Consider the following 135,105-nt stretch of genomic DNA (forward strand, 5'->3'; position numbering starts at 1 on the left):
TGTTAGGTTCGAGAAGTCATACATATTTGCCTCATAATACCTTTCCCATTACCTTGACCAGCTTCACTCTCCTCAAGGTAAGATTCACTCTGTGCCCTACCTCAACTGTGTCCCACTATCATCATTACCAAAACTATGGATGGAGGATATATCACTATCAACTCCAGCCAATGAGATCTTATCCATCTCTTATCATATCAGTTTCCAATGCATCTATTAACTATTAATTTCTTATCTATTTCCATCCGGCTCTGTTCTCAAAAGGGATCTTGCCTGACTCTACTCTTTCTAACCTTCTTTACCTTTTGACCAATCATTCCTATAGTCAGGTATTGATCATTATACACTAATCACATCACATAGTAAATATTCAATTACCTTGCTGTGTTATGTCTAGGTCAGGCACCTAACTTATTATTAATTTTCAATTCAATATCATTAAACATTTGTCCCATTTGCTTACCATCGTCTAGGGATTTCAACCACTGTTCGGGAATTTAATAAACCTCAAAATTTTGTCCTGTTACCTTACCTCTCGTAAGGTTATATCGATCATCTGAGAATTGTGCTGTTACTCCACTTTTGTTCTAAGGTATAAACCCTTACCTTTACTGGGATTGCTACATTCTCAGCTATCTCATCATGATCATACAATAAGGAGTCTTTAAATTAAACTCGCCTTTGGCACTACTTCTACTACACTTTCCAGTTTCTTGTTCTAGTGGCAGTTCATTAATTTCTCTTGGGAATTTCTCCACACATTCCCTTATCAATAGCGTTTTCTCTATCTCCATTGTTACCTCTACCTACACCGAGAGTTATCATGTACCTTTAACAATCTTTTCCCAACTATTTCTCTATCTGGGCCTCATTAATGAGATTAAATCTTACTTCTAGGCAAGAGACAAGTTCCTTGGGAGGGAAAAGTCTAAATTTCAAATTTGTGCAGTCAAGGAGAACATTATGAAATGAAAATCAATTCAGGCCAGTTTTTAAATCAATATCATAAGATGGTATGCACAGCAAATCAGAAATAGCACGGTTCAGACAATATACTTTAAGCACACTAGAGGTCACCAATCTAGTATTAGTGAAAATCACATAATAATATTTCATAGTAAAGTCCATTTGCCAATCATAACAATATGATATAAATAAATAGCTAGCGCCCGAATCAAATATTACACCCCGTGTAATTATTCATCTGAATTTTATCTCAAGTCACCTCGAGCAACTTGCTAGCTTCCACCTGCCCCCAAGGCAACATTCCCCTATAAAGTGTTCGGGTTTTCTAACATAAATTATAAATTCTAATCCATTGTGTATTACCAGTCTCCGTACCTTTTCCTTATAACTTTTCACAAATCCAGGCCTATCTAAAAATGTTCAGTTCTCCTTGGTGTATGCCCTTCTTGGGTAATCACTAAAATCAAAACTCCCTCAGTCATTGTCCTTGCCTGAGATTTATCAGCTCTCGACATTATTTTGGTACAGTCATAACAATTCCAATTAGTCTCGATGATTCAGCAAACTTTCCTCACTTCATTAATATTCCTAGCTTATCTCAGGCTTCCTTTTTGCTCTTTGTTCTAATCTTAGACCTCCAATCACTTTCTCAATGAACAGTCGTTTATCATTCATAAGTTATAGATAGGTGGGGTGCCAAGATAACTTGATGGGTCTCACCAATTACTCATTAAAAGGTGTCTCTTCCACTTGCTCCACAGTGAGGGATTCAGTTTTCTTCTCACCCTATATTAATCTTAAGGGAATACCTTTAAAAGAATCAACTCCTAAAAGATTCCGAAGTAACTGGGGTCTCAACAACTTAGCTACCTGTTTCTGAGTTCTTCCACCTCCTATCTATTTTTCTTTTGTAATTTGTAGATTGCCATTTATACTTTGATTTCAGTAGAGCAATCCAGCATTTTAAATATTTCCTCTAGCTGGGTAGTCTAGTCTCTAGCCATTCGCATATCTAGTGTACCCTTAAACACTAGTGGATTATTCATACAAAAGTACGTAATCCACTGTTGCAACTTATCCCCTTCCTTTACAAGCCTTGCCTATTCTACTATAAATTCTTAGAGTTAGGGTTGGACATGTTGAGCTCTCTTAGCCGCTCCTTGCCTGGGTTATTATAACTATACTATGGCTGCTGTTATCATTACTACTGCTGCAGCATCCCTTCCTTGCTCTCCACGAGCTTAGGTTATTTGTAACTCTTGTATTCTCTGCTGTTGTTTCTCTAATTGGTTCATCATTACTTGAATTGCGTCAATGGGGGGCCAGTTCTATTCTCCCCCTTATATCTCCTATCTTATCCTCACTGTACCTACTATCTTCTCTTAACTTCGCAAAGAACAACATCACTATATAACCTTTACTTTTATATATAACCTATTCATATACAAACAGCAGCGTAGTTCCATTAGTCACAGCCAGTCATAGCAAAAGTCACATAGTTAATACAACTATTTAGAATCCTCCTGAAAAAAGAAAAAGTAGCAGTAACAAAGTCTTCTAGAATGTCCAGTATCTGCTTAAAAGTACACCCATATACTCTGTCATAGATAGATGGTATGGATTCCTCCCAAATCCATGTTTTTGGAAGAGTAGATAGTAGTGTCTTACCCCATGTGTCTGCATCAAGGTCTGGCCTTCCTTATTAACTGTCGCATACAACTACCTGACTTAACGGAAGAAGTCAAGGTAAACTGTGGCATACTAATCCTTATCCTTCTTGATGTACCTACCCAGGTACCTGAATTCTTTAATCAGGTCATCAATTATGTTAAGTTCCTTAGGCCTTGACGATGATCTCTTCCTCAGAGGTAAAGTTCTACTGGGGCCAGCCTCATCGTCATGATTTTTTGATCTAGGCACTGGCTGTGAACGTAATCTCTGCTATAACTCTGTTGGTAGTTGTGTGTAGGACCCTGCCTCATCCTCCTGTAGCTCTATTATTTGATTCAAGCCCACTTTAGAATAAGTATCCTCAGTCTCTCTAGGGAGTGAGTAATAGTAATATCTTAGTAGGGGAGTAGGATCATTAGGATCCCCTACTAGAGGGTGGTACCATTCTGGATACGGTTCTCCAGGCATTTTCTGGTCAACAACCTCCATTGTGCAATCACTTTCACAACATGCCATCTTCCTAACTTCTGTTCTTTCCCCAGTAGTGCAGTAAACCAAGCTAATAATATAATTTATACAATACCATGCAACATAATTCAAGATAACACAAGGCAATACCATGCCATACAACACCACAGTGCACTACTAGCAAAACATTTATCAAACATACTCAACACCTTTAATCTAAGGCCAACTTATCACATAATTAGAGCATATTACAATAAGCCAAAACCTTCACTCTGATACCAAAAAGTATCACACCTCCTTTAATAACCCCTTATACATCAACTGGAACCATTATAGAGCATTTCCAAACGTTTCTAGGTGAAAATTTTTAGTTTGAAAATTTTCCTTTTCATTCTATCCGTACACTGTTCATATGAATTTAGGCCAACTTTGAAAAATCAAAACAAGGTAGTTCTAATTTTCACACGAAGCTTGCTAAGAGTTCTATAGAGAAAAAAATATTTCCTCCATAACAGCACTAGGAAATTCTACAAAATGCATCTCTAGATATTTATTTTGAATTTTCTCCAATTAGGCCTCTGTCGGTGTTACTGCGGGAAACTTAATTCCCTGAAATTAATTCCTGGACTTTCAAGGTCTAAAACCAAATTTATAAATTCAAATAAATATTTAGATGATTTGTCCATATTTTTTCCAGAATTATTGAGGCCTCTAACTAATTAAAATAATTATTTTCTTCCGATTTTCCAATATTTTCCCAAAAACTTCCATTTACAGGAAATTCCATAATAATTTATTTTCGCCATAATTCCACCTTTCGGGCCTCAACCAAGTTTTGAAAACTTCTAAATTATGCTTTTACTATTTTTCAAGAATATTTTAGAATTTTACTCTAATTTTTTCATTTTGCCTTTCATAAATCGATAATTATGAAAATGCCAGCCCAGACTTTGTTAGGGTTTTACCTCAAAAGTTATTTTGTCTTCCCGTCTAATTTCTACATTGGTCTTTATTCCAATTTTTAACTTTTTATGTCCAGGTAAAATTTCTCGGGATGTGACACATTCATTACACAATCAATCTATAATATAAAAGCATAGCTTTTGTCTGTATATTTTACAAAGCATTATTATCAATTTAACAATCCATTTTTAACCTCAAGACTAATAGGAATTGCTTTGTGCAACTTTAAAGAAAAAATTGAAAATTTATAGTGGAGGATAATATCCTAGCAATTAAGGTTGATTTAATTTGAGGATGTGACTTAATACGTAACCAAATGAATTCCAAGTTTGTTGCTGATGTCCAAAAAAGTAACAACGTTATGACTTAAACATTCTTTGAAATTTGGGACCCATTCTTGCTTCCAAAAAAAAAAAACCACTTAGTTGATGTTAAAAATACACATAAATAATACCATATTATATATATATATATAATATTTTGATGATGTATATTGATAATCCAGCTCGAAAGAAGAAATATATATAATAAATATAAAGGGAGGCAAAACATATCACATAATTAACATGAAAAGAATTGAAAGCCACGCTAGCTGTGCATAATTGTTATGTCTAAAAGCAGAGAGGAGTTGCATAATATTAATGTTACATGATCCATTCACTCCATAATCAGTCTATAATGTAAATATTTACCAAGAGGAACGGAAGTTAAGAATATATAATCTTTTACAATATTGTTCTAGTGCATTCGAAAACATACTCATGGCAGGATTTTTAAAATATGTATCCTTGTATGTTTGGCCAAAAAAGAATACCTTTTTGTCTGTGTATTTCAAAAAGCAACATTATCAATCTAAACAATTCGTTTTAAAGCTGGAGACCAATAAGAATTGCTTTATGCAATTTTAAAGAAAAACTTTTGAAAAAATTATAATGAAGGATAAAATCCTAACAAAGCTAAGGTTGGTTTAGTTTGGGGATATGACTTAATACCCAAGTTAAATTGGAACCATACGTTATGACTTTAATTGGTGAGCCGCCCCTAGCTTACTAAACTTTAGTACATTTATTAAATTTATAAAAAAATATTTTATTAGCGATAACTAATTAGAAAATGTACAAAAATTGAAATCTCTTATTTTTACTTGAGGCAGTATGTTTTCGTCCTCCTTGATATCTATGGCAAACAACCAAACAGGCGTAAGTTTGAATCAAGAGTTTTTTTTTTTTTGGGGGTTCAGTTTTATCGTTCATTCTCCAAAAAGCATCTCATTCTTATCTTTTTTTTTTTTTTTTTGCCCCCTTTCAGTGAAACTGATCTTGTCTGGTGCTGGGTCAAAAAAACTTGCAGAAAATATGATATTAAGATGAGAATATATTCTTGTTGCTCAAAAGAAATATAAGGATGAGAAAAATATTATTGTTACTTAAAAAAATATATGTTACACGAGCCCTTTTAATATTTTTGAGATTCCATTTCCATCAATCTAACTGTTAGTTAACTGTTAAGTTTGACTCTCAAACTTTTATTTTAATCAAAATATCCCTCTTTAACATAAACGATATTTAAACACTTATATCTATGAAAACATTTTTTTGATACAACAAAAAATAATTATAATCTATGTATTTTCAAATTTTTTAATATGTTGTAAAATTTATTAATTTTGATTGTATTATAGAATTATATAATATTAATTCTTTATGAAATATTGAAACTTAAGGTTTCTTTTACATGGCTAGAAAATATTTTAAATGCCTATTTTTTATCATGCGATATAAATTACGTGAGTTTGAAAAATTATATAAAGCATTTAAATTTATAATTTAAATTTTTTTAAAACAATTGCTTGCAAACACTTGTAACTTATTTAATTTGATCAATTATATATTTATTTAAAGAATTCATCGAACTTCCATTCAATTTTTTTAATGTTTACATTAACTAAATGACATAATTTTCTGGTCCAATCCGATAAAAACATTAAACAAATAACAATTTGTAAAAATAAACGATAAAATTAAAGTAAAGGAAAAATTCTTAAATTCTTGAAAATAGTGTTAGCCAAAATTTAGGAATTTAGTATTATAAAGGATAAACTAGTAAACAAAAGTATTTCAACATAAATTTTAATTAAAATAAATGAGAGGTCCATGTAATTAAGATAAAATGCAAGTGAGGTTAGATTATTTTACTCTTGTTTTATTTATGGTCGGTCTTGTAAGTCTCGAAAAGAACATCACAAATAGGAAGAAGCATGCGTAAGTGGACATATTAACCACCCAGTAATTCTTTTTTTTTCTTTTTTGGTGAACATTAAGCACCCAATATTTTTCGGTACACGGAGTGCTTGACTTGTAAGTCGATCTCAAAATCACACTCCATTTCACATGAAATAGGTTATACATATACATAGACATTATTTTGGTAAAATTATTTTAGTTTACCTAAAGGCAAAAACCACAATTGACTTAAAAACACATGTAAATGACGTAGATTTTAATTTTTTTAACAGATTTTATATATTGTATGTGGCAAGAAGAGTATGTATTTTGCATGTAACACGTGTATGAAAAAATAAAGAGAGACTAACACTCAATCTAGCAGCCCATTTTCTATGCTAGCGACTTGAAGAGATCATTATGTGTATATTTTTTTAAAGCATTTCGAAAAAGTATCTCGAAGGATAATATCCTAACAAAGTTAAGGTTACGAACATAGATAGTACCATACAGAAATAGAAGGGTTTAATTTCGCTGTTGATAATCATTTTAGTGGTTAATAATGAAATATATTTTGAATTTTTTGAGCTGAGAGATATTTTCTCTTCGCAAAAAAACCACGCAAACTTCGTTTGATACATTTTATGGAGAGGATGTGATTACGTTTATAAAAACTTTTCTTGACGATAATTAGGCATAAATTTCATGTAAGAAAATCTGGAAAAAAATTCAAATTTACAAGTTAAAATTTCATATTTATAGTAAAATTTGTTAAAAAAAAAAAGTTGAATTTCTCAAGACCTCTATATATTTAGGCAAGTTTATTTCATGTTTTGAACACAATTTTTTATTTTTAAAAACAAAAAATAATTTGCTTAGTAATTTGTTTTTAGTTAAGTATTTTTAAAAACAAAAAAAAACATAAATCTGTTTTTAAAACCAAAAAAGACCAAAACAATTTTGAGTTGTTTTGTTGTTTTTCTTTTTGTATTTCTTACTTTTTGTTTGCAAAAAATGGGAAACCCTTTCTTCTACGTTTGATAGCTTTTCCTCTATTTGAAGATTTGATCTCTTCTCAATTTAACAATCCATTTTTAACCTCGAGACTAATAGGAATCGCTTTATCCAATTCTAAAGAAAAAATTGAAAAATTATAGTGAAAGATAATATCCTAGCAGAATTAAGGTTGATTTAGCTTGAGAATATGACTTAATATGTAGCCACATGAATTCCAAGTTTGTTGCTGATGTGCAAAAAAAGTAACAATGTTATGACTTAAACATTCTTTAAAATTTGAGACCTATTCCATTCTTGCTTCAAAGAAAAATACCACTTAATTGATTTTAAAAATACCCGTAAATAATGCCATCATATGCATGCATACATACATACATACATATATATATATATATATAATATTTTGAGGATGCATATTGATAATCCAGCTTGAAAGAAGAAAGCTATATATAGTAGATATAAAGGGAAGCAAAATACATCACATAATTAACATGAAAAGAATTAAAAGCAACGCTAGTTTTGCATAATCGTTATGTCTAAAAGCAGAGGAGTTGCATAGTATTAATGTTATGTGATCCATTCACTCCATAATCAATCTACAATTTAAATACTTACTAAAAGGAAAAGTTAAGAATATACACTTTTACAGTCTTGTTCTGAGGCGTCGAAAACATGCTTGTGGCAGGATTTTTAGAGTACGTATTCTTGTATTTGTGGCCAAAAGAGAATATCTTTTTGTCTGTATATTTCAAAAAGCACAATTATCAATCTAAAGAATCCAAGGCCACCAAAAAAAAATCTAAAAAAATCCGTTTTTAAGCTCCAGACCAATAGAAATTACTTTCTACAATTTTAAAGAAAACATTCGACTTAATACCATGTTGGTGAGCCGCCCCCAGCTCACTAAACTTCGTTTAGTACGTTTTTCGGGAGTTTGATGTGTACTTATTTGCATATCATGATTAAATTTATGAACAATATTTTATTGACGATAACTAATTAGAAAATGTAACAAAAATTGAAATATTTTACTTTTACTTAAGACAGTATGTTTTTGTCGTCTTTGATATCTTGTTATGTATATGGAAGGCGTAAGTTTGAATCAAGTGTTTTTTTTTTTTTTTTGGGGGCCCAGTTTTATTGTTCATTCTAAAGATCATCTTATTCTTCTCTTTTCTTTCCCTTTCAGTAAAACTAATCTATGTCTGGCGCTGGGTCTGAACGAGTTGCAGAAAATAGGGTATTAAGATGAGGATATATCCTTGTTGCTGAAAAGGAATATAAAGATGAGAAAATATTATCGTTACTTTTAAAAAAATTCATTTCATTTCATTTCATTGGCCTGTTTGTGGGTCCAAATAATATTTTTAATATTTTTTCTATTTACTCCAATAACTTTAATTTAACTTTTGTTGGCTGAAAATTTTTAAATTTATTTTTAAGTCTTAAGTAACATTTAGAATCACCTATAAAATGATTGCATAATTATATCACGTTATTATTTAACTAATCTATAGTGAAACAAAGACATGGATGTCACACAAGTGGTCCGTTATCACACATTAAGAACCATATTTTTATTACTCCTCCAGTCCTTAATATAAGACCCATTTAACTAATTTGATTAGATTAAGGAAGTTAGGTAAATTAGTTAATTATAAGAAAAATGACACATTTTTCCTAAAATACCATAATCATCTTTCTTAATACCCTTTCTCCCTCTTCTACTTGATTATGGTTGAAGGAATATCCAAAGAGGTAATTTAGAGAAAATTGATAAATATGAAAAATGGGTCTTATATTTAGGACCAAAACCAACTCAACAATTGGGTCATATATTAAGGACCGGAAGAGTATCATTTATATTGTATAGCCATAGAGTAACCCCATAAATACATTAGCGATAAGAGAAGGTAACCTTTGTCTGTTTAGAAAGCATAATTCCACTTCTTGGACCACATTTTCATTTTCATTGTATTGTTTTATATATGGTCATCAGTCTTGTAGGCCATATATAGAGAGAGTATAACTCCAAACGAACACCACAAATGGGAAGAAGCATGTGTAAGTGGAAATAATGGCCATCCAATAGCTCTAGGTTTATGGAGTGCTTGACTCGTAGGTCAATCTCGAAGTCATACTCCACTTCTCATGAAATATGTTATGCGTATGTATGTGCGTGTATGTTATTTTAGTAAAATTATTTTAGTTTACCCAATGGAAAATATCAGAATTGACTGGAAAACACATGTGAATAAAGTAGTTTTTAATTTTTTTAAATAGCTTTTATGTATTGGATGTGACAAGAAGATTATGTATTTTTATATGTATATATAAAGAGACACAAATGCTCAATCTAATAACCCACTTTCTACGCGAGAGTTATGTGCAAATTTATATAAAGCATTTTGAAAAAGTATATTGAAGGAAAACATGCTAAAAAAATTAAGATTAGTTTAGTTTATTCATACGAATATAGCTCATGCCTTATAGAAATATGAGGCTAGAATTTCATTATTGATAATCATTTTAGTGGTTAACAATGAAATATATTGAATATATTCTCTTGGTAGCGAAACCATGCCTTAACTAAACTTTGTTTGATACATTTTATGGAGAGGATGAGATCAAGTTTATAAAAAAATTTCTTGATGATAATTGTAACTAAGAAACCTTAGCAATACCCGCAATGTTTTATTTTTTGTTAAAGCAGCATGATTTAGTCTTATTTGACGCCTTTTGCATTTGGAGACTAAAAAAATATTGCATAGAAATTTTAATAGATAAAATGAATGTTTTGTTTATATTTTATTGATCATTCTTTAATTATTTTTAATATTTTATAGAAATTTTAATATATAGAATAAATGTTTATGTTATATTTTATTGATCATTCTTTAAATATTTTCTCTTCTTGTCCCCCCCCCCCGGGGGGCCGGGATTGATCTGGCCTTACCAGAAGGGATCTGAAAATGTTGGGTAAAAGAGAGCACAAGATATTTTATGCAAACTTCACTTATTAACAATTTCAAAGCTGAATATTGATCAGAATAACAGTGCAAAAGATCAGGTAAAAATTGATCCCTGGATATTACATACACATATCTAAAATTATTAGTGTGCACATATATATCATCATTGTGTGATATTTCAATTCCAAAAACATAAATATTTTGACCTCAAAAAAGTAGCATTTTGCAGGGAAAAATGTGTTCATAACTATCATCATCATCATTGCTACTGCTGCTACTGAAGGGATGTTGGAAATTTTGAAGAAATATTGCAACCATTGGTGAAAATATCTTCTAGATTTCAGATAGGAAAATTTCCACGACATAAAAAATCTCTTATTAAGGGAGTGTTTGAATACCCTGAAAAGTGCTTCTCAGAAGCAGTTTTCCGCAAATCGAGATAAACTCCTCTACATATTTACCTCGTAGACTGTAAAATCACTTCTGAAACCCTAAATCTCTTATTCCTTTTTTCACCCGTCTAATGTGATTTAAAATTAAGACTTAAAATCTGTTATTTTAACTTACCTCAAAATGTAGAATGCCTCAACCAGTCTTAAAAAGTCTATAATTAAAGCGCGTTGATTTTAAAATTATCATATCCAAATTTAAGTAAGACAGCCAACATAAGTTTAATGTCAATACACCTGTAAATAGTGCAACTTTTTATAGGCTATTGTAACAGAGCTCCTTTTATGTCGCCAACCAAAATTCAACTGAAAAATAATTTCAGAAACTGGAAAAACATATTTTAACAGTGACGCCCCTCTAGTTTTAAATAAGAACATGCCAACAAGAAGAAAAACTTCATCTACCCAATAAAAGATGGCAATGGTTATTTGTTATCAACGAAAACTTAGGCATAAATTTAATGAAAGAAAATCTGGCAAAAAATTGATATTTACAAGTTAAACTTTTATATTTTTAAGTAAATTGAATTCGTAAAATTTGTTAAAAAAAAAAAGTTTCTTAAGACTTCTATATATTCAATTTTCTAAAGCGGCCCATATGAATAATTATGCCTTTAATCAAACAGCCTATATGTTTTGAGAACGACAACCCCAAATTGCAGGGATTTGTAATCCAAGATTAAAGTCCCCTCGCCAAGAGAAATAATAAGTAAATTGCCATACACCTGAACAAAAATAAGTATATAATATATTAAATATTATTTGTAAATATAGAAAATTATATTTTTAAATGATAATAATGCTATTCATAAATATATTCCGTAACATTCAAAGAAAGATTTGAGCATAAATGCAAGAGGAAAAGAAAAGCTTTATTTTTTACTCGGTCGTGGTGGATAAGGAAATATTCTTTATCTTTCTATAATAAAATGTATACAAAATTACCAAGTTCAAAAAGTTCCCATAAGCAAACATTTAATTATAAAGCAATTAAGAAGAGATGGAAGAAATTATTTGTCAAAGTTTGAACCTTCATAAGGCATGTTTCTCTTTCAAAAGTAGAGTTTTATGTTCCTTAATTTTTGCCCAAGTTAATATTCAATGTTTGAATGACTATGGACTCATTTGGCATACGCTTCTACGCTACTCCCTCCTTTTCATAATAAATATCACAAAAGTTTTTTAACATATTTCATAATTTGTGTTTCATAATTCAAGAAGATATTAATGATTTATTTTCTATTTTGTTCCCAATTAATGCATTTATTAGTGGTCAGATAATATTTATTTAATTAAGAGCACTCATTGTAGACTCTTCCAACATTAAATCTTTCCCCAAAACAAGTTGATGGAATGAAGGAGCTAAGAAAATTATGTTAATGGTTAGCAAAGCTTTGATCCTAAAAGTGAGCCCTTATCACACATCAAGGATCAAAGTTTCATTATCATTTATATTATATAGGTCATAGGGTAATCCCATAAAATACGTTAGTAGTGAGAAGAATGCAACCTTTGTCTCTTCAGAAAATATAATTCCCCTTCTTGGATCATGGTTTCATTTTGACTATCAAAATTACAAAAGGATAAGAGTTTTTTCAAAAATGAATATTTCTATTTTACCTTTTGCCAATTTTATTGAAGCTTTTCCTACCATTATTTGGAAAACTTGCTAAGAATGCCGATGGTCTAAAGAAGGAAGAGACGCTGAACATGTTTTAAAGCATGGTTTGTAAAATGGAGTATTAGAGAAATGCTTTAATAGTTGTAGTATTCATAATTTGGAAATAACCCAATAAACTATTGCGAAGTTTATTGCATATATTAATATATTTTTTGGACAACTGCATATATTTGTGTGTGTGTGTGTGTGTGTGTGTGTGTGTGTGTGTGTGTGTGTATTAAACTATGGGTAGAAACCATGTGTCGATGATGATTCTTCTTAACCTGGAAATAGGAGCCTAGAAAAATTCATTGCTAACAATCAATTTGCATGACTAATTTTAATTATGAAGATATACTTTATATTTTAATGAAAGTATAGCTAACCACATGGCACTGGCTTTTCAAACATTAAGTTTTCTTAAAAGAAGTAAATGTCACGAAAGAGAAAGAAAATTACATTAGTGATGGGAGAAACTTTGTCAATTACATTAGTGATGGAGAAACTTTGTCCCTACAAGTGGTCTGTTATCACATCAAGGGCTAGTATTTTAATTATCATTATATTGTATAGGTCATAAAGTAACTCAAAATATAGGTTAATGATGACAATAAGCTTTGTCATTTTATGAAGTGCAACTTCACTTCATGGACCACATTTTCATTTTCATTGTATTAGTCCAATAAAAGAGAATACCACAAAAGAACATTAGTGACAAGAAGCTTGCGCGGATACATTATCCCTTCACTCTTCATTGCACATGAAACAATTATATATACATTACCTCCAGTCCTAAATATAAAAGCTAGTTGACTAATTTAAATAGATTAAGAAAAAAAAGTTAAGTTAGTTATTTGTAATAAATAGGTAGTATATTTTTATGTGTATTTTATTATGTATCATCTTCCTTTATCCAAAATATTTTCCAGCAATTTTTTCTAATTTATTCCATTATCACTGTGTTATGTTGTGTTCAAGTTTGACATGCTACAACTAGAGATTACTCAAGAAAAAAAAAAATGTTAGCGAGAAGATGTCAAACAAACAAATATGTAAGAAGTCACTGGAAATAGGAAAAATATTGGTGTGCAAGACGTCAAATTTGTATTTATATATCACATATGAATGATCATATCAGAAAAAAGATAATCTTATGAATGATATAAGAAACAGCTTGATTTATTTATATTGGTAATACTTGATCACTTCTTAAAATCCTTAAAATTATAGGAGCAGGGATCATTTTTAAGTTAAAGCAAAACTCTGAATGAAATTTTAGAGATTCTCTAATTTTTTTCTGAATATAAAAATTGAAATAATCAATATAAAAATTAGCCAGTCTGGTATGATATCATTTTTTAGAAAGAAGAAAGATACATACCAAATTGTGCGCGCAGAAACAAAAACCATATCAAGATAGCATGCCATATAAAATAACACTAAAAAGAATTAGAACAAAGGTGTCCATACTTGCCTAGTCTAAAAGCAGAACAATATTGCATAAATAGTCTTAATTTGAAATTTAAATTAACACTCATTTAATTTCTTTTATAGAAATAAATTTAGTAGGTGACCATGAATTAAAAATTACATTACTTTGTTTGATGGTATGAAAATGTTGCGCAGGAAAAAAAATAGATACCATATAATTTAATCTAAATTCTAGAAAATGGCACCTAGACATGTTCTAAGAATCTAAATAACATCTATCTTCTTCGAAGAATTTAGGGAAATTCTAAAATTTATAAAAAAAAAAACTAGAAATTTCCAGTAAGTCTTAATAATAATAAACTTATTAACCTTAACATTACCATGTGTTGTGTCCACTACCAATGGAACCAATAATCCAGTGTGAAGTGTTTCACTTTCTAAAGGGGCTTAAAGAAGAATGATTCTTCTGGTTTGAGGTTCCAACGGGCTCTGGCAGCTTAAATTCTTTTTATTTTTTTAATAACAAATAATAAATGAACGGGGGAAAAAAAACCACCCTGGGAACCAGGCTATGAAATTTTGACATGCAAACTTGAAATAATAAAGAAAATAGTCAGGCCATATAAAAAAGAATTAATAAAGAAAATAGTAACAAGCCTGTGATCCGACAATATTATTCGGTTTACCTCTATTATTTCATTCCAAAAAATAGACTACATTTTAAAATCATTTAATTGCGCATAAAACTTAATCTATGAACAACCAACACATTGAATAATTTGATAAAAGAACCGCCTCGACGTAGTTTGGGCTCAAAGAAACTCTGAAATCATAAGAATCTGTGAATTCTGATAATTATATTTATATTTCAATGTTTGAAATAAAATATTTTCCTATTCTTTCGTGCTTAATGTTTAGCTCTTTTATTATAACAGTATGTTTTATGGAAGTATAATATGACGGTTGCATTTTTCTTATAAACATATCTATCGATTAGTATTACAATTTTTATTTTATCTTGACATCTAAATTCATTCGTTATTTTCCAGAAAGAAAAATCTAATAAGCAAGGAGGGGGGGGGGGGAACCTGCACTAGTGCAAAATACTAATTTAGCTTCTACTTTTGGTGTCAGTTATAGAGGAAACAGAAGTTGTATGTTGTTTCATCACTTTTCGCTTCTGACCTGCTTAGACCTGAAGCCATAAACTTACATATGACTTCTGTTCAATTTTGAACAGACTCCATAAATATACCAAATAATTTTAAATTATATTTCATCATTTCATATAATAGCATTAGGACATCTTCTTCTATAAGGTATAAAGGCATTATTACATACTATGGTTTCATTTTTATTTAATTATTTCCATTAAAAATTTTAATTATTTAAATAGAAATAATATATTTTTTAAATTCTTTTTATTGTTTCTTTTTCACTAACTGAATGGTTTTTAATGAGAAATTTTCTTTTAAATGATTTTATACAATTAAAAACTTGATTTATTTCAAACTTAGATGAAGAAATTATCTATTTATATTAGGTACAATATCTAGTATATATCTAACCAGATGCTGTGTGAAATTTTTTTTTTTTTAGTACAAGCTGTACGTAATTTTTTTAAAGGCCTACTGCGTCTGGCCCATTACCAGCAGCCGTATGGTGCATATGGCTTCAGTCCCATTTCGGGCCTGAAGCCATAACACGTTCAGCAACTTAAAAAAAAAAAATCCCCGCTTCCCTCCATATTTTCATCAGCGCGCCTTCCAGTCTTCCGTGTACAGTCATCAGCTCTGGGTTCTTCTTGCCCCGTTCCTCCATGTCTGTCTTTGCGGGTGTTCAAGTGGGTCTCGCCGGAAGTTTAATCAGTGTCCCGTGGGTCTCGAGCTGATCGTTTCCCCCCTTCCCTCCATATTTTCATCAGCACGTCTTCCCGTCTTCAGTATATGGTCATCAACTCTGGGTTCTTCTTGCCCCATTCCTCCATATCCGTCTTCGTGGGTCGTCGAGTGGGTCTGGTCGGAAGTTTAATCAGTGTACCGTGGGTCTCGAGCTGATCGTCTTGCCTTCCTTTTGTTCTATCTTTGAATTGGTTCCGGGTCTCGCCTTCTTCGTTCTGTCTTCAAGGTAGCAGTTGGGGCTGGTGTTCTTCTTCTTCACGTTGGGTTCGAACAGGTTCGGGGGTCTCATCTTCCTCTTTATCTATCTTTGGGTGGCACTTGGAATCTTCCTTCATCGACATTTGGGTATCACCGAAGCTGCTCTGTTCTTTCCTCCTCACCGTCGTCGCTGATGCCTTAGGTCTTGTATATCTCAGTGCCGTGCGTTGACAGTAATTTGTTTGAAGCTTAGGTTCTAGTGAGTATTTTAGTTTTGCTGATTGCTGAAACTGAAAAATTGTTTGCTCTGTTGAAGAATCGTGTGATTGCCGTATACTCTGTTCGTTCGGTTTTTTTTTTTAAATTGTTGCTATGGGATTTTCCACCAGCCTGCTGTTTATTGTACATAGAATGCTAGTTTGGCAGCTGTAAATGAGATGAGAAATTATTTGGTTGAATGGGTTTTACTTGCTAACGTGATGACTAATCCTTACCGTGACTTAGGAGTCGAAATTTTTGTTCTACACGAAGGGATGCTGTCCAGAATGTGAATGTCTTTTTTTGTATTAAATGTCACTATGTTATGCGAAAATTACATTCTGATCAAACTAGGAAAATGGAGCAGTGGTCATTGAACCAATTCATTTGATAGAAACAAAAACGAATAAAAGTAAAGGAATGAGGTATAGCTCGCATCGCTTCCATTCTGACCCTATTCAGGAATGGGATAAGGGATGTCGTTGGTGCATCTTCTTCTGTTCCTATTGTTCTTGATTGATCTGTTGCTGAACCAATACCAGTCAATTTGATAGAAACAAAAACGAATATATAGATGAGCTGTTATACTTGAGGACTAAATATGTTTGATTTGATTTAATTTATTATATATGTCGAAAAGGGACAAAAATAGATGATAATGTGAAATAGAATTGATGCATATGCATAATACTTGATGTAACATGCACGAAATTACTTTGGTTACAAATAAATAATGCATTTTTTTATAATATATAATTTCTCATATTAATAAAATTTTAATCATTCTTTGACCAAAGTTTTTTCGATGATATTTGATAATTGTCACTTTTTTTCTAGAGTTAGTATTGATGAGTATTATTGAGATTATATTTGTTAGAATATCATATTGACTCTGAAAACTTGCCCTGTTGTTTCATTTGGTATCATATTGCTTTGAAGTTGAATTAGAACTTATAGAGTTTGAATGAAGTTAGAATTTGTAATGTATAGCTTTGAAGTTGAATTAAATTTGATCAGAGTTGATAAAAGTCACATTGCTCTGGAGTTAGTGTAAATGAGAAATACCATTGAGATTTGCTGGAATATATGTTTGATTAGGAGATAACAAGGTTAAATTGAGGGTTTAATGCATGGGAGACGTCATTTTTTAAGCTGTCATGCTGCTGGGTTTTTTATTACCTTAAAAAATAATAAGGTGTTGATATTTGATTTAGGTAATCATGGATCGTAGTTGGATTGACGCTCTACGAACAAGTGACGAATATGAGCGTGGGGTGGATCAGTTTTTGGAATTTGCAAAGAATAATGTTCCTAATAACAATGGATTGTTTTATTGTCCTTGTGTTAAATGTATGAATGGGTTGCGACAAGTTACAACAGAAATAAAGGATCACTTGATTTGTTTTGGGTTCTACAAAGCATATAGACAATGGGTATTGCATGGTGAGTCTAAAAAACATAAAGTGTGCCAGATTGAGAAAGATGATATGGATATGGATGAGCGAGTGGAAGATATGATTCATGATGTAGGTGTTGATGTTGTTGAGCAATTACATAAATATAGTAACTTGTGCAATGATGCCGAAAAGCCTTTATATCCTGGGTGTACAAAGTACACAAGGTTGACAGCAGTGTTAAAGCTAGTCAACTTAAAAGCAAAAAATGGGTGGAGTAATAAGAGTTTCACAGAGTTGCTTATATTGTTGAAAGATATGCTTCCAGAAGGTAATATACTTCCAGATCGTAATTATGAGGCAAAGAAGATATTGTGTCCAATGGGATTAGGATATAAAAAGATACATGCTTGCCCCAATGACTGTGTATTATATAGAAAAGCATATGATGAGCTGGATGCATGTCCGGTCTGTGGGACATCACGTTATAAAGTAAAAGAGATGGAGGGTGGTGATGTTATTTCTAAGGGGCCTCCTGCAAAGGTATTGTGGTATCTTCCTATAATACCAAGATTTAAACGTTTATTTGCTAATGCAAATGAGGCAAAGAAGTTGAGATGGCATGTTGAAGAAAGGAAAACTGACGGAATGCTTCGACATCCTGCTGATTCTTCTCAATGGAAAAGGTTTAATCAATTATTTTCTGAATTTAGTAATGAGCCTAGGAATCTTAGGCTTGGACTTTGCACAGATGGGATGAATCCTTATGGAAATCTTAACAGTCAACATAGCTCATGGCCTGTTCTCTTAGTGATTTATAATCTACCTCCTTGGTTGTGTATGAAACGCAAGTATATTATGTTATCTTTGATGATTTCTGGCCCAAGACAGCCAGGAAATGATATAGATGTTTATCTAGCACCGTTGATTGATGATTTGAAGATGATGTGGGAGGTAGGTGTAGATGTATTTGATGCATATCATGAAGAGTCTTTTAAGTTAAGAGCTATGATTTTTTGCACAATAAATGATTTTCCTGCTTATGGAAACTTATCCGGATATAGTGTTAAAGGGCACAATGCATGCCCTATATGTGAAGACAGGACATCTCACCAGCAGTTATCACATGGAAAGAAGACAGTTTATCTTGGTCATCGAAGATTTCTTGAACCAGGACACCCTTATCGAAGGAAGAAAAAGGAATTTAATGGCTTTCAAGAGTATAGGGACCCTCCAGAGCCACTTACTGCAGACCAAGTATATGAACGGGTGAAAGACATTGATACAGTATTGGGTAAAAGCCAAAAAAGAGTAACTAAGAAGAATCTCTGGAAGAAGAAGTCTATCTTTTTTGATCTCCCTTATTGGAAATATCTTGAGGTAAAGCATAGTATTGATGTGATGCATGTGAAAAAAAATGTGTGTGAAAGTCTAATTGGAACACTATTAAATATAAAGGGAAAGAGCAAGGATGGTAAGAAAGCAAGATTAGACTTACTTGAAATGGGGATTCGAACACACTTGGGTCCAAGAACTGATGGAAAGAGAACTTACATGCCCCCAGCCTATCATACTTTGTCGAAAAGAGAGAAAAAAAGCTTTTGTCAATGTCTACAAAGTATTAAGGTGCCACAAGGATATTCTTCAAATATCAAAAAGCTTGTATCAATGAAGGATTTAAAATTAGTAGGCATGAAGTCCCATGATTACCACATTTTGATGCAACAATTCTTACCAATAGCAATTCGAGACATATTAGAGAAAAAGGTGAGAAATACAATAATTAGATTATGTTCCTTCTTCAATGCCATATGTAGTAAAGTCATTGACCCAGAGAAATTGGATGAATTGCAGAATGATATTGTCATTACCTTATGCCAACTTGAAATGTACTTTGTGCCGTCATTTTTTGATATCATGGTACATCTAATTATACATTTGGTGAGAGAGATAAAGTTGTGTGGCCCAGTTTATTTGCGTTGGATGTACCCATTTGAGCGATATATGAAAATCCTTAAAGGGTATGTGAAGAACCCACATCGACCTGAAGCGTCTATTGTTGAAAGATATGTTGCTGAAGAGGTTGTTGAGTTTTGTACTGAATACCTATCTGGAATAAAACCTATAGGACTTCCTGAGTCTCGCCATAAGGGAATGAGAGTTGCAGGTCAAGGGACGCGAGGGTTTAATGTGAGGCCTATGAAGCGTGATGATGTAGAACAAGCGCATATGTACATCTTAAATAACATTGATGAAGTTCAAGATTACTTGTTTGAGCATAAAGAGGAATTAAGGGTTCAAAACCCTAAAAAGGCAGATAAATGGTTGCTAAGTGAGCACAATAAATGTTTCTCGCTTTGGTTTAAGGCAAAGGTAAAGCAAGATCGTCAAAAGTTCAATGTTTCTGATACAGTAAGATGGCTAGCTAGTGGGCCTAACTATAATGTCACAACTTGGAGTGGATATGACATCAATGGCTATTCATTCTACACAAAATATCAAGATGATAAGAGCACTATGCAAAACAGCGGTGTTATGGTAGTTGCAGAAGCAATGCACTTCTCTAGTTCTAAAGATAAAAATCCTAAATGGGCATCCATGCAGTATTTTGGGATTATTGAAGAAATATGGGAAATTGACTACTATAAATTCAAAGTGCCAATTTTCAAGTGTAAATGGGTTGATAGCAATAATGGTGTTAAAATAGATATGTCAAGTCTTGCACTGATAAATCTTAACAAAGTAGGTCATAAGGAGGATCCTTTTATTATGGCAGTTCATGCAAAGCAAGTCTTTTATGTCACAGATCCAATTGATAAAAATTGGTCCGTGGTTCTACATGGGAAAAGCCTGATTGCTTATGAAGAGAATGATGAATCTTATTGTGACATTGGTGAGACTCCTCTTTCTATGTCAACCATGCCTCAATTGGATGAAGAAGATAAAGAAGATGGTGTACATAGCATAACAAGTGAGCATGGTGATAAAGAAGATGATATGTATGGCGTAAGGACTGATCATGATGAAGGTTTATGGGAGACTTAATCATAATTAATCAAACTCTTATGACAACAATATTAGTAGAGGTGTTTTTAACTTTTGTGTAAGCTTTTCAACATCGTTTCTTTTGATATGTTTGATTATAATTTTAATTTATTATTCTTTTGTTATTGAACTCATTTATATTCCTATTTTCAAAGGTATACATGGAGAATTCATCCAGTATTGGCAACAAAACCACAAAGTCAAAAAATTGTAAAAGAGGCGTCACACGGCTTACTAAATTAGCTCAAGCAGATGGAGGCAAGATTCATATTGAATTTGATAAGAGAGGAGAGCCAATTGATTGGAAAGAAGGGAACACATTTAGAAGTTTTGTTGCACTTGTTGCACGTCAAAAAATTAGCATTTTGATAGATGAATGGGATAAAGTGAAACAAAATGATAGAAATGAAGTTTGGGATACTATACTGGTACCTCTCATTGCATCCTATATCTACTTTTTATTTAGCTATTATATTGTAGTATATGTTATTACTAATTTTATTGCTTACATGTGTTCCTTTTGCAGATTACTTATGACATACCTGATACAATGTTTATGAAGGAGAAGTGGCTCTCTTATGCAGCAGCGCGGTGGAGGGACTTTAAGTCCAAACTCACAAGAAATTATATATTTAATGAAAAGGGCAGTGAAAGTGATCATGATGTTGATGATGACAGTAACTTTGAAAAGCCTTGGCAGAAATACTCATATATTGATGAAATGACATGGATGAAATTTGTTGAAAGCAGATACAATTCTGATTTTTTGGTAAGTAAAAGAAGAATTTGATGTTAAAGTAGTATTTATTTAATGTTTGCTTTTTTATAAATATTTTTCATTGTTTTATTAGGAAAAAAGAAAAAGAGGTAAGGAGAAACAGGAAAAAAATCTATACCCCCATACCTTGTCTCGTGGAGGTTATGCATTGCTGAACAACAAAATGATGGAAGAAAAATGGGAGGCTAAGAGACAACTTGCAGAGGCGAAGGATGATGGAGATGTTTCTCCTCCATCTCCTGTCAATCGTGCTCAAGCATGGAAGAGAGCTCGAATGAATAAGAAAGGGGAGTTTCTTACTGAAAAGGCTAGAGAAGTAGCAAAAAAGATTGTAAGTATTTTGTAATTAACAAACTTGTTATATGCTAAAGGAATAGTTTTCTGATTGCATTTCCTATTTACTTGTCATAGGACTCCTTGGAAGAAGCAGTTACTCAAGGAACCTTTGTTCCTACTGGTAGGCAGGATATCTTAACCACAGCATTAGAGAAGGAAGAGCACCCTGGCCGCGTTAGAGGATTACCAAGAAGTGTCGGTATTAGAGAATACTTTGGACCACCACCTTCTAATCACGGCCCAAAAGGTGTACCATTACAGCAGGTGCAAATGATGATAGAGGAAGCAGAAAAGAAAGCTGATGCAAGAGTAACAGCACTAGAAAAAGATTTTCAAGAAAAAATTATGCAAATGGAATCAATGATGAAATCTTTTAGTTCGATGCATTCGCAGTCTTTGCAAGCACAACAACCTTCTATGCCTCTAAGTACAAAAGGTAGTTGTGTGGCAGAAGAAGTGTCATGTATGCTTTATGTAGAGGATCCTAATAAACGTTTAGTTGCACATGGAAAGGTATACAAATTTGCAACAAGGATCCATCATCAAGAGATTCTAGATTACCAGGTGAAGGTGGTGGTTGAAGAGGTTGTGGATGCTAATGCATTAGTGCCATTCCCTGATGAGGAGGTAAAAACAGTGGGACAAGCTAAACATAATTTCATTCTTTGGCTAAGGCATCTAGTTACCACTACCACTGAGGTATGAATTATTTATGATCTTTCACTTCCTAATTCACATGGTATGCATTTCTAATTTTATATTTGTCATTGATTAGGAAGTCTACCAATCAAAGGATTCTTTTGATTCAAATCCTCAACATGCTATTGAACGTAGTGCCAAACCAAAGCGAGATAGCTTGAGCCAGCTAGCTTTAGCTTTTGTTGATATGGACAATACTGTTCAACTAAATATGAGTAGAGAGATTGTGGGGCGAGCTATTGAATTAACAATCTTCAAGAGAGATGTTGCTGAATTTCTTGCTTTTGATTTGCTAAACATATCAATAATTCAATTTTGTCTCATGTAAGTATGAATTTTATTTTAACTTTACATATATGTTGTTTTTAATTTTCTTACTAACTTATTTTTCATTCTTATAGGTATCTCCACAATCTTTGCAAAGAATTGGGTAGGGCTAATAATTATGGATTCTTATGTCCACATCATATTCAACCAACCGGAAATACTTTCAGTGGGAGAACATCATACATTGGAAGTACGATTAAAGAAGGAAATAAAAAGTGTTGGTTTGCACCAATTATAGAAAGGTACTTCGTTCTAATTCACCTCTTAATTAAATAAAAACTTTCTTAATGATATGGTGTTAATGTTAACTCATGTTGTAGTGGTCATTGGAGGCTTGCTGTTATCTGTCCATCTGACTGGACCATATATTGGTTTTGTTCTCTGCAATGGGAAGTAAGTGAAGATATGAAAGGAGTTCTTGAATCGTAAGTATTGTGTGTAACTTTATTTTGCAAATATATTATCATTATAAATCAATTTCTTACAAGTATTTGATATAAATAGATCTTTGAAGATGCACTCTAAATTGATGAGAAAGAATAGCCGAAGTTTTGTCAATTGGGTTTATGTAAAGGTATGTATTTTAAATTTAAACAATGGTGAGATTAATTATATTGATCACTCTTGTTTTGTGTATATTTGTAGTGCCATAAACAACTAAAAGATGTGGAATGTGGATATTATGTGATGAGGTATATGTATGAAATCATCTCTGGGGGTATAACCAACTCATTCCACAAGGTAATAATATTATATGAAAATAATAATTCTAGTATAAATATTGAGTTGTTTTTAATATTACTGATGTTACAATTTTTTCCATTTGGCAGCATTTTCAAAATTTGGACCCATATTCTGATTTACAGATGAGAGAAATACGCAGCATATGGTCAGAGTATTTCTTGAATTTAACAAAATTAGAATAGAAGGTGATGTATAGCAAGTTCTACATATTTATCCTTTTGTTAAACATGTTAATACTAGGTTCATACTTTTGTTGACAATTCATGTGGTTTGGTTGTAAAAAAACGTTGTAAATTGGTGGTTATATTTAATATTAGATATAGTTGGTTGTATTAACAGGTTTTTAAGTGCAATTATTATTTAATTAAAAATATTTTTAAAAAAACACTACCTAGACATATGGCTTCTGTTATAGCGTATAACAGAAGCCATAAGTTACCTACGGCTTCTGTTCTGCAGAGAACAGAAGCCATATGTCCAACCTACAGCTTCTGTTCTGCAGAGAACAGAAGCTATATGTCCAACGTATGGCTTCTGTTCTCTGCAGAACAGAAGCCGTATCCATAGGTCAATATGTATGGCCTCATTTATGCACAACAAGAACAAAAGCTGTGGGTCAATATGTATGGCTTCAATTATGCACAACATGCACAAAAGAAGTTATAATCGCGCACCTACGGCTTCTGTTCTTATAGAACAGAAGCCATAGGTCAATACATATGGCTTCAGTTATGCGCAACTGAAGCCATATGTATGGCAACCTACGGCTTCTGTTCTCTTACAACAGAAGCCGTAAGTCTTACCTTCCGCTACAGTTGCTTCCACTACAGTACATATATTGTAGCGAAAGGTTCTTTTTAACAGAAGCTAAAGGGGGTATTTTGCACTAGTGCTGGGAGCCGTGCTACAAAGTTGTCATCAGTGTTTTAAAAGTTAGACGGGATGTCAAACCGGAGAGGTCAACAGGTCACAGTTTATTTAGTCGGATCAATTGGATTAGCGGTTACGACGGCGGTGTAATAATTAAATTAAAAATAATATTATATGTTTATATAATAATATATAGATAAATAAAATATTAAGTTATCAATTAATTTAGGAGGACAATATTTACATCAAGTTTTTTATATTTATTATATCAAGTTCTCTAGTTAAACATGGTCATATGTTCTATATTAATTATTTTAAATAAAACAAAAATGAGTTAAATAATTGTAAATAAATTTTAAAGATTCATAAAACTAAAAATATAAACAATAAAAAACGAAGAGAATGGCTACAGCCTAACAAATCTACCTACAATCTTCATAACTCACATGTCCCCAAAATACGTTTTTCAAGAATTCTCACATGCATATACAGGTCTGATAGTCATTTTCTCTATCTTTCTTCTTCTCCATTCTCCACATTTTTCTCTGTTCTTCTTGGTCTCCGGTGGCAATGCTTCTTCTTTCTCTTTCTTATAAAAGAATGGCTAATTTTTCACGTTACCAGGTAAGAAGGGAAGTTGTAGATATGTGTTAATGTCAATGTTTATCTCTCATTCTTCTTCTGTTTTCTTCCTTCCCTCACTACAAAAAAACAGACTTTAGGCGACGACTTTCAGCGGCGACACCAAAAAGTCGCCGCTGAAATTAAGACTTTTAACGGCGACGAAAATGTCGCTGCTGAAAGTGGACCTTCAGCGGCGACATTTTTTGTCGCTGCCGAAAGTGGACCTTCCGCGGCGACTTTTTTTGTCGCCGCTGAAAGTTCGCCATTGAAACCAAGACTTTCAGCAACGACAAAAGTGTCACCACTGAAAGTGGACCTTCAGCGGCGACTTTTTTTGTCGCCGCTGAAAGTGGACTTTCAGCGGTGACTTTTTTCGTCGCTGCTGAAAGTTCGCCATTGAAACCAAGACTTTCAGCGGCGACAAAAGTGTCGCTGCCGAAAGTGGACCTTCAGCGGTGACTTTTTTTGTCGCCGTCGAAAGTGGACTTTCAGCGGCGACAAAAAAAGTCACCGCTGAAAGTTCGCCATTAAAACCAAGACTTTCAGCGGCGACAAAAGTGTCGCAGCCGAAAGCGGACCTTCAGCGGCGACTTTTTTTGTCGCCGCTGAAAGTATAATATAATAATATATATTTTATTTTACAATATTAATAAACAAATTCAATCTAGCTCAGCGGCAAGAAGGTTGGACATGAAAGGAGGTGGTCACGAGTTCGAACTTGGAAGAAGACACATTTAAGGTGAAAATATTTAGACGATGACGTGGCGAGGAGTGATGTGGCAATGACGTGGAGGTGGCTAGTGATGATGTGGCGGTCGGTGGTGATGACGTGGCCGCCGATGGCGATGACGTGGAGGTCGACGGTGATGACGTGGCAGCCGGAGACGATGACGTGGCACCGGCGGTGATAACATGGCATTGGTAAAGCCAATTCTTCTTAGGCATTACTTTCAGCGACGACAAAAAAGTCGCCGCAGAAAACACTTTCGGCGGCGACATTTGTCGCCGCTGAAAGACTACGTGGAGGTCGACGGTAATGACGTGGCGGCCGGAGACGATGACGTGGCACCGGCGGTGATAACGTGGCATTGGTAAAGCCAATTCTTCTTAGGCATTACTTTCAGCGGCGACAAAAAAGTCGCCGCAGAAAACACTTTCGGCGGCGACAAGAGCGTCACCGCCGAAAGTGTTTTTTGCGGCGACTTTTTTGTCGCCGCCAAAAGTGTTTTCTGCGGTGACTTTTTTGTCGCCGCTGAAAGTGTTTTCGGCGGCGACATTTGTCACCGCCGAAACTTCTAAAAGTCACCGCGGAAAGTATCTTTTAGCAACGACCTTTTTAGTCGCCACTGAAAGTTTTCAGCCACGGCTGCTACGGCAACGACTTTTCAGCGGCGACTTGTCGCCGCAAAAACTTTCGGTGGCGACTTTTGTACTTTCAGCGGTGACTTTTGTCGCCGCTGAAAGTCAATTTTTTTGTAGTGCCTCTTTCCTATTCACTTTCTTCTTCTTCGTTTCTGACAGTCTGGTTTCCATCAAACTGCTGCGTTCCCAGCTTAAATCCGATTATCGACTCAAAAGCTGATTCTAAATGAACTTACCAAGCTGGTAAATTGTGAACCAAGCCAGTAAAGTGTCCAGTCACTAGTCGAATTGGTTCAACCGTCCAGTCAAGTCCAGGTTTCAAATTATTGGTCGTGATTATTGGATTAATAGACTGCGAAAATTGTATATTGTTGGGCTTCAAGATTGTGCATATACCTCTGCACTTTGCTTTATATGCTACGTATATAATTTTTTTTTTTAAGAAATTGAATACATATTTTATAAAATAAATTAAAGTAAATTAAATTTTAATACTATAAAAAATGTCTCTTTCAATACTAACGAGTAATTGTACGATGTCTTAGAAGCATCTATGTACAATTTTGTGATTTTGTATAGAGTGGTTAGGGCTAGTTGAGTTTGTAGAGACAATATATCAATAGTTGTTAGTGAATCAAATTAATTCAAGGTATATTATTATCGTTGTTGTTATTATGATGAAAGTCTCATTACGAATAATGGCGATGGGTGACACAAAGTCCCATAAGTCTTCCTTTATCACACATATTGAAAGTATTATGTATCATATATATCTCTTTTGGATCTATAATCCTTTATTATTTCTCTGATTGAGCTCTTTTCAAAAAACAAAGCATTAAACCCATAAGCAATACATAATACATCATACTTTCCTCAACAGTAACAAGAGCAATCAATTTATCATTCTCATCAGCTTTCATAGCATTGATCCATGTACCCACGCACATAAAAGAGTTAGGTAAATATCATTCAAATTTATTGTAGAAAAATTAATTTTCTAGTTGATGATTGTCAGACCTAACTTAAATATGCTACAAGATTTAATTTGAAAAACAATGAAATCACTAAAAGCTAGGTTTCAATCCTGGAAAATTTTTTTAAAAACTTTTTAAATCACATTCGAAACACAGGTTCGATCCAGTAAAATTGAATTAAACTTTGTGCAAAACTTCAAACTTTTAGTGAAGCCTATCTAGTCGCTCAGTTCTTTTATACCATGATTAACCTTGTAACAAACTGTAAGACCCCAGGTTCAAAATAACATTAATTGAAGCCAAAACCTTTATAAGTAAATATTTATGTACTGCAATCTATCCATAGTTTTATACCAGAATATTTGCCATCACAGTTGATGGCCCTTACCTGTGCCCTAGTAGTGACTCCCCCCTCCCTCCTTATAGAGGGATATATAAACTTGTACAAGTAAACATTACTTGCCAAAATATTACATACATATATAATTATAAACTAAATAAGCATATTATGAAAGTTTATACAAACATAGCAGGCATTCCTGCTTCTTCTAATGCCCACATTCTTCAACTACAATTTCCTTGCCTCTAGATCTACTTGCCTAAGCTATACGACATGGAAGGGAGGGTGAGATTCTAAAGAATCTCTACAACAGAAATTTCCATCAAATAATCATGCAAGATTACATAAAAGCATGCAACACAAGCCAAGGAGACACAGAACTTTGCAAGCTATGCAATAAAGCATCTATGCGTAAATAAATAGATAGACAACCTGAAATAACTAGTGCGTAGATAATTAAATGGTAGAAACTACCCCATGTCTATCAGCTACTCATGGCCATGGCTAAATAATTCATGCAAGGAAAAAATTACATGTTCTCACGTTTAACTATAGAATTATATCACAAATAGACATGCAACAATCAAAACACAATTATAAGATAGGAAAGATACTGCCCGAATCTCTGTTCTCTAAAAAAATTTTACCATCTTTGAAACATCCTTCCTTTAACCTCTCAGGGTATGTGTTTGGAAGCATTATAGTTCAAGCAATTCACAAAAGAAGCCTGTAGATTGAACTTTGCAATTGGTTCTTCGGTTACTATTTACTGGTTAAATTCTAGATTTTTAGTCCAACTTTGAGTAATCATAACTCTTAGCATACACATCCATTTTAAGTGATCTACCACTTGTTTTAAAGCTCAAGATGTGTACTTTAATCATGCCAAATTTCATGGACAGAGTCAGTCATTTTCCATACTTCTACTCTATCACTATTCTATTGCTCAATCAGGGATAACTTATCTGCTAACTTGCACTAAAAGTTCATGATTAAAACTTTCCATACATAATACCATTCTATTCATACTCTAATCATTCCCATAAATTATCATAGCTAATTACACAAGCCAAAATTATCATTTATCATCACAAACCATCAATGGCACATTTACAATGTACATTAGTATATACACTGTACAACGAAATACAACAAATTTCTCCAAATCTTTTCTTCTTTCCTTGCTTCCACTTCATGTATCCTTCGCTTGATCATATCACCTATTATGGTTGGTTAATGGAGGGTGAGATTTGGGAGAATCTCAGTAGTAAACAATAACCACCCCAAACATACATGGCAAGCTTAGCATTTATAACATGCTTGTAACTTAACATCTTTATAACATAATGACATGTTTGGAAATCATCATGCATTTATCATAAAACAGATAGGCCTATGGTATATTCAAACACATTCACAATCACAACACATGAGTTCATACAATCATATAGCATAGAAACATGCCATACATGCAAACAAATACCAAGCACATAAGAGTAAGGTCAAGTTTGCTACCTTGTGTCCTTAAGCTTTCTTCTTACTCCGTTTTTGTTTCCAACCATTAAAGTTGCTTGCTCAACCACATCCAAACCTTCTCTTGGATGCCCTAAGGTCCTAATCACAGCCACAAAGGTCATATTACTCATTAGGACCAAGAATTACACAATATGGAAGACTATGTCCTTAAACTTAATCCCTTTTTTCTTAATTTATAATGTAGCGTTCTAACTTTGTAAGAATTGTTCCCTTAGGCCAATCCTACACAATTTTACCCAAAGAATCCAAATATGAGCTTAGATTCATCAAACTTCAATTCCTTCCCCTGGTTCTAGGCCAAAAACGAAATCTGCCACTTAATTTCCAGTTTTGATTCCAATGCTTCGAACTTCATTCTTTCATCTTATCCCCACACAATTTTTCATTTTAAACATATTGGAAGCATCAAAATCACATCCTAGGCACAAGAACCAGGTCTGGCCGAAACAGTACTCAAGTTACACAATCATGAAATTCAACTAATTTTAACATAAAACCACCTGATTTGTGTTTTTTTCAAGCCGTTGAACATTAATCTAACATAAATTTCATCTTCCCCTATCCTTAACAATTTCGTGCAGCACCTCCCCCAAGGGTTCCAAGCTCCCAAAAATCATTAAAATCCATAAACAAGCTCAACAACAATAAGAGTAGTGAAAACTATATCAGAAACCATGAACATACCTTGTTTTAGAGCTTGATCTTGTCTAGGACCACTTGGCCTTTCTTTCTCCCTCTTCTTTCTCTCTCTAGAAACCATTTTGCCAGAGCTTCCCCAAGGTTTCCATGAGCTTGGACGAAATGGAGGGGTGGGGAGGGGTATTTATAGAGAATAAGACTGAATCTAGGCCGTTGATCTTAAAATTGTGTGGCTTGATTTGGACCGTCCATTTTCTCTTTTGATCTTATGGTGACAAGTGTCCTATGACATCATGCTTACCTAATCATGATTATATCATGCTCACATCATCAATCCACATGCTTCTAATCTGACCATACACGTGTCTTGCATCTGACCGTACACGTAATACCTTCTTTTCCCATCACACCGTACACTTGTCTCTTCCATTTTCCTTCATCATTAAGGCATTAAAATATAGAGGAAATTAATATAAAATTCGTGCAAAATATAATCCTTAGGCATTCTTCCACCTATCTTGCCATTATGCACCGTATAGGGTATTTTTTCGGGTCCTGACTTACCTAGGACTACTGGGACATGTTGTGACACTATTTTCTCATCTCAAATAAATTCACATTGCATTATATAACATGCCCAAAGAGAGAGAGCGATGCTCTTCCCTTGTTCTTCCATTAAAATAATTAATAATATTTATGTCGGAGTGATCTTGACCGAATTTTTTCTACCGTCCACAACTCCGAGAATCTATCTCCTGGTACCAATACTATTTATTCATCATGGAAAATTCTTCTAATTTTTCTTAAGTCAAAGTTCAACCTTTAAATATTTGACTTTGACTTTCCCCGGATAGTATGTAAATAGGCTTTAAATTCCATTAAAACCAATCTCTTTGCTTTTTGGGGACGGAATTATTTTTAAAACCTGTGATAAATCCTCAAGTATTTCCCTCCCATTTTCTTCCAACTATCTGAGGCCTCCCTATACTTTAAATAATTCATTTTCAATAATATTCAAAATCAGTCAAAACCCTGGGAATTCCACAATTTCCTTTCAAGGGCATTTTCATCATTTTTAGCCTCGTACGGGCCTCTGAACTTTATTCCTATTTTTCTAAAATTTTTCTAAGCTATTCAGGCCTTATCCTGCCATTTCCCATTTTTTGGGATTTTTCTGGGATTTTCGGGCATAATTTCCATTTTTGCCCTTCCCAGCCCAAAACTTTGTGAAATTACGATTTTGCCCCTAGTTTGGCTTAATTTCAAAATTCACCTCATTGAGGCCTACAACATAACTATTGGCCTACATTTATCTCTATTTCTCATTCCTAGGTCTCGAGACTTCTTCTGAGTCGCTAACTTTCTCTTTTCTCAGTCCTATAAAGCTTTCTCTTTGCGATTTAGTCCCTATGAAACCCTCTATCCTTCTAGGGAATCTCTGGGACTCCTACCATAAGGAGTCTGGTAGTCTACCTATTTCAGGCCAATTCTGGCACTTCTAGGCCCAAAATTTGGGATGTGACAATCTTCCTTTCCTTCTACTTCTTTGGTGGGCTTATACAGATGTCAAAACTTATCATATTCATGAGAGTAGATCAATACTTGATCTAATTATAATTTATAAATTAAATAACTTTCTTTAAATCCCAAGTCTCTTTAAACTCTACCCTTACTTAATAGTTGGTCATTTTGGATCATATTTCATATTTACATTATGCTTTTGAAGACATTTGAAATGCTTTCCTTTTTCCTCATAACTCTATCCACTTAGCTTATTTAATAACTAGTCATCTTGGTTAAAAACTTATCTTAATTTAGAAAAATTCTCATGTATATACTCCATAGTTAATTGGACTTCATTCCTAATTATTCTTTAACCCCAAACAACCTTTCAATGAAATTTGGAATAATTGTCCAGATTAAATTAAAGATTAATTCTTAAATTTTCCTCAAATAATCTTTGTAAACTCTCCAGACTTAAGTCATAACTTCTTAAAATCAATTCCTAGTTTAATTTCCTCTTCCCCCAAACAGCCACGAAATAAAACTCTAATTTCAATCATTTAATCTCTAAAGCTTCCCATTATTTTTGCTACTATGTTGATAAACTTGAACCCTTTATTAATACGTAATATATCATTGAAACTTAACATACTATTCTAATCTATGTTTTTTTTTTTGGCCAATCTATTCTAATCTATGTGAATTCTTGTTTCTTTTCAAAGCTTCAAACATTAATTTTCCCTTAGTCCTTCGGCCAACATCACCCTCTATTACTTCCCTATTCAACACCTTACAACCCGGGATTGGGATGAATATAAATAGGATAGAAGATCTCAGGAACTAAATGACAAGGAGAGTTTTCTAGGACCAAGAATGAGAAAGATGGAGACTTCAATAAAGTCTCAAGGGTTGAGTATGGAAAATTGGGATGAATATGGGTCGTAGGATATGACAGACGCCTTGATGAGATGGTTCATAGGGCTAAACACTAGGAAGGACCTAATGGTAATTTTGAAAAGTTTTGGCTGGAAAGGATAACGATGAAAAATATGCTCAAAATTCCCAAAAAAATTCAAAAATTCCCAAAAATAGGAAATGAGGTCTTGAGGCCTGTATGACATTAAAAATGATTAAAATGCCCCTGGAGCAAATTACAAAGTTCCTAGGGTTTTGGCTAATTATGAGTTATTAGTCGAAATTGAATTATTTAAAATACCAGAAGCTGTCAGAAGATTGGGAAAAATTAGGAATAAATAGTTGAGGAATTATTGTAGGTTTTAAAAATGATTTTATCCCTGTAATGCATAGATATGAGCTTTAACAGAATTTAAAGCCTATTTATACACTATCTAGAAAAAGTCAAAATAGACTACTTACAGCTCAAAGTTTGGCTTAAGAAAATCAAAGAAATTCCCTATGATAAAAAAGAGTTAGTGGTACCCAGAAATAGACTCTCAAAGTCATGGACCAATAGAAAAAATTCAGTCAAATTTACTCTAAAATAAATATTATTAAATGTTTAATAGAGAGACAAGGACAAAAGCATCTCTCTCTCTATGTACATGCATGTATAATGCCAGATGGAGTTATTTATGATGAGAAAAGGATACCAAAACATGTACTAGTGATACCGGATAAGTCAAGACTTGAAAAGATATCCGATATGGTGTAAAATTATGAAATAGATGGAAGAATAACCAATGGTATAATTATGCATGAGTTCTTATTTATTTTCCTCCCTATTTTGATGATAATTTGATGACGAAGACAAGGTTGGGATTATGCCATTTGTTAAGGACAAAACTTCAAAAAAAGATTAAAATAATATTTACCAGTCACATGTTAAATATGCAAAGACACATGGCAAGATTTTAAGTGGCATGGCAAGGGATTTGATCGCATGGCAAGAGGCTTGAATAGATAGCAAGAGATCAAGTCACAAGACTCTTGTAATTTCAAGCAACTTGGAGGATGAAATCATAACAAAATGTTTATAAATACCCCCTCCCCCTCAAGAGCACATTTTGGTGAAGTTGAGAGCTTAAGGAGGGACGGTTTTACTGTCCAAAAAGAAAGAAAAAGGAAGAAGAAAGGGCAAGGATCAAGCAACAACCAAGGTATAAGGTATGATTCTAGCTCTTGATTCTAGTGCTACTTGTGTTTTTGAGCTTGGTTTTGAGTTCTATAGACATTGAAAGCATGAAAACCCTAAAAGGAGGAGCTGCACAAAATTGATAAAGTAAGAACGAGAGGAAATTAATGCAAGAACTGTGTTTAAAGATAGAAAAGAACAAAAATCAAGTTGTTTTATGGTGAGATTACAAAAAATCCAACCTCCTATTGACCTACATGTAATTCGACCAAGACTAGGGTTTAAGTTAGAGTTGGAATTTGATGATGTCAATACTTTCAACGTGTTTAGAATGGAAAATTGTGTAGGGTACAACTTAAAAAGCAAGCTTGAAAGCATTGGATCTTGAAAATGAAATTTTGCTCTAAAAACCCTATGTATTCGGCCATGTCTAGATGAAAGGGAGGGAGTTGGATTTTGTTGATTTTAAGCTTAAAAATAGATTCTACATGTAAAATTATGGGAAAATAGCAAGTGATTATAATTTTAAAAAGATTGAAATTAAAGCTCAAAAGTTAGACGTTAAAGTATGTTAAAGAGCAAAGTATGAATATCCTTGATTCCATGGCTCTAATAAATGAATGGTAATAACGTGTTAATGTGTTTAGGGCCATGAGATATCAAGGAAGATGAATGGGAAAGGTCAGATTAAGCAATCTTGATGGTTGGAAGCAAGAGGAAAGATTAGATATAAAGGCTAAAGGTAGCAAATTTTACCCTACTCTTATGTGCTTAGTATTTTTTTGCATGCATGGCACGTTCGTATGTTTATGTGATTTTATAATCTCATGCATTGTGAATGTGAATATGTTTAAAGTATGTCATAGGCCTATGTGTTTTATGACAAATGCATGATGATTTCCAAATATATTGTTATATTATAAAGATGTTAAGTTGTAAACATGTTATGAATGCCAAGCTTGCCATATATGTTTAGGTAGTTATTGTTTGCTCCTAAGATTTTTTTTCGAATCTCACCCTCTCTTAACCAATCATAATAGATTTCATAAGCAAGAAAGACGATTGAAAAAATATGGAGTCAATAAGAAGAGAAGGATTTAAGAAATGTTATGTTATGTTATGTGATACTACATTGCCCCTAATTATAAGAACCTTTTGGCTAAATTGCGTTTTTTAATAAAACAGTTAAAATTAGTTAAAAGCAATTAATATGTAACAAATATATATATATTTTTTAAATATATCCCTAATAAATGTAAGAGAGTAATAATGAGATAAATAGAGAGAGAATGTATGGATAAAGAATTACATGGGAAAAAGTAAGCAAGGAGAGAGAAGAAAATATTGAAAAATGTGGAGGGAAACGATTTTCCCAAAGAATTGAAGCCAAAAAAAAGGCGGGCTTGAAGCGTCTATTCCGTTGCCACGGGAGAAAACAAGTCGACATTCCTTACTGAACTGACATCCGTGAAAAAGGGAGAAGATATATTTCAGGCAACTACTACCAACTACAAGCACCCATGCCTGTTGATATAGACTTAAATCTTGATGTTACTTACTTAGAATAGGAAGGCATTGAAGCACCACCTATATTTAACAACAGCAGTGTGGAAAATGTGGTCCCTGTTTTTGTAGATGATGCCAGACATAACATGATTCCATTTGATCTAAATCAACTCCCTGGCGTGGATGTCGAAGACGATGCATGCATTTCATCTCGTTGGTTTCATTAATATGAATTCTTCTATATTTTTGCAACCTAACACCTTACTCTGTTTTTCGATTTGTTGATGTATTACTTTGTTTTCCTAACATATTACTTTATGAATTTGTTTTTCCTTGGCAGAATGGCATACCCGATGTTTTCCTGTCCTAGAATGTGGAGAAGGTGTGCATTTAGTAGGACAACACACCCCATGCGAAGAAGATGAAGAGGTCTTATGTGAAAATAAACCACATAATGTAACTTGTATGTATGCAAATATTGAAAATCTCCCTATTACAATTTGGTTTCGAGTACCTTTTTTATTGTACTTCATTTGATAAACCATAATCTTGGACAAATCCTGCTGTTTCATTTTCAGCAAATTCTTTGTTTGGACAAATCCTACTTTTCCATAATTTTTGTTGTGTGCAGATTTTGTTGAGTGTGAACCAAGCTGTAAAAAACGTGGCTTCCTAACAAATGAACAAAGGAGAGCAATATCTCTTTTGTTATTGGACTCAAGTCATGAAGGTAAACTAAAAAGAGGGACAGCAAAAAGAGTAGCTTCATTATATGGTGTTCATAAATCTGTCATTAAGCGCATTTGGAGGCAAGTTAAGGAGGTTGGGGACTCTTCTCACACGAAGACAAGAAATTGTGGCCAAAAAAGGGTTGACTTGGACATTGAAACATTACGAGAGGTTCCAGCACTGAAGCGGCAAACAATTTGATCAGTAGCTTTTGCTTTGAATATTAAGGAGTCATCATTGGCAAGGATGGTAAAGGCAGGAAATATCCAATGTTGTTCAAATGCAAGCAAGCCACACTTGAAGAGGAGAACAAGATAGCTCGTGTTAGATTTTGCTTGTCAATGCTTGAAGAGAGTAGCATCCCTCATGATCCTAAATTTAAATCTATGCATAATGTCATTCACATTGATGAGAAATGGTTCTATCTTTATATAAAAAAAAAAAAAAACTTAAACCGTTACTTACTTCTAGATGAAGATGAGCCATATCGCAAATGCGAGAATAAAAACTTTATTGTGAAGGTCATATTTTTGGTTGCAGTGGCTAGACCCAGGTTTGATGATAAAGGGAAAGAACCATTCTCAGGAAAGATTGGTGTATTTCCACTTGTTTATGAACAAGAAGCTAGAAGGACAAGTGTTAATAGAGTTACAGGCACATTAGAGAAGAAACCAATTACTTCTGTTACAAAAGAGGTATATAAAAAGTGGTTAATTGATAAAGTTTTATCGACCATAAAAGCTAAATGGCCAACAAAAGATTTAGGAAAGACAATTTTTATCCAGCAGGATAATGCACCGTGTCATGTTCATATAGATGATGAAGATTTCTGTCAAGCAGCTACTGGAGGTGGGTTTGACATACGTTTGACCTATCAACCAGCAAATTCTCCTGATCTGAATGTGTTGGATTTAGGCTTCTTCAGTGCCATTCAGTCTTTGCAACAACAGGAAGCTGCAAACTCAATAGACAGCCTTATTGAGGCAGTGGAAAAATCATTTGAAGCTTTTTCAATAAGAAATTCAGAAAAAATTTTCATAACACTTTAAGCAAATATGATTGAAATAATGAAGTCAAAGGGATCAAACCATCACAAATTGCCTCACTTAAGGAAAGATGCGGAGTACCCACATGGATTGCCAACTCAACTTAGTTGTGATTCTTTATTGGTGGAAGAAGTGTGCCGTTATTTAGAAGATGTTGGATAGAGGCTGATATGAGGAATGGATGATGCACATGACCTTTAAGGATTATGCTTTGGTCTTGCTAGATAATTGCAGTTAAGATTTTGGAACTTTCTTTTGTAGTTTGCTAAGTGGAGAATTTCTGTTTACCTTGTTTAATATTTTTAGTGTTCAGTTTATGTAACAGCCTTTGAATTGCAAAGGGGTTTGCTAATATAACAATGGTTTTTGTCATCTTCTATTGGGTACTAGTACCTCAGCATTTCAACTTCATTTTTTCTTCTACATTACTTGTTTCATGGTTGCTGTAAATTGATTTCCTTTACTCTGATATTTACATCTATCTTGGGTATCAACTCGATCGATAAGACAAACTATGGGCATCGCATTTTTATGTACATCTCAAAGAACAAAAATCTTACAACTTAAAATTCACTCAGACTGAAAGACCAAATCATTGAGCAGAGTAAAGAACTTTGGCCAAATAAGTGCTTGCATCAAAAGAAATGTAACAAAGCTTAAACAATTTAGCAAGAGAGCACCCCATATAATCTATGGAACAAATTAGATAAATTCCATCATTGTAAACAATGTAGCCAATTTGCCATATGAATTATCTTCAAAAGCTAAATATGTAGTAGGAGATTAGATTCAGAGGCATTTTTCAATTAATGTCGCAGCCCATAAAGCAACAATGTTGATACTTGAGTGAATGCAAAAAGAATGCCAGCATCAGGCCAATAACTACATCATCATAACCTAGATAAAGTCTTAACACAAACTTCAAAAGGGGAAGCAAACAACCGAGAAATGCATATTCCTCAAATATGTGGCTTCTTTATAACTTAAGGGTAACTACCAAAATAAATCCTCAGCATAGTCAAGAACTCTTTGTTTAAAGCTGGACTTTTAAATCCAAAGTCAGGTCCTTCCTCAAGGTATTCATTAAGGTCGATCATCAACTTCCTCTTGTTGACACTTGATGTTGCAGGAGGAGTATCATTAGGCTGTTCCACCACGTTTTCAGTAAACTTCTCTTTCCCTGGCAAATTGGCTTCTTCACCATTAATGTCAGAATAGCCGTCCTTCTCAAGAGAATCCTCCACAATAGTAATGGCTTCCTCTGGCAGCTTGTTCAAATCTAGGAGTGGCTTTCCTTTCGACTTTGAAACTGCCTCTGTTTTTTCTTTGCTGGAAAAACTTACTTCTTCATCATCTGTTGAAACTCATCATTATCGAAGGAGTCCGGAATGATGAGATTTGAGTACAAAGCTATAGCAGCTGAACCATGCTCCATCATTGCATTTTCCATGGCGTATTCTACTGTACTCGTAGTAAGTAGTATCATCTAACATATGAATACGAAAAGCTTTGAGGACGCAACAATGAGGTTAAAGTACGAAGGGTCATCATTTGTTTTCTCCAACCAGTGAAATGTTCTCTCTCCCCCATGTCATAAATAGGATATACACTCGGTCAACTTTCTCTTGAACGCAATATTTTTTTATTTTTTATCTATTTTCTTCAATGCAATATATGAAATTTATTAGGGGTAAAATAGGTAAGAATGCATTAAACATTCAGACAAACCCAAAAGAGACCTTATAAAAAAGGACAAATCCATTCAAAAAAGGGGATCTTATAATTAGGGACGGAGGGAGTATCATGTTATGTAACTCTTCATGATAAAATATTCATGAACATCCCTCTAATGTTATGTAATGAAGAAAGATGAGAATGGCATGTATGATTGATTATGATAATGCATGAGAGTATTTAATGAATAAATGGGATGATTGCATGCATGATAATGGTGGATTATAGCATGATAATGCAAATAAAGGGATAAACTATCTCATAATAAGCAATTATATTGAGACAGAGCAAAAGTATAGTAAATGAATAAATCCACCCATAAAATTTAGTGAGCAATTATGCATATCCTAAGCTTTAAAACAAGTAGCATATCACTTAAAATGGATATGTGTATTAAGATATATGATTGTTTAAATTTAGGATGAAAAGTCTAGAAATGTACTATTTGACCATGTGAATAGTATAAATTTACATATAATTTAGGAATGAATGAGTAAGAAAATAAATTAATAAGTATATTTTTTCTTATAGAAAATTGAAAGAGTCTTAAATAGAGACTTGAATAACCTCAATATGATTTTTTTTTTTATAAATAGTTATGGATTTTCAAAATTGGACAAAAAATAGAAATTTACTAGTAAATAGTAACCCAAGAATTAAATTTTTAATTTTTAATTTTTAATCTAAGGGTTTATTTTGTAATCTGCTTTAACCAAATACTTTCAAACATGTACTAAAAGGGGTAAACGGAAAAATGTTTTAGCAACAATAGGGGAGTTACTTTAATGACGACAATCCACTCATGTGACGACAATCTCACGGAAGTTGTTCCTTGGTTTAGATGGTAAGAAGAAGACTATTCATAGTAGCAATGCAACTTCAAAGGACCCTTTTCAATGAGCAGAGGAACCTGGGCTCTAGTTTTGCTGGTTTCACTAAGTGGAGGAAGTCGAGTTGTGGTTTCCTGAAGAGTGAAGACTAGGGCATTTTAGTCTTTATGCTAAAATTTTAAAATCCCAAATTCATACCTCATGCTCATTCAGTCCTTTCACTTATTTACATGCCCTTTTTGTCTTTTTGAATTTCAATGGGTATTTTTTGGTCATTCTCTCTTGAACTTAACATCCTGTTTCAAGTTTCAATTGTTTTACCTTTCTTTTTTGTTTTTTTAAGTCAAGTTTTTTACTTTTTATTTTGGTAGAGTTACTTGTGGAATTTTTTTCTTGGACACAGGTATCATTCTATTGGAATAATCCTGCTCAAAACACTATCAGGCACTTTATTTTACATGAAACAGCTTATACGTACACGCATATTATTTTGGTAATATCATTTTATTTTACCCTAAGAAAAATACCCCAATTGACTTCAAAACACACGTACATAGTGTAGCTTTATTTTATTTTTACAGATCTTATACAATCATATAACTCATATCTTGTCAGACACAAATATATATGATAGAAGATGGTTTCTCAATTTTCTTGAGGCAATACTGCATAGGAATTAAAAATTCCTTTTGGAAATTCCTATGGCTTGTTTAGAAACTGCTCCATAAAGCACTGCTTGCTTGTGGTATTCTTCGTGCTCATCATCTAAATGTATTTGGTCAGTGTTTATTTGGTTTCTTTGAGGAAAAAACCCCGTTCCATGTATTCTATGCTTGTTCCTTTTCAAGGGATGTCTGGTTTGATTGCTTGTCTAAGGGAATCCATTAAGCTCTTCGTTTTTCAAAATGGCTGAAAAGTACCCTGCTTCAATTACATTGTGATGAACATGAACTAATGCTTATGAAGGCAAAATTTCAGACTCTCAGGTATCCCAAAAAAAAAATTTCAGACCTTGACTCCGTAACTCAAGAAGTTAAATCAATGCTAGCCTTTTGTAATCTGGCTTTTTTGACCCATGATAAGGTTAATGTGAAAACAATCAGAGAGTTTGTGCAACTAAATAATACTTTCTATTATGGAAAAATATGAGTCCAGAAATAATATAGCAAAAACCACTACCTAAATAGACCTGTCTGACCGAAACGGGCTTAGGAATAAGAAGTAAGCCCAAGCCCCATATGACTACAACAGACCCAAATATCCGAATTACATGAATTACTCTTAACACTCCCTCTCAAGTTAGGGGCTAAAACAAATCACAAGCACCTAATTTGCTAAGCAACCTCAGTTGTGTCTCCTTTCCTATAGCCTTGGTTAGAATGTCTGCCTCTTGATTTGCATATCTCACATGCTGCAGCTTCACAAGTCCTTCTATCACTTTCTCCCTTACAAAGTGACATTCTATTTTGATATGCTTCGTATGCTTATCGAATACCAGGTTTGTAGCTATGTATATTGCTGATCCGCTATCATAGAATACATTAACTAGATCTTGCATAGGGATTCCCAGATCTGACAGCAACCCTCTAACCCAAATCACTTCTAATACAGTTGAACCCAAGGCTCAATATTCAGCTTCTGCTGAAGATCTTGACACATTGTCTGCTTCTTAGTTTTCCAGATAATGAGGGAATCTCCTTATTTAAGGAGATACTCTATGACTGACCCCCTCGTGGTCTCGCACAACCCCCAATCTGAATCATAGAAGCATTTCAGGTTCAGATCTCCATCCAAGCTTAACCGTATCCCAAGGCCAAGTGACTGCTTCAGATATCTTAGTACTTCTAGAGCTGCTGCCCAATGAGACTTCATAGGTGACTGCATGAATTGACTAAGTACCTGCACAGGAAAAGAAATATTAGGCCTTGTCATTGTCAAGTAAATTAGCTTACCAACTAGTCTCCTATACTTCCTTAGTTCCTAAAGCAAGTCCTCCTTTCGGTGCTTCTTCTCTTCATATGCAGCGGCATAGGCAGTGTGAATGTCTTACAGCCACTCATACCAGTTTCTGAAAGTCTAGAATGTATTTTCTTTGGGAAAGCATAATACCCTCCTTGAACCTAGCAACTTCTATTCCCAAAAAATACCTCATGATCCCTAGATCCTTGATTTTAAAATGACTATGCAGGAAACATTTAACTTGTTCAATTCTTTGTTCATTACTACCAGTTGTCAAAAGATCATCTACATAAACCAAGATAATTACTAAACCATTATCATAATGTTTAAAATATAATGAGTAATCATATTTTCTTTTAAGAAATCCCCACTTAATAATGACAGATAACTTTTGGTTCTATTGCCTAGAAGCCTGTTTAAGCCCATATAAAGATTTCTTGAGCTTACAAACCATGTTACTTCCTTGATTTCCAAACCCTTGAGGTATAGTCATGTATAACTCTTTATTAAGGTCTCCCTACAAGAAAGCGTTATTCACATCCATTTGATATAAAGACCAATCATTTACAGTAGCCAACTTAAGAACAGTCCTTACAGTTACCATTTTAACAACTAGTGAAAAAGTCTCATTATAATCAACTCCTTCTACTTGATTATATCCTTTTGCTACCAATCTAGCTTTTTACTTGTCAATAGTCCCATCAGGTTTGTATTTTATTTTATATACCCACTTACAACCAATTGGTTTCTTATTTTTAGGCATTGGGACTATATCCCAAGTCTTATTTTCTTCTAAGGCTTGAATTTCACTTTTCATGGCAGCAACCCAATTCTGATCTTTAACTGCCTTGCAATAATAAGTAGGTTCAAAAACATCATCAATAGAACAAAGAAAACACATATGAGAAGAAGAAATATTATCACATGAAATATGATCCTCTATCGAGTACCTATAGTTATACTTATTGTTCTGTTTCACATTGGACTGTCCTAAGAGAGACTGTGTCATATTACAGATGTAATCCTTGGCCCATATGGGAGGCCTTCTCTACCTACTTGGTCTTCCTGTTTGGTTTAAATCATCCCTATTAGCATTAGGTTGGATGTGACCTCCAACGTTCTTCCTCAGCGTGTCTAGTATCTATTTCGGTATCCTCTTTACGACGTATAGATATCATCAAAATCATCAAAGAAAAACATTTGTTTCATTTCCTTAGACACTCCCTCTTGATCAGTGCTATTCCCATTTTTGAAAGGAAAAACATTTTCAAGGAACTTGACATGCCCACTTATAAAAATTCTATTATCTTTCAGATTTAATAAAACAAACCCCTTTTGGTTAGGAGGATAACCTAAGAAGATACATGGTATAGACCTGGGTTTAAATTTGTTCGTAACAATCAGATCTGTAGTATAACATAAGCAACCAAAAACTTTCAGATCACTATAATCTGCAGCATGACCATGAACAATTTGATAAGGATTTTTAAGCCTCAAAATCCTACTCGATATTCTGTTAACAAGGTAGGTAGTAGTTTAAACACACTCTCCCCAAAACCTAATAGGCAAACTGGATTGAATGATTAACCCCCTTGAGATTTGCATCAAAGTTCGATGTTTCTTTCAACTATACCATTTTGTTTTGGGGTATAAGGACATGTAGTTTCATGGATGATACCTTCTGTTTTAAAAAAATTATTCAGATCATGTTTAACAAATTCACTACCATTATCACTTCTTATCCTCTTAATACGGGAACTAAACTGAGTTAAAACATAAGAAAAGAATGCTTTAATGTGATGAGTGGTTTCAGATTTACTTTTTATGAAATCAATCTATGTAGCTCTAGAAAAGTCATCCACAATAGTAAGAAAATACTAAAATCCAGCTTGTGTAGGAACCTTTTAGGGTCCCCAAACATCTATATGAAGCAGGTCAAAGCATCTAACAGTTTTAATATAGCTAGAGGGAAAAGGGAGCTTTGTCTGTTTGGATTGAAAACAGGTATCACAACTTCTATTTATTGCTATAGATTTGTTTTTCAGTATTTCCATATGTTTGATTACATTGAGGGTGGCATGCCCCATTCTTTCATGCAGAAGCCACAAATCCACAGACTTATTAGTGTCACAATCATGAATGGAGTTCATACAAGCATAATCCTTTTCCAATCTCAACAAATATAAACCATGATCTACTCTACCAATCCCCCTCATCTTCCCATCCAAAAGGCCCTATAAGGTACATTTATCAGGATAGAAAGAAACAACACAAAGAGTCTCTTTTGTTATTTGAGAAACAAATATTAGGTTAAACTGAAGTTTAGCAGCATATAGAATTCCTCTTAATTCTATTCCATTAGGGAATTTAACATCTCCTATGTGAGTTACGGAAAATCTATCACCATTAGGAATTCTTATACGTTTGATAGGTCCAGTATACATTTTATAACTATCTAATAAACCTAAATCACTAAACATGTGTATGGTGGCTCTAAAATCAATAACCCATTTACTATGATTCAATTTAGTGATAGAAAGATCATGCAAACCTATACCAATGAGTGTATGGGCGTTGGTTTCTGAATCTTTCTTTAGAATTTCCAGCTATCTCTCGTACTGCCCCAGGGTGAAGCTAGGGGGATACCACAGTCGAAGTGTTAATGAGCGCCTCTTCTTCTCTATGTCCACCACTTTGATTACCTTTGCCTTCTTGGTTCTGTCTTCCTTTGTTCCCTTTGTAATTTGAAGGGAATCCAACAATCTGCCAACAACTGTCTCTCGTGTGACCTTTCTTGTGGCAGTGGTCACATTCAGGTAGGGGACCACCTCTTCCTCTACCTTTTCCTCTACCTCTTCCCTTCATAGTCATTACCATTCCTTTATTTGGAATTGTTTTCTCTAGGCTTGCAATGTTTCTCTATGCTTCATCCTCTAGGACCATCACATATGCTTGGTTGACAATTGGAAGGGGCTGCATTAGGAGTATCCGACTCCTAGCGTTCATGTAGGCTTCGTTGAATTTCCCTGTTCTTCCCACAATTCTTTCAACCGAGAGTAATAGCTCGATATAGAAAGGTCGCCTTACCGGAGAGAGTGAATTTCACAGTGGAGAAAGAATATACGTGACCCGAAAATCTTGTCAAAGCGCTCCTTGAGATCTCCCCACGCGAATGATGCATCTTCAAAGTACACCAAACTGCTTGCAAGATCCTTAGAGACCGAGCTCCATATCCACGATAGAACGACCACGTTACACCTTTCCCAGTGGTTGTGAAACTTTAGATCTTGATCACCCTTCTTGTAGGAACCGTCTATAAATCCCATCTTATTCTTCCCTCAGAGAGCTATCATCATTGCCTTGCTCCTTACTATGTAGTTGTCGCTTCCCATGAGGATCAATCTAATGATGGACATCCCCTGTGTGTCGGACAAGTGAAGGAAGAGAGGGCTTGTGAAATCAACCGCTGAATTTGCCAATTCCTTTTCTTCCCCCATGAAGTTGGTCACCGTCGCCAGTCACCGATGTTCTTGATTTCACAAGGGTTTCTTGATTCAGCAACAACGAAAAGAGACAAGGAGCCTTGGGTTACCGCAAGGTGGAGATGGACTTCGGTTCTTGGGTTTACGGCTAGTTGAATTGGGCTTCATCTTATGGGCTCAAAACATGACTGATGGACCAGCTTGAGCTCTGATGCCATGAAAACAATTAGAGAGTTTGTGCAACTGGATAATACCTTCTATTATGGAAAAGTATATGAGTCCATACATAACACAGCAGAAACCACTACCTAAATAGACCTTTCTGACCAAAATGGGCTTAAGAATAAGAAGTAAGCCCAAGCCCAATATGACTACAATAGACCTAGATATCCGAATTACAACAATTACTTTTAACATAATGTTGAGCCATCTCCAATTGTTCATAGGCTTAAATCTAGACATCATCATATTTGCCATACGTTGGTGTTTTCAAGGTCAATCTATTCAACACTTTGTTTGGAAATGGTTAAAACACGGGGATTTCACTTTCATCTTCATATGCGTACGAGCAGCCCTCCACTGGATCATGCGTACTCATATCTTTGCCCCAAATTCTACTCCCTTGGAAATATGGGCTACAAAAAAGGATCTAGCCAATTGTTGGCAAGATCTGAGAGGAGATCACTATGCATCATTTTCAATGATATTGCTAATTATGTGGTCTCTTTTTAACAGGTTAGGGTATGTTATTTTAATTTCTACCAGCATAATCATGCTCGTTTTCATTCTTCTTCTCCTTCTTATCTCTCTGCCTTGTAATTTCAGACTTGATTATTAATGAGAATTGGTCATTTTATCAACAAAAAAAAATGATAGAAGATAATTTATGAAAACCGTTTAGTGTAATTTTGTTTCTTAGTTTTGATTATTTTAAAACATATGTGTGTCTATAGTACAAAGAAGGAGAAGAATTCTCTGGCAAAGAGATCGATTTACTAAGTTTTTTATTATTTTAAATTTCATATGAATAAATATCTTATTTATCCAAATTTCGAAACTCAATAAATCACTAGCTTATTATTATGCGATAAAAATATCAAGATTGCATATATAATAATCTTAATTTTGTCATTTAATGATTAATTTGAATGATGAAAATGTTGTCTAGAAAAAAGACAATATATAATCTAATCAAAATCCTAGAAAATGCCCCCTAAACATGTTCAGAATTTAAAGAATATCTTCTTTGAATAATTTAAGGAACTCCTCAATTTATTTACGCAAGCATAGAAATTTCTAATAAGTTACTATCTCTAGTCCTAGATATAAATGCTAGACAACATATTTATTTTGATCATAAATATAAAACCTCAATTATCTTGTCTCCCAAATTTCTAATTTGTTCTTTAAAATATCCTTATTAATTGCACATAATAAAAAAAAAATTTCATTAAGGGTAGCTATAATGCACATAATTAGAAAAAAGGTATTCCAGGAAAACTAAAATACATATGTTGCAAATAACTAAATTAATTTTTTTAATCTATTCAAACTAATTAAGTAGCTCTTATATTAAGGATAGAATATAGTACAATAATAAAGAGATAAAAGTATCATCATTGGTAAAAATCAAAAGCACCTGTACCTTTGAATACCACGTGATCCTAAGCAGTATTGTATAGGACCCTTTTATATGTCGTCATTGAGAACCCAAAATGATTTTCTGAAAAAACAAACGTAAAAGGTATTTCTTGCAATGCGCGTTATTTCAATATTTGTTGAGAAAATTATTTTTATTATAATAATTTGATTTTCAACCGACTTTTATCTCTATAAATTAATATGCGTGACAATGCCAAGATTTTCAGCTATAGGCATGTGCATAGATGAATTGCCCCACAATTCTGCATGATAGAAACTTTAAGATTTTGTTAGATTTAATTAATAACTCTGATTTGGACGACAAGGGTTTGGCCCATAAGAAAATCTTTATTTAGGACACAAATCACTTAAAGATTAATTGTGCATTGTATAATTTCTTCTGCTATCATATCAGGGACAACATTTTCATTATTACTGCATTAATATTGTTTGTGGTCAAGTCTCATTTGGCTATATTATAATGCATATATTTATGTCATGATTATAGACACTTGATGTGCTAGACTTATGAGCAGCGTAAGAACTACTACCAAAAAAAAAATTAAAAATTGTCCCATAGAAGAAAGAAATAGCTTAGCATCATCACATCAATGACCATATTTTCAATATTACCATATTGTATAATCATAAAATAATCCCATAAAACACGTTATACTGACCATTTGAAACATCCTTCCTTTAACCCCTCAGAATACGCATTTGGAAGCATTATGGTTCAAGTGGATCATGAAAGAAACCAGTAGATTGAAAATTTGCAATTAGCTCTTGGGTTACTATTCACTTTAAATTTTGGATTACAGGTCCAACTTTGAAAAATCATAATTAATCCTATAAAAATCATATTGAGATGGTTCAAAATTTTATTTGAAGCTTTTTCAATTCTCCACAAGGAAAAAAATATGAAACTGGACTTATCCTTACCCAATTTTTATAGTTTAATCCATGAAAATCACTGTTTATTTGGTAAATTCTTGAACTTCCAATTTTCTTGGCTCAACTTTGGAAACTTGTCTCTCTTAGTATACACATCCAATTGAGGTAATCTACTATCATTTTAAAGCTTGGGATGTGTGTAATATGTTTGCCAAGTTTCATGGCTTAACTCATACGTTTGATAGGTCAAACTGGAGCTAAAAACTGACTGCTCCAGGACCTACGTTTTATCTATTAAACAATTTTTGCTTTAATTCTTTTTATTGTTTTGGCATGCATAACTTGGGTTTTATCTTTCCCATTCATTCTTATACATTTCCAGTCATGCCATAAATATTCTAAACCAATACATCACATCATTGGCATTCTTATACATAATTTACATAATAGGAGAATTATACATTAACCAATAGTTTCATTCATTAACATGAATAATTCTCCACTTTCTTCTCCTTCCTTCTCATGCTCTCCTTCAATCAATCATTATCCATCATACTTGACATAAATGGTTGGTTAGGGAGGAGTGAGATTTGAGAGAATCTCAGTAGCAAACAATAACCACCTAAACATACATGGCAAGCTTGGTATTTATAACATGCAACTTAACATTTCTATAACATAGTGACATGTTTGGTAATCATCATGCATTAACCATAAAACACATAGGCCTATGACACATTTCAAACATATTCACAATCACTATGCATGAGTTCATAAAACCATATAAATACAAAATATGTCATACATGCAAGCAAATACCAAGCACATAAGAGTAGGGTAAAGTTTGCTACCTTGTGTCTTTAAACTTTCTCTTTACTTCCTCTTGCTCTCTTTTGCTACCAACCATTAAAGTTGCTTGCTCAACCTTTGCCATTTATATTCCTCAATGTCTCATGACCCTACATGCATCAACACATCATTTCCATTCATTCACTGGAGCTATGGTAATCAACACCATCAACACTTTGTTTTCTTTGAGCTATATTGACTTCTAACTTTTGAGCTTAATTTCTAACATTTTAAAAATTAATTCCATATGCTATTCCCACACAATTTTGTATGTAAAATCCATTTCCAAGTTTAAAATAATCAAAATCAAACTCCTTCCCTGTGAGCCAGCCTTGACTGAATAGTATGCCTTTAGAGTCCAAAATTTCTATTTTCAATTTTAATGCTTCCAAACTTGTTTTCTCGCATTTACCCCACACAATTTTTTTCATTTTAAATACATTGAAAGCATCAAAATCATCAAAATCTAATCCTAGCCCCAAGAACCAGTCCTAGCCGAAATATTACTCAAGTTAGATAATCAAGAAATTAACCAATTTCAGCATAAAAACACTTGATTCATGTTCCTTTCAGGCCTTTGAACATTATTCTAATATCAATTTCATCTTTCCCTACTCTTAAGAATTTTGTGCAGCATAATCCCCTAGGGTTTCAAGCTCCTAAAAATCATTAAAATCTATAACCAAGCTCAACAACAACAAGGGTAGTGAAAACTACATCAAAAACCGTGAATATGACCACTTGGCCTTTCTTTCTCCCTCTTCTTTCTCTCTCTAGAAACCATTTTTCTATAGCTTTTCTAAGGTTTCCTCTAGATTGGATGAAAATGAGGGAGGGGAGGGGGTACTTATAGAAAACAAGACTGAATCTGAGCCGTTGATCTTAAAAATGTGTTACTTGATCTAGACCGTCCATTTCTCTTTTAATCTTATAGTAATAAGTGTCCCATGACATCATAATTACATCATCTTGATGACATCATGCTTACATCATCAATCCACATGCTTTTAATCAAACCGTACACGAGTCTTGCATCCGACCGTACATGTGTTTTGCATCAAGCCGTACACGTAATACCTTCTTTTTCCATCTAATTGTAGACTTGTCTCCTCCATATTCCTTCATCATTTTGGCATTAAAATAGGGAGGAAATTAATATAAAATTCGTGCAAAATACAAACCTTAGGTATTCCTCCACCTATCTTGCCATTTTGCACCGCATATGGTACTTTTTCGGGTCTTGACTTTCTCGAGACCACTGGGACATGTTATGGTATTGTTTTCTCACCTCAAATAAATCCACATGGCATTATATAACATGCTCAACGAGGGAGTGATGCTCTTCCCTTATTCTTTAATTAAAATAATTAAAATAATTAATAATATTTATTCGGAGTGATCTTAACCGAATTCTCTCTACCGGTCTATGACTCTGAGAATCTATTTTTAGGTACTAATACTATCTATTCATCACAGGGAATTTCTCTAAATTTTTTTAAGTCAAAAGTCAACTTTTAGACATTTGACTTTGACTTTTCTCGGATAACACGTAAATATGCTTTAAATTCCATTAAAGCCAACCTCTTCGCTTTCTAGGGGTGAAATTATTTTTAAAACCTGTGATAATTTCTCAAGTATTTTCTCCCATTTTCTTCCAATTATCTGAGGCCTCCTTATACTTTAAATAATTCATTTTTAATAATATTCCAAATCAGTCAAAATCCTGGGAATTCCACAATTTCCTTCTAAGGGCATTTTTGTCATTTTTAGCCTCATACAGGCCTCTGAACCTTATTCCTATTTTTCTGGAATTTTTTCGAAATGTTCAGGCCTTAACCTACTATTTTCTTTTTTATGAGGTTTTTCTGGGATTTTTTAATATAATTTTTATTTTTGCCCTTACCAGCCTAAAACTTTACAAAATTATGATTTTGCCCCTGGTTTGGCTTGACGTCAAAATTCACATCATTTAGGCCTCCAACATAACTATTGGCCTGCATTCATCTCTATTTCTCACTCTTGGGCCTCGAGATTTCACTAGAGTCCCTAACTTTCTCTTTTCTCAGTCCTAGAAAACTTTCTTTTTGTGATTTAGTCTCTGGGAATCCCTCTGTCCTTTCAGGAAATCTCTGGGACCTCTGCCAAAAAAGGTCTGGTAGCCTGCCCATCTCAGGCTAATTCTGGTACTTCTAGATCCAAAAGTCGGGATTTGACACCATCCACTAGTTGATGTATGATGTGCTTGATCTGTTAGTAGACTTTAAAGTCTCCATTTCACAAGAAACAATTTTTAATTCATATAAGAGCTAGATAACTAATTTGTGAATATTAAAATAATAAGTTAAGTTGCTTATTTGTAATAAATGTGTCTTAATTTTTTTAAAACATTTCTTTTTAATCATGTCTTAATATTTGGCAATTAGCTCTCATAATGAATCTAACAGTTATCTCATATTACTTCTATTTAGATTATTTTAGTTGAGTTGCTTATTTAAATTATTTATATGCATTCATCACTTCATAATGCATTTTTTACTTAATTTTTTATTAGATAAAAAATATCTCATTTTATTAAATCTTATGAGTGCTGTCAGACCTCCACCAAATAGGTCACAAGTCCCTCTACCGACAAAAGCCTCCCAAGACCCTTATGACGAAGACTCACAGATACTTATATGTCTAAAACATTTAATATATTTGATGTTTGAATTGCATGAAGTAGCTTTCTTAACCCCAAAAATCATGGCATGTATAACAGCCATGATATATTTTTAAAATTTGAAATTTGCATTAATCTTGTGGTGTTAATAAATATTTTAAATTTTAAATTAAATAATATAAAAAATTATATAACTTCCCTATCCCATTAACCGATTATCTTTTTATTCGTTAGGTTTCAACATTTTAAATAGATATTTATTTTCTCTCTCGTACTTCCTATTTTTATTTATTGATTGCTTCTTCAGTGATTCTAAATAGAAAAATAAGTGTGTGCATTTTCTTATAGATGAGAAATAGCCCATTTTCTCATTCCTTAGTTAACAGAATGGTTTTGAATATCAGATTTTTATATTTGAAATAGCTAAAATATTTAATTTTTAAAAAGTTTTATCATCATCAGTCAAATAATAATACTCTAACATGACAAATATAACTATCTAAAATATAAACGCATAACTCTAGAAACAATAATTTTGCACTATGGTTATTTTAATAATAATGATAATAATAATAATCTTTACTCATAAATTTAAAAAATAGAATAAGTGATGAGTGTCCCAAATTACAGTTGGTTTGCTGCAAGTACGGAGGGAGTTGAGGATTCTATAGGGGTGTTCAAAGCCGGCCCGTCCCCGTCCCGGTCTTATTGGGACGGGACGGGACAAACCGGGACGGGACGGGACACGGGACAGGGTTGTCCTGTCCCGGTCCCGTCCCGGTTCTTTTTTTTTTAAATTTTTTTAATTTTTTATCCTATTTATATAATATCATTTTTTTCTATATTTTTTTAAGATTTGAGACTATTGTATGTAAATATGGAAATATTTATTTAGAGTTTTATATTTGTTAATGATTTGGGATCATTGATGATTAGAATTTTTAGCAAGTTTTTATTTTGTTAAAAGCTTTTGTTTAAAGTTTTTAATAACTATTATATGTAATATTTTGAGCTTTGGTTTAAAAGTGCCCAAACAAATAAAAAAGAAAATAAAAAGATGTTTTTATAAGGTTTAAGCCCAAAAAAATATAATTAAAAAAAATCAGATTTTTTTTAAAAAATTAAAAAAAATAAATTCGGGACGTCCCAGTCCCGTCCCGGATCCGTCCCGTCCCGACCGGAACCGGGACAACCCCGGGACGGACCGGGACACGGGACAGAAAATTTGTCCCGTTACTGTTCATCGGGACGGAACCGAGACGAGCCTGTTCCGGTCTCGATCCGTCCCGTGAATAGCCCTAGGATTCTATGCCTTCTGTGGGCAATCATGAAAGGTGTGCATTCTACGTTTATGCTTTTCAAATTTTTTGAGCAGTGGATTATGATGAGTCACGTTTGCCAATTTTCAAATGTTTCCCATCTATAATTGATTAATTTTTAGTGCATCCAAAATCTTATAATATTTTTTTCAAAAGCATCCAGTATTCTCAAATTTATTGATTTTTAGTATATCCAGCATCCTGAAATATTTTTTGAGCATTACCCAATATTCTAAAGGGTTAAAGTGTATATCTGCCCATGAAGTATTTTGTCATGAGTATCTAATACGAAAAACTTTTCTTAGTTGTCAAAGTATACATGAAAATAGTGCAAAAATGCTATGGTCATTAAGTCAACAAACATTGACTATTTGGCAAACAGATAGGTAAAAAAAATAATAATAATGAGAACATACACAAAGTTTCCAAAATAATGCAAAAATACTATGGCTATTAGAAACCTTAGATGTATTTTCACACTATTTTAGAAACTTCACGTGTATTTTTATATCATTATCTTAACTCATCAACTTGAAGTGATTTGATTTTTTAGCGTAATGAGAATATCCAAGGTCCTGAAAATTTATCAAACTTTTCTTTTAGGCGAATCCTTGCCATAATTCAAAATCCAAGGAAGAGCTATTGCATTGCACCTCACCTGCTACTCACAAAGGTGTTCTCTTGATCCTCTTTCTTACAAGAACCATCCACCAAGCTTATCTTGTGCTTTCCTTGAGTAACAATATCACCTTCCAAATCAAATAATTTTCACTACCAGTCAAGATTAGAGTAATGATTGTGACTCCTTACGTGTCAACGAGATGTAGAGTGGATGGGCGATGATGGCTAGATTAATCACCAAATGCTTTCTCGTCTGCCATGGTCATGTTTTCTGATCTAGGGTTCACGTGTTTCTTGCTTCAAAAGAGGATTTATGAGTTCCTTGGTTCAAGAGAGAAGGAGAATACACATCTAACATTATTCTCTGGATGTTTTTTGATCATTCTTGGATTCCCAATTATAAGGATGGCCTGCGTTATTAGGCCCTCTTGAAATTTTGGTGATGGATCTTGAAGAGCCTAGACTCGAATGCCATGATCACAAAGCCATTGGAATGGAAATTGAAATGATTCTACTAAACTAATTTAAAATGCATACACGTTTTTTTTTTTAATAAATAAATTTTAGGCAGGGTTTCGGGCTCAAACCAAGCTAAAGGCAGGGTGAACCTACATTATACCCTTAGGCATTAACCTAGGCACTCCTGTTCTAGAATGCCTCCTCAAGCACCGCCACGGGAAATCAAACCCCTCCCGTTTGGGTGAGAGGATGCAGTTCTTACAACTAAACTTATGGATGATGAGCTCCATACCGCACGCTATTAACAAGACTAGACTTACATTTGTACAATTGAACTAGACCTCATTGGGCATGAACTCACGAACCTAAGGCTTAATACTGTATACAGAAACAATTCTAATTACACTATATACTCCTAATAATGTGTTTTGTAATGGTAATTGTATAATATAAGTAATCCTAGAATTTTGTAACTATTTTATTTTATTTTTAAATGACTTAGCTCTACTTTTACTCTAGCAAAATCAAGCTTGCTCTCCCATTTTTGTCACAAATAGGTTGCGTCTAAGCTCCTCGACATTGTCACTATTTCTCACATCTCTTTCTCCTATTAATTCAAACTTTTTTGTAACTACTTTGCTTTAAATAGTAGTATAGTTTGTTAAAAGCAGATAATTTTCTATATTCACCAAAAAAATTTTAAATATGTTTGAAGTAAAATAACTATAGAGAACTGCAAAAAGGACCTAGAAGAAAGGCTAAATTGATATGCTAATATTCTTTTGCTAATGTTCATCATCATCACAACCCACTTGTGACGATAATGTTGTGACAAGAACGAGAATAAGCTTGATTTTAGTTCCTAAAAAAAAGCTTGATTTTGTTAAGCTATGTGCATACTTAAGTCGTTTAAAAATAGAATATCAAAATGATAACACTGACCCTGTCAAATTAAAATAGAAATATTATTTAACAATTTGAATTTAAAACGGGCAATTTTTTATATTTAAGGGTCTTCACTTTTAGAATCATTAGATGTTATTGGAGTTCACTATGAAGTTTCTAGAGGTTTTTGCTAATTTATCTACTTAAGATTTATTATTTAAGGGATTTTAATTTAAATGAATATTAGCATGCTTGATTATGCATAATTTATAAGCAAGTAATATGCTATAGGAACAAAAAATACCAACATCCTAGAAAAAGAATTTATACTAGAATATAGTAAATTGCAAATCGGTTTTGCTGAAAATAATAGTCAGTAAGCTCAAAAAATTATATTCTTATCAGAAATTAATATTAAAGTCTTTACGTGAAGGCTTTATAAAAACATATTAAAGTTTTGATTTTATTTAAAGTTGCCCGTAAATTCTCTGAGTGATGAGTTGTGTGACAATAATTTTGCTATGTTATAATAACAAAATTATACAGGATCAATCACTTAAGAATATCCCTTCCTTCCTTTTGATTGTTTGATGTAACAAAATTATATGATGAAATTTATAATAAATCAAATTCCATTTTGCATTTGGAATCTTCGGGGAAAAAAAGTGGAGTATTCAGATTTCTGTTATTCTTTTTTCCCCCTTGCGCCAGGGTTTCAGGTTATAATAAGAGATGTTCGAAACACATGGTCAAGAAAAAACTCAAACTTTGAACACTTAATGCATTTGCATGGTAAGCATCTTTACTCGACTTTGATAAGATTATTACATAGCTCATAAATAAACCAAACCAAAGGGGCAAGAAACAGAAAGTAAAAAATTTTATTTAACAATTATTTAACTTGGGGTGCCTCTAATATTTGTATTAATGCAAACTTGCTTTTTTTGATCGATACCACAACATCAATCATTGTAGGTCGTGCCTCAGGTGAATCAACGCAACAATTTAATGCCACCTCAAAAATTGATGACATATGTGGTGATACATCACCAATATTTTGATTGTGCAGCAAATTTGCATCTAGAATACTAATGACAGAATGAGGTGTTGATGTGCTAACCCAATCTTTTAAGCTTAGACTTTCAGCAAACATGTCATCTGTTGGCTTCTTTCTCGTAAGCATTTCCATTAACAAAATACCATAGCTGTACACATCTCCTTTAATGGAAACAACTCCTTTTGATCCATACTCTATATATCAAGTAGAATTGCCAGTATAAATGCCATTTCGTCAAAAAAGAATGTAATGTGTTTGTAGTTAAAATCCAACTGTATTAATACAATAAACTCATGCATGCAAGACAACAAATATTTTGTTAGTAATTGAATAATAATATTTATTTTTATAAGATAGTAAACAAAAAAAATGCAAACAATTAAAACTAAAATTGGTTAGTAAATTATTACCTGGTGCCATATAACCCATTGTAGCTAAAGTTTTTGTATAAATTTCCAACTCTTCTTCACCCATCAATTTAGCTATACCAAAATCAGTGAGATGAGCCACCATATTTTCATCTAACAAGACATTGCTTGGTTTAACATCACAATGAACAACTGGTGTAGAAGAACCATGATGAAGATATTCTAACGCAACTGCCACATCAATCATTATATTCAACCTTGTTAGGATGTCTAAACAATTGTTATGAGAGTATAACCATCTGTCGAGACTCCCATTTGACATGAACTCCATTATTAGACACTTGAAATGATCATTGGAGCAGCTACTAATATTCTTAATAAGGTTGCGGTGTCGTAAATTGCATATTGCAACACACTCAATATCAAAACTCCTTAATGCTTCATCCAAGTCTGAGCGAAATACTTTAACAGCAACGATCCTTCCGTTTGGAAGAGTTGCTTTGTATACTGATCCATAATATCCAATGCCAAGAAGATTACTCTCATCAAATCTATTTGTTCCATGCAAAAGATCATAATAGGATATCCTAATTGGTGTCCCTACATTTATTAACTCATTGTTGGTTGAACCACTAGCATACACATCTCTCTTATGTCTTAGAAAGACAATGCATGAAACAACCAGAATGACAACCACAATAGGAAGTAAGCATTTTATCAACAACTTCACTTTTTTTGTCATGTAATTCCTTTCTTTTTTGCATGGTTGGACTTGTAGTTGGGATTTCCCACAAAGATCTTTATTCATCATAAAAGACTGAGCTGTAAAATTTTGAAAAGGCCCACCATTTGGGATTTCTCCATGCAATAAATTATAGGACAGATTGATGTATTTAAGATAGAGTAATGACTCGAAAGACTTTGGAATCACACCAGATAAATAATTATGGGAAAGATCCATGGACTCAATGCTTATCATGCCATTAAGCGATTCAAATATAGGTCCTTGTAATTTGTTGTGAGCCAAAGATAGGCTTTGCAAAGTTTGCAAGCTACCCATAGTTGCAGGGATGCTTCCTGATATTTGGTTTCTGGACAAATTTAGTAGTATAATTGCTCTCATGTTTGATACTTTTGGTGAAATTGTTCCACTTAGTGCATTGGAGGATATGTCTAAAATCAAGATATCTTTGAGATTCCAAATAGAAGAGGGTATATGAGAAGTCAATTTGTTAGAGCTAAAATTCAACTTCCGCAATGAAGTATTCTCGAGGCATCCTGGAATCGCTCCTGAAAATATGTTGTTGGCAAGATACAACTCACTTAGACTTTTGAGTCGGCAAAGTTCATTTATAATGGACCCTTGCAATCTGTTATCACTGAGACTTAAACGTTGAAGGCTATGTAATTTGTTAACCATATTCGGAATGAACCCAGTCAAATTATTCCCATCCAAATCTAATTCCATCAAGTTCCTTAAATTTCCGAGTACTTTAGGTATAGCTCCGCTAAATTTATTCCATGACAAACCTAATGTGATAAGGTTACAAGCATTTGATATACTGTTTGGAATTTGTCCAATTAGTTCGTTTGTGTCCAAGTGTAGAATCTTCAAGTTGGGAAGGCCAATTCCTAAATATGATGGGAGAAGGCCAGAAAGAGAATTCCTATGAAGGCGCAAGTCTGTTAATGTTGAGATGTTGAATATACTGGGAGGAATAGCTCCTTTCAAATTATTGGAACACAAACTTAAGACTTCAAGTTTATCAAGTTTGCCCATGCCTCTAGGTATAAAACCTATACGTAAAAAATTGATGCGAATCATGACTTTTATATAGCTCAAAGAGGAATATATACAAATAAGTTTATTTCTATTATTTTTTAAGTCCTAGAAAAATTTTTAAAATAAAAAAATTAGGGTAAATCTTTTAAGACTACCTTTGGGATGTCATGGTTATAGAAGATTTGTTTAAAAATCAAAGTTTATGGTGCGATAGGAAATTACTAAATTTGTGAAATAGAAAAAGAAACAATTGACCAAATTGGCACCAAAAAAAAAGCGAAAGGTTGTATTCTTTAATTAGGTCCAAGGTGTTAAAAAAAAAAAAGAGTTGAACTTAATTGGAGAACAATAGAATATTTGAGTGTGTGCGCATAACACATGGGCATATTATATACGATGTTGAGCTTTTTCATTGACTAGAGTATAAATTATATAAAGTACTTGAATAATGTTGTCTTCCAAGTTTTTTAAATATCAAAGTGGCCCCATCAGCTCGTGACGCCATCTTTATTTTATTTTAGAATTGTATGAATGAATTAATATCGAAAAACAAGATCTCATAGACAACCATCAATTCATGATTTGATCTTTTGATATTTTGGATTGTAAATTATTAGCTACATTTAAACCCCCCCCCACTGGGAATAGTGCGATATTAATGAATGATCAAAAACATTATCCCAATTTAAATTTAGTCTATTAGAAAAAATGATTTTAAAAATAAAGAAAAATAAAAATAAGATGTAATAATCTCATGGTTATAAAAAGGTTGGCAACCAAATATAATTGAATAGACTTATAAGAAGAAAAAATAAAGCAGGTCATATTATTTGCATGAAGTAATATACATGTGTACTATTAAAAAAACTTCACGTGTCTTATTAATATTAGGAAGAGGAAGGAAATTTCTTAACAAATTACATGTGAGTCTGTTAAGTTTAACTACGTAAATATTTTGTGCGTTGCCAATAAATCATGTGTGTCATAAAGCATTAAACTTTTTTTTCCCGGCCATTTTTCTCTCCAGGAGATTTTTTATGGTACAGTTGAAGTGAGAAATTATGAAAATATACTTTCCCCCTCCTGTTGATTTTGTATGCTTTTAATTTCAGATCTATTGTAAAAAATTTATCTAATTTCACATACAATTGAACATAAAACAGTTCCTCTATAAACTCAAATGAATTCGAATGATGTGATTTAAAAATTTGACTAACTATTTAAAACATGTTGCATTCTCGTTCATTAATTTGAACTTAAATTTGTTTGAATAAGCATTTTTTTAGTGTCATTTAAATTTTGTTTGTAATTGATTTTCTATAATTATCTAAATAATTTTTTTGTTTGTTGTACATTTTTTCAATTCCTACGATATAAATTTTTAAAAATATTATATATAATTTAAGTTACGCATAATTAAACAATATATAATTGTTACAATTTATAGATAATAAAAAAGAATTTTTCTCAAAAAAATATATACTAAATAAGGAAAAACTATTTTCATATAACTTTTCGGTCTTACTAATATCATGATGTTCTGTCTATTCATAATCCTGGCTTTATTTGTTATTTTGGGATTGTAATCATATGAGTACTATCATAAGTGCATATAAAATATTAAAAAGAAGAAAACAAACACACATAAGTGCATACCTGTAAATGAGTTACCATCCAAATATAATTCTTTCAAAGATGTGCAGTTGCTTATTGAGCTTGGAATGCTTCCCTCTAATTGATTATCATCAACACCAAAGACTTCAAGTAAAGGGAGATGATGACACATTTCTTCTGGCAAACTATCCTTTAAATGATTGTTGTCAAGTTCAACAATTCTCAAACAAGGCATTTTCCAAAGAAATGAAGGAATTTCACCTATAAATAAATACAAAATATTTGTTAATTGCATGGTAGTATGGCAAGCATCGCAACTTCCTAATAAACTCACACGTACACAATCATATAAATAATACATGGAATTTTGATAATTAAAGGCTTAAAACTAATAGAAAATAACAAAGTTTTTAGGTTGACGACAGTAATTTAAAAAGGACTCCTCTACTATCAAAGATCAATTGAACATTAAATTTCTTTTCACATGTGAAGCAATATCGCTGGGGATAATAAGAACAGCTATAATGTGAAGTTCAGTTTTGCCATGAGTTTCACTCACAAAAATCATAACAAAGAGGGGCAGATGTGAGGGCAGTAGTGGAAGGTGTATTTTCTTCCCATTTTCTTTTCACATGTGGAGAGAAAGTTTGAGAGGAAAATATGGCGAATCCCACACCCCATTTTCTCCCCCATTTTTTCTTCCTCCCACTTTTCTCTCCTATTTTCTCTCCTAGTTCTCTTTCCTCCAAACTTTTCTCTCCATCCAAATTGAGGGTTAAAGCAATCTCAATTAAAAATTTTGCAAGCAATACAGAATAAGTATAAATAAAAAATAAAAATCTTTAAAACATAAAATAAAGAAATGGGTCGATTGGCCATACCTGTAAACAAGTTCCATGATAAATATAATTCTTCCAACAATGTCCCATTGCCAGTTGATATTGGAAGACTACCATTCAAATTGTTTTTGACTAAATTCAATATTCTTAAAGAAGAAATGTTGAGGAGAGATGATGGAATCTCACCTGTTTCAATTTAAAAGAGGATAAGAATTGAGTTATATATATTTTGATGAGAGAATTGGATGTATCATAAAAATCTTTTCAAATGCAAATCCTTTCATTAAAAAAAAAAAAAAAAAGCATTGCGTCCACTCATACATTACAGATACGAAACTTTTTTAAAGCACATAAACTGCATAGCATGTTGAAAAGAAACGGATTACTCTATATATAAAAACAAACAGTAAACACATATTTCTAATGATCCAAAACACATTTTAACTTTTTTTTTAATAAAATCAAACTGCCCAATGTGATTTTGTATGTTTTTTTTTGTTTCAAATGTGGTTTTTAAAATCGTCATCCAAACATATTTTTCATCTTTTTATTCTCAAAACTTATTTTTAAAAAAATTATGAAATTGTTCTGGAAAAAAGAATTAAAAAAAAAAGGAAGCAAACAAGTCATTTATTTTCCACGTTATAAATATCAAGTGGTTCGTCAGTTCATGATCTTATAGTTCTTTTATTTTGGCATTGTAATCATAAGCTATCAATAAGCCAAATTCTATGAATCAACAATATAATGAATAAAATGACAAAAAACAAAATCTCATTTTAGTTTTACGAGCTATGTATCTCGGCCTCCGCTATGAATATATACAATATTAATGAAATTAAAAGATAAAACCTCATTTTAAATTTATTTTATCATGGAGAATATTAAAAAGAAGAAAATAATAAAAATAAGAAATGATAATCTTAATGCTTGTAAAGAGGTTGGCATTTAAATAGAATTCATTAACAACAACTTTGATTGTTAAAACACTGAATGGACTTGTAAATAGAAAAATAAAATAGTCAATAATATATTTGTATAAGTGTACCAACCTTAAAGGGAAAATAAAGCAGGAAATATTGCTCGCCTATAGGTACTATATATATATATATATATATATATATAACTATACGTGTCTTACGCGCAGATCCCCAAAACTTGAATGTTTGTGTTATGCAGATTAATCGATGCATAAATATTACAAAAGGGGAAAGCAAATTTTATCTATCAAATTTCTTACCTGACGTTGTGGTAATTTTGAAATTATATATTTCTTCGTTTATGTTTACATTATGACATTTCTCAATCTGGAGTTGCATTTTTTGTCTGCATTTTTATTGAAAAATTTTAAAAAATATACCTAAGGATAAGATATGTCCTTAGAAAGTTAATCTGACAATGTTAAAAAAATATAATTATTTTCAAAAATTAAATTTGTTACTAGCTAACTAAGTCCTATACAGGAACAATTCATTATCAATATTTATTGCCCAATTTAGATTATTGGTTCAGTAAAAATGTTATGTGCATGGGAGACTTACACTTTTAGAAACACACAAAAAGACTTACGCGTTTAGAAACACAAAAATACTTATTTTTTTTTTTAAAAAAAAACCCTTTCAATTCATTACACTGTGTTTTATGCTTCAGTTCAGTTTATTATTCTGTCATTTAAATTCGATTAATTTATAATTTTAGATTTATTTTTGCTATCTTTTTCAGATTTGTGGATTAATTAATTCTGAGAAATTCTTATATATCATGTAAGCTGCATCCGTTTCATTCGACAAATAAGATTATGAGTTTACAATAAAAACTAATATTAAATAATAAAATTAATATATATTTTATGTTATGCAAATTAAAATTAAATGTTCTAATTTCCAAACATGTTGCTTGTAAGGCTTGCTTAGTCTTTTTTTTTAAGAAAAAGCTTCAAAAGTTTTAAATTATACGAGTATAAAAATAAACATTTGCTTTCAAAGATTGATAATCAGCCTAAAAGATCTGTTTGGGCTATTATTATGATAATATTCTTTTTCCCATTGGTATAACTAACCATTTCAAAAATCAGATGACAAAATTTTTTTATTCTTAAAAAAAAATAGAAAAATGATTGAAAAGAAGAAGAAGAAGAAATGGCCAAAAATAAAACAAAATCTAAAGCAATATCCAAAGCGCAGGTTCATTCAAAATACACCTAATAAACTGTTATAACATACTTCCACAAATGAAAAAAATAATAACAAATTTTCATTTTCAAATTATTTTTTATTCTCAAGATTAAAACAAAAACAAAAACACGCATATGGTCTAACACAGTCATATAAAAGTCACATTTTTGTTTTCCTCAAAATGAAGAAAATATCACCAGAAAAAAAATAAAAAAATCGTTGCCGCTTTGTTATTATAAATCATTAGCCATATTCAAGCCTTCACTAGAAAAATGAACGATGATAAAGAAATAACAGATAAAATCTCATTTTAAATTTATTTGATTATTGAAGAATATAAAAAAAAAAAGGAAATAAAAGAAGAAAAATAAGAAATAATAATCTCAATACTTGTAAAGAGGTTGGCATTTAATATGATTCATTAACAACTCTTCTTGTGAAAACGCTGAATGGACTTGTAAATAGGAAAATTACAAATTTTATAATACTTTTGTATAATATGCATAAAGTACATATATAATGTGAAGGAATGCCGGTGAAAAATTGGAGAGAGGTGAAAATTATTATTCAGCAATAGTGGAAATGAGTTCATACATGACACTGGATAATTGGCCCATATTTATATAGAAGCACCGACACTAGAGACTCGGCTCTGAGAGCCTAAAACCCAATACCCCCTCTAGGTAAAAAAATATAAGCATCAAATCTTTAAGAGGGACTTTTTTTTTTTTTAATAAGCTTGTTTCCAGATTTGTTGAATCATTTAATGCTTTTTTTTTTCCCTCCCAAATTAATTATAAGCCTTACCATAAATGAGGATATTTTAGGACAATAAGTTATATATTTAACATATTTATTATTTTTAATCAATTTTAACCAACGTTTTGAATTGCATAAGTTATTTTATACTTAAATTCTTTACAAGACTTCTAACAACCCCTACACTTTAAAAAATAGAAATGGAATACTTTATTTATAAACACAAAAGATAGTGTTTGCACATAAGTAATATACACAAACACAAAAACCGGTGTTCAAAGCACGCTACGAATGTATGCGCGACATGAATATATGTATATATGTATAAATTTCAATTAACACAGTCTAAGCAAGCTACAAACACGCGTATATATGCACAAAGCAATATTCGCTTTTGGGATTAAAAGACAACATCACCATTAGATGTGTCTTTTTCCAAATAAAGAGAAAAATAGATAAGCCACATTTCATGAACAGACAAGCACAAACATCACAAGTACTTGTCAATAAGTTATGACTCTTTTTAAGCTTTTTTTTTTTTTTCATGAACGCAAACCTTTTCATGATTCTTTAAAATGAATGAAAGAAATAAAAACAGAATCTCATTTTAAAGTTATTTTTCATTCCGGAGATTAAAACAAAACAAAAATACACACGTGGTATAAGATAGTCATATAATTAAAATTCTGACCTTGCAAATTGTTGCTGCTAAGAACAAGAGTCTGGAGGTTTGTCAAGTTTCCAATCTCACTTGGAATGATTCCTGGGAAAATTATACATGGTGAAGCCATTTTATTGATCAAAGTATATATAAATGATGTGATAGTTAAGAGTAAGATTTTAAAAAACATGTCTTACGCGTTTTAAATATCAAGCGGTCCCATTGGTTGTTGATCTTATCTTTCTTTTATTTTGGCATTGTAATCACAAGCTTAACATAAGTCCCATTATATAAACGAAAAATATGAATGAATGAATGAAAGGACAAAAAAAATCACATTTTTGTTTTCCTCAAAATGAAGAAAATATCACCAGAAAAAAATAAAAAATCGTTGCCGCTTTGTTATTATAAATCATTAGCCATATTCAAGCCTCCACTAGAAAAATGAACGATGATAAAGAAATAACAGATAAAATCTCATTTTAAATTTATTTGATTATTGAAGAATATTAAAAAAAGGAAATAAAAGAAGAAAAATAAGAAATAATAATCTCAATACTCGTAAAGAGCTTGGCATTTAAATATAAATCATTAACAACTCTCTTTGTGAAAACGCTGAATGGACTTGTAAATAGGAAAATAAAAAATTTATAATAAGTAGGAAAATAAAACAATTTATAATATTTTTGTATAATATGCACAAAGTATAAATATAATGTAAAGAGATGCCAAAAAAAAAATGGAGAGAACCAAAATCTGTCTATTGTTGAGCGAAAGAGGAACTGGGTTCATGAATAACACTGGATAATTGGCCTATATTTATGCAAAAACACATACACTAGCAAATGGGCTTTGAGAGCATAAAGCCCAGTACTCGTAACTGAACATTACCACGACATGCTCCTACCGATTGAAAAATACAAACATCAAATCTTTAAGAGGAACTGATTTTTTTTTTTTTTATAAAGCTTCATTCCTGACGTGTTGGATCATTTAATGAATTTTTTTAATTTTCATTCCTAAATTAATTATAAGCCTCACTCATATTATCTTTTTGACCTTTTATGACTCATTTTAGTGAGACTTCATTAGCAAAAATTTCACAGGAAAAAAACATAGAATTATGTTATTTCAATTCAGGTGCGTAATACTTTAAAATTATAGAAAATGAAGAAAAATCAAATTAGAATTTTGAAATTCATGAAAAATTATAAAAATTTTCCATTTTTTTAAATAACTTTGGAACCCCTTGCCTAGGACAGTGGGGTTGGTGGGATTTAATCTCCGAACCAGGTGGTTGCTAAAATTAAAAGTAACACTGTAATACCAGGTGGATGCTAAAAGTAAAAGTAACACTGTAATAAAAAAATAATATAAGTTCACTCTTTTATTTTATCTTTCACTCGTGATAACAATTTATTTAAAAATTAAAATATCATAATTTCAGGCTTTTTTATCTGAAAATTTTTCAAATCATTAAGTATATTTGCTTAACAGGGAAAAAAAAAAGGTTCCACATAATGTATAATGAGTCTACATTTGTTACGTTTTTCCGCTTTTTGGATGTTTCTTTTAACTTCAAATTAAATAATTCTTAAGAAACTACCGGTGAAAATCTTTATGTTCAAGAGCGTTATTCAATTTTACCAAGAATTGAACTTACAGAATTGTTCCAATTTTTTTGGCCAGAAAATTGTTCCAGTTCAATGCGAATGAATTAACATACTTGTGCGTATTAGCAATTTATAATATCAGTAAATAATAGTTTTCTACTTTGTTTAATGATATATTTCATTTACATGTTATGTCTACTGGATACAAAATTTATATTTTTTCTTATAACATAGTTCAAGGCTTACTCATTTTGAAAAATAACACTGATATGCTCTAACTGATAATATAGAACTAGATTTATTTTAATAAAACTTGCCGCCAACAACAAAAAGGAGGGGAAAATAACCGACACGGAAGGAACGCCACACCACATGAAAGTTAACTACAAATTTTGATTAATTATTTTTGTTCAGTTTAAATATTTTATTTCATGTTTTGACATGTGTGAAAATTAAATTATATATAAAAGAAAGCACATCCAGTTTGGGATTAAAAGCAAGCATCAAGTTCCATGTCTTTAAAATTAATCTAGCAAAATTATTATTCACTAAGTTTGTAATATTTAAATTAAATTTATGACTTATCAAAATAGTAAAAACAAAATTTAAGACAACCACAGAATTAAAACTCTTACCTCGCAAGTTGCTGTTGCTAAGATGTAGCCACTCAAGTTTGGTCAAATTTCCAATGTCACTTGGTATGTTTCCTCCATTGAACTTGTTATCCCCTAATGATAACTCTACCAATTCCTTGCATTGATGCCAAATGGAGGGTATCTCGCCAGACAAATCATTTTGATAGAGATATAGTATTTCAAGTTTTGGAAGCCCAGAACACACATTTGTTGGCAGACTCCCAGATAAATTATTGGTGTGAAGTTCAATGTATCGTCGTACCGAACTATTAAACATGCAGGTTGGTATAGTGCTTGAAAGCTGATTACTTCCAAGATATATTGCATGAAGCTGCTGAAGATCACCAATTTCATTTGGAATGGCTCCTAAGAATATGAAATGATAAACAATATGTCAATATCAACTTTCATAGCATACCGAAGGATAAGGGATACCCTTACAAAGCTAAGCTGACAATGTTAACAGATATAATCATTTTCAAAAATTCAATTTGTCACTAGCTAACTAAGTCCTATATCGGGACAATTTAAGATCATTGGTATAGTCGATAAAAATAATCTGTACATGAGACATATTTGCATTTTTTAAAAACACATATCGCAAGGCTTGCGCTCTTATATGAGAAATAACATAAGTATATTCTAAATAATAAAACACAACGATACTTATTTTCAAAATAGAAATAACCATTTCAATTCAGCATAGGTAATAACGATAGAATGAATATTTTGGATATGTGATTTGATGAGATATTTGGATGAATTGATGTTGGAGAACGTATATGGGAGACTCATTACCCTGGGTTTTACGTTTCAGTTCCGTTTATTTTTCTGTAATTTGGATTAATTTTAATTTATTTTTGTTATTTTTAAGATTTATGTCAATTCACCATTTTTTCAAGACACATATTTGTTGGAAGACTGCAAAAAAATTGATTTTTGTTATCTAAAAACTAGTTTAAGATAAAAGTGAATAATATATCATAAAATTAATATATATTTCATATTAGCCAAATTAAAATGTTCCGTTTTACAAACATGTTGCTCGCAAGGCTTACTCATTTTTTAATAGAAAAAACTTCAAAAACTTTTTAATGACATGATAATAATAGGCATCGTTTTGAAAGATTGATAATGGACCTTCAAAGATATCTTTGGACTAATATTATAACAATATTCTTTTTCCTATGGTACAAGCTCACTAAAAATCTCAAAATTTGGATGACAAATTCTTTTTTACTCTCTTAACAAGAATAGAAAAATGATTAGAAAAAAAAAAGAAGAAGAAGTGCACAAAAATATAACAAAACCTAAAAAAGAGGGAAAAAACAATGGAGACAACACCAGAATCATTCAAAACATAACTAACAAACTATTATAATTAAAATAAAAATAGAAAATTCAATTTGTAAGTTTCGAGCATCCAGAAATTAATAGACACATCATTTTATATTTCTCTAATCCCAAATCAAAGTCAAGGAGTGGAAACTCAATTTCAAACTGGAAAATGACATCTCTTGTGATTACGTCAAATTAAATTATTTAGAATGGTATGTTGTATTTGTTTTCAATATGTCTAATTTTTTTTTTAATTTTGAGAAGTTAAAATAAATATATAAATAAGTAGACTATTCGGATTATAAGGATATCGCTAAATATAAACAGCTAATTACAAGTGACCCAAGATAGAAATATCATTAGTACAAATAAGAAATACTTCAGTATTTTAATTCCTTGTGACTCTAAGGCACCGTTTGGGTGACACCCCAAACCATGGTTTGGGTGATAAGTCACCCAAACACCCATCCAATTTGCACAAACCGTGGTTTTGGGCCAATACCGTGGTTTTGGTTCCAAAACCATGGTTTTGAAAAAAGCAAAAATTTTTTGCTTTTGGAGAAAAAAGGGAGAGTGTGAGAGCTTATAAGATATGTATCTTGTTTTTTTTTTATAAACATATTTTTTTATAAACATATTTAATCTTATATTTTATAAATATATATACATATTAATTATTTATTAATTATATTATCTTATGTATTATTGATTATGTTAATAAAAAATATATTATTAACAATTTTATTTCTTCAAATTAAAATATATCATAAAATCTATTTTTTCTGTAATTATCATATTAACTTATGTCTTTTTTTTAGTGATTTGTATATATAAAAAGTGCTTCTGATAACAACTATCCAAACACTCTCACTTCTCAAAATCACTTTTTTCATAACATTTATTCTTTCCAGAATCTATTCTTCCCAAAATCTATTCTCCAGAATCACTTTTCCAAACCACGGTTTGGTTTCATCTAAACACACCCTAAGTAGTGTTGTATGGGGCCCTTTCAAAATTTCAATTAACATACAGTAAAAAATGGTATTTGCGAATATTACACACTCTAAGTAGAACTGGGAATCAGGGCCGGCCCTTCAGGGCTGATGGGCTTAAAAGGACCGGGCCTCCAGGGCTGAAGTTTCAAAAATACCCTAATTTGCTAGGCCCGACCCTTAAGCCACAGGGCTTAGGGGCTGGCCCGCGGATTTTTGGCCCGTTTGAAAAAAAAATACTATTTTTTATATTTATCATAACTTTTATAAAAAAATAAAAATAAACCAATGAAATTATTAAAAAAAGACATAAATATGAATAAAATTAAGTCACAAATATAAAATATCATCATATATAAATATCCATCAACATCCAAGAATATCTAAAAAATTTATTAACAAGATAACAACATCCAAAAGTTTTATCTATAGTGCAATTGTACAATAAATAAACACTATCATTAATCTTTTGAAACTTCATCATCACTATAATTAATTACTCTTCTTCATAAGTATGCTTTTCTTTCGTAACAAAAATATTAAGTTTTTCTTCTTTATAGGAATTTTACTTTTAAATTGTACAATCTAGCTCTTATTTTACTTTAATGTGAGAAACATTGTTGTTGAAACTCATGAATTTCTAATTCAAATTATAGAATCACAAATTATATAAGTATAAAAATACTCTATTATCAAATATATATATATATAGTTTAAAAATATCAACGCATATAATATAAATCAAATCATTATTAAAGTCCAAATTAACACATTTTTTAAAAATTTAATTGGATAAATTATTGTCTAACACTAAATTTAATTTTAAAATGATAATAATAACTAAATATTTGAAATATTATTAACAATGTAAAAAATTAATAATATTATAATTATATAAAAAAATTTAAAAAACAAAAAAAATATAAAAAGGGCTTAAAAGGGCCCGCTTGCGGTAGGGCCGGCCCTTTTAAGCCCTCGGCCCTCCAGAGCTTATTGCCCATTTGAAGGGAAAAATATCAAGCCCAGCCGTCATAATTTCAGGGCCTAAACGGGCCGGCCCGATGGGCTCAGCCCGTTTTCCCGGCTCTAACTCTAAGCATAATAATTATGTGTGATTATTAAATTCTAGTGGATTGTCTATAAAGTAAACGAAAAAACATGCCATTGAATAGAAAAAGTGGGGGAAATGAAAAATAGAAAAAAAAAAAAAAAAGAGAAAGAAGGAATCCCAACTACTACAAGGCACCTTGCGAATATAAGTGAGACATGAATATATGTGTATACGTATAAATTTCAATTAACACACTGTAAGCATGTTACAAACATGTACATATGCATTAAGCAATATTCACTTTTGGGATTAAAAGAAAGTATCACCATTAGATGTGTATTTTCCCAAATAAAGAGAAAAATAGATAAACCGCATTTTATGAACAGACAAACACGTACATTACATGTACTTGTTAATAAGTTATGGCTCTTTGTAAGCATTTTTCCCATGAACGCAGACCTTCTCATGATTCTTTAAAATGAATGAAAAAAACAAAAACAGAATCTAATTTTAAAATTATTTTTCATCCCTAGATTAAAACAAAACAAAAATAGACACATGATCCAAGACAGTCATATAATTAAAATTCTGATCTTGCAAACTGTTGTTGCTAAGATCAAGGTTCTGGAGGTTTGTCAAGCTTCCAATGTCACTTGGAATGATTCCTGGAAAAATTATACGTGGTGAAGCCATTTTATTGATCAAAGTATAAATGATGTGATAGTTAAGAGTAAAATTTTAAAAAAAAAATGTCTTACACATTTTAAATATCAAGCGGTCCCATCGGTTGTTAATCTTATCTTTCATTTATTTTGGCATTGTAATCACAAGCTTAAAATAAGTCCCATTATATGAACGAAGAATATGAATGAATGAATGAAAGGACAAAAAAAATCACTTCTTTGTTTTCCTCAAAATGAAGAAAATATCACCAGAAAGAAAATAAAAAATCATTGCTGCTTTGTTATTATAAATCATTAGCCATATTCAAGCCTCCACTAGAAAAATGAACGATGATAAGGAAATAACAGATAATATGTCATTTTAAATTTATTTTATTATTGAAGAATATTAGAAAAAGGAAATAAAAGAAGAAAAATAAAAAATAATAATCTCAATACTTGTAAAGAGGTTCGCATTTAAATATAATTCATTAACAACTCTTCTTGTGAAAACACTGAATGGACTTGTAAATAGGAAAATTAAAAATTTTATAATACTTTTGTATAATATGCATAAAGTACATATATAATGTAAAGGAATGCCGGTGAAAAATTGGAGAGAAGTGAAAATTATTATTCAGCAATAGTGGAAATGGGTTCATGCATGACACTGGATAATTGGCCTCCAACAACAAAATGGAGGGGAAAATAACTGACACGGAAGCAATGCTGCACCACATGAAAGTTAATTACAAATTTTGATTAATTTATTTTTGTTCATTTTAAATATTTTATTTCATGTTTTGACATGTGTGAAAATTAAATTATATACAAAAGAAAGCATATCCAGCTTGAGATTAAAAGAAAGCATCAAGTTCCATGTCTTTAAAATTAATCTAGCAAAATTATTATTGACTAAATTTGTAATATTTAAATTAAATTAATGACTTATCAAAATAGTAAAAACAAAATTTTAGACAAACACATAATTAAAGCTCTTACCTTGCAAGTTGCTGCTTCTAAGGTATAGCGACTCAAGTTTGGTCAAATTTCCAATGTCAGTTGGTATGTTTCCTCCATTGAATTTGTTATTCCCCAATGACAACTCTACCAATTCCTTGCATTGATGCCAAATGGAGGGTATTTTGCCAGACAAATCATTTCCATGCACATAAAATAATTTGAGTTGTGGAAGCCCAGAACAAACATTTGTTGGTAGACTCCCAGATAAATAATTTATTGCTAGTGCAATGTATTGTCGCACTGAACTATTAAATATGGAGGTTGGTATAGTGCTTGAAAGCTGATTACTTCCAAGATATATTGTATGAAGCTGTTGAAGATCACCAATTTCATTTGGAATGGCTCCTTCCAATATATTAAATGATAAACAATATGTTAATATGAACTTTCATAGCACGCGCATTAACTATAATAAAATGATCAAATAATCCGCTGTTGAAATAATTAATATGCATAGCAAAAATTATTATTTCACTGTATAAATATTGAAAGACATAATCAACAATTAATTTAAGTTAAATGCTAGAAAGTAAAAGAAAGAAAAGTTAAGAGTGTGGATTCTTTAAGGTTTTTGTTTTCCTTGCTGTTGGGTTTGACCATGCATACCGAAGATTTTTTTAAAGTATGTATTTTTAATTCATAGTTATATTTGTCAATCAAGTGTTGAATTTTATGTCTACATTTTTATTGAAAACAATTTTGAAAATATACTCAAGGATAAGATATAACCTTACAAAGGTAAGCTGACAGTGTTAAGAAATATAATTATTTTCAAAAATCAAATCCGTCACCAGCTAGCTAAGTCCTATATAGGGACAGTTCAAGATCATTGTGTAGTTGATAAAAATATTATGTACATGAGACATATTTGCATTTTTGAAAACACATAGTAAGACTTGCGCTCTTATATGAGAAATAACATTAGTACATTCTAAATAATAAACACAACGATACTTATTTTCAAAATAGAAATAACCCTTTCCGTTCAGCTCAGGTAATAACATAGAATAAATATTTTGGATATGGGGATTCATCCCACTGCTTTATGTTTCAGTTCAGTTTATTTTTCTGTAATTTTGATTAATTTAAATTTATTTTTGTTACTTTTTCCGATTTACGCCAATTCATCATTTCTTTCAAAGGACATATTTTTTGGAAGACTCCGAAAAAATTATTTTTGTTATCTACAAACTTATTTAAAATAAAAGTGAATAATATATCATGAAATTATATTATCCAAATTAAAATTAAATGTTCCATTTTCCGAACATGTTGCTGGTAAGGCTTACTCTTTTTTTTTTTTTAAATTAAAAAAACTTCAAAAAGTTTGTCATAGCATGATAATAATAAATATCGTTTTCAAAGATTGATAATGAGCCTTAAAAGATCTCGTCAGACTAATATTATACCAATAGTCTTTTTCCCTATGGTATAGGGTTACTAACCATCTCAAAATTGGGATGCCAAATTGTTTTTTATTCTTTTAAGAAGAATAGAAAAATGATGGAAAAAACAGTAAGAAATGCACAAAAATATAACAACTAAAAAAAAACAAAGAAAAAAACGGAGACAACCCCAGAATCATTCAAAACATACCTAACAAACTGTTATAATTAAGATAAAAATAGAGAATTCAATTTGTAAGTGTCGAGCATCCAAAAATTAATAGACACATCATTTTATATTTCTCCAATCCCAAATCAAAGTCAAGGAGTGCAAACTCAATTTCAAACCGGGAAAATGACATCTCTCGTGATTTACGTCAAATTAAAATTAATTAGAGTGGTGTGCTATATTTGTTTTCAATACATCTAAAGTTTTTTTTTTTTTTAAAGTTTGAGAAGCTAAAATAAATATATAAATAAACAGACTATTCGGTTTATAAGGATGTCGCTAAATATAAACAGCTAATTACAAGTGACCCAAGATAGAAATATCATTAATAAAAGTAAGAAATACTCCAACATTTTAATTCCTTGTGACTCTAGGGAGCGGTGTATGGGGCCCTTTTAAAATTTCAATTAACATACAGTAAAAAATGGTATTTACGAATTTTACACACTCTAAGCATAATAATTATGTGTGTTTATTAAATTCTAGTGGCTTGTCTATAACAAAAGAAAACCAAAAAAACTTGCCATTGAAAAGGAAATATGGGGGGAAATGAAAAATACCAAAAAAGTAGAAAGAAGGAATCCCAGCTGGTGCCATGTGTTCAAAGCACGTTTCGAATAAGGGATCGCCATAAAGCACGTCTTAACTATTTTAAACTTCTAAAATTCAACTCGCCATAGCTTTTTATTTCAAAAATTGAAAAAAAAAATCTCATCAATATAAAATGCTAAAAAAAAAAAATGCAGAAGTCGCATTTTTTAGGAACAAGTCTTCTGCGGTTTGGAGTATCCTCAAAAACCGTTTGGTATGTAATGACAAATAAAACCCATTCTATATCTTCTAAAACGTCATGACCTAAGTAATTCCTAAGAATTTAAACAAATTTTTCTTTCACAATGATATAATTTGCATAGATCGACAAAAAAAAAATCAATATTAGAACTGAGTTATTCAATATTAATAATGAAAACTTGAATTCTATGCTTTATCACCCTACTTTATAAATTAGAACAAAGGATCATTAAAGAAAAACCACATTCAACGCACCCAAACACATGATTATTGAGAGTTTATATCCAGATGAATAAATAGACTAGTTTTGAGCAAACACAAATATAAATATAAAAATTAATACAAACATACCTGACAAATTATTATAAGACAACCATAGCACTTCAAGTGAAGATAAGTTGAAAATTGTTTGGGGAATTGCTCCTGAAAGTTTGTTCCTTGAAAGTTGTAAATTCTTCAATTGCTTTAGACTTCCTATCTCAGGTGGGATGGTACCTTCAATGATATTAGAGTTCCAATCCAAAGTCTCCAACCTTGATAGATTGAATAGAGATAATGGAATAAACCCATTGAGACTGTTATTTCGAAAACTCAACTGCTCAAGTAGAGATAAATCTCCTATCCATGTTGGAACTTGTCCGTGAAAGTCATTATAGCTCAAGTTGAACAGTCTCAATCGACGTAATTGAACCAAGTCTTGAGGAATTGGACCATGAAAGTTGTTTTTACTGATATCAAGATCAACTAGGAAGGAGAGGTTTCCTAGCTGTGGAGATATGCTACCCTTAAGATCCATGCTACGAAGAATCAAGGAATGGACCCTTCCATGATGAGTATTGCAGGTGACACCAGCCCAACTACAAGGAGAAGAAGAGACAGACCAATTAGCTAAGAAATTGTGTGGATCTAAAGTGATATAGGATTTAAGGGAAAGAAGTGCAGATATGTCGCTAGTCATGTTTGTTTGACTCCAAGCTAAGCAAGACATGAAGCAATGAAGAAAGAAAAGGAAAACAAAGGGAAGAGGTTTTTCCATGTTTTGCACAGCAGACTTATCAAATTCGCAAGTGTTGTGCATCCAGCGATTAACAAACACGTCCATTTATACTTCTCCAATTCTAAATCAAAGTCAAGGCGAGGACGTTAAATTTCAAATTGCAAAATGACATCTCTCGTGACTGCATTAAAAAATAACCATAAAAAAGTGAACACTAAAATAAAATATATTGCGTGATTGTGATTAATTACAGACTTCCAAATAATAAAAGCTGTTTACTTTTTTGTATTGTACTTCATTTAAAATTGATTTATATTCTCTTCTGTTTGTCTTGCGTGGCTTTAATATTTCTATAAACATTTTTTTTGCCAGGTAATATTTCAATACACATATAGTAAAGTAAATTGTATAATTAAAAATGGTATTTGCCAAGATTACACGCTCCAGGATGGAAACTCAAAGATTATTTTGTACACCTAATAACTCAAATCTGAACAACATGTTATAATACATATATTTATACAATAACAGATAAAAAAAATTTATATAATGGCAGATAAGAGGGGGGACAAAAAACCTTCAGATGCAGGGTTTTTTGTGTGAATACTTTTAGAGAATTTAATCACCTTATCCTTTTTTTAAAATGTTAATTTTGATGTAGTCTCAATTTGCAATTTTCAACTAGTGTATCATCTATTTTATTAAAAGCAGCCTTCAATTTATTTTAATTAGGGAATTTTCAAAATGAAAAATACATCCACAAAAATAAATTTATAAATAACAGCTAAGTGTAAATAACATCTGAATTTCTTTAAGACTAGCTAAACAAATTAAAGATATTGACCAACCACTAAACCAAAATATATTCCAGTTAATACCAACAAAGAGTTGAGCATAGATGAAATCGGCATTCCAAAAATTAAAGTTATCCCCAAAAACAAGTTGATGAAATGACCCCATAAATACGTTAGTAATGAGAGAGTATAATTCCACTTCCTGAACCGCATTTTCATTTCCATTGCATTATTTCATTTATGGTCAGTCTTGTAGGCCATAGACAGAGAAAAAAAAATTATAATTACTAGTGGGAAGAAGCATGCATGAACAAAATGTTTATCAAAAGTCTGTAACCAAAAAAAAAATGTTTATCAAAAGTCTACAAACTTTAATTGATTGTACGTATGCATTGGTACATGGAGCGCTTGACTTGTAAGTAGACCTCAAAGTCACACTCAATTTCAAACGAATCAACTCGTGTGTGCGTGTGTTCGTAATTTTGATTTGGTAATATCATTTTAGTTTACCCAAAAGAGAATACCACTGTTGACTTCAAAAACATATGAATAGCGCAGAATTTAATTATTTTTTTTTTCCAATTTTATAGATTGTTGTATGTGGCAAAAAAAAAAAGTTTGTATTTTTGTATGTATATTTCAAAAGGCACAGAAACTCAATCTGATAATCCACTTTCTATGCCACAAATTTGAAGGGATCATTTGTGCAATTGTTTTAAAGCATTTTGAAAATCATATTGAAGGATAACATATTAACAAAATTAAAGTTGGTTTAGTTTATACAAATATAATATAGCACATATTTTAAAGGAGTGTCAAGTTTGAATTTTATTGTTGAAATGAAAATCATTTTAGCGGTTACTCTTCAAATACTTTTGTGAATATACCTAGAGATTACCCAAAGAAATTAGCTACCAAGAAGATGTCAAAGAAACAAATAAATATATCAAAGTCTTTGGAAATAGAGAAACTACTAGCATGTTTTACTTGCAAAACACAATCTGTCTATTGTGCATTAAAGTCAAATTTGCAGTTGTAGTTACAATTCATCTGACCGGAAACAGCTTCATTTGGTTATGTGTTAAATTTTATATTAGCAATAATTGATGAACTTTTATACACCAGAAAAAATAATTGATGCTTTTTTTTACACATCGAAAAGAAATAATTCATGAATTTTGAAATCTTTAAAATTATATAGGCAAGGTTATTTTTAAATTAAAGCAAAGCATGAATGGAATTTCAGATATTATCAAATTTTTCCCGAATATTAAGTCTGAAATAATCAATAAAAATGTTAGCTAGTAAAGTATGAAATCATCTCTTAGAAGATTCTAAAACTTTTAGTTAATTCCTTTAAAAAATGTTTATTCTGTCGATAATTAAATTGAGAAAGAAGATATGGTGCTCTCGCACCAATAGGCTGAAAATGAAACACCGTATGTTATACTAAAGATCAAATTAAGAAGCATGCATGCCATAGGAAATAAAATAAAAACAAACATGTGCAAACTAATCTAAAAGCATAAAATTGCATAATAGATCTTAATCTTAAATTTAAATTAACACTATAGAAATTCAGTAGATGACCATGAATTTAACATTACATTATTTGATTTGGGAGTATAAAGAAGTCACGTGGGAAAAAAAGGGAAGACAATATATAATCTAAATCTAAATCCTAGAAAATACCAACTAAACATGTTCTAAGAATTTAAAGAATATGTTCTTGGAAGAATTTGAGGAGTTTTTAAAGTTATTAAAAAAAATTAGAAATTTCCAATAAGTCCTATAAGAGTAAACTTATTAATCTTTCAAGTGTTTTAATTTTAAAGCATATAAATAACATCTTAATTTCTGAGACTAGCCAAACAATGACATTGGCAAAACACTAATCCCAAATAAATTTATGGGTTAACAACCAAATAAAGAGAAAGCATGAATGGAAGAGGGAAAAAAATCTTTAATTATTTACTCGATCATAATGGATAGAGAGAATATACTTTATTTTTTATAATATAAATTGTTATAAAATTACTACTTTTAAAAAATTATCCTTAAGTAAATATTTAATTATAAATTAATCAAGAGGAGTTATAAGATACCATTTATAGAAGTTTCAAGCTTAATAAGATGCTCTTTTCGTTAGAAGTAGAGTTGTAAAGTGGAGTTGTACGTAGCCTTTTTAGGTTTCAATATGACTAAGGACCCATTTGGTATGTACTACTAAGCTACTCCCTCAATTCATAAGAAATGTCACAAAAACTTTTACATGTTTCATAATAAATCTCATTTATATTTCAATAAGATAAATTAAATGATTTCTCTATTATTTTCCCTTTATTAGTACACTCATTAATAGTCAAATAATGTTTATTTAATTAAGAGCACTCACTAGGCATAAGCATGGTAGATTTTTCAAACATTAAGTGGTCATTAGTAGAAGTTGATGTGATGAAGGAAAAAGAAAATCATGATGAAGAACTACAAATGGCTTGTTATCACATCAAGGAAATTATTTTTATTTTCATCGTACTGTATAGGTTATAGAATAACCCCATAAATAATGTTGATGATGAGAAGAACCTTTTTCTGTTTAATTTCTTAAACCACATTTTCATTTTTACTGCATTATTTCGCTTACAGTCAATCTTGCAGGCCATATCCTGTCCCTACCGTTCACAAACGTATATATCAAAAGTCTAAGGACTTCATTATACCAACCACCCAATATTCATAGCTACATGGAATGACTGACTTGTGAGTAGACCTCAAAGTCATGTACCATTTCGCACGAAACAACTTCCATTTTGTGGTCCAGTTTGGCAGGCTATGACTAGAGATTACCCATAAAAAACGTTAGCAAGATGTCAAAGAAACAAACAAATACTTCAGAAGTCTTTGGAAATATGGAAAATATTGGGGTGCTTGACTTGTTAGTCACAATCGGTCTTGTGCGTGCATTTAAGCCAAGTCTGTATTCTTCTAGTATTTAATATAAGACCTACTTAATTAATTTGATTAAATTAAAAAAATAAGGAGAGTTAGTTAATTATAAGTAATATGATTTGTTTTTTTTCTCTAAAACACTATAATCATCTTTCTTAATATCCCCTCTCTCCCTTCTACTTGATTGTGATTGGAAGAGTATCAGACAATTTAACAAAAATTAATAAATATGAGAAATATGTCTTACATTTAGAACTAAGATTAATTCAACAATTAGATCTTATATTGAGGACAAAAAGAGTACTTTTTTCACCGTATTATTTCGCTTACAATCAATCTTGCAGGCCATATCCTGTCCCTACCGTTCACAAACGTATATATCAAAAGTCTAAGGACTTCATTATACCAACCACCCAATATTCATAGCTACATGGAATGACTGACTTGTAAGTAGACCTCAAAGTCATGTACCATTTCGCACGAAACAACTTCCATTTTGTGGTCCAGTTTGGCAGGCTATGACTAGAGATTACCCATAAAAAACGTTAGCCAGAAGATGTCAAAGAAACAAACAAATACTTCAGAAGTCTTTGGAAATATGGAAAATATTGGGGTGCTTGACTTGTTAGTCACAATCGGTCTTGTGCGTGCATTTAAGCCAAGTCTGTATTCTTCTGGTCTTTAATATAAGACCTATTTAACTAATTTGATTAAATTAAAAAAATAAGGAGTTAGTTAATTATAAGCAATATGATATGTTTTTTTCTACCTAAATCACTATAATCATCTTTCTTAATATCTCATCTTTCCCTTCTACTTGATTGTGATTGGAAGAGTATCAGACAATTTTAAAAAAAAAAATAAATATGAGAAATATGTTTTACATTTAAAACTAAGATTAATTCAACAATTAGATCTTATATTAAAGACCGAAGAAGTACTTTATATATGATCCTTTGTAATCACAATCCATTGATGCGAATACAAGGTACAACTTCTAAAATTTTATATTGGTACTAATCAACGACTTTTTGAAATTCTTAAATTACATAAACATGGATCATTGTTTATTTAGTTAAAGCAAAACCTGAAAAGAAATTTTAGAGATATCTACTTTTTCCTAAATATCAAATATGAAATAATCAATTACAAACATTATCTAGTGAGGTATGAAATCATTGTTATAAGATTTTATTCATTTTCTTAAATCAGTAATAGTTATTTTGTGATAATTGAGTCTAGAATAAGAAGAAAGATGTGCACAAGCAAAGATAAAATGATCTTGACTCACGAAAAAAGAATAAAGATCAAATTAAGGAAGCATGCCATAAATAACTTCTAAAATATTAAACAGAAGATGTGCATACTTGCTTGGTGAGTTTAAAAGCAGAAAATTGCATAATACCCTGAACTTAAAATTTAAAGCAACACTCATTTAATTTCTCTAATGGAGAGAAACTAAGGTCTTCTCCACCATGCGATATGCGGAGCGGTGCTTATTGTGTATATGCTTTACCTATGTGATATATTGTTATCTTCTTTTTTCTTTTTTTTTTATGCTTGCCGATGTTTTGAATGAAAAAACACTCTCTATTGTGAAATGAATGGTGACGTGTGTTGTCATACATATATTCTCAATTGAATATGAAATGATTTATAATTAAATAATGAATATTGTGTTAAAATTATTAAATATGAAATAATTAAATTATTGTATTACAAAAATTATATATTTTCTCAAATATTATTTTCAAGATCATTCTATGTATCATATTTAAAAATGCTGGTCAAGAAGAAATATTTTTTTTCCTATTTAATGCTATTGAACGCTGGCTAACTAATTGAGGTTACTACAGAATTATTATTTGTAACGCTTGAGATCAGGGTCATAATCTGAATCAAAATGTTGATTGAGAATGTGCAGTGTTGTTGGTTGTCCAATTTGTTATTCAAAATAGGGAAAATTTCAGTGAAGGATCACAGAAGGCAATTTATAATAGTCAAGGATCAAAACTTTCTGAAATTTCACTGCAGGACCAAAGGACCAAATTGAAATTAAAATTTAGAGTGAGATTACAATAATACCCCTCCCTTTTTATTTTATTAAAAAATAAATATTTACCAGAGTTACTGTTCCGGCCACCGGAGATCAGAGGTCCGGCCACGCGCCCGACGCTCAGGTTGCTGCTGCCGGGGGTCCGGTCACCGGTGGCTGGAACAGTAGCTCCGGTCGGACCTCCGGTGGTTGAAGTTTTTTTTTGTTTAAAACAAAGTGGCCAAAGGAGGGTTTGAACCCATGATCCCTTGGCACACCAAAAGACTTGTAACCACCAAGCCAAGCAACCTACTCAATCATAAGATGCAAATAAAACTATATATAACAAAACAAACGCAACTGTCCAAATATCAATGAACAAGTGAAATTAGACGATTTACAAGTGGAATTCAACAATTTGCAACAAAAATTAGGCAATTTACAAATAACATAATAGAAGTCATAACCCAAAATGCAAGTATTTAAGTGCATATGAGCAAGTAAAATTTGAAGATTTACAACAAAATTTTATGGATTTACAATCCAAATTTGACAAACACAAGAGAATTCACAACCCAAAATGTAAGTGTTTGAGTATAAGTGAACAAGTGAAATTAGACGATTTACAAGTGAAATCCAGCAATTTACAACAAAAATTAGGTAATTTACAAATAACATAATAGAAGTCATAATCCCAAATACAAGTGTTTAAGTGCAAATGAGGAAGTGAAATTTGAAGATTTACAATAAAAGCTTATGGATTTACAACTCAAATTTGGCAAACATAAGAGAATTCACAACCTAAAATGTAAGTATTTGAGTATAAGTGAACAAGTGAAATTGGACGATTTACAAGTAGAATTCAGCAATTTACAACAAAAATTAAAAAATTTACAAATAACATAATGGAACTCACAATCCCAAATACAAGTGTTTAAGTGTAAATGAGCAAATGAAATTTGAAGATTTACAACAAAATTTTATAGATTTGCAAGTGAAATTTGACTCGAATTTCACTTGCTCATTTGCACTTAAAGACTTGCATTTGGGATTATGACTTCTATTATGTTATTTGTAAATTGCCTAATTTTTGTTGTAAATTGTTAAATTCCACTTGTAAATCGTCTAATTTCACTTGTTCACTTATACTCAAACACTTACATTTTGGGTTGTGAATTCTCTTGTGTTTGCCAACTTTGGGTTGTGAATCCATAAACTTTTGTTGTAAATCTTCAAATTTCACTTGCTCATTTGCACTTAAACACTTGCATTTGGAGTTATGACTTCTATTATGTTATTTGTAAATTGCCTAATTTTTGTTGTAAATTGATGTATTCCACTTGTAAATCGTCTAATTTTACTTGTTCACTTATACTCAAACACTTACATTTTGGGTTATGAATTCTCTCGTGTTTGCCAAATTTGGGTTGTAAATCCATAAACTTTTGTTGTAAATCTTCAAATTTCACTTACTCATTTGCATTTAAACACTTGCATTTGGGGTTATGACTTCTATTATGTTATTTGTAAATTGCCTAATTTTTCTTGTAAATTACTGAATTCCACTTGTAAATTATCTAATTTCACTTGTTCACTTATACTCAAATACTTACATTTTGAGTTGTGAATTCTCTTGTGTTTACCAAATTTGGGTTGTAAATCCATAAACTTTTATTGTAAATCTTCAAATTTCACTTGCTCATTTGCATTTAAATACTTGCATTTGGGGTTATGACTTCTATTATGTTATTTGTAAATTGCCTAATCTTTGTTGCAAATTTCTGAATTCCACTTGTAAATCATCTAATTTCACTTGTTCATTTATATTTGGACAGTTGCGTTTGTTTTGTTATATATAGTTTTATTTGCATCTTATGATTGAATGGGTTGCTTGCCTTGGTGGTTATAAGTCTTTTAGTGTGCCAAGGGATCATGGGTTCAAACCCTCCCTTGGCCACTTTGTTTTAAACAAAAAAAACTCCGGCCACCGGAGGTCTGGCCGGAGCTACTGTTCCGGCCACCGGAGGTCTGGCCGGAGCTACTGTTCCAGCCACCGGTGACCGGACCCTCGGCGGCGTCAACCTGAGCGCCAGTGGCTAGACCTCCAATCTCCGGTGGCCGGAATAGTAACTCCGGTAAATATTTATTTTTTAATAAAATAAAAGGGCATTATTGTAATCTCACTCTAAATTTTAATTTCAATTTGATCCCTTGGTCCTGCAGTGAAATTTCAGAAAGTTTTGGTCCTTGACTGATATAAATTGCCTTCTGCGATCCTTCACTGAAATTTTCCCTTCAAAATAAATTCAAGTGGGCTTGGTTCAGGAGAAATCCTTAGGTAAGAGTTCTAGGCTTTGGATAAGGCTTCTACCCTTTACCCATTCCGTCCAATCCCATTTTACACTATCCATTTTCACTATTAGATTGAAATTTGAACGATCGAGGTATAATATTTTTTAAAATTATGCTTTAAATATTTTTTATAGCAGTTTTAAACTATTATGATCAAAATGTAGTAGTTTTGAATTTATTTATTTTTGATAATGTGAAATTTTATAAGTAATTTTAGAAACATTAAGTCTAATCTAACAGCAGAGATGGCCAAAAAAAAAATTACAAACACCTTTTGTTGACCCCAAAAAAAAAAATTACAAAAGCCTTTTGCTTGTAATTCCCTTGACCTGACGTTCTATTTCCTATCATACAAAGTTCGTTACCACTTCCAGCATTATTTAAAAGGTCATCTGAGCATCATTAGTTGGCAGTGTGAGTTAATAATTTGGATGCATGAACAATTTAATTTTTTTACCCAATTGTATTAAAATTAAAGGATTATTTTTATATGTAATATGGGTTGATTTGCCATATAAACTAGGGACGGAAAAAAAGTTATAGTTTGATAGTCCCTACGTTTAATTTTATACTTGCACATAGGAAGATTGTATATTTAAGAACTCACATTATAACGTGAGATTCTATTTTATTTGTTTGTGTAGATGAGTGTTACTTTGTGCTTTTGGCATACTAAGAGCGGGTTGCACATATGTTTTTCATCGTTTTTCTATTGAATCTGTAGTCCACCTTATCAACACTGAATTTAAGATCACTCACAATTTGACGTTCTGCCAGGCACTGTGTTTAGAACGGAGGGAATATTTATATTTATTTATTTATTTATTTATTCAGTATTGATTATTATTATTATTGATTTATTCAGCATTGATTCAATGTTCTATCTTCAGATAATCCTATTTTTTCAAGTGTTATTGAGTAAGGAGTTGTGAAATAGGAAGATGGTCATCTTTCTCTGGCCTCACATCCTGCAGCTCCTATAAATAATTAAATAGTATTTTGATGAGTTTAATATTTAAATTAAAGGAAAAGGTAAAAAGAATTAATGGCAAAAGTTATGTTAGATTCCTTTTTTAGAATTATTTCCTGTTAAAAACTGTATGTGAAATATAATAGTGATTGATGATTAATAAGACTACATGCTGAACACAAAAGATGACAATAAGAACAAAATGATAGTAAATACTATATATAAGAAAATAAAAACTGTGTAAGCTATTTAGCCTATGCCATTCATGCTTCCCAGATACTACCTCCGGTCCTTCATATAAGAGCTCATTTAACTTTTATTTTTTCTTAAATATAATATCTCAATCCACTTTATCTCTCACATTTATCCATTTTTTCCAAGGTAATTCTTGTAATAATAGTAGTTCTAGCCAATATATTTGATTAGGAAAGATATTTTAGAAAAGACAACACCTATTTATTATAAATAACTAACCAAACTAGTTTCCTTAATTTACTTCAATTAGTCAACTAGCTTATATATTAAGGAGTGAAAGTAGTACTAATTAATTAAGGATAAAGAGAAGAGAAAGACTAATGGACAGTCACAAATCCATGATAGATAAATGAGAGTTTAAATACTTATGAAGTGCAACTCTCATATCCCTTGATGAATCATGATACGCCAGCTCATATGAATTTAATAGAAATTCTTTTTCATTCTTACATACATATACCAACCATTATAAAATTGATCTAATGGGTCATAATTTATCTCCCAAATAGCACCACATCACTTTAATATTAATTATTTAGATATCAATATTTTAATATACTATTTTAAAAAAAAAAATTATGGCCCTTCCACTACTTCTTATAGTTTCTCTCCTCCGCACACAATCAAATTCACTAATCATTTCCTAGATTCACTATCTTGTCCACCTCCCATTCAATATATCCGAAGAAATTAAAAGTGCGCTACCATCATTTTTATCTTAATATTAGAAATTCAAAAATCAGAATCGGGGACTATTAGCATTATTTGAAGACACACTTCTTGATGATTTTCCCACAGTAACAAAATTCGCATGATCACTTGTAGAAGCGTCCTATAAAACGTAAAGATCAAACTTAATTTAAAACATCAGCAGAATCAAGAAAATGAACTCATCCGGCTTCAACAAAAGAGTAATCAATGTTAAATTAAACTGCTGAAAAGGCTTTTTGAATTTGAAGAACAAATGTTTTACCGGTGCTTCAATTGTAAGAAGTGAAATCTGTTAAAATAAACCGAACCAGTAATAAATTTGTCAAAAAAAAGGCTAAAGATTCCAAGATATAAAGTAGATAAATTCACTAGATGAGTATGAGTTCAAACATTACATTGTTTTATTTGAGAAAAAAGACAATATATGATCTAATATAAATCTTAGAAAATGCCACAAAATATCTACCTTCTTCGAAGAGTTTAAAAAACTTCTAAAATTTATTAATAAAAATTTCTATTAAGTCTCAATAACAATAAACTTATTAATTCTAACATTACTGTGTCTTTCCTATTACCAATAACCCAAAACCCAGTTTATTAAGTGTTTCAATTTTTAAATGGGCTTAAGAAAGATGGTTCCTTTGGTTTGAGCTTCCAATGGCCTCCTCCAGCTCAAATTATTTCTTCATCTTTTTAAATGAAAAATGAGCCAACCTGTAAAGTGAATGCATTTCTTCACTTTATACCATAACATAATTATTTCAACATTAATATGGGGGAAAAAAAACATGATCTTACAACATGACTTGTTTACCTCTGCTTTTACCTTCCAAAAAACAGAGCATATTTTAACATCATTTAATGGGAATGGATCATCATATTAAAATAGCAATTGTGCATAAATCTTAATATTTGAGCAGTCAGCATATTGAATATATATGAATTCTTATAATTTGACGGAATATAAATGCAAAAAGGAAGTGCGTGCCACATATTTATATTCCGTGTCATTCTTTTGGAGCTTCATGAATTGATCTACCAATGCTCACACAGAATTTGGAAGTTTGGCATTGTTTCATTCTATGGTGCAAGTTAAGATGCCATTAGGGGTTGTGGATATAGATCTCACTTACAACTTCACCGTCGACAAGAAGGACATTGTTGAGTTCCTAAATTTTCAGGAGATGAATGTAGTCTTCACACAGCTGGTTATATTGTAAGTTTCAATTTCATTTTCATATTTAAAGTTTTACTTATGTGCGCACTAATTTTTTTCTTATTTGAACAACATGGACTTCAATTGCACATGTACGAAACAAGAAAAGGATAGCACATATGGCTTCATGTATTCACCAAAGGTGCAGAAGACATCAAACACTGCTGAAGTGAGGTCATTCTACATGATGACAAGAATGACCCAAATGAAGAAGCCAATATGTTTTGCACCTTACATTGAAAAGTAAGTGTACTCTTGTATTTGGCGCACACACAACTATATACATATATATAATTATAATTAACATGATTGATATCTTGTAGTTTTCATTAGACTCTTCTTGTTTTCGCCCCTCATGAGAACAGCATATATTGGTTTGATTGCTTGCTTGGATAGCCCTAAGACGAAACTAAGGATCTTGTCGAAATGTAAGTTTTTGTTTATAAATTTATTAGGTATAAAATTTAAAATACCATGTTGTAATATCTTCTTTTTCCCAATTGGTGATAGGACTCTTCAAGGATCCAGTTCGGTCAACAAAAAAGGGTCATTTTAAACCAATGTGGATTTTTCCAAGAGTAAATTGTTTTGAACTATTTTTTACGAACATTGTTTTGAACTACGTTTTATGATTATAAATTTATTAGGTATAAATTTACATATTTACTAATTTATTGAATTAAATATTTTTGTTTTGTTAGTACCATCATCAACATGGAAATGTTGAATGTGGATATTATGTGATTTGCTACATTCATGACATCATTGAGACAAAGTCACTGAGAAACTACACGAGATAAATAAAAGTGACACAATTAATATTGTTTTTTTTTAATTTTTTTTTCTTCACATTTTTAGTACTTGGCTACTTACTTTGTAGGCATTTCAAAATGAAGAGGAATATGAAGTTGAAGAAATCAACGCAATGAGGGATGGGTTGTCAACAACAATAGTTGAGTATATGGGTTGATGAACTTGTGAAAATTTTGGTATTAGTAGGTTTTTTAGTTGGTTAGAGGGTGATTAAACTGGGAATTAATTTATCAATTAAATTGTTCATTAGGTTTAGTCGGATTAGGATTAGAAATTTTGGTTATCTTATTTATTAGATTTGAGTTTTGGCATTGAAATTTTTGTTATGTTCTAGTTGAATTAGGTTTGGTTGAGTTTTAGTTGAATTGTTCATTGGAAATGTTGGTATAGAATTGAATTGGATTCTAGAATAAAATGGAATGCTTATGATAGTTCCATGGTCTGTTTGGTTTAATTGTTGAAAATTGGTCTGTTTTGATTTGTTTCAATGCAGGGAGGTTGTGTAAGAAATAAAACAAATTATATTAAAAAACTAAACCTTTCATGATGGTAATATCACTAATCATCATGGAAAGCAACTTTCTGCAATGGTTATTAAGTTAACAACTGTGGATAGTAGGCCATAAAAAAATGTGGAGAATTTTCCACAGCAATTTTTATAAATAATCGCTAATCAATTAGTGACAGAATTTGTGAAGAAACTTTTTCTATCACAAAAATGGTCATCACTAATTGATTAGTGTCAAAATCAATCATCTGATAAAAAATAATCTCACATTTTAAATTATATATTTATAGCATAGTATTATCCTTGAATAAATTTTAGACACGGTTTTTCTTGAAGTTTGCCTGTAAGCATCCCTGTTGTCTCCAACGTAAAACTTGGATTATTACTACACTGAAATTTGTTTATATTGTATAAAAATTGGGTTATTTGCTACAATTACCGCAAGGACTAAGTCCATTACCATTATTATTACTTTTTTGGAAAAATTAATCTTTTAATCCTTTAACTTTTAACTCATTTATAACTTAGTCCCTCAAGTATGATTTGGTATAATTTAACCCCTATATTTTTGACTCAGTTAAAACTCACTCCCTCATCTATTTACTATTTATAATTTTGTTCTTTACCATCAATAACTCATGCTGACTCATCGTTACATCATCTCACATGGCAAAAAAGTTGTTAATATTATCTCACAGGGCACCATTGCCGTCCACATAATCATCATATTAGAGCACCTCCGAGTCTCAAAACAGAATGTTGCGAATTTGGTGTTTTTTAACTCAATGACCAATCTTGCTTCTTAGTGCTAGGCATTACTTCTCTATTCTTCTCTTAGAGCTTAAGCACCAGCAAGGCCTACTGCTCTATTTCTGGTCATACGCTTCATATGTTCTTTTCTTTTCTTTTTTTCCTTGGAAAAATTTATGTATTCTCATGAGCGGTGACCCATTAAAATGGTGAACACCAGCACACCAGTACACCAATACAGAAGAAAAAAGTTTGAAGAAACGCTAAAGAATGAAACAAATTAAGACAATCATTCGAACGTGTTTCAGCAATTAATAATGTATTACTCCTCGAGTTTATCATCAAAGAGAGAATTTCAGTTAGATTTCAAGGTAATAATTTAATAACAGTGAAGTCTCAAGACAATCTTCAGTTGCAAGATTGTGGAGGAGGAGCTGCAATATTTTGGCACCTTAAGTATTTTTAACTTGGATTTTAGGATCTAATTGCAATTCTCCCAATTAAAGAAAACCAGAAAATGGAGGAAGAGATCACCTGAAACTGCAATGGTCAAGTCTACTACTCCTCCGGTCCTAATTATAAGACCCAATTGACTTATTTGAGGAGATTAAGGAAGTAAGTTAAATTGGTTATTTATAATAAATAAGTGTTGTCATTCCTAAAATATCCTTGCTAATTAAGTATATTGGCTAAAACTATCATTATTATAAGGATTATCTTGGAAAAAAATGCATAAATATAAGAGACAAAATATATTGGGGTCTTATAATTAGGACCAAATAAAAAGTCAAATAGGGTCTTATAATAAGGACCGGAGGAGTACAAAACAAGGCCTCAGTTTTAATGATAGTTATTATGGAGATAAATTTTAAATTCCTCACGTGCTCCCCTGCTTTTATATACAAAGTTAAAATGGCATGGAGAACATATAACCGAGAAATAGAGTATATACGGTCGAAGCGATGAGGAAGAACACTCAGTACGTTGGTGAAGTTGACAGATGATGATCATTCAAACTAAGCCACCCTCTTAAGTTGTTCTTCTGGTTCTAGATTTGTCGTTCTCTGCAATTTTAACGATCTTTTCACTATCATATGAGTAAATAATGAACACAGACACATTACGCAAGTGAGGATAGAGTGCCTATAGTCTAAGACAGAAACAGAGCAAGCCGAGCTCTGCAGAAAGAGAATAGAGAACTAAGAATGCTTAAGACTAACAAGCAAGAAAGAGTCAAGAAACGCCAAACATGTAACACTCTGTTTTGAGACTCGGACGGTGCTCTGATGATGATGAGGACGGCCATGGTGCCATGTAAGATGACATTAATAAATTTTTTTGCCATGTAAGCTGACGTAACAATGAGTCAGGATGAGTTATTGATGGCAAAGAACAAAATTATAAATGATAAAAGGACGAGGGACTGAGTTTTAACTGAGTCAAAAGTATAGGAACTGAGTTGCATCGAGTCATACTTGAAAGACTGAGTTATAAGTGAGTTAAAAGTTAAAGGATTAAAATATTAATTTTTCCTACTTTTTTTAAGTTATCATCATTGCTATTACATTTTCAAAGTAACTGCAACTTGTTATCACGTTGGTCTATGCGCATTGCAAAGCAATTCCAAATTGCTATTCGCTATATATAATTAGCAGATTGACTTGCAGGGCATGTTGAACTGAAAGTCACAATCAATTTGGCAACAAACAACTTCAAAATGGCCCATTATTATTTGATGGATTTGAATTGTTAGAAGTGCTCCACCAATTGGTGCTCTATGTCGGGGAATTTGAGAAAATCACTATAAAATTTCATCAATTGAGTGACGTTCATCAATGAGAAAATCATTGCAAAATAAAAGTGATAATATAGATATTTTTTACCCTATGCACAAGATTATCAATAAAAAAAGAGGTAAAAAGAGAAAAAACACATACATTTTAACTCGTGATGTTAATAAAATAATAAAAAAAAGAGATATTAATAATGAAACAAATAACTAACTACTCATAAAAGTAATCCACTAAAAGAAATAAAAAGTTGATGCGAGAAAAGGGCAAGACAATTGTGTGGTCTTCAATGGTGTATCCCCGCAAGAATGTTGTTAAATGGTAAACCTATAAAAGATGGTGTCCGACTTGAAAGTAGTGATCAAACCTAAAAGTCATGATGAAATTGACAAAAACTTATGATAGTCTCGTCGAGAACAATGATAATCGGAAACACAAACTCCAATGAGTCTTCCTTTATCATAGATTTTTAACTACAGTAACCTTTTTATCAATTCCAAACTCATTAAGATATTATGTATCACAGATCTGTTTTATGCATGGATCTATACTCCTTTATTTTTCCTCTGATTTAGTATCTGGCTTGTATGAAAGAATTCTTGTATAGCAGTAATATCAAAAGGGTCAATCAAAGCACTAAACCCATTAGCAGTATAGAATAATACATCATCATCTTTTACTTCATTATCAGGCACAGAAGCAATCAATTTATCATCCATATCAATTTATCAATAATTTTTTCTTTCCTAAGAATTTAAAAACCATCAGCTTTCATAGCATTGAATACTTGTTATTTTGCTATTGGTAGTTGTTAAAATGCATGTGCTCTTATAAATGAACCTATGAACTTGACCTAACTTTCGCTCTAAGTTTGATCCTTAAATATGAATATATTTTTAACTTTCGTTCAGCATCCTATGCTTCAGCAAGTATTAGAAAATGGAGGGAAGAAAAATACAATCCATTCCATTGCGTGGTTTGTCAAAGTTGCAATGTAAAATTGCCAGCAAGACTAGCTATTTTCATATTTTCTTTCCTGGATCTGATTTAATTAAACTTGGTCCGAGAAATTAAATGAGGTTAAATCAATGTAATTAGGACTTTATTCGATATTATATGAGAAAATTTAATTTAGTATGTAGTTTATGGCTTGACAAAGATTTAAAATGGTAAATTGTAGTAACTCAAAGTCTATCACCTTACTTCTTAAAATGTTACTGTCGATTTTAATGAGTTTATTTTTCGGTAATTTGTATAATTAGCGAACTTATTCATTAAAAAATCAACGTCATTAATTCATGGGTTAGAAATAAGCAAGGAAAAAAAATTAAGCGAATGATTATACTTTTTTTTTTTAATGAGAAGAGAAAAGATTATACTCCCTCCAAGTCCAAATGAATTATAGGAGAGGAAAAAAGAAAAATTAATAAGGACGCAAAAACAGATTATATATGAGTTAGTCTTCATTTTTGAAAATAAAGGGGATAGAAAAGGAAGAGCCCCTAATAAGCTCATCAGTAGACTTAATGCCCGGTTACTTGATGGATTTGAATTGCTAGAAGTGTTCCACTAATTGGTGCTATATATTGGGGAATTTGTGAAATCAAGATAAAATAGAAGTGATAATATAGATATTTTTTAAACCCTATATACAAGATTATCCATAAAAAAAATAGAGATAAAATCATCTTTAATTTATTCCAAGAAAAAAAGAGCAAAAAAGGACATACATTTTGACATCGTAATGTGAATAGGTTATACGTCGGGGCATTCTTGCAGAATGATAGTTCCCTTCGAAAGACCAGCTAGGTGAACCCTGTTGATTAGGCAACACTAGATATTGGATGATAGTATGAAGAGGTAAGGTAATAACAGGTTGCCTTGTCTTGCTTCCCCCATAGGATTCAGATGCTGTATAATTTGGCCATTAAGAAGAATCTAATTCACCGTAGAGACACATTACATAATCAGGTTGATCCATTTTCCAGGAGATTTCTCCCTTTTCATAGTTGCTGCAAAGAAGGGCCATGAAAAGCGATCAAATTCTTTGGAACGATCTACTTTTAAAACTGCTAATTTACGTCTTTCTTTGCCCGAATAAATTATCTAATGCACTACATTTGCAGCTAGCATTATATTGTCCGTGATTTATCTTTCTTTCAGAAAAGCACTCTGATTTGGTTCTACAAGTTTGGATAATACAAGCTGGAGTCTGTGGCTCAGCAGCTTTGAAACAATTTTTTAGGAGACATTGCACAGACTTACTGGGCCTAGGTCTTGTTAGACAGGAAGATCACCCAATGGAGGTGAACTTGGTGATAGTAAAAATTTTAAACTTGCTCAAATAAAAGAAATTGAAATGAGAATAGAGTTAAAGCAATATCACTGAGGGAAGAGATGAACACAAATTTATATTGGTTTGGTCTACCACTTGACTTATGTTTAATTTTCAGAGCACCTCTAAGATTCCACCATCTTCCAAGATTCACCGGGCCCTTAGTTCTTAACTAAAACAATTTGCAATATACAAAACCTCAATCACTCCTCTTTACTTCTTACAAGGTTACAACTGTAATATCTCAAATTTTGGCTTAGAGGTGCAAAAAATGGCTTAAGATGTGAAGGCTACTGGACCCCTTCTGGCAAGAATCCTGAAGGTTCCTTGGAAGGATGAAGGGATTACTAAGGACTAAATTACAAAGTAAACGTTTTCTAGAATTAAGAAAAGAAAAAGATAGAGACTCCAGTAAAGTTTCAGAGGGTTGAGTATGAGGAATAGAGGTGATAAAGGGCTAGAAGCTATGTTAGAAACCTCTATAAGGGAACTCTTGAGACTAAACCTAAGCAGGGACCTAAATGCAAATTTGAACAGTTTCAGGCCGAAAAGAGCAGTGATGGAAAGTAGGCCTGAATACTTCAAAAAAATTTCAAAAAAAAATAGGAATGAGGTCTAGAGGCCTGTATAAGACTAGAAATGATAAAAATACCCCTGGAAGGAATTTATGGAATTCTCAGGGTTTTGGCTAATTATGTGTTAGCCAAAATTGAATTATTTAAAATATGAGGAGGCCTTAGATAATTGAAGAAAATAGGAAATAACTAGACACCTTACCTCGTGTGCTGCACGGGTGAACTAATAATAGTTCAAGCTTTAAAATTTGAATTTAAGAACACACATTAACCATATTTTTTAAAATATGTCAAACATGCAAAATTGTTAAAATACTTATCAGAAATTATAATTGTAAATCTTTGTGTCAATTCAAAATAGGTATATTGATATTTATTGTCTTCATTACCAATAGTATAAAAAACTATACTAGTTATGTTCAGGGTTTAGGATTGACGGATCTTGAAATATAAATGATAACATGATTATACATATGTAATAAATTTAGTATAATAATCATATGTGATGTTAATATATAACACCGTCAATTACTAAGATAATTATCTCTTGAAAAAACTATATTGTCACCATTATTTAATAAACACATGAATTATAAAAACACATCTTTCTTTCAATTCATAACATGTGTCACTTTAATTAGAACCAAGAAAAGGTAGTTATTATTCTCAAAGTGATTTATATTTTGAATCAAACCAAGAACGAATTATATTATACACTGGAGAGATTATATGCTTGTTACTATAGTCTATGTTATAGATTTTGAAGTTTTTTTCCTCTACGAGTAAAGAAACTATAGAGTCCTTGAACCCTATGGAAACTTTGACCAATGTCCCCCTAAAAAGTATCACTTATTGCTATTTGATTTATTTAAAGTATCACCTATTGGTATATTTTAACCTTAAGATATAGCTTTCTTACATAATAATCCTAAAAGTAAATTATATAGAACGTATAAAATATAAAAAAAATATTATTAACACGATCACATTGACATAAGTATACGAATATTACCTTCCAACTTTCTTTTCAATATCAAATTCCACACCCTACCATAATTGAAACCAAATATTCCATCCCCTTTCTGTCAAGGCTGGTTTATACTTAGGAAAAATAATAAATAAAGACCCCTAATATGTAAAATTATGATTTAGGACTCTCAATTTGAAAAATAGCAAATAAAGACCTGGTTCTATGTTGCAAATATGAAATTTTGATAAAATGCCTGAAATGCCTCTAAGCCAAGTTGTGATTTGGTTTACTGAAATTGTTATTTCCCATAGTCAACTTGTCATTTGACCTACCCTCAGCCAAGCACTCTATGGTGCTCCTTTGTATCTAATTATAAGGCAAAAATAAAATATTTTCTTTGTCATATTTATAAGTCATATCATTAAATTTTTAATATGAACATACTATATATTTTGTTTTGCATTTATTTCAGCGTAGATTTTTTTTTTAAAAATGTACATATAATAGGGGTAAAATTAAGAAATTGTTATATTTTAAGATAAAGTTAATGCAATTCAAAGTTTGTCTTGCGTGAAACATATTGAATTATTGTCCCGGTTGGAATTTAAATTTCAATAATCTAGATTCCAAATACAGGGTAACACCAATAATTAATTTCTCTCTATGCTAGGAACAACAGTAGTTAATTTTATCATACTAATCGATCAATTAATTAAAGAATTGATTAAGTCATGAACTATTCTTTCTATATCTTATTATAGAGCATTTTCTAAAAGTAATTTTTAGTCTAAAATAACTATCACTTTTTAGTATTGGAGAATTAGTTGTAGTGCCCTATAATAAGGATGACAGGGAGTATTAAGTTTAACCATGCACTTAGTCAAGTTAATATCTTAATTAGCAAAATACCCCCTTCTTACAATTTCTCACATAGGCCCCACAAGAATACAAACACACTGAAATTTAAACAACAAACAGAAGAGTTTAAAAGGTTATGGTTTAAACAAAAAACAGAAGAATTTAAAAGGTTATGGCTCATCGAACAACACAACACATATTTAAATTGGGAAATGTAACCGACACACAAAACACCCACTTTCAAAAGACAATATTTTAAGGAGCACAGTTACAGATGGTTTTCAATGTAAAATAAATGCAAAGAAAGTAGTCATTGATGACATCGGAAGATGGAATGGGAAGAGTTGAGGAGTACATACTCCACCCTATTCTTATTATAAACTCTAAATAACTAATTTGCATATAATAAAAAAATTAATTAAAATAAGTTAAAAATAATAAACATGTAAGAAATATATATTTATTTTTAGAAAAGTTATCAATTACTCTCCCGTCCTCTTGTTATATGACATTTTTAGGAATAATTTTTTATCCTAAATAATTGTCATTTTTTGATATGTGAGAATTAGTTGATTTTTGGTTTAAAATAGTTTGAATTGAAGTTTGAATTTTAATAATCCAAATTTCAAAAACAGGACAATATCAATAGTTGTTAATTTAGCCAGATCAATGAATCAATCAATCAATGAATTATCTAATTAAAAAGCCATAAACTACTCTCTCCCTCTCTTCTCCTTATTATATGATATCTTCTACAACTAATTTTTAGTTTCAAGTAATTGTTATTTTTTGGTATACATATACAAATTAGTTGATTTTTGATCCAAAATAGTCTGAATTGAAACTTAAATTTCAATAATCCAAATTTTAAAAACAGGATAAGAACAATATTAAATAAAAATTTTTTGGATTTTTTATCAAGATGAAAAGTTTTTTCTGCCATCAGAGATATTAAAAAAAGCCAAGCAAGGTGCACGTGCTTATCTTATTTTTTCTTTAGGGTCAGATATTAACAAATGAAGTTTTCGAATGGAGGAAAAATGAAATTTTCTTTAATCAAAACAGAACCAAAAATTTGTAAAGCAATATCATTTAAGTTGGGATGATTAAAATTTTACATCCAAACATATGCACCTCCTATGAATCAGACGGAGGAGTGCAATAAATATAGTTGTTATGTTTTAAAAGTTTATATGAAACTCTGATAAAAAAACTATTCTCTTTTCTTTTAATTCTGCCCAATACTTTATTTTAGAAATTTATAAATAATATTTTCCATTTCAAAACTTTTCTTTATGAAATATGGACATTAAAACATTTTAACATATCAATGTCCCATCTCGCTGTTGTTCTCTCCTCATGAGTCATCCCGTGAAATGCATGAGATCCGCCATAACAAAGTCTTTTACTTTTAAATCTTTTTGAAAGATATAATTTTTTGGAGCAGCTGAATTATGATTTTTATGACCTTGGACTAATTTGTTTTAAGGAAGAATCAAAGAAAGTGTGCGCAACAATAATTGGAAGAGAAATTGCATAGATATGCCTATCTAGCAAGTCTTTTCATGTCAAATCGTAATTACATTATGGAATACTTTAGTGTAGATAACATTCGTTGTTATATCTGTACAGAAGAAAAAACATTTTTTCCCGGTTACAAACACACCCATACCACTAGGCCAAACGGCCGGTGGTAGAAGAAAAAACATTTGTTGTCATATTTATTGGTTTCTTTTTCGAATCTAACATTAATATCTTCAATCCCACAGTACTTTTATAATTATAACCGATATGCCTGTCAAACTCCTCATCAAATACCCAAATTGTGTGCAAAACATAGATATATATTCTAGTTATGTGTTAAAAGAACAGAAAAAAGGTTGAGCCTGAAAACAGGAAGAAACGCAAGGAGAGTAAAAGCTCGGAGTAATAGTGAAGGGAAGTAAAGATGAACACAAAGATAAAGCAACGGATAAGCATCATGTTTAATGATCATTAAAATTAAAATTGAACCGCACACATTGAAAAAATTAACTTCCTAAAGAAAAGAACTAATATAACCCAAGCCATCGCACACTATTCAATTTGCATCACGTTCAAGGTAATTTAAAGTTAAACCAAATACAATTTAAACTAAATTTTAATCTAAATTTAAACTTAAATACAAAGATATTATCGAGAAATAATTAGAAGCAACCAATAGAATCACAGATAACACAGTTATTTTGCTTATGCCTAATTATAGACATCAATGGTTGCCCTCAAATGCACGTCCCCTAAACTCCAAGAAATCTAATCAGAAGCAATTGTCTATTAATGACATTGAAACAATAAAAACCCAAGAGTAGGGCTGTGCAAGAAGTCTGGAAATCCGGTCATCAGACTAGTCCAATCCGACAAAATTCAGTTTGATCCAAAACCCATAAAGAATAACCTGATCAAAATAAATTTCAATTGCGGCTCGAGTAGTCACTCGGGACCGAGCTATTTTTCCACAGGACCTCCCCTACAATATCATCACCGCAGTAGAGTTTAACCACCAAGTTCGGGATAGATTGGTGTGGTTCCTCTACGCCTAGGACACCAGAATATCGAAGCATGAATGAAGAAAGGCATGAGATGAGATAAAAGCATATTGGCTATATTTCTGTCACAGAAACAGATATAAATGCTGCAAATTAAGAACCCATACTGTCAATACTACAAATTCACGTCATCATAAGAAGCCAATCCTTAACAGTCAAAAGTAAACAACCAACCTATGACCTCAAATCCAAACCATATCCAAACACTGAAAAGCAAAAGTAAAAATAGAACCACAAGCATTCCAATCGAAGCATCTCAATCTCCAGCCACAAAACAGAACCTCATAAACGTCATCCCAGGACACACAACCAAACTCAACATTGGTCGAGTTTCCATAACTCCAAATAATAGTGCAACCTAGCAAGAATCCACAACGGATTAGAGAATAAGCGAAATATAGTAAATTCAAGCTGGAAATTTAATATCCTTCGAAAAAAATTAGAGATTTTTATCACCTCCATATCTCTCAATGTGGATATTTAGGAACCTTGCCCCTCTTTAGTAACAACCGCCGATCAGTTTCATTTGCAACTTCACTGGTCATAATGCAAGTCAAATAATTACCCCTAAAACATTTAAGCTATCAGCATCGACTAAGTAGATCCAAGCAATAACAATTTTATACAAAGATAGACAACAAAACCAAGCAAGCAAAGGAAAAGAGAAGACAATGAACCCAAAGAAAACTCTTGAAAACAAAGAAATCCCTTCTGCCAACAAAGAAATCTCCATAGAGCAATCCATTCTTCTAGAAAACTCCCTGAAACAAAAGAAGAGTAGTCATGCTAATCGTTAAAAAATTGTATGAAACTTATAAGAATATAGTAAATTCATGCTAGAACCCATGAAGCAATAAAAATTTTATACAAAGATAGACAACAAAACCAAGCAAGCAAAGGAAAAGAGAAGACAATGAACCCAAAGAAAACTCTTGAAAACAAAGAAATCCCTTCTGCCAACAAAGAAATCTCCATAGAGCAATCCATTCTCCTAGAAAACTCCCCAAAACAAAAGAAAAGTAGTCATGATAATCGTTAAAAAATTGTATGAAACTTATAAGAATATAGTAAATTCATGCTAGAACCCATGAACATTTAAAAATAAATTTTTCTTTTAGCACTGACATCTACCCAAGGCGCTTGAGTTGAAAATTAAATTTCAAAGAAAGATGGAAAGACTTGAGATTATCAGATGAGGTATTAGTCATTAAATAAATAAATTGAAGGGCTCATGGATTTCTCATTGAAGATGCTCACCGTAATGCAAGTCTTAAGCAACACAGAGCTGAGCCACCTCACACTGGAAGACGAACGTAATGGTAATAACAACAAAATTCAACACCAGAATGAACAAAACTATCAATATGAGCCATCACCTTATAGTTCTTGTCCTACATATCTGTTCCCCTTCCTACAACATGACCAAATAAACTAAACCGCCACCAAAGATGCAATGCATAACGAAATGGATAAACCAAGAAAGTATTACACAGTTTCTTTGTGAAATTTAGATAGAACAATCAAAAAAATTGATTGTTCTATCTAAATTTTTCTTTGTGAAAGTATTATCATTTTGCTTGAAGTCCTGCTGAATTTACTAATGCTTATCATTTATTTATTCATGCACAAAATAAGGCATGAAGTTAAGTATGAAAAATGAAAAGTGAAAACGGTACAAATTTAAAAAAGGTGAAAATTATGGCAAATCAAAGTGATTGCTACTATCACACAGAGAATATGGGATGAGAATATTTAATCCAACCTCTGTTTTTGTTTAAGAAATGATCCAAACAACAGAATAAACTTCATCTCCCCGGACAACTCAAGCAGAAATGGATACACAAACCAAAGTTACAAATCTAAGCCAGATTTACAAAAGTTCGACAGGACAAAAAATAGCACTGGCACTTAGTTTGAAAAATGCTGAAGACATCTCTTCAGTGGAAAGAGAAACATGAACTTCATTGCTGTGGAGCTGAAGCATCTTACGTCTCCTGAGAACATAGGTCTCGCTACATTCCCCTTGATCCTTCATATTATTAGAAATATAACTTCATTGAAATCAGAAAAGTAAAGACAATAAAAAGAACGAAGAACAATATATATATATTTTTTTACTCGACAACAAGAATAATCTTTTAGTGTGTAAAATCAATTACCCGACCACTAGTGGTGTATCCTACGAGGGTTTTGTGTCTCTCCGGTCAGCTTCCATATAATCTTTTTGGTGGTACCGCCTCTACCAAATTGACTGTCGATTCTGTAATTTAATCATCCATCAGAATCTGCTGTTGCAAATTACCAAGAAACCCTTTTGTCATACAGAAAATGAAATCAAACCCAGGAACCAATTATCAATCAAACATCAGTCGAATAAGAAAGAGATCAAATCAGACTTACACGAACCCACAACTCAAGAAGAAATGGATATACAAACCAAAATCACAAATCCAAGCCAGATTTACGGAAAGTTCGATAGAAACTGGAAGTTGCACCTGATCCCTATTGAAGAAAATGAGTGAGGAATAGAGAAATTGTGGAAGGCATCTATAGATTAGTCTTGCACCATAATGGGTTTCGGAAGAGAATAATTCAATTCAAATCCAATAGAAAGATGTGAAATGCAATGAGGAAGTAGTAAAGGAGTTATATTTAAATTCGATTTCAAGATTTGAACTGAATGAAGTTGCCGATGGCATGAAAATGGATTGGCCAGAGGAGCGGTCAAGATTTGAAAACAGAATGAAATTTAAATACAAAATTACCTGGCCCTAATATTGGAAGACGAGGATTGATTGGGATTCACAGGAACCTTAATTAAAAGGAGATGGAAAAGTGAGGAAGTTGAAAAGGGAAAATTTTTTAAAATTAAAATTCTCCATTTGGATGAAGAATCGCACAGAAGACGAAGGGGTGGGTTCAATGCGTACGGGGTTGCTGGCCTTCCATTTCTCTGCAAAAGATTAATGTTCAAGGTTGTGATATTCACAGCACAACTTAATCATGCCTATAAGAAAAATAAATTGTAGATTTTTTTACTGAACCAAACTCAGAAGAAAGAAGGCCAAACCGAAGAGATTTATATTCATGGAATTTCCCATTCGTTCGCTTGTGATCGATTCATATTCCCTCCCGGGTTTGTTGTATATTGCCTCTCCAAGTCCCCACGACCCACACAAGAATTAAATGCAAACATCAGAACGTGCATAAAAAAGAAATACAAACATCAGAACACCTGACCCCAAAAAAACTGATAAAAGCAAAAATAAATATTCACAAGCCCCAAAATACAATCCACGTGGCGCAACACCTGCACATCTACGTGGACCAATCACAAAGCGCTCACAACGTTTATAGAATATATAGATATAGATATATAGATACTTGAGAAATTATCACATGTTTTAAAAATAATCCTGTCCCTAGAAAGTGAAGATGTTGGCTTTGATAGAATTTAAAGCCTATTTATACACTATTTGGGAAAAGTCAAAATAAACTGTTTATGAGTTGACTTTTGAATTGAAAAAATTTATAGAAATTTCTCATGATGAACAAGCAGTGATAGTACCCAGAGATAGATTCTTGAAGTTACGAACTGGTTGAAAGAATTTGGTAAAGTTTACTCCAAAGTAAATATTATTAAATGTTTTAATAGAAAGCAAAGGTAAGAATATTTCTCCCTCCATGGCACATATATATAATTCCATGTGGACTTATTTATGATAAGAAAAAGATTCCAGAACATGCCCCAATAGTATCGGGTAAGTCAAGACTTGAAAAAGTACCCGATATGGTGTAAATTCGCAAGACAGGTGGAGAAATATTTAAGGGAGTAATTATACGCGAATTTCCTTTATTTTCCTCCCTATTTTAATGCCAAAATGATGAAAGGGACATGGAAGAGAATTAAAGAAAATAAAATAAAAATCCTGCTTCTAGGAGGTAATTAATTAAGTGGATTAAGGAGGTTAACCTAGGATTAAGCTAATTAATCTTGGATGACATAACCTCATGACATCACCACCATGACATCGTCCCATTATATGGAAAGATCACAAGCATCTTATCCTAGGATTTGTCCATGTGTTATGGAGAAAAAAAGAGAGGGTTGAGATTTAGCCACATACCCCTTGTAATTTCATGAAACTTCAAGGGTTAAGAGTTAACTGAAACACTATAAATACCCCTCCTTCCCCTTCATATTTCGGCCAAGAGGAATACTTGAGGAGGGAATGTTTGCTCTTGGATTCTATGAGAGAGAAAGAGAGAAAAAGGTGATCATCCAAGCTTGTGTGCTTAGTCAAGGTATGTTTAAGCTTTCATCAAAAGCTTAATTATGTTAATTAATGATTGGTTAGAATTAATTACATTGATTAATGAATGATTAGAATTTAATCTTGATGAGGTTAAGTGACTTAAACCTAGAGGATTATATTGCCTTAATCACTATATAGTTTGATAAGCATGATTAGAGATTGGATTAAGGATGTTAAAGATTGATTGGAAATACATGATTATGCATGAATTAAGGAAGAACTTCAAGACCCTAAGCCCATGTACACCACTCGACCAAGGAAGAAGAATAGTCTAGGATTTGATTCAAGTCGATTTGATGCTTCCAATGAGTTTAGAAGGTGACAGTATGTAGGATTAAGTTAAAAATATGTTTTTAGAAGCATTAAAAATTGAAAATGGAATTTGGACCTAAAACCCTATCCTATTCGACCAACATGGGATCATAGTGAAGGAGATGGATTTTGATGAAACTAAGTTGATCCATGAATTCTACATGTAAAATTGTGTAGGAAAAATCTAAGGGAGTTAGTAAAACAAAGGAGAAATAGTGACCTTAGAGAATTAAGAAAAAGGGTTAAGGAAACTAGGAAGTGCTTGATGTTGAATTATCTAGTAATAATATGGGATGCCTTGGTGCATGATTAATAGGTATTGAGCAAGAGCAAGAGCAAGAGAAGTGTCAAGAGGAAGAGCCAAGAGATAAGAGGACAAACTCAAAGAGAGGTAGCCAGAACTTCCAATTTTGATGTCAACTTTGCATTGTTTGTTTGTTATTTGTGTTAATGCCATGATGTGATAGAGCTTACTATTTTGAAATGTATTGAACTCCATGCATTTTCTGTCTTGGCTATGTCATTGTTGAGTTACTTATGGCATGTTACTTTGTTCGTTTACCATGGCATGAACATTGCAAGAAAGCATATTGATAACTAGAAACATAACATGACTTACTTTGCATCGTTGATATTATTATCGTGGTTCTATGCTACTGAAATTTTTCCCGAAATCTCACCTTATTATGTCCAAATTCTTCCCACCTAGGAGTTGGATTTACAAGAGGAAAAGGGAAGGAGGTAGCCTTGGATTGAAGAAGCATGTATTATGTCATGTTTTTATATGACTTTGAACCTTTCAAGTATAGTGTATGTAATCATGTAATGAATATGGATGTATGACACAACAACCCTATTATGCTATAAATTATTGCTAGAATAAGTTGAGATGATGATATGCATGAAAATTACTTGTATGGGTTGGCATGACATGAATTTCCAAGTAATGACTCACAAAGAGAATAAAAATGACCAAATAAGTGCCAAAATTGGCAACCACATAAATCTAAGCAAATAGTGGAGTTTGGTCATGAAATTTGGTATACTGATAGATCTCATTTTAAGCTTTAGAATGAGTCACAAAACATTAGAATTAGAATTATGTAAAAAAAGTTACACCTATCCAAATTTAGACATAAATTCTGAAAAATTAAAAAAGTTCAAGTGAACAGTGCAACTTGGTGTTTAAATTTGGGTACTATTGAGGAGGTAATGAGATTAGTGAGCATTTTTTCCTTGTAGATCATTAAAAGAGCTTCAAATAGAACTTAGAACAACTTCATTTCAATTTTCCTAGATTTAGTTATGATTTTTCAAATTTAGCCAAAATTTTGAAAGTTGCTGTGAGTAGTAACCCGAGGACAATTTTTGAAAACTAAATTTTCAAGCATTGTGGCCAACATATATGTGGTTCCAAATGCTTATGAAGATAAGGTGTTACAACAACCCTCTCAAGATTTCACAATCTTGAGTGACTTAGAGATTGAATAATGAATGTTGAATGCAAGTAATAAATTTTTCAGCTTGGTAGCTCAAATTATTGTTCACTTTATTGAATGCTTGTTCTATTTATAATTTATCTCCAATATATTCGTTAGACTCATGAGCTTGTTTCTATTGAAGTGGAGCGGTACAGAGTGTGGTTGCCTTGCAATGGTTGAGTGCATTTAATGCCTGTGACAAAATATTAATCCTTCACCTCATATCTATTGAGCCTTAATCCCATAATTAACAACTTTCCTAACAAGATGTAAGTGGTCTAAAATAAGTGTATTAGTGTTAGGAAGCTTTAAACTAAGAAACTCAAGGCATTAATCAGTTTAATCAAATCAAAGAAGAAATCTGACACACAAAGTAACTAATTTGACTCAAACAAGTATTGGAGTGAATATTTGAAAAGAGTATCATTTAACTCAGATAAGGGTTGGAATAAGGAAAGAAAAAGTTTTGACTCGAGTAAAGCATGAAATACTGGCTCAGGATTTTCAAAGGAACAAAAGCCTTTTACTTAATGTAGCTTTGCAATTAGTTTGATAAAATGAATGACTCAAATAAGTATTCGAGTACTCAAAGGAAAATCTTTCGAAAAACTTATCATTTGTTTGAAAGCTATTTTCTAGTTCAAGAACAAAAATATTTGACTCGGATAAGACATCAAATAAAAGTATTTCTATCAGTGAAAACTTGAGCCATTTATTTGAATACTGATTAGAATAAAGAATCGTATAAGTGATTACTCGAAATAATATTCGAATAAAGTCATAAAATTGTTTTGAAAGCTTGCTTATATACATCACAAAGTTTTAGACTTGACTAGAAGCAAAACTCGAGTAATTTGGCTTAATAACTTGAATAGAAGTAGAATTTGAGCTTTGAATGTTTTGAACACTTATTTGACCAGAATAAAAACTTTGTGATGTATACAAGCAAGCTTTCAAAACGATGCTTTAATATTATTCGAGAAGGTTATTTGAATAACTTTTCAAATAAAGAAAATATTCAAATGCTTTAATATTATTCGAGTGAGGCTTCAAGTGACATATTCTGAAAAGGCTTTTTTAAAATCAGAAAGAGTTTAAGTATTGAGAGCTTTATTCGAATAAGTCATGGAATAACTTTTGGATCAAAGTAAAAAGAGTTAAGTTTCAAAAACAAGGTTGAATATTCTTTGCTGGAATGCTAACTTGAATAATAAAGAATTTGTTTAGAAAATCAAATGACTTTGAGAAGTACTCGAATAACGCAAACCTTTGATGAGAAATCCCTTGTTCATTCAAATATGTCATGGAGTAACAAACTTTGAAATCTTTTAAACAGAACAAGTTCCATTCTGAAAACATTTGTGTCATTCCAAAGTCTTTTGTCATTGTAACATCTTGAATTTTGAAGCCAGTAATTATTAGGATGCTAGTAAGGCGTAAAGAATTAGTTAAAGTCTTAGGCTCTGCTTGGATTGAGAGAAAATGAGAGAGGAAAAAAAAGTGAAGTGAAAAATGGGAGAGGAATGGAGTTTTCCCCTACTTGGATGGGAAAGAAAATATGAGAGAAAGAAAAAGTGGAAGAAAAAATAGAGTAGGTCTCATGTCCCATTTTCCTCTCAAAATTTCTCTCCACAAATGGAGAGATTTTCTCCAAAACAAATTCATTCTCCTCACTGCCCTCTCCCGCCAAACTCCCATCAGTCCTCAACCTTTCCCATTATCCACGTTGCTTCGATCCGAAGTTTCCACGTTCCCAGACTTTCGTTGCTCCATTTCAAACTCACTGTTAATCCTCCAAGGAAAGCTGATCGCATAAACCAGTAAAAAAATCAACTTCACAACTTAACCCTCTAATCTTGGATCCATCTCTTTTTTCACGTCACTTGATTGGCTGCGAGATGATTATTGACTTCAAATTAGTATACTAAAATGTGTTGTAATGCTTTGCTAACATTTGACACTACTAATTCAAAACATTTGTGTTTTCAGTAGACAATAATATATGTTATGTCTTTTGTTTTCTTCTTGTGGGCACAATATTAATGGAGATACTGAAACTACAAATATGATTAAGTTATTTATTTTTAATCATTTTATTAAAATATTAGATAATGTATAAGTTATTTATTTCCTTTTATTTTAATTAAGTTTAAAAATTATTCCCTTTTTATTTTTACACAGAAAAATAATTTTTTTGGCTAAATTATTTAGTTTCCTTGCCAATTGATTATAATAAAGGTATTTTAGTCATTCTGATATTTATACATATTCTTTCTTTCTTGTTTTCTCTCACTCATCCAAGCAAGATGAGTAATAATATTTTTTTTTAGTTTTCTCTTCTCTCTATTTTCTTTCCTCTCATTTTCTTTCCTTCTAACTTTTCTTCTAATCCAAGCAGGGGATAGGAAATAATTACTCCATATAAAAGCCTATTTTCAAGTAAGAAATGGAGAAAAATCAAGAAAGAAATAATCATTGAAAATATATAAAGGCTTAAAATAATTATGAAAAAGTTACAGATAATTATTTTGAAAAATAAAGGAGTTTATGGAAGAGTTTATTTCCCAAAAAAGAATATAGATAATTTAATATATAATTTCCTAAACTAGAGGCTTATTTTCTTGAAAAATTCAAGAAAAATAAGTAGAGGTTAATTTTTAGCTCAGAATATTTTAGAAAAATTATTTTATGGGCTAGAGAAGCTAACAAATAAAGAAAATCCATATCAAACATTATGAATTTATTTTTGGATTTATTTTACAATTTTAGCAAATCGGAGCAAGGGCAAAATGGTCCGGAGAAAATCCCCTGCGCCCACCACCCGTGCTGCCTCACCTATTAAACTCCTTTCCCCTTCTCATTTTGAATTTGTCGAGTTGTAAACTTGAGGGAGAGTTGAGCGAACCTGAGTATCTGAGAGGAGGAAGAGTTGGCGGAGGAGTGATCGGAGAGGCTCTTGTTGCATGCAACTTTGGTTTCCAAATGAGGTAAGCCTTCTAACCCATCTTCTACCTTCTATTTAACTGGTTGCGTGAGGTTTTGGAGGTTGTGGGTTGCTGAAATCTGATAGGAAGTGAAGAAATTGATGATCAAGTTATGAAAAGAGTAGTTATGGGTGGACTAAGGCTTGTTTGGGGAAGATATGGTGTTGCATGTTTTTTCCGCTGCTTATTTTGTTGCTGGTTATTGGTCACCGAAACAGGGGTTTCTGTTCTCTACGGCAGCTTCGAGTTCTAATAGAAAAAAAGTTAAAAGGGGCACGACTCATGAATCTGATATTATGCGTGTGGTTGGAATGATGATTCTTAAAGGTGGAAAGTAATCTTAGAAAAAGAGAGCTTGCATTTTATAGGGGTGTGTGATATTATGTCTTAATGAATAGAGCCTTTGAAGCTGAAATATAAATATCTATATTATGACTTATTGCTACCCGAATGAATTTGATGATTGGAAGCTAAAAGTTGATTGGGACCCATTGATTTATGACTCTGAACCTGAAATATGATTGTAGTTGTTTTAATCAATTTTTTTTAAGGCTTATGAGCTCAAAGTTGAAGCTAGGAATTTAATTGAAGCTTTCTGTTTGATATTTATCTATGTTTGCATGTGTAAAAGCTGATTATAAATTGCTGTTTTGGGGATTTTGAATATTAAATCAACGACTCAAGGTATTAAAGTATGGTTAAAGATGCCCAAATGATGATTAGATCAATGTTCTTGAAGCTGGGATTTGCTGAGCTATTGTTTATATGATATATTGCTAAAGTTGAAGCAGAATATAATGCATGAGAACTTCCTGGTTAATGCTGTCAAATTCTAAATCATGCTTAAGAGAATCTGAAATCATGATTTTAATGTGGTTCTTGAAACTAAAAAGGTGATCTGGACCTTGTTGGTTAATGTTTTAAAGTACCGAATCATTATGAAAAATCTATAAATCACGTCCAGTGATTGTAAAATGGAGTTTAGGAATGTTAAGATTTGAGAATACGGGCTCTTTTCTTCTCCCCCGTACGGACTGGTTGGTTTGGTTAAAGGGAGATAAATTTTGCTCTGGTTAATGATTCTTAAAAAACCAAAAAGGACAATGAGATGTGTAACTTACAGCCCGTTTGGTATGAGGGGAAGGAAAGGAAAATTTCAATTAAAACGATTGAAGAAGTGAAGTTAAAAGCTTTTAATTAGTTTTTATTACTCTTTTATCATACATCTTCTTTTTATTAAAATTTTAAAACCTCACTTCTCCAATTTTTTTTAAATCAAACCCATCAAAATTATTCCTCCCCTCATGTCCCTTTCCCTCATACCAAACATAGGGTTAAAATCTGAAAAAAAAAAAAAAAATCAGAATATGGCATTAAATGGTTTCTCATATGGTAAAGGAGTCAAATGCTTAAATGAGAAAACGATGATGTTATACATAGGTGTTATATTAAGGAAATATTATATTATGTACACGATCATTTTTCCTGTTATAACATGGATTTTTCTAGATGATTATTGTAGAAAGTTGAAGTGTTTGGTGCACATTTAAATGAGAATTAAGACTCCACATCCTCTAATAAAGACGGTACTTTTAGAGCTGAAAATCTCCAGATTACAGGATGAAGGCAATATTAAAACACTTAAATGTTAGAAAACTATTTAGAATGATTAAATTATACTTGAAGACTCTAAAATGATGGGTTCAGTTCTGCATTTTGTTGTATAGTGGAGGCTGGTTGACTTCTCTTTATGGGTATTGCATAGAAATGTTAAAAAGTAATGGATATAGCATGTGTGCGCGAGTCTGTAACGCTTTGGGCCTGATGAAAATTTGTAGTTGAAACTAAAGATGCAATGAACCTACTGTTTAATGCTTTTTTGGTATTAAGTATGTTCAACTTGTGTTTTAAAGTGTCAAAATGATGGTTAATGCGGTGCCAATGACGTGGAAACTTTGGAATTTGAAGTTGATTTCCTACTTATATCAAGTAAAGTTTTAAAGAGCTATATAATGAATTTGAATGGGGTATACATGTGTTGCTGATACTTAAAAGACGTATTAGAATGTTAAGCATGCCAAAACTTTATCATGATGACCAAAATTATTTGCTAGTTGCTGAAGGATTTTCTGGATTAAATGGCATTTCTTGGAACTCTATAATGATTTTATGCTTTGTTAATGTTTTGGCTAATGTTTGAGAAGCTGAAAAGTTAGTTGAATGTTACTCCCTTAACTAAATCATAATGAATTAGATAGCATGAAGAATGTAAGAAAAGAGAGAGGCTTTAGAGACGCTTAGAATATAAAGATAAAATATAAAATGTTTGTCTAAGACGACCAACCACCTTAAAAGAAGAGAATTTGCTTCAGTGGGGAGTTATAGGGAGATCCAGTTAGTTATGGGTTAACCACAGACCAAGTTTGACTCATTTTGTATTATATATATACACATGTAATGTTAGGATATAATTGGTTTCCCTACTTACCAAAAAGAAACTCAGAGCAAGGTATCAACACAAAGAAAAAGGTCGCTATAATCATTATTTTGTATGTTTTGCATTAGTTGCATGTTTGTTTGTACCATATTTGCTATAGATAAACATAAGAACATGTAGAGTCGTTACCACAGCAAGTGCCATGGCCATATGCATCCATTTTACTGTTCAGTACAATATTCTGCAAAAGTATGTGCACACCTAGCAGCTATCCAATTGATGCAATTAACCTTGGTTGATGCTAAGTTATCAAAATTGATGATGCGATTAATGTATCTTGGTTGATACCAAGTTATTAGAATCGTTAATGCGATTCTATCAAGTTATTGATGTGATTAACCTTGGTTGATGCCAAGTTAACTAAATCGTTGATGCGATTAACGTACCTTGGCTAATATCAACTGGTTAGAATTGTTGATGTGTCACATTCTGAATTTTAGGTCTAGAAGTACCGAAATTAGTCTGAAATGGACAGGTTACCATATTCTTTTTGGCAGAGGTCCCAGAGATTCCCTGAAATGATAGCAGGATTCTCAGGAATTAAATCGCAAAGGCAAAGTTTTTTAAGACTAAGAAAAGAAGAAGTTAGAGAATTAGAAGAAGTCTCGGGATCCAAGAATGAGAAATAGAGATAAATATAGACCAAAGGTTATGCTAGAGGGCTCAATGAGGTGAATTTTGAGGTTAAGCCAAATTAGGGAAAAATTGTAATTTTGTAAGGTTTTAGGCCGGTAAGGGCAAAAATAAAAATTATGCCTGAAAATCCCAGAAAAATCTCAGAAAATGGGAAATGGTAGGTTAAGGCCCAAACACTTCAGAAAAATTTCAGAAAAATAGGAATAAGGTTCATAGGTCTGTATGAGGCTAAAAATGACGAAAATGCTCCTAGAAGGAAATTGTGGAATTCCCAGGGTTTTGACTGATTAGGAATATTTTTAAAAATGGATTATTTAAAATATAGGGAGGCCTCAGAGAATTGGAAGAAAATGGAAGAAAATACTGAAGGAATTATCACAGGTTTTAAAAATAATTCCGTCCCCCAAAAGTGAAAAGGTTGGCTTTAATAGAATTTAAAGCCTATTTATATACTGTCCGAGAAAAGTTAAAGTCAAATGTCTAGAGGTTGACTTTTGACTTAAGAAAAATTAGAAGAATTCCCTGTGATGAATAAATAGTATTAGTACTTAGAGACAAATTCTCAAAGTCGTGGACTGGTAGAAAGAATTTGGTCAAGAGCACTCCGAAATAAATATTATTAATTATTTTAATTGTTTTAATGGAAGAACAAGGAAAGAGCATCACTCTCTCTTTGGGCATGTTATATAATGCCATGTCAATTTATTTGAGGTGAGAAAATGGTACCATAACATGTTCCAGTGGTCCTGGAAAAGTCAGGATTCCAAAAAGTACTCTATACGGTGCAGAATGGCAAGATAGGTGGAGGAATACCTAAGGGTTGTATTTTGCACGAATTTTATATTAATTTCCTTTCTATTTTAATATCAAAATGATGAAGGAATATGGAAGAAACAAGTGTACGGTTAGATGGGAAAACGAGGTATTGCGTGTACAGTTGGATGTATGACACGTGTACGGTCAGATGCAAGACACGTGTACGGTTGGATTAAAGGCATGTGGCTTGATGATGCAAGCATGATGTCATCAAGATGATATAAGCATGATGTCATAGGACACATTTCATCACAAGATAAAAAGAGAAAATGAACAGTTCAGATCAAGCCACATGTTTTTAAGATCAACGGCTCAGATTCAGTCTTGTTTTCTATAAATACCCCCTCTCCACCCCTTATTTTCATACAATCCATGGACCTATGGGGAAATTCTTGCAAAATGGATTCTAGAGAGGGAAAGAAGAAGGAGAAAGAAAGGCCAAGCGGTTATATGCAAGATCAAGTTCCAAAACAAAGTATGTTCATGGTTTTTAATATAGTTTTCACTACCCTTGTTATTGTTGAGTTTGGTTATGGATTCTAATAATTTTTGGGAGCTTGAAACTCTAAGGGGCATGCTGCACGAAATTCTTAAGAATAAGAAAAGATAAAATTGATGTTAGAATAATGTTTAAAGGCTTAAAAGGAACAAGAATCAAGTGACTTTATGTTAAAATTGGTTGAATTGCATGATTATGTAACTTGAGTTATATTTCGATCAAGGCTAATTGTTGGGGAAGGAGTTTGATTTTGATTATTTGAGTTTGGAAATAGATTTTACATGTAAAATTGTGCGGGAATAGTATGTGGAATTAATTTTAGAAAAGTTAAAAATCAAGCTCAAAAGTTATAAGTCAATATAACTCAAAGAAAACAAAGTGTTGTTGTTGTTGATTACTATGGCTCTAATGAATGAGTAGAAATGATATATTGATGCATTTAGGGTCATAAGATATTGAGGAAGATGAATGGCAAAGGTTGAGCAAACAATCTTAATGGCAAAGGGAGCAAGAGGAAGTAAAGAGAAAGTTTAAAGACATAAGGTAGCAAACTTGATCTTATTCTTATGTGCTTAGTATTTTCTTACATGTATGACATGTTTCTATATTATATAATTTTATGAACTCGTGTTGTGATTGTGAATGTGTTTGAAATATGTCATAGGCTTATATGTTTTATGGTAAATGCATAATGATTTCTGAACATGTCATTATGTTATAAAGATATTAAGTTACAAGCATGTTATAAATGCCAAGCTTGCCATGTATGTTTGGGGTGGTTATTGTTTGCTACTGAGATTCTCTCGAATCTCATTCCTCCCTAACTAACCATTTAGGTCAAGTATGATGGACAATGATTGCATGAAGGAGAGCATGAGAAGGAAAGAGAAGAAAGTGAAGAACTATTTATGTTAATGAGTGAAGCTATTAGTTAATGTATAATTCTTCTATTGTGTAAATTATGTATATAAATGCCAATGATGCAATGTATTTGTTTAGAATGTTTATGATATGAATGGAAATGTATGAGAATGAATGGAAAAGAATAAAGCCAAATTATGCATGCCAAAACAATAAAAAGAATTAAAGCAAGAATTATCTAATGAATAAAACGTAGATCTTAGAGCAGTCAGCTTCCAGTTCCAGTTTGACCTATCAAATGTACTAGTTAAGCCATGAAACTTGACAGACATATTATACATATCTCAAGCTTTAAAATGATAGGTAGATTACCTTAATTTGATGTGTATACTAAGAGATACAAATTTCCAAAGTCGAGCCAAGAAAACTGAAAGTTCCAAAATTTATCAAATGAACAGTGATTTTCATAAATTAAATTGTACGAATTGGTTTGAGATAAGTCTAGTTTGATATTTTTTTTCTCTGTAGAGAATTGAAAGAGATTTGACTAGAATTTTGAAGCATCTCAATACGATTTTTGTAGAATCATTTATGATTTTTCAAAATTGGACCAAAAAATCTAGAATTTACCCAGTGTACAGTAATTCAAGAACTAATTGTAAATTTTTAATCTACGGACTTGTTTTATAAATCATTTGAACCGTAACGCTTTTGAACGCATATTCTGAAGGGTTAAAGGAAGGATATTTAATGATACGATTTTACTAAAAAGATTGCTAATGCAATATCATGACACTAGCATTTTATTTGTAATCGTTTTATTTGCATAGATATATGTGTAATTTAGATATATGCCCATGAATATCCATGAGTTAGTTATTCAATTTAGTTCAGATATTGAGTTATGTAGCTGCTTGCTTATTTAGTCGTGCAGTTGCCTATTTATTTAGTTATTCAATATTTAGTTAATCAATTATGTATATGAGATTCAGTTATGTGAGGGAATGTGATTTGGTTTATTCAGTTTAGTTATTTGTAAGGTGTTATTATCCACGTTTTGTTTTGTATATAGATTTGAATTGAAAGTGACATTAGTCTATTAGAATTTCTTTCAAATTTAGAATATGCTCTTCATTCATTTTAATAATGAAAACTATAATACAAATTCGTGTATAATTTAAGAAACAATAATTAATGCTATCATGAATTTGAAGACAAAATAAATATTTGCAATCCTATCAAAACATACAATCATAATTAATTATGAACCAAACCGTCGATAAAATCAACATTTTTCCATGAGAATTCTACAAGACATTGATACTAATTGAAAAATCCAATTATAATATACATGATTTAATAAAATGAAAATTTTGGACTTGAAATGAAGAAATAAAAAATTTTACTATAAAATATTATTAGCCCTTTAGTCACTAAAACATAATAGATTCTTGTACAAATATCATTGATATAAAACCTTAGTTCTGAATTCTTTAAATTTCTCAGGAGATTTTCAGAGGAAAAAATGCTTTAAAATGACATGATTTCAAAGCCCTTTAATTGTCATGAAAAATTTCATGAAAAGAAAAAAAAAATTGAACTTCTTCATTACACATCGAGTTAAAAGTTCAAATTTTCTCAATTATATAACGAAACAAAGTGCATGACCACCATTGTCATGTCCTCTCAAAAATTCCAGCGAAATTTGTACTTGATCATCCCTAAAGGAGTTAAAATTTAGGGAAAAAGATAGAAAAATGCTCCTTAAACTTTATAATCCCCAAATGGTATGTTAAATTTCAGAAATCACAATTTGGTCTCAAGAGACGAAATTGGGATTATTATGTAAAATGAAAAGACCAAATTACCCTTGATTTTAGATATTGTTTTTAAAATATCACAGCCCCCAACAATTGGTCACCGGAGTTTCGTCGGTCGGAAAATTTTTTTTTGAAAATTTTTACAATTTCAGTATAACGGTTAACAACTTTTGTAATGATATTAACAACTTCAGTATAGCAACTAACAACAGGTTTTCTGGAAAATTCAACAAACTCTAGCGACCGGAAATAATTTTTTTGAAAACTTTTACAACTTCAATATAACCGTTAACAATTTTTATAATGCTATCAACAACTTCAATATAGCAATTCACAACAGGTTTTCTGGAAAATTCAACAAGTTCCGGTGACCGGAAACAATTTTTTTGAAAATTTTTACAACTTCAGTATAATGGTTAACAACTTTTATGACCTTATTAATAACTTCAGTATAGCGGTTAACAACAGGTTTTTGAGTTTGTTAATAGCATTACTGAAGTTATAAAAATGCCACTTTTTGAATTTTCCGAAAAACCTGTTGTTAACTATTATATCGAAGTTGTTAACCGTTATACTGAAATTGTAAAAATTTTCAAAAAAAAACAAATGTAATTGTTAACGTTATACTGAAGTTGAAAATTTTTACAACTTCAGTATAACGGTTAACAACTTTTATAATGCTATTAACAGCTTTAATATAGCAATTAACAACAGGTTTTCTGGAAAATTCAACAAGCTCCGGTGACTGGAAACAATTTTTTTAAAAATTTTTACAACTTCAGTATAACGGTTAACGACTTTTGTAATTATATTAACAACTTTAGTATAGCGGTTAACAACAGGTTTTTGAGTTTGTTAATAGCATTACTGAAGTTATAAAAATGCCATTTTTTGAATTTTTCGAAAAACTTGTTGTTAGCTACTATATCGAAATTGTTAACCGTTATACTGAAGTTGTAAAATTTTTCAAAAAAAACGTAATTGTTAACGTTATACTGAAATTAAAATTTTTTACAACTTCAGTATAACCGTTAACAACTTTTATAATGTTATTAACAAGTTCAATATAGCAATTAACAACAGGTTTTCTGGAAAATTCAACAAGCTCTGGCGACCGGAAATAATGTTTTTTGAAAATTTTTACAACTTCAGTATAACGGTTAACAACTTTTGTAATTCTATTAATAACTTCAGTATAGCAGTTAACAACAGGTTTTTCAGAAAATTCAAAAAGTGGTATTTTTATAACTTCAGTAATGCTGTTAACAAACTCAAAAATCTGTTGTTAACCGCTATACTGAAGTTGTTAATAAGGTCATAAAATTGTTAACCGTTATACTGAAATTGTAAAAATTTTCAAAAAAATTGTTTCCGGTCACCGGAGCTTGTTGAATTTTCTAGAAAACCTGTTGTTAATTGCTATATTGAAGTTGTTAATATCATTATAAAAGTTGTTAACGGTTATATTGAAGTTGTAAAAGTTTCTTAAAAAATTGTTTCCGATCGCCGAAGTTTGTTGAATTTCTTAGAAAACCTGTTGTTAATTGCTATACTGAAGTTGTTAATATCATTACAAAAGTTGTTAACCATTATACTAAAGCTGTAAAAAAATTTTTAAAAATTTTTTTTGACCAACGGAACTCTGGTGACCAATTGTCGGCTGGTCGTCGGAGCTCCGGTGATTGCCGCCACCGGAGCTCCAGTGACTGGCCGGCCAGTAGGGGTTGTGATATTTTAAAAACAATATTTAAAATCAAGGGCAATTTGGTCTTTTCCTTTCACATAATAATCCCAATTTGGTCTCTTGAGACCAAATTAGGATTTCTGAAATTTAACATACCATTTGGGGATTATGAAGTTTAAGTAGCATTTTTTTGTCTTTTTCCCTAAAATTTAATGTTTAAATTCTTATAAATTACTAGCTCATGAAATTTTTCAAGTAAGACGTCCATGAGAGCAGTGAAGTTTAGAACTCATTTTCCTATCACAAAAAGAAATGTAAGGAGCTCAAGGTTTGCAATGCTTTAGATGTTTCATGACTTTCGTTAAGTAAAAGTTTCCTTAGAGTAACAAGATTTCAGAGCTACTTGATTCTTATAAATTTTCTTGCTGAAAATGTTCATATAAGACTAAATAAAATTTTAAATTAATATTTTTCTCACTAAATACATCTATAATAAACACTCAATTTTGAACTCATAGCATGCGATCCTAGAAGAGGCATTCAGAAAATTATTGTACTATTTCTTCTAGTTTTTACTACAACAAAATATTTCTCAATGAAGTTATTACTGTATTGGATAATTCAATCTCATTGAATGTGCATATATTAATTTATTTTCAATGGTGAAAACATATTTGATACAGTTTATCATTAGAATAATAAAGTTGGGTATCAAGAGTATAATTAAATTTTCTTCAATTTTAAAATACTGAATAGTTATTACTCCCATTTTTTTTAGGAAAAAACTACTACTCGTTATAGCTGAGATGAACTAATGACTAAAAGTATGATTTGTAAATTTGATCTCTTAAATTATTTCACCACATATGTGAGTAATCTTTATTGTAGATTAGAAATAAAGGACCAATAGAAAAAATAGTGAAGCATGGATCATTTTATTCTTTATCATAGATAAGAAGCAAACAAGCTAGCAAAAGAGAAACCAAAGTTGCAAAGGGCATAATGTCATAGCACTATCACAACATTTTATTCTTTATTATTATAGATAACAAGTAATAAAGTGGTGGACTTAAATAGAAACAGTGTAACATTCAAACTTTTAGACCTAGAAGTACCAGAAATAGCCTGAATTGGATAAACTACTAGACTCCTTTTGGGCAGAAGTCTCAAAGATGAGAAAGGATGTCATAGCAGTTTCAGGGACTAAACTGCAAAGTAAAAGTTTTCAGGGGCTCAAGTATAATCAAGGCTAAAGGCTCCAGTAAAGTCTTGAAGGGTCCAGAAAGAGAAAAGAGAATAGAAATAGGCCAAAGATTAAGTTAGAAGCCTCAAAGAGATGGTTATATGAAGCTAAGTCCAAGCAGGGACTAAACCATAAATTCAGAAAGTTATGACCAACTGGGGTAAAAATGGAAGATTATACAGAGAATTCCAAGAAAATCCTAGAAAATGGGAAATAATATTCTAAGACTCTTATGCGAAGAGAAATGACGAAAGTACCCCTGAGGCAGCTTAAATAGAATTTATGAGGTTATGGCCGGTAAAAAGTATATTATTTGAGGTAATTATTTAAAATAGCAAGAGACCTCAAAAATGTATACAAAAATGAGATTAAATGGTTGAAAGGTTGTACTAATTTATAAAATTAGTCCGCAACCAAAAGGCCAGTGGAGTGGCTTTAATAAATTAAAAAGCCGATTATGCCGATAAAAGGGTATTTTAGTAAATGAATTTTTATGCAAGGCTTAAAGGAAGTGTTATGGCCTAAGAAAATTCATAGATATTCTCTAGAATTAAAGGGAATTTATGGAGTAAATAGAAGAATTTTCTGAGCTTCAGAAGGCCATAAAGAAAGCCGGAGAAACGTGAGCCAAGTAAATTCGGAGGAAACTTAGGAAACAAGTTTGATCCAACAGCTAGGATCTAATCTCCCTTCTCCTCCATCACTTTTATGACACTTGACATCTTCTAGAAGGTTGAGGTAAGCATGATGCAAGAAGATGATACAATAATGATGTAAAAGTCAACTTGAAATTCCAAGATTGCCCTTACCCTTTCTATTAGCCACCAAGGGCATTTTGGTCCATTCAAGTCAAATTTTTTGCTATAAATAGGCACTCCTCCCCTCATATTTTGGCCAAGCAAGGAAGCATAGGGGAAACTTTGTTACTCTTGCATGTAGAGAGAGAAAGAGCTATTTCTAGTGAGAGAAAGTCCACCTAAGTTCAAGCTTCAAGATCAAGGTATGTGATGGTTATAGCACCTGATTTTATGCCTATTTTGAATTAGTTAATGTGCGTATCTAATTCTGAAATTTGGCATGCTTAAATTATACTCTGTAAGCTTTAAATCCATGGTAGAACACTTCATTTGGATATGTGTATGATTTATGGTGATTTTTCAAAGTTAGGGTTTGAAATCTGGAAACAGTGTTGAACCATTGGAAGAGTGTCGAGTTCCATACAATTTCGGTACTGTTCAGAATAGAATTGATTCCTAAAACTATTTTTCATGTAAAATTAACTTAAGGATATTTCAGTGAGACTTGGAACCACTCAATTTGGATTTTTCTAGAATTAATTATGAATTTTCAAATTTGAGCAAAAATTATGGAATTCCTGCGTGAACAGTACCTGCGAAGCAAATTTTTCAGATTTGATCTTCTTGAATCTAAGGCCATCTAAAGTGGTCCTAATTGACAAGAAATGGATCTTGAGGATGAGAAATAATGAGATTTATGTTAGAAAAGCTAGAAAGAAAACCCTAAGACCAAGAGAAAGGATTGAGGTTCAAGAGAGGTAGTCTTGAATATTATGTAATCTCTTGGTCCTAATAGATTGTATGATCATGTGACTATGTTTAGGACCTTAAAATATCCAAGAGGATGTTTGGTGATGTTAATCGAATTCCCACATGGTTGGAAAGTCAAGGGAGTCAAAGGAAAAGTAAGAGGAAAGCTTGAGATGCAAGGAAGTGAACTTACCTATTGTCATTGCTTGGTATTGTATGCTTGTGTGTTGCCGTGTACATGTTATTGAATGTTATTGTGACATGTTTTAGCTACTGTAATTTCTATTCATGATGAGTAGATTATATCTCCATGGCCATGTATCAAGAAGTTAGCTTTGAGCATGCTAGTATGTCACTAATTAACAAGAGAATAAACAAGTTACATGTAGTGCATTAGCATCCATCTAGCATGATTAATATGGTATTGTTTGCTACTGAGATTCTCCCGAATCTCACCCCCTTCCTAACCAACCATTTAGGTCAATCATCAATGGGCAATAATGGCATGAGAAGCAAGGAGAAGAAAGTGGAGAATTGTTCATGTTAATGAATGATATTATTATTCAATGTGTAATTCTCCTATTATGTAATTGATATTGTGGATGCCTATGATGCCATGTATTTAATTATAATGCTTATGGCATGTATAAAAATGTATGAGTATGAACGGGAAAGATTAAGCCCATGTTATGAATGTTAAAGAAATAAAAAGAATTAATGTAAAGAGATGTTAAGGGATAAAACATAGGTCCTGGAGCAGTGAGTTTATAGCTCTAGTTTGACCTATCAAAAGAATGAGTTAAGTGACGAAATTTGGCAGACTCATAGAACATATCCCAAGCTTTAAAATGAGAGGTAGATCATCTAAATTGGATGTGTACACAAGGAGATACAAATTTTCAAAGTTGAGGCATAGAATCTGGAAGTTCCAGATTTTACAAAATAAACAGTAACATTTATTAATTAAAATGTACGAATTGGGCAAGGATAAGTCTAATTGGATATTTTTCTCTTAAAGAGCATTGAAATATCTTTCTGTAGAATTTTAGACCCTGATACGATTTTTATGGAATTAATTATGAATTTTTGAAGTTGGCCCTGTAATCTGGAACTTAAACAATGAATAGTAACCTGAGTAATTATGTTGAAATTTTAAATCTACGGGCTTGTGTCATGATCTGCTTGAATCATAACGCTTATGAATGCGTACTTTGAGGGGTTAAAGGTAGAACGTTTCAAACAGATTGAGTCTTGGCAGATCGAAACTTGAGAAAGTTTGGGAAGGTGAATTCATCAGCTATGTAGTGCCACTAAGTAAAATGGACTAATTTAGGCCAAGTGAAGTCAGGATAATTCCTTGTCCCATCTAAGCTCAAAATATCTGAAGGAGGTTGAACCACCTTATCTCCTTTAGGGTTCATAAAGAATGCTAAGGACCTACTATTGCACTGGTTGTTCACTACTGCCCTGTGTCGACTGCTTTTGAGCCTCCCATTTGTCAAAGCTTGCAACACCGCATTGAAAATACATATACAAATTCAATTAAGTTGAATGCTAAAAGTGTATAGAGAATAGGTTTAAGGAAAAAGGACGCATATATGTACCATGAAAGTATCACCAATGTTGATGACAAAGGAATTAGGAAGAGGTTCAATAGTGAACCATTTGTTGCCTGAGAAAACTGAGTCCTCCAACATGATCTTGGTGTAGTATGGTGAGTGAGGTTGGGCCACGATGCGGTCCTGTGCCTAGAACCTCAGTGGGAACTTGGCAATAAGGGTAATTGTTGCATCTCATTAAGGAGCATCCATCTGAGAAAAATTCTCTCAGATACATCTGATTTAACCCTAAGCTTATTGATAGAAAATCCATCATCTTTATTCCTAACTCCTTCATTGCTTCATAGTACTTTTAGAAAACCTCCCTAAAAAACTATTCAAAATATGACAAAATCAATGTTTTCTATGCACATGTACATGTTTGTGGAAAAAAAATTACGTACCTAGTTTCATAAAAGTCTTGGCCTAAGGTGGAGACAAAGTAGTCTCTAATAGCAGGTTGTGGATCATCATGAGGAAGCAAGAAAGTGAGGGTCTCCTTCCAAGTTAGGTTAGAAGAGAAGCGTTCAGAATGAGCACCTGGATAGCCTGCCAAGGAACTCTTAGGTTTATAGGCCTTTACTTTTGCATCAACCGGTTGCTTAAAGTAAGCATCCTATGCTGATATGTTTTCTTGATCAAATCGTCATCGACTCCATGATTGATTACTACAAAGAAGTAGTGCACTAGGCAAGCCTATCTGATTTGTTCAATACCTTGATTGATGGCTTTTTGTTCTCCACGTAGGACTCCTCCTAAGTTTATAATTGGTGCTTCCAACTGACCTTGGGCTTATACCAAATATTCCTTTGACCATACACAGTTTTTAGGTAACTCAACCTCGTTCCCAAGCTCACATGGAAACACAAGTTCTTCTTTCCTCTCCTCGTGCTTTTGTTCACTCAACAACACATTTGAAGCCATCTTGTCTCCTTATGCTTATGATGACAAGCACATACGAAACTGATGACTAGTAAGCTTCTTATATAGATGTATGTAAGACTAGTTAGGCCCATTTCATTATGGGATGTTGTGTAATTTACATCTGTCCAAGTTGTGTGGGTCCATCGGGTCAGAAATACATGTGCATGTAATAATATTAAATGGTTCGTTCATTGAATAAAAAAGTGTTCATGTATATGAATTGATTATACTAAGAGTATATACCCTTGCGTCTATTTGTTTATTGAAAAATGTTCATGAATACGTATTTAATATGAGATGCATATGTTCAAGGTGAATGAACCTTGCAGTGATGTTGAATAACCAAAGAATTAAATGCACCTTATAGAATAAAGAAATGATATAAATCAAAGTAGTTCATGTATGCTTATTTATGAATTCAAAGTGAGAATGTGAGATTCATGTATTCAAATGATTCATCCAGTGAATAAAGGTTGAATATATATATATTGGAGTTCTAATAAAGATATTGCCATTAAGTTTGACTAATTTGGTAAATTACTAGAACTAGTTGGCCATCAGACCACCAGGTCATCGTCATCGCTTGCTATTGGATATTGTCAAGAAATTAATATTAACATCTTAATAATTTAATTAAAGGGAAAATGACAAGAAAAGACTATTGAATTCTGAAATAACAAAATGTGCATGCAAATTACTGAAATGACAAAATGGGCATGGGGTATTAATATGGAATTTTGACAATTCGGTAAAAACATTGAAATACCCCTGAACTTGTCTGAAGACATGAAGAACACATGACAAGTAATAGCAGAAGAAAGAGAGGTGAGAAAACGAAAATGAAGCTGGAGCAAGGTCGAACGCTGAGAAGACGAAAAAGGTAAGGAAATTTTCCCCTAAAATGCTCCTATCTACTCCTCCAACTATCACCATTCTACAAATCTGATTTATTATGATGGAATTCCTTTGTGGTCAACTTGGTTTGCAATGAGAGAGGGGTTGAATGTGGGTATTACGTAAGAAAGTGGAGCTTAACGATAGGTTTGGGTTTTCAAGTCGGTTTACTGGTGCATGGTCGAATGGGGATGGGTTTATGAGTATAGATGGTTTAAATGAAGAATCTGATCAGGATGGGAGAGTGATGCATCAGAAATGGAAAAATAGTGGGAACTAATAACGTGGGCATGAAGTTTGAGGGCCAACAGTAAGCACGAGATGGTCAGTGTTGTTAAATTCATTATTGGAATTGTGAAATCCCATATTTAAGTTGTTAATGCAGCAAGTGGGTGTGTGCGTTTTTTGGGTATTGCATTTTTTGTGAAATCCTAAGAAAAGTTTTAAAATCCTGATAAATGAAATTGATTATTAGGGATCTAAAATATTGATTTATGCTTCTCTGGTGCAAGTTACATAGCTTTGATGACATCTAACATTGGGTCAACATCTTCAAAGCGTCTTGCTTGTTACTTTTAAGTGGGTGGGAACTTTGCAGAAAATGGTGATGGTGAAGTTAAGTACAATGGTGGAACTATCAGGGTAAGAGTGATAAAGGAGGGTATAAGGCTTGAAGATTTGAGAGTTATGATAGGAGGATGGTTTGGTGTAGATAGTAATGGTCGTGATATTAAATACACATTGGGCTTTAATGATAGGATATTAATAGATCTCATTGATGATGATGAAGTTGACAACCTATTTTAGTATAATGATAGTAATGCACGTGTTTACGTAGCAGCTAAAGGTAATGAGAATGCAGAGGAAGAAGTGGCTGATCAAAACAGGTAAGTCACAAATTTTTGGTTATGGAAGTTGTTAATTGCCATAATGTTGTTGTCAATATCATAACAAATGTTGTAATTATACATGCAGCATGTCAAAATTGTCGGGACTGTCACAGCAAAATGATGAGCCAATGATTCAGGATGTTGTCGAATGTGTGAATTACATAGTAGCTAAAAATGTTCTTAGCCTGCCATATGCAGTAGAGAGTACACCAACTCCTTTGTCAGGGATGAATTCCTTGAAATAGAAGACGATATTATTAGGATTGAGGCAGACTTTTGTAAATGCGGATGATTTCAAAAAGAAACTACACAAATTCAACATTGCAAACAAATTTGAGTATAAATATATGAAGAATTCTAATGCCCATATGTATGTCAAATGCAATGTTGAAGGTTGTCCATGGAAGATCAATGCGAGAGCAGCTGGAAAGAGTACTCCAGCATTTTTACGTGTAACGACATTAAAAAATGAGCATGTTCATAATGCCCAAGACAATCTTCACGTGACACATAATGGATCAGCTAGCTTGACATCATCAATTATAATTAAAGAGGTTAGGGATCATATAAACATGCGTCCAAATGATATAAGAAAGAGATTGGAAAGAGATTATGATGTGAAGTTGATATATAAGCAAGCATACAGGGCCAAGGAAAAAGCGTTGGAGGACATACATGGCAGACCTGATTAAACTTATATGCTTATTCCATGGATATGTGACCGGTTGAAGGAAACTGATGACAAAACAGTGGCAAAATGGTTGGCTACAAGGAACAACACATTTGAGTGTGTATTCATAGCCTATGGGTGTTGTATAGAGGGCTTTATTGCTGGTGCTAGACATGTAGTATATATTAAAGGAAGTCATTTAAGTGGACCATATAAGGGGACACTACTTTCAGTGTCAGTTTATGATGTGGACAATGAATTATTACCTTTTGCCATTGTGATTGTGAAGGGAGAGACACTTAAGGATTAGACATGGTTTTTATATATGATTGAGGAGATAGTTAGGTCAATGTAATTAATAATTATTTCAGACCGACACAATGCAATTATAGGCGCTGTCCAAACAATATTCAGAGGTGAGTGACATGCGTATTGTTACAGACATGTTAAGGAGAATTTTAGTGTGCAAATGATCAAGTTAAATAGAGGAAAAAGGAAGACAAGTGGCAACATAAGGGAGGATGGACTGCATTTCCTAGATGCCATTGCATATACAAGGCTTGACATAGAGTTTGATCAAGCAATGGATAACATGAGACACTTGAATTCCCAATTATTTGAATGGCTTGTCAATCATGGTGATATTCTCAAGCGGGTCTTAACCAAGTTCCCTTTTAAATAATGGAACAACATAATAACAAACCTTGTGAAGTTATTCAATGCGTGGATGTTGAAGGAGAGACAATATAATGTTGCCTAACTTATACATGAGCATCGTGAAAAAGTGGCCAGGAAGATGTATGCAGCAAGCATGGCAATGAGTAAATGGAAGAATGGTGTAGGCCTAAACAAAAATGCAACATTGATGGAAAATGTGGTGAGATCTGCACAAATATTAAGTGTTCCTTGCAAAAGGGGGAGGGTGTGTGTCCACATAGCAAAAGGAGCTATTAATGTTGATCTTGGAAAAGGTGAATGTAGCTGTGCAGCTTGGCAAATGTTAGGCATCCCATGCTCGCATGCATGTGCAGCTATCAAGGCCTTGAATTGCAATGTGTATGATTTTGTTAAAGAATGCTGCAAGATTACATCCCCAGCAAATGATTTATGGTAGGACAATGACTGCGGTGGTGACAATCAACATGCCAAATCCTAATAACTATTAGCTGCAAGATATAGCAAGTCAAGTGTTCTTAGCACCACCTTTGACTAGTTGATCGCTTAGAAGGCCTAGGATAAACAAGCAAGAGTTGCAGTTTCAAAACAAGAAGGTGTACTATTATAGCGCATGCAAGCAAATTGGCCATACAAGAAGAAGATGCAAGAATCTAAACCCAAGTTAAGGTTTGATGTCAATACCAACAGGGGTAATTTTTTTGGTAGGAATGGAATAACTTTTGAACCCTTTTTAATTTTTTTGGAAAAGGGGTGATAGGTAGGCTATCTTTTTTGTAAATGATGTTGATTAGGCAGGATATGTTATGTAATCTGAATGACAAGAAAACATTAGGCGGTGGGCTAATCTTAATGTTAGCTTGTCATTTGGATATCAGTTATGTAGCTTCTGTGATGTGCCTACTGGTTTTTGTTAAATATTATCACTTCAGTGGTCAATTCTATTACACATGTAGTAAAGTCTGAATGTAATGTAAACATTCTATGATGGGTGGGTTATCCTTTTTGTAAATGATGTTAACTGGGTAGGATATGTTCTGTAATCTGAATGACAAGGAAACAGTAGGTGGTGGGTTAATCTTAATGTTAACTTCTCATTTGAATATAAGTTATGTAGCTTCTGTCATGGGCCTACTGGTTTTTGGTAAATATTGTCACTTCAGTGGTCAATTCCATTACACATGTAGTAAAGTCTTAATGTTAATGTAAACATCCTATGTTCTTCAGGTGTACTTCTATGCTATTTTGTCAACACATTTGACCTTTTGTTTAATGCCCTCGAGATGGTGGAAGTTGCCAATGGGTATGACTGGAGTGGTTAATGTCATTAACGATGTTGTTATTCACATTACCAATGTTATTATTATCATTTTCGGGGTAGTGAAACTCCTTGAAAATATATGTTACTTGACTTTGAAATAAAGGAGCTGCAAATGGAAAAAGCAGAGAGGTAAATCTCATAACTAAAGTTGCAATTAACATTTCCAATGTTGTCATTATCATTACCAAGGTAGTGAAATTCCGTGAAAAAAATGATACTGGGTTTTAAATAGAGGAACTGGAGATGGAAATAGCAAAGTGGTGAATCTCATTATTAAAGTTGCAATTAAAATTTCCAATATTGTCATTATCATTACGAGGGTAGTGAAATTCCCTGAACAATTTGATGTGTGGGTTTGAATTAAAGGAACTGGAAATGGAAAAAACAGACTAGTAAATCTCATTACTAAAGTTGCAATTAAAATTTCCAATGTTGTCATTATCATTACGGGAGTAGTGAAATTCTCTGAACAATTTCATCCGTGGGTTGAATTAAAAGGAAATGGAAATGGAAAAAACAGACTGGTAAATCTCATTGCTAAAATTGCAATTAAAATTTCTAATGCTGTCATTATCATTACGAGACTAGTGAAATGTCCCGAACAATTTCATCCGTGGGTTTGCTAAGAAGGGACACTCATGAACTCTCTCATATCTTTAAACCCAAGCCCACTCGCTATCACACACACACAAACATCATAGACTAATTCAACAAATTTAATTATTCACACATACACCGTACTATATATGGACCTCTCTTCTCCTCTATGGTGGTCATGTTGGTCCATTAAAATTGGCTCTTCGTTTTGGCTTCCTGTGATGTGTCCCAATTCGATTCTCATGGTAGTTCCCTTCCCTCGCACACGTGTCTTAATTGGATATAGCGTGTCGGCTGTCCCTTTCCAGCTTGTTCTCTATTATACCTCTTAGTTTTTCTCTATTTCTGAAATATTTTCTTTGTTTTTTTTATTATTATTAGATTCTACATATAAAATTAGTGATATTTTGATATCAAACGGACAAAAATTTATTCAGTTTTGAATTTCTTTTTTGTTTTTTGGGAAAAAATTTGTATCTAAATTAAAAAGAAAGTACATAATTTTAGAGTATCTTTTAAAAAAAAAAATTGTAAACCCTAAACCCTCAACTCTCCATTTTGATCACACACAATAAACAAAGTAGAAACAATAATATATCCTAGTTCAATGCCTAATATGCTGTGACCATGCCCACAAATTGAATCTCCGTAATGTTGATGAAACGTGAGTCATCTTTCTTTTCTTGGCAATGAAAGCTCTTCATGGATTGATACAGACAAATAGATCGAATTTAAGAATATAATCGTAGGACTGTGCCAATGATAAAATTCTAGATATCAACACGTAGTGGTGCATTTCCTCATATAGTCCATCAGTATTGGGACTGTCATTATATTATTTGCCCGGTGAACAATTTTGATTTGATGCTAGTTCAAGGTCATGTTGGTCCAAAGAGTTCCATCATTACAAAAGATATTGAAAATTATGATTTATCAAAATTTCAGTGAAAACTGAGGATAGATCCCTCATTACAAATTTAATTGGCAAACGGTCCTTATAATGATTGATTGCATAAGGGAAGATTAGTTATACAAAAAAAAAAAAGTAACTTGCATAAGAGAATTTCATTTGCACAAAGAGAAATTGAGTTGCATACAATAGAAGATAAATTGCATGAGGTCCTTAGGTCTTATTTGCCAATTAATTTTTTAATGAGGGATTTATCTCTAATTTTTTCATTTCAAAAAATTTAGCCAAAACAGATAAAGAAACTTTACAATCTCAAATGAGTTAACCCACCATTTAACCAAAGAGACACATTATTCGGTGAGAAATTCTTATGCTGACGTTGCTTTAATCCACTTTAACATGTGATCCGAGCCCATATGGGTCAGCCCGGTTGTTAGAAGCCCATCGCAATGGAAAAACTATTGCGCCCAAACCGTGGCAACCAAATCAAATTGTTAATACCTGATCAACCCAAAATATTCCCACTCTGTCTATGAGAAATACTGAAAATAATAATCTAAATCTAAAAATATATAATATTCCTTCTAATATTAATGTAAAAACTAGTTGGCAGTTTTGGAGCTCAAACCAAGGTTTGGCCTAAAAAGTTGCCAAACACCACATATTTTTATGAAACTATGGTTTGGCCCACCTACACCATGGTTTCATGAAAAGCAAAAAAAATTTGCTTCTTAAAGAGTTAAATGTATTCCTTTTTTTTTTTTAACATTATAATAATACCTCTAATTCTTAATATAAGAGCTAATTAGCTAATTTGAGTATATTAAGAAAATTAATTAAATTAGTTATTTGTAACAAATGTGTGTTATCTTCTCTAAATTACCCTTGCTAATCATGTGTATTAGCTAAAAGTACCATTTGATGAAACATTTAATATTTGCAATTGTTGTAAAGACTACTTTGAAAAAAAAAGATAAATACGAGAAACAAAATGGATTAAAATCTTATATTTAGAATCAAATTGAATGTCAAGTTAGTTTTTATATTAAGAACTAGAAATAGTATATTATTAAAAAAAAAAAAACTAGTTTTACAAATGCTGTATATCATTGCAACCTCACAATTATTATGATACTTGATTATTTAACCTTATACTTTATATACACATGCCAATTATTAATTAATCATATAATTGAAATTTTTTTCCATATGTGTTTATTCAATGTTGTAAAAAATATTATGGAATTTTATGTTTAAAATTTTTAAGATAAAAATAAAATTTTTCTGTTGACAAAAATAATTATTTTTCTAAAAACATATCTATTTTAATATTTTATAAAAATATATACACATATTAATTATTAATTAATTATATTTTTGTATATTATTTATTATGTTAGCAAAAAACAAAATATTATTAACAAATTTATTACTTCAAATCAAAATATAAATTAAAATATATTCTCTATGTAATTATCATATTAGCTTATGTCTTTTTTAGTATTTTGTATATGAAAAAAGTGCTTTTGATAACAACTATTCAAACACTCTCACTTTATCAAAATTATTTTTTTCACAAAATTTATTTTCCTAAAATCTATTCTCAAAATAACTTTTTTCTCAGAGGTTATCTTCTAAACCATGGTTGGTTTTATCCAAACACCCTTTAGTCTTAAATATATGGCTTTAATCCATTTTATCTTTCATATTTATTAATTTTTCTCCTAAACTACCCAAATAGTTAGTGGTTTGAATTTTTTTAACTTTTTTAATCTACCAAAATTAATTAAATGGTTCTAGAACTGGGGCTAGAGCTAAGAGCAGACAAACATTTAATCATAAAATCAGGTGCCATGTAAAACCAGGAACTAATACTGTTATAACTAGTATTATTACGGCAGTCTTTCCCTTTCTTCTTGGCCCAGGGTAGTATTGCAAGGGTGACATCAAGCAAAATCAACAGGAATTGAGAAAATTTTCTTTTCAGGCTTTCAGCAACCAAAACAATTTATGTTCAAGTCAACAACAAAAATCAAAAACCGCAAATGAAGAAAAATAGAGAACCCAATATAATGGTAATTATTAGGTACCTTACCTCTGGCATCCTTCAGCTCGGAAGCAAAAATAGAGTGACGTGATATGTTTAATTAATTTCAGATTTGAACATTACTGAAGAAAACCCATCATGTAATGAATTTGGGAAATTTATGATTAACAGATTCTGGCCGCTGAACCAAATTTTCATTATTTCTTTTTTGACCAAAAAAATTTCATTATTTCACAGCACAGTAACGGAATATGTACTAGCTAGGAAGGGAGACTCTTGAATCATAATTATTGGACGTATAGTTTCACATATACATAATTATGATTCATGAGTGTCACTTAATTCCTAGACATATTCCATTAGTATGTTGTGAAATAATGATTCAGCGGCGAGAATCTATAACTCATAATAATTTCCCAAATTTATTAGATGGGTTCTCTATTTTTCTTCGTTGCCGGTTTTTATTTTATTTTTGTTGACTTGAACATAAATTGTTTTGGTTGCTGAAAGCCTGAAACGAAAAATTTCTCAATTCCTGCTGATTTTGCTTGATGTAAGTGTTGTGATACTAGTTTTGACCAAAAAGAAAAGATAAAAACTGCTGTAACACTAGTTATGACACTGTTAGTTCCAAGTATTATATGGTTCTTGATTCAATAATTAAATGGTTATATGCATATATTACTACGTCCTATTCTTAATATAAAAATTATTTTATTAATTTGGTTTTAAAAAGTTAAAAAAATTCAACCCACTAACAATTTGGGTAGTTTATAAAAAATAATAATTATGAAAAATAAAGTAGATTAAGATAATATATTTTGGACTAAATTCAATCAACCAACTATAGCTTCTTTCTTAAAGATTGGAATGAATACTATATATGTTTAAATTGTTTTCAGAATTGCTTATAGACTGAGAATATTTTGGGTTGATCAGGCACATTAATAATTTGGTTTGGTTTAGTTGTTTAGATAGTCCATGGTTGATCATTGATTAACGACACAGGAATCCGGGTTCAATCAATTTTGAATGAGTTTTATATTCTGCAAGATTGATTGAAGTCCCTCAGCTGGGCGGATGGTTCACATGGTCTAATAATAGGCGAGATACCGATTGTGTTTGGACCAGATTGTACAAAGCGTTTTACAATGAATCTTGCCTAGCAGGTTTATTGCACACGAAGGTCCAAGTGCTACCTCGGGCCGCCTTTGAACATGCCCCACTTCTATTATACACTGATGATGCCAATCAACGAGGAAGGAGAAGTTTTGCTAAATGTGAATTTTTTTGGGAGTCATTCTTACAAACCTCCTCTATTATCCAGTCTAACTGGTCGCATGCTACAGTGGGCTCCACAAGTTTTCGACTTAGACAAAGCTAGCCTCTATGATGAAAGCCTTATCCATTTGGAGTAAGACTACAGTGGGGAATTTGAATGAGAAAATTATGAAATTAGAATGCCAGTTGGAGGATTTTTCTAAGCCTTTGGATTGTTTAGAGAATTGTCAAAAAAAGCTTAATTTAAAATCTGAGTTGGAATTCTTGCATGATTGTGAGGAAGCATATTAGGCACAAAGAGCGAAGTCAATGTGGATGGTTCAAGGTGACCGAAACGCCAAATTTTTTCATTCATGTGTTAAATACCAACAGATACTTTCTTCGATCTCAAAGATCAAAGATGACAGTGATAATGGGTGTTGGGTGTTGATCAGATAAGTTCGTTGGTTGTTCCTTATTTTTCTCATGTACTCTCTATAAAGCAACGGCTATCTAGTCAGTATCTTAGCTGTCAGATTCAACAATTAGGAATAGAAGTAACCGAGTTAACTGATTCATATAAGGTTTTCTTACTGATCGTTTTACCGAATGAGAAATCAGGGAGGAAGTCTTTGATATGTCACCTGATAGTGCGCCAGGTTTAGAGGGATTTCGTGCTCGCTTTTTTCAGAAGTACTGGTCTATTATTAAAGAGGATGTTTGTGTGGCTGTTTGGAGAATTTAGGAGATTGGCTTCATGCTGAAGGAGCTTAATAAGGCTTTACATTACTCCCAAAAAGACCTACTACCCAAAATTTCAAGGACGTTTGCCCCATTACTTTATGCAATTTAAGTTATAAGATATTATCTAAGGTATTATGCAATTGGTTGAAAGGCAATATATCTGATTACGTAGCCCCAAATCAAAGTGCTTTCATTAAGAGACGGAACATTCTGATCGCCTTCTTCATAAATTGCGTAATACTAGGAGGGGAAGGAAATGTTGGGGGTGCTTTGAAAGTGGATTTTTTTCAAAGCCTATGATTCAATTTCATGGGAGGTTTTATATATGATTTTAGAGTTAATGGAGTTTCCTGAATCCTGGATTAAGATGATTATGTGTGTCTATGCTTTCTTACCTAGTTCAAATTAATGATTGTCTCTCTCGTAGTTTTTTGCCATCGAGGGACATTAGACAGAGGGATGTTATTTCATCTTATCTGCTCCAACATTTTGTCATGCTGGTTGGTGAGATTGCAAGGCCAAGGCTTATGGAAAGGTATACAGATAGCTCAAGGTTCGTTGGAACTAACTAAATGTATGCAGATGACACTGTTATTTTTTTCCAAGCTACTGAAATGAATACTCAAAGAATAGTCGATGTACTGCATGGGTTGGCCGCTTATCAAGTCCTAAAGTTAACCCCTCAAAGTTAACTATGGCTTTCAGTCAAAATTCTCCAGCGGTTCTAAACCATTGCATTGCATATAAGCTTCATCTTAAATATGCAAAGTCTTTCGGAAAATATTTGGGAGTCATTATGGATGGATCTGGTCGGGGTAAGGAAGTTTGTCAGGATCTATTGAATCGAGTGCAGAAGCAGCTCTAGACTTGGAAGGTGATTCTTTTATCACAGACCAGGTGAATGAGGTCGATCAGATTAGTCATTGCTACTACTCTAACTTACCCTTTGTCTCGTATTAAATTGCCAAAAATATAGGCCGCTAAGTTGGACTCTCTCTGTAGGTCCTTTTTTTGGGAAGGTAGTTTTGACAGGCATTCTCTTCATCTGAAAGCTTGGGACCAATTATGCAAACCTGTTAACTAGGGAGTTCTGGGATTTCACTCTTTCAGTTTGTTCAATGTTGCTCTATTGGCTAAGAGTCTATGGAGAGTAGTGGATTCCTGTACCAATGGTTTTCTTTACCAAATCATGGGATGTAAAATTGTAGCATCAAAGCTGGAGGAGGCGTTCAAATGTTCCATGGGACTAGCAGGTTTATGTAAGGGGACTTTAAAAACTCGATATCTCATTGAGCTTAATTTAGATTGGAAGGTTGGGTTGGGTAGACAAATTCCAATCAACCACCAATGGTGGTGGCCGGTGCTGAACTTTACACCCAGTGGTGTCTGCTGGGTGTTGGATCTGATCAAGCACAATACTGGTCAATGGGATAACAGTTTACTCTCTGCAATTTATCATCTGGATGTTTTTGTGAAGCTTTTGGACACACCCTTCTCTTGTTTTGATGTTCCATATGTGTTGAGTTGGATTCAAAGTATTGATGGTCAGTATTCAATACAGAAAGCTTGTAATTTATCGAGTTCTTCAAGTGCTGACTCGGATCCTCCTCACTTATGGGAGGCTTTGTGGAAGATTCAACTTCCATAGATAACGTTGTTGTGATTTTGGCGTCTTTTGCACGCTTCCCTGCCCAGTAAGTTGGTGTTAGCTAGACATCACATTAATGTTTTTGTAGATTGGACTCAGAGTCTTTGGAACATGTCTTTCTTACTTGTCCTTGGTTGAGAGCTTTTTTGGTTTGCCACTTCACCTGCTCTTAGGGTAGAATGTATTCAGCAAGAAGGTCTGATTCATGGCTGAAAAAGTGGTTTGCTCATCTGGATAGGCGTAATGCATCTTTGGTGAGGATGTTGAAGATCTTGATGGTGGGCATGCATATCATATAGGATCATAGGAATGTGGTGGTTCACAGGGAAAAGATAGGAGATTACTCTGCAGCTCTTCACTTGCTCAATGGTTACTTGTTTTAGTATGATTTTTCTATGCAAGACAAAATTCAAGGCGATAGCCAAGTTGATCAGAGGTCATGCCTGAGACATAAGACTGGATGTTTTCATGACATTCAGGTGCAATAGGTCAATATTTTCAAATCGAGATGGAGAGTATCTTGGAATCTCAACGCCGATCGCATCAATAATGTTAAATCTTCCACTTTTACCTTGAATATTTTTCATGCAGGAACTTTTGTGAGGTCGTATAAATGGGAATTGAAGCATGGTGCAAATATCTCACAAATATGGCTTGCAAGACTCTCAGAGATTTTACTCTGGATGTATTCGTTTGCAGTGGGAGGCTCCGTACTTGGCACTCTATTACTACTCACCAATATCTAAGTGGCACAAGCAAGATTACATCGCACAACTAGATCATTCCAGTAGCTTGGGCAAGGATCTTATCATATCATCTTCTAATTTCTCTAATATCACTGTTATATCTAACATGGACTTATTTATTGTGTTATCCTCTTTAATTAGTAGGTCCATATCCTATAGGATTTAGCTCCTTGTAATATTTGATCCTATTTCCAAAAAAATAAATAAATAAATTTGGTTTGGTTGCCATGGTCATGCGAGACAAATTCGTTTTACCATTGTGATGGGCTTCAGATAATCAAACTAACCGATATTGATAGGCCTGAATCAGAGGTAAAAGCGGATCACAGCTGCTACATAAGAATTTCTCATCTAATATAATCTCACCAAAAGATAGTCCTCATACTGAGGGAATAGACGTAGAAATGCAGCACATGTTCAAAAAAGATGTAAGATAAAAAAATAAGAAAAATTAATTAAATGCTTTTAATTTCACTTCTCTAATTTTTGAAATCGAACTCATTGATCCCTCATACCAAACGAACCGCTGTTCTTCCTCACTTCCCTAATATTTTTTCTTGTTTCTTTGTATCATTAGCTTTTACATAAAATAAGTGACACTCTGATATTTTATAGGCAGAAAATGATGCGGTTTTGAAAACTTCTGATTAATTTTCAAAGAAAAAATACTTTAAAATTATGTGGTTTCTTTTTAATTTAGATACTAATTTTTTGAAGAATTACTGAAAAAAAAAAATTCAAAAGTGCACCATCTTTTGCATATAAGATCTCAAAATATCATTCGTTTTATGTAGAATCTAATGATACAAAAAAAAAAAAATACCAAAACAACATCTGGAAAGTGGGGAAAAACTAAGAGGTAGCAGAGAAGGAGTTGAGAAGGCACAACTGCCATCCAAATCATCATATTGAGACGTGTCTGGAGGGAGAGGATCTAGCAAGAGAATCTCATTTGTAGACATGACGCTAAGCCAGAGAGCCGACTTTGATGGACCAACATTACGACTACAGAGGAGAAGAGGTTCATTAATTAGTACGTAGTTACTACATCCTACAGTGTATGTGTGAATAATTAAGCTTGTTGAATTAGCTGATGATGTTCATAAATATATATGTGAGCGCGCGGCGCGAAAGTGGATGCAGAACGAAGCAGTGATAGTGAGTGTTGTTGGGTTCAGCGAAGAGGGGTCATGAGGCACTTATTAGCACACATTCTGCTACAGCACTGCGTTGCAGCTATTACACATGCATACTTATTAGAAGGAAAATCATTAATTAAGCTCGTATAATAAAATCTTGCATTTTAATTCTCTGGCTATTATTCATTAGTAAATTCTAGATTTGTCTTCTAATTTTTAAAATTTATAACTAATTATTAAAAAAATATTAAGGTGATTCGAGTCTCCATTTAAAGCCCTTTTAATTATCGATAGAGAAAAATACTCATTAGGTCATTTACCTGCTCATTTAATACGGAAAAATATATGAAAGTGTACTATTCATTTATTCAAACAGTACTTTATAGTTTTTTCTGCCCAAATTTTAAGCAATCATATATAGCTTCTAGCATGATTAATTTGCATCACTTTTTTATCTTTCCATAGCATAAAATTTCAAGGGCAGAATCATTAATTTGCATCACTTTTATCTTTCTCAAATTCATGGCTTTATGTTGGAGTGTTTATCCTCTCGTTTGAAATTAACAATTCATAATCATTTCATTACATACATGCAACAATTCTGACATTTTATATATCATTCTTATGCATCATCGTACTCAATTTTACTTGTAAACATCATCATTTATTATTAAATAACATCAATAGGCATGTTTTTGAATTCATCAACATAAAGAATTACATAACATGACATAATATATTTCTCAAATTCTTCTCTTCTTTCTTTTGATCCTCATCCTGCATTCCTCTTCTATAAGCATAATCCCTATTATTTTTGTTAAAAGAGAGTGAGATTTGGGAGAATCTCAGTAGCAAAAAATAATAACAATAATGCCAACAATGCAAAGTTATTACATAACATAAATAAATCATCATGCTATGGAAATAGAGCACATATTTATACCATAAAGAAAACTCATTGATGCATATTAGAAATACATCAAATGCAAATATTTGAGCACATATCATCATCATCATCAATAGCTCAATCATATCATGGCATAGAACATATAACAAATAACCAATGCAAGTTAACATTAAAGTTAGACGTTCTTGCTACCTTGTTTCATATCCTAATCCTTGCTTCTTCTCCTTTTGCTTCCAACCACCAAAGTTGCTTAGTAAACCTTTCCATTTCTCTTCCTTGATATCTCATGGCCCTAAATACATTAATGCATTATCCTTCATTTATTAGAGCCATAAAAATAAATAACATTTCAAACATAGCTCTCTTTATACTTCATCTTTTAACCTTAACTTTTGAGCTTTAATTTCAACCTTTCTAAAATTAATTCCACATGCTATTCTCTCATACTTTTACACATAGAATCCATGAACTCTCCTTGGCTGAGATATTAGTGTTTAGGGTTCCAAAATTTTATTTTCAATTCCAATGCTTCCAAACTTTCTTTTTCACCCACACAATTCTTCATTCTAAATGTATTAAAAGCATCAAAATTATTAAAATTTAACCCTAATTTCATCCCCATGTTTGGCCAAAATATTCACAAAGTTAAGGGGAAGTTAGATTTATTCCAATTTCATCACAAAACTACTTGATTCTTATTCTTTTCTAGCCTTTAAACATGATTCTAACAACAATCAATCCATTTCATAACTTAAACACATTTGAATAGCATCTTCCATTAAGGTTTAGTTCTTTCAAAACTCAACAAAAAACATCGTAAAGCTCAACAAGCCAAAAAGAAACTTAAACATATCGAAAATCATAGCCATACCTTGTCTAGAAGCTTAATCTTGCATATTTCTTTCTTCTCCTTCCTTTGCTCTTGAATTCCATGCTCTTGTCCCTGAAG

At 32.1% G+C, this 135,105-nt stretch overlaps 2 protein-coding genes across 2 annotated transcripts; one reads left to right on the forward strand and one right to left on the reverse strand.

The window, feature by feature from the left end:
- The first annotated feature begins 17,396 nt into the window (after positions 1–17,396).
- Positions 17,397–20,615, forward strand: LOC114743107 (uncharacterized). The gene has a single exon (XM_028931304.1). It carries the CDS (start codon positions 17,397–17,399, stop codon positions 20,613–20,615), a length of 3,219 nt encoding a protein of 1,072 aa, XP_028787137.1.
- A 34,329-nt stretch (positions 20,616–54,944) lies between these two features.
- Positions 54,945–119,708, reverse strand: LOC114743118 (probable LRR receptor-like serine/threonine-protein kinase At3g47570). Its single transcript, XM_028931313.1, has 7 exons — positions 119,583–119,708; positions 119,189–119,400; positions 73,379–73,884; positions 65,556–65,921; positions 58,917–59,135; positions 55,520–56,275; positions 54,945–55,303 (listed from the first exon to the last, which is right to left on the reverse strand). The coding sequence occupies exons 1-7, from the start codon at positions 119,706–119,708 to the stop codon at positions 54,945–54,947; spliced, it is 2,544 nt and encodes an 847-aa protein (XP_028787146.1).
- Positions 119,709–135,105: the final 15,397 nt, after the last annotated feature.

The sequence above is a fragment of the Neltuma alba genome, unplaced genomic scaffold, assembly GCF_004799145.2.
Source record: "Neltuma alba isolate B1F8T4 unplaced genomic scaffold, ASM479914v2 tig00000628_pilon, whole genome shotgun sequence".
NCBI lineage: Eukaryota > Viridiplantae > Streptophyta > Magnoliopsida > Fabales > Fabaceae > Neltuma > Neltuma alba.

What these genes read in the sequence shown, in the direction of transcription:
- LOC114743118 (XM_028931313.1), bottom strand. Translation starts at nt 119,708, where the DNA reads ATGGCTTCAAATGTGTTGTTGAGTGAACAAAAGCACGAGGAGAGGAAA. An exon ending in CAAGACTTTTATGAAACTAG is followed by an intron (nt 73,885 to 119,188) that starts GTACGTAATTTT and finishes TTCTCCTTGTAG; the next exon opens with TTGGGCTGGTGTCACCTGCA. An exon ending in GGATGGTAACTCATTTACAG is followed by an intron (nt 56,276 to 58,916) that starts GTATGCACTTAT and finishes TGATGAATAAAG; the next exon opens with ATCTTTGTGGGAAATCCCAA.
- LOC114743107 (XM_028931304.1), top strand. Translation starts at nt 17,397, where the DNA reads ATGGATCGTAGTTGGATTGACGCTCTACGAACAAGTGACGAATATGAG.